This window comes from Papaver somniferum, chromosome 7 (genome assembly GCF_003573695.1).
Source record: "Papaver somniferum cultivar HN1 chromosome 7, ASM357369v1, whole genome shotgun sequence".
NCBI classification, from domain to species: domain Eukaryota; kingdom Viridiplantae; phylum Streptophyta; class Magnoliopsida; order Ranunculales; family Papaveraceae; genus Papaver; species Papaver somniferum.
In genome coordinates, this window is record NC_039364.1 from 258,454,135 (window position 1) to 258,598,313 (window position 144,179).

The 144,179-nt window shown below is 37.7% G+C and overlaps 2 protein-coding genes, 1 long non-coding RNA gene and 2 pseudogenes across 4 annotated transcripts; 4 read left to right on the forward strand and 1 right to left on the reverse strand.

Annotated features, from left to right (window-relative positions):
* Positions 1-14,783: 14,783 nt before the first annotated feature.
* LOC113300203 lies at positions 14,784-69,593 on the forward strand (annotated as a pseudogene).
* LOC113300204 (eukaryotic translation initiation factor 5-like) lies at positions 21,179-22,498 on the forward strand. The gene has a single exon (XM_026549412.1). The coding sequence runs from the start codon at positions 21,179-21,181 to the stop codon at positions 22,448-22,450; it is 1,272 nt and encodes a 423-aa protein (XP_026405197.1). The 3' UTR covers positions 22,451-22,498.
* Positions 40,366-42,915, reverse strand: LOC113300208. Its single transcript, XR_003335590.1, has 4 exons — positions 42,502-42,915; positions 42,283-42,362; positions 42,015-42,197; positions 40,366-41,283 (listed from the first exon to the last, which is right to left on the reverse strand). It is a non-coding gene; the product is annotated as an uncharacterized LOC113300208 (long non-coding RNA).
* Positions 61,093-65,936, forward strand: LOC113300205 (eukaryotic translation initiation factor 5-like). Of its 2 annotated transcripts, XM_026549414.1 has the most exons (6): positions 61,093-61,535; positions 62,827-63,651; positions 63,960-64,384; positions 64,619-64,698; positions 65,359-65,396; positions 65,817-65,936. In XM_026549414.1, the coding sequence occupies exons 2-3, from the start codon at positions 62,949-62,951 to the stop codon at positions 64,007-64,009; spliced, it is 753 nt and encodes a 250-aa protein (XP_026405199.1). In that variant the 5' UTR covers positions 61,093-61,535; positions 62,827-62,948; the 3' UTR covers positions 64,010-64,384; positions 64,619-64,698; positions 65,359-65,396; positions 65,817-65,936. The 2 variants fall into 2 exon arrangements, with proteins under 2 accessions (XP_026405199.1, XP_026405198.1); XM_026549413.1 differs by lacking the exon at positions 65,817-65,936 and having other exon boundaries at positions 61,259-61,535; positions 65,359-65,411.
* A 25,310-nt stretch (positions 69,594-94,903) lies between the features above and the next one.
* On the forward strand, positions 94,904-99,048 carry LOC113300209 (annotated as a pseudogene).
* The last annotated feature ends 45,131 nt before the right edge of the window (positions 99,049-144,179 follow it).

Genomic DNA, 144,179 nt, shown 5'->3' on the forward strand with positions numbered 1-144,179 from the left:
GCTTTCTGCAAAGTGTGGAAGCACTCCTTTTTCTTGTAGTACGTGTTATTTGTCTTTGGCACGTTCACCTACAGAGATCATACCACTATCAGTACTAACACCGAAGTATTCATTAACCAGAATAGAAACTATAAACATCTAGTTAAAAAGAACTTTCAATTCATAGAATTACTCCCAACATTTAATCTACTAGAACTGAGAACACAAGACGGAGATCCTAACTGCACCACTGTGCCGCTAGGTCTTACAATTTAGAGACAAAACCGTGATATAGTGTACGAAGTATCACTGGAGGTTTATATTATGTTTGTAATGCAACACATGAAACTCATTTTCATAATTAAGTTAGTATTAGTTTAACATTAATATTTAAAATATTTTTTGTGATACTTTATAACACGCGAGTATTTTTTAACAGATCAATTAAGTAACATATGTTTATTTAGAATCTAAATGAGCTGCATTATAACGATTTATTTGTGAATAGGTTGATTTTGATTTGGTAGATAGTTTTTTTTTTAATTTTGGTTTTGATGAAAAATGATCTATTTGTTTAATTTACCTCCTTTAATTTTCTTTCATGTTAATTTTCAAGTAAAATTTCATCACTCTGCCTGTTATATTATTTTCATTTTGTTTTACTTGGTTAGATTAATTTATTACGTTATGAGATTAATATCCATCTCATAAGTGTAAGATCACCTCCATTAAGGGAGTTTTCAATCTGTTTTTTCAATCTAGTTATGGTTAAGATTTGCTATTATTTTTTCTTTTCTTTTTTTCTTAATTTTTTTGAAAATGAATAAATAAATATAGATTATTACACAACATATGAAACGCCATCTTAAGGAAACAACCGTCCATTTGAATTAGAATATTTAGTTTTGAGGAAATTATTTTTATTTTTGCTGGTGAAGGAGCAATGGGTTTAGAGTATTCTCCAAATCTAACCCTCAAGAAAACATTAAGGTGGACTCACTGAGAAGTTAATTATGTAGCCACAACAACAATTGGTGTATATTTTCATCAGAAATTTCCCTCTCTTACACTGTTGTTTAGAAATCAAAATATACACATCATGTAATATTGAGTTTATTATAGCGGACATTTATTAACTTTGTACAAGCAAATTAATAAGATGGTCGATCATTGATGCCTGAAACATTATGTGGTAAAGCTCAATTAGGCGATGATAGTGCTAGTCAACTTTCCTATAGAGAAGAATTATTACACTATTTCATAGCAATTTTCAATGTTGAGAATGGAGTTCCCGAAGATTACCGCAAATATTTTGTTTTCGGCGAGTTTGCACATGACACTTTAATTTCCACAAATAATTTGATTTGGGGAGTCATAACGAGGGTTGATATTCAAAATGTGGATGATAATAGGACCATCCGTCATCTAATTAACTAATCACAATAATGTAATTTATGATAATCGATACTAATGTCGGAATACGTAATGTTTTGAGAATTTTATTGATGCATGTCGATACATGAAAAAATATCCCCCTTAACGGGTTAAGGGTGCCCTTAAGAGTGGTAACAAACTTGGGTCAAGGCGTGGAGACTTGGGGACTAAGCCCAAGTCTAGGTGGAAAAGGCCCAAAAGGATTGAAGGATTAAGAAGGAATTAATAAAGAAGAAAGGGGTTAGCTTAAGGAGTGGCGTTAAAAGTAATTAAGAAGTATTAGGACACATGGCGTGATGTCACAAAATGAGGGGCTTTTGGGAAAGCCTATAAAAGAAAGGACAAGGTACAATGGAAAGGGGACTCTCTCTCTTACCACAATTGGTACAATGAAGTCATGTGAGGCAACTAGGACGGGTAGGACCTAAACTGAAATTTGGGTATTAACATTTGGCGACCACACCCGGAGGCTCGTGCCTAGCTCACAAACGACGAACGTGGGAAGCGTCGATCCAAGCGCTATAGGAGAGCAAATGGTCAACCGACCCATTAAACTTGATCAAGTAACTTTAGAGGACGACGAAAGCGAGGAGGAAACACCGATCCTAAGCGTCGTCAAGCAACCGGTGAAGCGCGCAGCTCAACTAAAGGAGTCAGCATCACCTGAATTCCAGAACATGCAAGCAGAACTGAAGCAGCGCGCCCGGAGGAGACAAGAATTGGAAAATTGGATAGCCCAGGCGGTTGAAGCAGGACAAAGCGCCCTAGAAGAGGCGAGAAGAGAGGAACACCAGGCCAACAGAATAACATAAATGTCGGAAGATAGGATTTCCGAGTATTTGGAGCAGAACTACCACGTGGTAAAGCAAGATGACCTCTGCCGCGTGAGTAGCCCATACCCTGCACACATCCAGGATTACTCGTATCCAGAAAACTACATTTCCCCAAAATTCAAAACATATGAAGGGCAAGGAAATGAGCGGGAACATCTCAGCCGATTCTTGTCAGCTATGAACGATAGGGCCAATGATGAAAAATTGTGTTTAAAAGAATTCCTGAAGTCACTTACGGGCACGGCATTCTCTTGGTATGATAACCTGAAGGAAGAAAGCGTTGACTCCTGGAAGACCATGTCTACACTCTTCCTCGAAAAATTTTATTCGGCTAAAAGGAAAATCACTGCAATAGATTTAAGTAAGAGCGTGCAGCAAATCGGAGAAGACATAGGAAAATACATCTCGCGATTTAGATGCTTAACCCTGGATTGCCATGAAGACATCAATGAGGGGACGCTTGTAGAAATTTGCGTACGAGGGATGAGTCCGGATTTCTAGGGAAATTTGATCAACTTCAAGTTCCAGACCTTTGTAGAACTAGAAGAAGAAGCTGATAGGATCGCCGACTGCATAGAAGATGTGCCCGTGGAGTCCAACTGGCGTACTACGATAAGTGTCGTGTCAAGAACTTCATCCTACGGGAAATCTAGTGCTAAGAGGAAAGTTGGAATCGGCCACAAGGGTATGGCAGAAATCAAGGAAGAGGAAGAGGAAGGCGAGATGATGAGCCACCTCCCCTCCCATGCAGTAAAGACCAAATAATCAAGATCTTAAACCAATGGATCGCTGAGGATGAAATTCAATTACCCCCATCCACGTTAGACATCAACAAAATGGACAACGGTGCAACTAACTACTGCCATTATCACCGAAGATTAAGACACCCAACCGAGGAGTGTTTCGTCATCCGAAGTATATTTGAGCGGAAACGGGCAGCAGGAGAGATCGATAGGCAAACAATTGCGCACGACCCATTCCCGCACCATTAGCCTAGAAGAGAAAATCCGACAACGAGCGTACAAGCTGTAGTCAGTTTTATTCCGGAAAAAAGAAGCGGATTAATAACAAATGTTTTTGAATCAGTGAGTAAACACTTCAAAAAGGTCTCAGGTTAGCCAAGGGCGCCTGATCGACTGACAAACTTTACGAAAGGTCTCAGGTCAGCCAAAGGCGCCTGATTGACTGACAAAAGGTCTCAGGTTAGCCAAATGCGCCTGATCGACTGACAAACTTTACGAAAGGTCTCAGGTTAGCCAAAGGCGCCTGCTCGATTGACAAACTTTACGAAAGGTCTCAGGTTAGCCAAAGGAGCCTGATCGACTGACAAACTTTACGAAAGGTCTCAGGTCATCCAAGGGCGCCTGAGCGACTGACAAACTTTACGAAAAGTCTCGGGTCATCCAAAGGCGCCTGATTGACTGACAAAAGGTCCTAAGTTATCCAAAGGTGCTTGATCGACCGGAAAACTTTACGAAAGGTCTCAGGTCAGCCAAAGGCGCCTGATCGACTGACAAAAGGTCCCAGGTTAGCCAAAGGCGCCTGATCGACTGACAAACTTTACAAAGGTCTCAGGTTATCCAAAGGCGCCTGGTCGACCGACAGAAGGCCCCAGAATTGAATAGACTCCTAAGTGATCGGAAAATAAGGAATGAACACGAGTTATGGGGGGGGGGGGGGGGGGGGGGGGATAGGTGCGTTCAACCAACGCCCGCCACGCCCGCCAACCCTTTGAAAACAAGAAAAAAGGGGGAATAGGCGCGTTTAGAAAACGCCCGCCCCACCCACCAAACAAATAAGAAGAAAGGGGGAATAACCGCGTTTAGCAAACGCCCGCCTCACCCACCAACCCTTTGAAATAAGAAGAAAAGAAGGGGGAATAGGCGCGTTCAACCAACGCCCGCCCCACCCGCTGACCCTTGGAAATAAGAAGAAAGGGGGAATAACCGCGTTTAGCAAACGCTCGCCCCACCCACCAACCCTTGGAAATAAGAAGAAAAGAAGAGGGAGTAGGCGTGTTCAACCAACGCCCGCCCTACCCGCCGACCCTTTGAAATAAGAAGGAGGGAGTAGGCGCGTTCAACCAACTCCCACCACACAAATCACTTGTTGCTCACTCGCATGAATGGCTCCAAATACACAAGTTCACAAAATACCAAAGCAGTATAGAAAGTAAACATAAAAACCAGAATATCCCATAAATAAAAACAAACCAGTACAGTTAATACAGACATAAACATCCCATGACAAACATCAACTCATAAAAAAGGGGGGGGGGGGGGGAGGGAGGAGAAGAGAGCGAAGAAATGCAGCAAATTAAAGCCTTTCCAACTCCAGCCGTTTTTCCTCAAGCTCAGCGCGAACTTTCACCTCGAAAGTCTCAGCCCGCAACACCTCGTCATTAGCAGAAACAACATCAACAAGCAGTAAGTGCAATACGGTCCTCTTGCTGGCAGTTGTCTCAGCACATTTCTGCAGCTGCTGCTCCAATAGCGAAATCTGGCTAACAAGACGACCACGAGATTCATCGCGGTTCTTCACATTCATCAACAACTCCTTAAGCCACGCCACGGGGAATTGAACATTGAGCGCAGACTGCACAGACAACTCCCAACCATGTAACTTAGTCTCATTAACAGGACCACCCGCCACGCGCGTGAGCTGCTCCGTGATATCAAGAAGACTCCAAGTCATAACACATAAAGGGGATGCTTAACAAGCCAGGCTTCGCCATATGACCGCCCCCGCGCTCAACAATGTCCCTATAATTTTCAGCAAAGACGATTGGGACCCAGAAGCCGTGAACAAGGGTGTGAGTGGCAGGATCCACTTCAACCTCTGCAGCGCTCACTACCAAAGGAAAGCGAAATTGAGCATCCCCAGAACTCTCCGCCACCATGGAAGCACCTGATGCGCCAGCACCAGGAGGGTCCACTCGTTTCTCCAAGGAAATTGCTGAATTCCCATCCCCATCCAGTTTGGTGCGCTTGACAGATCCTTCGCCACCAAGAACAGTGCGCTTGACCCCGTCCATATCGGGCTTCGAGGTCTCTTTCCGCTTCTTACCCATATCCTGACGTCAGTAGTAAGGTATTAACAAAAAGAAAAGGGGGAGAAAGGGAAAAAGAGAATCCAAGGAAAGGGGAAAGAAATAACCTTGGGGCGAGACTTAGAAGAGTTAGAAGAGGACTCGGAATCGCTAGCAGAACCTGACAAATAAGAAATGAGCACCATTGCAAAACCAACTTCTTTTTATAAAAAAAAAAGAGAGAGAAAGAGAGGGAAGGAACAAGGAAAGAAGAACAACAGGAACAAAGACACGTATTAAATAAGTTACCTGCAGAATCATTAACTTCCAAAGCCACGTGGGATGTGGACCCATCAAAAAATGACCGACCAGACCCAGAAGGACTCATCGATTGCAGAACGGTACTAGGGGATACTGGAGGTTCACTCCTGCCTCGATAAGTTTCAGCGATGAGAGGATGAATGGATGACACATGAAGACGCGGCGACACCCAACCGCTCCCCGAAGGAAGGTTGATGCCTAAATCCCTTAACTAATCCACAAATGGGGTCGAGCTACTACTTGTGGCTTTCGGAGGCTGTGATGCGCTCCATTGATGACCTTGACGAGTCTGCAAGGGTGCAACATTAGGGGAAGAACAAGGACGTGGTATAGATGACTGGTTCGCTTCCCGCCTAGCCTTTTCTTCAAACTACTCTCAGTCCAATCACACTCGGGCATGTTCAAATATTCCTCCATCACGTAAGAAGGAGCCTTCCACCCAAGACGATCGGAAGAGAGAACTCCCTGAGAAAGCTATTCCAGCCACCCAACCCAGTCAAAAAAACATATATATATATATATACTAAGGCAACAAGTAACTCGTAACAAGAGGAAAATACCTGAGGCGCTAAGGGACTAGCTGAGGCTCTCACGTTCAGGCGTGGGGGCTTGCGATCGGAAAGCGATTCTTTCATTGGATTTACAGGCTCATGATCTCCTGGCGAGGCCCAAGAGGTTACCACAGGGTCTGAACGACCTTTGTTAGCAGGGACAAGGCGATGCTCTACAGCCACAACATCATTGAGCTTAATCCTCCCGGACACATGAAGCTCTCGAAGCTCCTGAACGGTTAATTCACGAGGAGGAGACGATTCACGTAAAAGGAAGGTCAGTGCATGACGCTTTAAAAAATCATGATACTCGTGGGACCTCTCTGTGATTGCCGATGGGCGCGCGGGCATGGGCTGCCTAAATGAAAAATCAATCCCACAGTCTGACAAGCGAATCGCTTCTTTAAAGACATAGCGGTTGAAGATGGAGGTGATGACGCTCGCGCTGGAGTTATTCGGAGGAGGGAACCTGTGAGGAACCCCTTGGTCAAACCTCCCTTCTTAGCCGCACGATCAGGGTTGTATGACACATTGATGAACTTACCCGCATGAAAAACCGGGAGATAACCAGGTAACAAAACCATGACTGAGTCGAAATCTGCCTCCGACAAAAGCGTTGAAGAATTCAATTCTATTTCAAAGGGGGCGAGGAAATCATAATGCACCGGACCAACGCGGTCGTCTTGATAGGAGCATGGTTCAAAATCCTTAGCCACGTCCAGATGCCTGCCCAAGTCGGTTTCGGAACTTTACCTTTTGAATGCCAAAGGTCCATCCTCGGGTAACTATAGGCAACAGGGAGCCTCTCTACCGAGCCATCAGCCTGCGCGACATCCTCTTCACGAAGAACGGCGAGATCGTTTGGTTCCGGCGCGCATGGAGGAACATGCTCCCAATACCACGCCTGCACAAAAGAAGCGGGAATGTAGGTCTCGATCTTATGAGAAGAACCCACCGTTTGAAGGTCTCGGCAGAACAGATCAAGGTGGTGGTATATGCCTCCTAAAAACATTGGCGCAAGCGGAAAGTAAACCCCACGGGATAGAAACACCGCTATTGGCACAAGCTCGCCCTTAATAGTATCTTGGGGACTGTACTCGAACACGTCGTGACATAACCAAAACAGGATGAAAGCAGCACGCTCCGCTCGGGGATTCGTATCTTGGCGCTTGTTGGGAAATGCCTGCTTATCGATTACTTGAGGAGCCCAATACTTCAGCCAAATAGAAAAAGATGCGCAACGATTAACCTTAACTTCCCATTCAGGGTCAGTCTCTGGCGGCTCTGACGAACCGTGAATCGTTTCAAAAGCACGGAAGGAGCTGGAAAATAATCGATCGCCGGATGGGCGCTCAGGCGGGAATTTCTTTTTCTTCTCTACCATCGGGGCCTTCCCTCTCTTGGCAGACAACCGAATCGCCTCCTCACCTTGGGCTTATGCATCTTCTTATCCTGTCTGGGGGACTTGGACTTTCCGAACTAATTCACGACGAGAATCATCCTTGCACTTCAACAAATAAGCGCATAACTCCTTGTCCTCATCATTCAACGCTGCAAAAACGGTTGCCTCTTCGTATGAATGACTGACATGGATGGGTAACCCGGTAAGGGCGACTACGTCTTCAAGCACGATGGTAGCTTCCCCCCACGCCGTGAAAAAGGTATGCACGGGAGCCCAACGACAAAAGAGACGTGTTATATCACGAAGACACCTATGGACCTCTCTCTTGAGGGATGAGCGTATAGCTTCCTCAATACCCGCCATCCGAAGCACCGCAAAATGCTCAGGGTTAGAGCGGATACGGTCTTCCCAATGAGGCCATACTGGGTCACCTTGGATCTGATATTGATAGAGGGAAGGTTATAATCGCCACGATGGATAGCCATGCATGGGATAGCTTTGAATATGAAGGTGTCCATTCTTTCTGATTCGGGCCGCATAAGCCACCCAGGAGCGGCGGGATAAGGTAATACAAGAGGATTTAGGAGGCGAGAGGTCAGTATGTCCTCCAAAGCGCGCTTGCCTCCGCGATATTCCCGCGCCCTCAACGCGCGCTTTAAGATAGGACCGCTCGTAAACTCGGCGAGTGTATACAGCCTACCATCGGCTGGAGGAGGAAGGATGAGCTCCATATGGTTGGGTACCTCCGCTTCTTCAGGGTCTACATTTCCTGGCTGCTCAGAATCGCTGCTTTCGTCAGAAGACGAGCTACTAGACATGGTGAGTGCGTGGGCGTGTAAAGAAGGGGAGTTGAAAGTGAAAGTTTAGAAAAGAAAAACAGAGCTCTATATATAGGGGTAATTTCAGGAGTTAGACGTGGCAGTTATGAGTAAGTGAAAAGTAGTAACCGTCGGGAAGCGGGAAAGGAAGTTTTGCACGATGAGGAGTTGGAACGCCGCCCACGATCGGAAATTTGAAAGAGGGACACGAACCGCTACGAAAAAGGAAAAGCACTGGAAAGAATCTTTTGACTATTGGGTTATTTGATAAATAATCCAATAGTCAGGGGACTAATGTTGATACATGAAAAAATATCCTCCTTAACGGGTTAAGGGTGCCCTTAAGAGTGGTAACAAACTTGGGTCAAGGCGTGGAGACTTGGGCTTAGTGGAAAAGACCCAAAAGGATTGAAGGATTTAGAAGGAATTAACAAAGAAGAAAGGGGTTAGCTTAAGGAGTGGCGTTAAAAGTAATTAAGAAGTATTAGGACACATGGCGTGATGTCACAAAATGAAGGGCTTTTGGGAAAGCTTATAAAAGAAAGTACAAGGTACAATGGAAAGGGGACTCTCTCTCTTACCACAATTGGTGTAATGAAGTCATGTGAGACAACTAGGATGGGTAGGACCTAAACTGAAATTTGGGTATTAACAATGCACATGCCTTTTTATTAGGCATAAAAGTATCTTCACTATTTTCCTTTTAAAGCTTATGTAACCTTTATTGCGTGTGTTTCTTAGTTGGCAACACAAACAAGACATCCTCATTCTAAATTTTCTTTAAGTTAAGGGGGAAAAAGAATTCATCTCCAATGGTGTTGTTTGTGAGGTAATCTTATTTTAGTAATTTTAGGATTTTATTAGAGCCAAAAATGGCTATATAAATATATTAGAATTAATTTTATTAAGCAAAAACTTACTAGGCTAGCTTGACATCCTCAAGGTGAATGTCTAACCTAGCAAAGATTAAGCCATGTCATCTTCATACCTATTTAAGAAGTTGGTGTTGGAGAAGAATTTTAGGGAAAATAAATGTCTATCATATATGGATTTAGACATTTATTTTCACATACATTCCATTGGAGAACCTCTTAGAAAAGTGTATACAAAAATGGACTCCTAAAAACTCAAGAAGTTACAGATAAATGTCTAAATATATTTTTGAGTTTACAAATAAATATATCGTAATTTGATCAATGTCGTCGTCATCCACATTCAACGTCGTCGTCTACAGACAAATATCAAATTGAATGTGGATGCTTCCTTTGATAACTTAAAGGCAGGATGGGTTGTTGTGGCTAGAGACTCTTGAGTAAAATTTAAAGGTTGTGGAACTAAATCCCATGATGTGATGAGTCTTATTAAAGCCGAAACAGAAGATGTTCTATTAGCAACTGATTTTGCAATTGTAGCTGACCTATAAAGAATAATAATATAAATTGATGCCGAGAAGGTGGTCAAGATGCTGATTGAGGAAAAATGCTTCCACAAAATCCCATGATATGAGTCAAGATCCAAACTACTAGTTCTAGAGAAATAACAACTAAGGGGAAGCCAACGGAAGGAAATTTGATCAAATTGAATGTGAATGCTACCTTCGATAACCTCAAGGCAGGATGGTAGTTGTGGCTAGAGACTCCATAGTAAACTTTAAAGGTTGTGGAACTAAATCCTATGATATGCTGAGTCCTATTGAAGCTGAAGCAAAAACTGTTATATTAGCAACTGATTTTGTAGTTGTAACTGGCTTGCAAAGAGTAATAATAGAAAGTGAAGTCGAGAAGGTGATCAAGATGATGACCGAGAAAAATGCTCACATCCCATGGAAAATTCGCGAGTTAATCTTCCAAATCAGAGCTCAGACAAGGAAAGGGACCGAGGTCAAGTTTGTTCTCAACATAAGAGAATAGAATGTCGTAGCCTACACTCTAGCTAAGTATGTTTTATCCCACCTTTCTAATATGTGATAACTCCTTAAATTTCCCTTTCTGTATCTCGTCTTGTATTCAATATGATATCGCCGTTATCTAGCAATAGGGAAGAAAAAAACCCAAGAAGTAGATGTGATTACCAGTTTTACCAAATCAGAGCTCAGACAAGAAAAGTGACCAAGATCAAGTTTGTTTTCAACAAAAGAGATCAGAATGTCGTTGCCCACACTCTAGCTATGTATGTTTTGTCCTACTATTATAATGTGTGGTGGTTCTACTCGTATCTCCCTTCTATGACTGTTTAGTTTCGTTTTCTTTTCCATCTAGCAAAACGAAAATAAGTAAGAAAAAACTTAAGAAATATATGCGACTATCTAACCCATTGAAAGATGCAGGGGTTCGATTTCCGAACCTTGTAATTTCTAGTAGTATTTTTTTTTTAAAGATAAAGATGGATATATTCCAAAAAGAAAAGACAAACTACCAAACCACGGAACACCTGAAAAAAATGTTGTCGTACTGTCACAAAGGGAACACGCTCCCGATTGTGATTATCAGACAACATTGATTCAGTAGTGGTTTCCGAATTAAGAACAGATTTTTGAAACTCTCTAGAAGTTACAAATTAAAGACCAACAACATTTACATTAGTTCTAGGCTGGTTACTTTCATTAGAAATATTATAAGTACTATTAACCAAAATAAATTGGGTTAAGAAACTTGGCATTTCCTCCCTCCATTCCATGAATAGAGAAGATTCTCGTGCCTATGTTACCAATTTATCTGCCACTTGATTCCCACTTCTTCGTGTGAACTAAAACCCCAAAAAACGTTCACAACTTTTCAAAATATTCACTGCTTCCTTCACCACGCTCTGATTATGCCAGTCCATCATTGATTCTTTTCCTTCTACAAACTTCATGATTCTTTCACAGTCACCTTCCATCTAAAAGTCCATAAATCCAAGATCCCTTGCCCATTTTTCTCCTTGTAGTAAAGCTAAAGCTTCCGCCTTTTCTGGACATTTACACCATGTTTGTTTACTCCTGACTCATCTGAGTCGTCTGGATCTGAATCATCTGGATCTGAGTGAAATCACCTGACTCATCTGGATATGAGTCGATATGTTTGTTTTGAGTCAGATCTGACTCATCTAACTCGGAAATAAGTGAGTCAGTGGTTTGGTCCCATGAGTCAGGGGTATTTTGTTACCTGACTCAAATGAGTCCGAGTCAGGGGTTATGTCTGAGTCAGAGGTCGAGTCATATCTGACTCAAAATGGAAAACAAACGGTCTGACTGCTGACTCGGTCCGAGTCAGGGGTTGACTCAGATTCAGACGCCGAGTCAGCTGCAAACAAACAAGTTCTTAGTCCTAAGTATTCCTGAATTAGATTTAAGTCCATCTCCTGCACGGTTTCTGAGGATTAGTCCATAACCAGCATTTAAAACAGGAGAAATCCAAGAAGCATCGAAGTTTAGTTTATTGCAATTAATTGCAGGTTTAGTCCATGGATATCTTGAGTTGTTGTTTCCTGCATTTGCATTAGTATTGGACTCCGATTTATCTTGGTAGATTTGCTGCACCAGAAGTCTATGTATCTTTGAATTGAGAAAGATATTTGAACCGAAGAGGTTGTTTTCTCTTCAAAATTTCTGGTGCATCTCTCTTTCCATATAAACTAGCATTTTATTGCACATATATCAGCCATCCTTTCATTCCCTGTATACCACAAGTTATAGTGCTCTTTGAAACCTATATCAGAAGTGTCAGACATTACTCCTCCAGTGAAAGGTGGTAGGGACCAAATGGTTTTTGCAAAACAACAATAAAAGATAATATGTTGTAAATTTTCGTTATGATGATGAGAAAAGATACAAATGTTTTCTCCATTTTCCATCAGCATGACATAATTTTTCTAGTAGGTAGAGCATTGTTCATACATTTTCATAGAAAAAGCTTAACAAATTGCGGTAATTCTCTTTTCCAGAAATCATTCCAAAATTTCTCTATTTACCTATCCTTGTTATCCATGCCATTCAATTTATCATATACACATTTCACCGTAAAGATACCATTTTTGGTTAGTGTCCATCTAGGTATATCCTGATGTAAGGCATTATTAGCATTAGGAAACAAATTTATATTCAGAATTGAGTTAGCAATAATATGAGGGAAAGAAGCAATGATCCGAGTATGGTTCCACTTATTCGTATCAGAATCGATCAGATCTGATACAAGTGTTAACAATGGGTTCTTTTCAGAACATATTTGGTCTAGAGTAACATGTAGACCAGGAATCCAGTGGTCAGTCCAAATGTTGATTGAATGACCATCTCCCACCTCCCAACACAGATATTTCTGTATTAGGTTAACTCCATGCAGAATACACTTCCACATCCAAAAAGAGTTAGCATTTTTTTTATAGAGGATATATTTTTTCCTAAAATATTTCCCTGTTAGTAGTTTAACCCACCAAGAATTTGGTTCAGAGAATATCCTCCATGCAATCTTAGCTATCATTCCTAGATTCATTTTGTTTGCCTCTTTAAAACCTAAACCTCCCATGCGTATGGGTTTACAACAGAAATCCCAGGCAATAGCAAATAATCCTTTCGAATTTTCTTTGCCCTACCAGAAGTCTTTCTGGATTGCATTAATCCTATGAGTAATCTTCTTGGGAAGCTTAAAACAACCCATCTAATAAACAAGGAAACTAGAAAGAATGGATTTATTCAAAATCATTTTGCTTACTTGGTTCAAAAGTAAAGTTTTATATCATTTAGCCCTCTCTTCCATTTTTGCCACAATTGCATCAAAAGTTTTTAATTTTGATTTGTCAATGAAAAATGGGGCACCCAGATAAGAATCCTTCATGTCTACTTTTTTAATTTTTAAAAGTTTAGACATCATTCTTTTTAGTTCTGGGTGAGTTTTCTTACTAAAGAAAACATCCGATTTATCAAAATTTACCAACTGACCCGACACCACATTAAATTCATGCAAAATATTTAGTAAGTTTTTGCAACTTTGAAGATTTTCCTTTGTAAAGATTAGGCAATCATCAACGAAAAAAAAGGGTGCTACATTGGTTTACTAATATTGCTAATCTTTTTCCCCTGAATATGTTTATCTTTTTCTTTTGCAATTAAGAACCTTGAGAAAACTTCTGTGCAAATCAGGAAAAGACAAGGGGAAATAGGATCCCCTTGTCTTAATCCCCTCTCCGGTTTAAAAACGTGCCCGGTATTCCATTTAAAAAAATTGAAATTGAAGCAGTTGAGATACATCGTCTGATCATCTCACACCAGTTTTTACAAAAACCCATACATTCCGTAGTTTTATCAAGAAGTCTCAACTGACAACCATCAGGGGTTAGCCCAGTTGGCCAGGAGTCTGACTTTCAAATAGGAGGTCAGCAGTTCGAGTCTCCGCTCCAACGTAATTATACTAACTTTAACATGGGTTTAAGTTAGAGGGGACGAGTTTGCTCAGTAGGGAGTAAGCCGGTGGCTACGCTGCCAGGGGGATGGACGAGCCTATGCCCTAGCATTAAAAAAAAAGTGGATTTGGGACTCAAATACAGTCATAATCTTGTCTGTGATACCTTCGCGCACATTTGTTATCGAGCGGGTGTTTCAGCCAGAAAAGAAGTGGATTTGGGACTCCTTTCAGACAATGGACTGGCCCTACGACCCTCGGATATCCTTGTGTATGGTTGGGATACTGGTCAGGATATGTGCTTGGATGTTACTGGTGTTTCCACCTTTACGGGTGACTGAGAGCGTAATTTTATTCTTGGTCGGTCTATTGACAACGCGGTTGTGAAGAAGAGGGCAAAGTATTTTGAGAAATGTACGAGTCAGAGGCTGGGGTTTGGTGTTCTTGCCTTCACCACCTTGGGTGGGCTAGGGAGTGATACTGTGGATTTCCTGAAGAGGTTGCGAAATTACATGGCTAGTCATGATGAGAATGTTGTTGTTGGAGATCTCCTTTTTCACAGGATAGGTGTTGTTATCCAAAAAGGGATTGGAGCCCAGCTTATCGTCAGGCTTCCATCCACTACTTATAAACTCCTTTCCGTTAATGATGATTAAGATTTATTTTTTTTTTTAGAAAAAAAAGTCTCTGCTGACCCTGTCAAAAGCTTTTTGACATGTCAATTTTAACTCCTAAACCTCCAATTTTTGATTTTTTATGATTTAGTGTATAAGTTAGTTCATAGGTTATAATTACATTATCTGAAACTTGCCTATCTGATAAAAATGCAGATTTAAAGGGCGAAATTAGATTTTCCAGAAGTTTCTTGGTACGATTAGCCAGAAATTTTGAGATGACTTTAAAGGGGATATTACATAACCCTATTAGCCAGAAATCGTTTATTTTTGGTAGTAGTATCTAGGCGCCAATAACTAACACCTGTAATGACCCATAAAAAAGAAATGCGACTACCACGACTACATGTGCCACAATAAGCTAGAGCTACGAACACAAAGGGAAGAAGACCCGCCGCTGAACAAAATAAAATAATCCATGCAGAAGAAACAAAAGCATCGTTTTGGGATCTAGAAAGGATTTTTTTTTAACCAATTATTGAAACTAAAAAAAATTTATAAGTAAAAAAAGTAAAAAAAAAATCATAATCTTTCTGAATCTGAAAACAAACAACAGCAACAACAGAAAGGTATGATTTTTTCGACACGTTGAATCTCATATTCAGTTTCTTTATTTTGTTTTTATTATTATCATCACCGCATTCCAGATCTTCCAGAGAATTCTTCTGTTGAATTTAATCTTCTTTTCTCAAATCCCCAACATTATCATGATCACCATAGGAAAAAAATTGAGATTTGAGAACTGCATTTGTGTGTAAATTCATTGACTTTAATAAAAATCTGTGTAAAATGCTACAGTTTTTGATCAATCGTGAGAAATTTCCTTATGATTGGTGAAATTTGGGTTAATGAGCTTAGTGGGCAATTGAAATTTTAGGGTTTTGTTTTCGCAGGTAGGATAATTTTGAATGCAGCTGAAAGGAAGAAACTTTTGAAAATTTAAGCTCAGGGGTTTAGAACTGGGGACTATTATGTTGGGTTTTTTCAAAGACATTTGATAAGTATAGAGGGAGCAGCAAAGAATTGGTTCTGGGGTTGGTGATGATGCAGAGTAGTACCCCAGATAGTGGTGGTGATTATGTTGTGAAACTTGAACAAGTTCCGCGTTGGAGTGATGCAGAACAGAGGCTATCTTTGGCAATTCAGGATGATGATGATTCTTCTCCGTTGTATCCAAATTTGTATTCAAAGGATCCTCTTACGTCGCCTCCAGGGGTAGATAGTGGAGGTAATGGGGTATCGTCGAGGTTTCCTGTTAATCATGATGTTAATTCGAAGATTTATTTGTGGCGGGGTGACCCTTGGAATCTTGAGGTTGATGCTGTTGTCAACTCCACTAATGAGGTATGTTGATAGAAGCCTGGTAAATGAGTGTTTCAGTCTCCCTACTTTTGTGTATTGTTAATATTTTTTTGTGAAAACTAAATCAATCTTGTGTTGCATGTTTTCTTTCACATTGTTTACGCCTTGTGCTTGATTTATGAGGAGATTTGGTCTCTAACTGTGCATAGAAAAGTCAACTGTCACATGCTTGAAATTTGAGTTCAATTCAGATCCTCATATGTTTAAGTGGGTGGTGAACAGAATTTGGATGAAGCACATGGTAGCCCTGGTCTGTATGCTGCTGCTGGTCCTGGTTTGGCCGAAGAATGCACAGCATTGGTAATTTACCTTCTGTCTAACATTGAGATACCATTTCATTGAAATCTTCCTAGTTCAATTCTATGTTTAACTTGAATGAGCAAGTATTAGTTATCGCTTGGGCATAAGGTGTTGGATAAACATGGTGTACTGAACTTACCTTGTAGTTATTGCTGTTGAGCAGCAAATGAATTTCTAGAGTAACATTCTCACTTGTACCCATTAGTATTGACGTCTGATATGCATTCCTTGATATTTAGTTTCTCCTCATTCCTTGATACAAGTACCAAACTCCACTTAGCAATTCTATGGAAACATTCTGAAGAGAAGAAGACGAGTTGCTTAAGTAAACGTATGGGCTACTCTTCAGTGTTCCTCTCAGAAGTTCTTTAAACGATGCCCTTAGATCTTTTGGAACCAAGTGGGAGCTTTGAATCAGGGCGTCCTTACACAAGCCTGAGTAGTTATATTTAATTCACACTGTGATCTTCTAACCACATAAATCACCCTCACAAAAAATTGACCCTCCTATCACATATTAACAGTTCCACATACAGATTGGAATTTAAGGGTGGAATGAGTAACCCATATGGTTTTTTTATGTTTTGCTTGCTTTGGGTTGCTAAAGAAGCTTGTCCTGTAAACTGATTTGACATGCCTTCATTTCTTTACAGGGTGGATGTCGAACAGGCATGGCTAAATTTACCAACGCTTACGATCTTCCGGCTACGTAGGTTTCTTGATGTTTTTGTGTGTTTGACATTAATAACGCGCATGCCTGAGATCCTTAACTTCTGAGCTCTGATAGTATTTGTAAAATTATTTCATGTAAGAACTGATTCATTCTTTAGATCCATCTAGTAATCGTATCTTATCACTAAATTGGTTATGAGAATCATCAAGCATGCTAAAAGAGGAAGTGTTACATTGATCCTGACTAGAAGAAATCAGCTCATGGTTATCTTAGTACTTCTGAGCTTCTGTACAGATCAGATAATTCTGTGTGCATATCATGATTTTGATGTTTCAACCTTGACAATCATCATGTAATATTTTTTATTTTTTTTCCTTTCATGTTGAGGCATTCATACGTTCATGCTCTAACCTGAACCTTGTACATGGCGTTATCTTTCAGGAGGGTGATACACACTGTGGGCCCCAAATATGCAGTCAAGTATCATACCGCAGCGGAGAATGCTCTTAGTCACTGCTACCGTTCTTGTCTAGAGCTTCTTATTGAAAACGATCTTCAAAGGTCTTTATGTGGCAGATGGTTTATCCAGTGATGATTTTCTTTTGTTGGGCCTACAGTTTATGTGGACAGAAACTTAACGTATTGACATATTTGATGCAGCATTGCTGTTGGCTGTATATACAAGGAGGCTAAAAATTACCCTCGCGAACCAGCTGCTCATGTAGCAATAAGTAAAACATCTCTCTAGTCTCTTACAGTTTTTTAACTCATTCTTCGGAGATTCTCTATATATTTATATAGTTTTATCACTCATCTCTCATATGCAATAATCAGGGACGGTGCGACGATTTCTTGAGAAGCAGAAAGACAAAATCACGGCTGTTGTTTTTTGTACTACCACGTCAGCTGATACTGAGATATATAAAAGGTACTCTTCCATTTTATTTTTGTTTTTTTAACTGCAACTGGGGTCTTATTTCTTTGCTGACATTTTACCATGAAACAGGTTGCTTCCTCTTTACTTCCCTCGAGATAAATTAGAGGAGGAGGTGGCAGTAACAAAGCTTCCTGCTGATGTCGGAGATGAGAATGGTGAAACGATCATTTATGAACGCAAAATCAGAATAAAACCTTTACCCACCGTCACAAAGACTGCCCCTACGACTCCAACTGCTCCAGTGGATCTTCCTGTCAGTGATAATGGGTTGAAAATAAGGCGGTTAGTGAGAATTTTTTTTCTTCTTTCTAAATTGTGAAGTTTTCCTTGATTGCCATAGAGTATTGCGTTTCCTTCCCTGCATATATTTTTTACACGAATATGCTATGTTATCAGGAGCTCGTCCTTTCTGGATACCTACTTGGATCCTGCATTCATGTCCATAAGCAGAGATCCAGATGAGAGACATAGAGAGCAGAGGGAAAAAGCAGCAGCTCAAGCAAAGGGTGGTTTTAATTGTGGTAAGTTGCTTGGATTTGGTGAGCTTGGTGGTCCCTCTTTATCGGCTGTTGAGGAATACTCGCTTCACTCCAGATATTTAGCAAAAGCAAATTCTCTCAGTCTTTCTGAAATTGCAGAAATGAGAATTGTGTAAGTTTATCAGTGCTGCGTTATGTTTTCTTATGTCAGCATACACCATCAAAGATTTTGACTTTCATTGGCATTTCATTGACCAAAATCTGCATAGGTTATTTTAAATTTGTAGCAGTTGGGAATAATAATTTTTATCACCTCAGCTAGCTTATTTCATTTAAAATTTAAAATCTTACTTCTTCTGTGATCTCATCTAGCAATCTTCTTTTGGGATATTAGTTATTGCGGCGGTGTAGATTGTGAAGGCCGCCCTGTAATGGTTGTTGTAGGAGCCCACTTTCTACTGCGATGTCTCGATCTGGAGCGCTTTGTGCTCTATGTAGTAAAGGTAAAAATTATCTATTTCATCCATGTAGGGCGTTATTAGTGTCTCTCATTACTGGCTTCTTGCGTATAACTCAACTCAAGAGCTAATGTTTTATTTTTCTTTATAATCAGGAGTTTGAACCTCTGATACAGAAGCCGTATTCCATTGTCTACTTTCACTCTGCAGCATCTTTGCAGCTGTAAGTATGGTGGCTGTAACTGATATCAATTGGTTTTCGAACATACAACATGTTTACTGCATATGATATTTCTTTGTTTCATCGATGTCTCTATTTAACTTGCATCTTTCATTAAAGAGTTGCTAGATAATTTTTATATCAAGTAGTTTGTAGTTTTTTAGATTCCTGGTGTTGGTTTTTTATGGTTTTCCCAACAAATGAAAGTTAGTCTAAGCTAATCCTTTTTAGATTAAATTAAACCAAGTTAGTAGTAATACGTATTAAGATGTGTTTTTAATCATGCACTAAAGACTAGCTCAAGGAAAAAGATAGAGAGTCACGTGGCAAGCTTGACAAAGACTCTCTTCCTCTTGCAATAAAAACAGAATCAGTTTCATCCCGCTTTGAAGCATGAGGAAATAGAAGTGGTTTATGAACTGATCATGTTTGGTATATACTATATATGGAGTTTATGTGAGCTGTAGATCATGTTTATACTAGGGTCAGATTCGTTTTCAATGCGTGCTTAAGTTAATATTATGTGTAAGTCTAAGTGATGATGACTATAGAGCTGAAAAGCTAGCATTCTATGTCTTTTTCTCCTAATTATTACATGTTCTTCAACTAGGATTCGTATGATCTAGTTTTTTGAGTTTATATTTTTAATAACTCGATGAAATTCTTCATAGATACGGAGTTCTATTAGTTAAAGTGTGTAAAATTGTGGCGGAAGTAACAAGTCAATACTAGACCTATTTCTATATCAAGTAGATTTGGACTTCAAAGAGCAGTAGTCCGTTGAAACCACGTAGTCTGAATTTTCAGTTTGAAATTTGTATAAACTGTAAAGAATCTGTACTTTTTATTACTAGGCTCAGCGTTGCAAAGGTGATGCCTTGAGAGTCATGAAATAAGCATGTGAGCTGCAGAACATGTTACTACTTGGGTGAAATTCGTTTACGACATATGGTTAAGTTAGCAACATGTTTAGATCTAAGTAATGATGATTAAAGAGCTGAAGATTTAATACCCGTTTCTTAATTTCTCATCTCAACATCTTTTTGTGCTGATGAATTTTCAATTTGGACTTGATAGTCAACCGGATTTGGGATGGATGAGGCGTTTACAACAAATTCTTGGTCGGAAACACCAGCGTAATCTGCATGTAAGCACACATTTCTTCAACTTTCCTGTTTAAAGTATACATTCTTTCACACGGGAAGTTTGATATCTTACCTATTTATATACAGGCGATATATGTACTCCACCCAACATTAGGGTTGAAGACTGCAATTCTTGGCTTGCAACTGTTTGTAGATGGCGAGGTAAGTGATGGCATCTCACCGTGTATCTCAAGTGTATGGCAGAGTTTTAGGAGTCGAATCCTTTTCCCTCGGTATCAATCTTCTATAAAACCTCAGCCTTAGATTTTCCCTTGTTATTTAGGTGTGGAGGAAAGTCGTTTACGTTGATAGGCTTCTGCAGCTGTTCAAACACGTTACTCGTGAGCAGTTATCTATTCCAGACTTTGTTTTCCAGTTGAGTGCTTCTTGCATCCTTTTTTCTTAACAATATGAGTTTTGCGGGTTTCAATGCTAATGGTATATGGTTAAACACAGGCATGATCTAGAAGTAAATGGAGGGAAGGGTCTTATTGTTGATCCAAGAACAAAATATGTATATCAAAGACCTCACGAACAGTGACACAATGCGGAACTACACCGGTTTTGTTTTATAAATTTAATCATTTGTTTTTTCTTTTTTTTTCGTGGATGAGAGATCTATTTTCTTCTTACTTTTTTTTTTTTTTTTTTTTTTTTTTTTTTTTTTTTTTTGTGTACAGTAGTTGACATTTCCTGCTATCATCTTTTTTCCTTTCTCTGTAACTAAACTTTGTCTGTAATCTGAAAATGTCAATCATCAATGTAAAATAAGAATCAACATACGAATCATCAATTTAGAAGCTGGAAATTTGTTCCATAATCTGATTTCTTTGCTCAGTCAGACATCTGTTTTCTGATTTCTAGCTGGAAATTTGTTCCATAATCTGATTTCTTTGCTCAGTCAGCTCTGGACTTTTCTGATTTCTAGCTGTTTCCTAATCTGATTTCTTTGCCATATACCTTCTAAAAACAGGGGTTTCCTTTTCTTGGCTATATTCGCTATAAATAAGACCTCCTCAACTCCTCTTTTTATTATTTTCCTCAGCAAAAGAAAAACAAAATCTCTATTGATTCTCTGATTTCAAGCCTTATATGTTTGAACGAGTTGCACTCTTTTTGGGCTCTGTTAGATTGCTTGGTATCAAGTTCCAAGCCTTTACTAGAAGAAGGTTACTGTATTCATTCTTGAAGGATGGCGTTGCAGAACATAGGTGCCGCTAACAGCAGGGATGCGTTTTACAGGTACAAGATGCCAAGGATGTTAACAAAGATTGAAGGTCGCGGGAACAGGATCAAGACTAATGTGGTAAACATGGTTGACATAGCAAAAGCATTGGCCGGACCTGCGTCTTATACCACCAAATATTTTGGTTATGAGCTCGGAGCACAGTCCAAATTTGATGAAAAAACTGGAGTTGCTCTCGTCAATGGTGCGCATGACACTGCTAAGCTTGCTGGTTTGCTTGACAACTTCATTAAGAAGTTTGTCCAGTGCTATGGATGTGGGAACCCTGAGACTGAGGTTATCATCACCAAAACCAAGATGATCCAATTAAAATGTGCTGCCTGTGGTTTTGTTTCTGATGTTGACGTGAGGGACAAGCTCACAGCTTTCATAGTAAAGAATCCGCCTGCGCAGAAGAAGGGTGGAAAAGATAAGAAGGCAATGCGGAGGGCTGAGAAAGAAAGACTAAAAGAAGGCGAGGCTGCTGATGACAGTGTTGCACATGAGGAGAAAGAGGAGGAAGATGATGGTGTTCAGTGGGCTACTGATACATCACTGGAAGCAGCTCGAAAACGTATACAAGAACAGTTGAGTGCTGTCACAGCTGACATGGTTATGCTTATCACAGCTGAGGCTAAAATGGAAAAGCCAAAACCTGCTGCAAAGAAAGTGGTTGCTGCAGCTACTAATGGTACAGCTGCTGCAGTGAATGATGAACCTGAAGCAAAATCTCGCGCTGTAACTGAAAACGGCAAGTCAGCTAATGGCATTGGTGCTCACAAACAACTAGTTGAGAAAATCCAAGGGAATCTGAAGGGTTGTAGCATTGGACAGTTGAAATCCCTTTTAAGATCTCTGAACGGCGGTTCTAATTCCCCACAGGATGTCATGAACGCTCTTATTGACGCACTTTTTGGAGGTGTTGTACACTATGGGTTCTCCAAGGAAGTGACGAAGAAGAAGAACTACCTTGCTGCTGCAACTCATGATAACGAAGGATCGCAAATTCTTCTTCTGCGAGCTATTGATGCTTTCTGTGAAAAATCTGGCCCTGAAGTTGTGAAGGAGGTTGCGTTAGTTCTGAAAACACTCTATGATGAAGATGTTCTGGAGGAAGAGTACATTGTTCAGTGGTTCAATGAAGGAATTGCTGCTGGTGGCAGAAAAAATTCACAGATATGGAAGAATCTCAAGCCCTTCATTGTCTGGTTGCAGAGTGCTGAATCCGAATCTGAGTAGAGATTCCCGGGATGATAGATTGTTTTATGTAATCGTTTTATTTATGTTTGTTTTGGTAAAGTTTTAGTTGCAGTTAAATTGAGAGATTGTTATGCAACTCCATTCAGTGAAGACAATCTAAATGTTCCCTTGGCCTTGTTACTGGTAAGCTGATTGTGGCTTTTTTATTTTGAAAAAAAGAAATGAAATGTTCACTGCAGGGATTCGAACTGCTAACCTAAAAATGGCAAAAGAAGATTATTTGTTGCTGTTCTTTTTGGAAAGTACTATGCTCTGGGTTACTCGAGCATATCTGCTCTGGCAGCATTGTTTTATGATTTGAATGGTGTTTAATCAATTTAGATAATTTAGGAAAGTTTTCATTTGACAAATGACTTTGCAAGTTGTTACAATCCAAATCCACACGAAAATATCATTTTTCCTGACACGGTGAGAAAATATTATTTTTTCTGAGAAAGAAAATTACCGGATGTATAAACCAAAATATGGTTGCATAATATGTAATGCATTTTTTTGTGGTGGTTTGCATAATGGTTATGGTGGCTAAAGTGAATGTACCACTTTTCTTAAAACAGAGGAGTACATCTTTTTATTAGTTACAACGGAAAATAAGTTGATGCATAAACTAAAATATGGCTACATAAAGTATTATGTATCCTTTGTGGTGGTTTGCATAATGAATATACGTATAACTTTTGAAAATTGTGACTAAAATGATAAAATCCTCCGAATTTTTCGTAAAAATTTGATATTGTTGTTTATACTCATTGTGTAGATTTTTTTATAATCTTTCCAACGATATAAAACTTGTAAAATTCCAAGACACGAATTTTTGAACATGTTATATTAAAGTTTGGTTACCAATTATACCCCTAAAAATAGGATACATAGAGTTATTGTAATTGGACTAAAAGGAAGGAACAATTTGGAAATTTACAGGGTATGACACCAAACCACCCAAATCCAATCTTTGTGTGCCAAATTGAAAAGAAAAAAGTCATGCTTCACGTTTGCCACAAAATCACCACACATAGAATCCTCCCTCGCGTCGCTCGGTCGGCCTAATTAAATAGTTGGTTTGTGATGTTACTGCATCCTCCGCTTGATTTGTTTTCTTGATAAGAAAGCTCTTCGTTTCGAGAGAAATGCTTGTTTTGACATGGATGTTGCCAAGATCCTGCGAGCGATAATGATGAACGACCAGGTCTCGGTTGCAGAGTTAATTCCTCATTCTAGACAAGTTTCACTTGTTCCTCTTGTTGCTGTTGGAATAGATTCTTACGGCTCGAGCTTACTCCTTTGTGGTAAAGCTTCACTTGCTACTATAACTAGAAGACTTATATAGTCTTCTTGTCAATAATTATTTCTTGGAGAGATTTTTCCATTTCGATGATCCAAGATTCAAGAAAGTAATATAAGACTTGGAAAATTGAATGTCGCTCACACTACCATCTCCGGAGGCTGGTTTTCGGTGCCTGTTATCTTGATGCTTCTGTTGGAAATTGTTGGCTTCAATATGCGAAGTCCTGTCGTTCTGCTGGTCATAATGAGATAGCTAATAGAGCAATTCTAGAATCCCAGACGTCTGGGGAAGCCAATTTTCACATCGTAGAATTACAACAAGCTTTTTTCAATTTTCCTATGGATGTCATAGGATCTGTTGTGGTCGCATCACTTACTATTTAACCACTTGTCCCACTGACCATTATATGATGAAGTCTTAATATCGATCAATGGATTCCCTTCAATGCTTTATATTACCCCGAGTGTATTGGTTTGAACACAGTCACACTGTTGAAGTAAGATAATGTCTGTTTTCGCCAAGATTTCTGAGGAGGGACTTCTATGACTGCCATAAGATCTCTGAGATAGTACATAATGATAAATATAAATTCACCTTCGTAATTATTTTTTTGGTTTCTCAGTTACTTTTTGTTAGTAATGATGGTATTGAATGCCAATTTCTCTGCAAGCAGAAAGATTATCTAGCGAAGGATGTATGCATGATGGAGTTTGTGTCGATGATTAACCATTTTTTAGCAAAATATTCAGAAAGCCGTCGGAAGAAACTTTACATACGTACCTTCGCTGTGATCCCGCTGATAGAGGACTGTTGTATGGTAAAATGTGCTCCCACACCCGAGGTTTATGATATATACCGCAGTATATCTATAGTGCCCATGGTAAATTAATCCCCTGATTGTGTTCACGTCGATTTTAGTTGTATGCTTGATAAGGGTCTGCAGTTGGTGAAACCTAAGCTAGTGTCTTTCAGATTAACCCAAAAAAAAAAAAAAAAAAAAAAAAAAAAAGGCATTGCTTTAGCCTATGCTTATTTCTAAATAGGTATAAAATAGTTGTTTTAACGATTGAAACGTTTAATGTGTGATTTGCTCCTTCTAGAGAACACGACACTACAAAACAAGTGGCTTCTAGGGACGGATGAAAAACCGTCACAAAAACCTCTTGGGACGGTTTTTGGGACGCTTTTTAATCGTCCCAAGAGGCCTTCTATTTTGTAGTGCGATCGATGGGTTGGGCATAACTGGATACGAGGGGATTTTCTTGACGGTCTGAAAAATAACACTTTCAGTGCTTATACACATAAACAAAATCTAATAAGTGTTTTTGAGACTTTCATTCATGATCCTCTTGTAGAGTGGATGTAATCTCGCAATTCTAGTGGAGTGGAAGTTTAGAATCCCCATGCTCATACTCTCATATATGAACACTCGATCATGTTGATACATCAAAAGGATATTGTTCTACAAATTCTGAAAATCCAGATAATTCTTCCGGAGAAACTCTTGAAAAATGAACAAGATGCTTCTCCATCATTCATTACTATGAAAAAGAATATGCAAGAGACATTTCTTAAAAGCTTGAAAATATATTCGTAATTAAAAACCTAAGTTATTACAAGACCATTTCAATTAGATTTAAATAGTATTTTGACAAAGATTTAAATTATCATTCATTCTTTTTGATAAGCTAGTATTTTGGATTTGGTAACAAATGTGATATTTGGTTCAAATAAATATCACCCCAAGCTAATAAAATATCAAACGACAAACAAGATTTATTTTACATTATATGTGATACCACATTTTACACATATATAATACATTTAACTCATGCATACTCTTAATTCAAAGGCCTACGCCTAAATGATATCATGAAATAGGAGGATCTGTGATCTTGTTTGATGAGCAAATAAATCAAGTACAAAGCTACAATTGAAAACAATGCTATGAATGCAACAACGATAAGCCAACCAATTGAAACAGAATCTATGCTGACAATGTCTTGCCAAATACCTCGCACCATTTTATTTTATCTCTGGCTATGGCTCTTAGAAATGATGAATACAAACAAGCAGGATAAATTCTATCCCTGCCTCAATCGTTTATATAGAGTGTTAAAGTGCATATAGGTAGATGCATGGAAACTTCCTACAACCTAAATTAAAGTGTTATGATTTGTTTCAACAGTTATAAGTCCATCTCATATTTCCAGTTCCCTTTTAATTTCTTGACAATGCTCTTACCCAATGCCTCTTATTGTTGAGACCTTTTTCCTAATGTGGAATTAATTCACATGAGACTATTTGACTTGTGGTTGATTACAGCTATGCACAGTAATTCAACTTGGTATTAAATTACATTATGGATGGATGATATCTTGTTTTAACTACATGGAGATACTTATTTCATGATATCATTAAGGCGTAGGCCTTACAGGATTACATATAATAAGTCTTACATTATCTATCTGGTTTCACAACACAAGAATGTATTTCTAATTTTATATAGTTTTACAAAATCCAACCATTGATAATTACTAATAATTTTTACATAGCTATTTGATCATAAATATTACTTTAGTCATTAAATATTTACTAATGAGATTTTAATTAGATAAAGTTCATTACAATACTATTTGATAAGTGTTAATATTAATTTTGTTATGATTATTAGTGATCATATTATCATTTATTATTATTAACATTTATGGTCGAACTATTATCTTAATTACTTTTTATAATTTCATAGATTATTAATCTAATTTAATAGATTATTGGTTCTAAATACAAGAGAGGGCCTCTATTAGTTTCTAAGCAAAAGTGGGGGTCTATCAGCTCACTAATAGAAACAAGTCTTCCTAATATGAATAGTAATCCATGTTTGTAGTTGGCTTGTCCAGGTTAGCAAGACCCCACGATGATTTCCTACGAACAAAGACAACATAAACACACCAGAATTACAAACCTCACTATTCCCCAGTGTTGGATTATTTAAGTGTTAAATAACTGAGACTAACTAATCTCTAATTTTATAATAAAATTTCTACACTATACTATAATTGGTTTCAACCTACAATTTTTACTTCATAATTAACTATACACACAAAATAAGGAGCAAGCAATCAACATGTCATGCACATCAATCAGATCAATACATAAATATTTTAGTTATTGATTGTTTTTAGTGAATTAAGATTTATCTCACAAACCCAACCCAGTTCTAAACTAATCTAATAATATATCTGGCACTGGCTATTATCTATTATTTCCCATGTTACTATCGCAAATCGATCACAATCATCCATTTTCGCCAGCCACATTGAATGGCGTAAATCCAATTTCAGACGATCAAAGAGGCGCTAGCATGATCGCTGGCGGCTCATCTCCATCCCCAGCTGATCGAATTACATGTGGTGATCCAGAAGCACGTCGAACCGCTTTCCCAAAGTAGCGCGGTCGCGCTCTTATAAAGCCCTAAATTGAATAAGTGGCGTTACACAACTGCCGCGAATCAATCACGGCCGTGCATCTTCGCCATCCTGGTCAGATGGCCTAGATCTAATTTCAGTAGGCCAACGAGATGCTTGCACACTCACCAGCAGCCCATCTGTGCGTATACCTAGTCGGTCTGTCCAAATCAGTGGCAAACACCACAAATCATTTGGCCTAATGTTAGGGTGGCTGCACGAATTCAAACCCTAAAATACAATCAACAGCAGCATACAACTTCCGCAGATCATCTCGTCCTTCCAACTTCGCTAGCTTGGTCGGACGGTTTAGATCGGATTCTAGGTGGCCAACAGGGTGACGACGTGATCATCAGCCACCCCTCCTCCACAAGGAGACCAAGTTGTAGTTCACCCATAGGGCTCTCGAACGATCACCCAAAGTTGGTCGGTCGTGCTACTTCTTTTAAGATGCTCAATTCGTGACTGATTCGATCGATCTCTAAAACAACAATGCTTCATGCACATCGATTATTTTGAGCTGCTTAAAGGCGATGCTTTACGTGCATCAAATACATAAGATATTTCATATCGGCCTCATAAACAACTTAATTGTTAACCTAATAGCACCATATGCTATTCTTTTCGGCAAGTCCCCACGACTTGACCCACTTATTCGAGACATCAAACATGTAACAAACTGGAGGATACTTACTGGGTATTGGTCTGGTGGTTTACAGCTTGCAGCGTGCAACGCTCCCATTACGAGAACGTGTCAGGAAAGGACGAACGGTTAACAACGATGAGAGTAGTGGGTGAAGATGTGACCACGTGATGATCACCACCTCTTACACAACCCCACTACTCCACTACTTAATCTTATCCACTTCCTACGAGAACAGGGTTGTGCTCAAATGACTTGTATAAATAGGTTTTCCACCTATTTCAACAAAGGACACAAGTGTTATCAACACAAGTATCCAGAAACCATTTTTCTGATACAAGTCATAAACAACCACACCTTTATAATTCAACATCCTGATTTCAAAAACCTTCTCCGCTTCCCTCCCTAAGATCAACCCTTCTCCTTCACTTTGTGACCAAATTGAATCTGGAACGACCATTTCTTGGTTTAGGCCAGAGTCTTACAGATTGATCTCTCGAATCTAAAGTACTCCCGTGCAGTGCATTTTTTAGGGTTTGAATTCGTTTCTCATCAACACACCCAAATTTACCAAAAACAGCAGAACCAGTTTTTACCCTCAAACAACAGCCTCAAGCCAAGACCACAATTTAATCTTCATCCTCTTCCTAAGTTCATCACAAATTTCAATTTCATCAACAACCTCTAGTCACATAACCCTAATTCTAAAACATCAGCAGCAACCCAAATTCACCAATTCATCTTCCTGCCAATACCAATAAGTTGATTCCCAATTACAAACTCAAACCCTAGTTTTCAATTCTTCTCTGCAGAACCTTAAACCAGCAACCAAACTTCAATCCTCTGACCAATTCATCCTCTTCATCTGCAGATTCCATTTCAGACTTCCTAATATGCATGAACTCTAATTTACGTTGATTCAGGGAAGAACAGAAACCCTAATTTTCTATGAAATCAAAATTAACCTTCATATAACCATCTACACTTCGATTAACAACAAACCCACTCTATTATCGATCAAAACGAAATGATTTCATAAAAAAAATCAATGAAAAACGAAACCCTAAATCAGCTTACCAAAACTTTATTCTTCCAGAACTCAATCGACATTAGCAGCATCACCTTCTTCCTCAGTTCAACATGATACTAAGCTCTTGTGAATTGTTCATACAAACTCACCTCAATTCCTTGAAAAGAATTCGGCAGAGAGGAGGAGAAGAAGAACAGAAGAAATAGAAGAATATGCAAAATTACTGATACACCCAACGATTCAGATATAGGCAGCCACAGTCGGTCTAAGTGCAAAAAGACTATTTTTCTATTCTCACTAATCTGATAATATCTTATTCGACCGGTGAATGATTGACGCGTTCGAGTAGTCAATTGCGCATAACTTTTCGATATCTATCTAGTGCTACTAGGTTCATATTTAGATCGTTTTTAGATTAGTTTTTATTAGTTAATGTTTGTCTCTAATTGATCGAGTCATTAGCGGCTAAATCTTCACTTGACTGGTCTGATAGTGTTGACGAATTTGAGGGTCCTTATAGCACGGTCGCCCTAATTAGTGTTCCTACGCATCCAGGGATGACCAAGAAAATTATGAAATGGCCAAAGTGATAACAGGTGTCATGAAATATATGATCGTCAATTCGCGGAAGCAAAAGGAGAAAATAAGAAAATGAAAAGACTAAACGAAAAAGATAGATATCTTATGACATGGTCACCAGAAGAAGCAAAACCCATTTTATATACAAAAAAAAAAGGTTTAGAGATGCAAGCATACAAGTAAAAGCACCACAGTAGAAAACATCCAAAAACACATGACATAGTCTCCCGTCAATCCAAAAATAAAAATGCATGCTCACAATCAGCTGCCTCAAAAACTTGCATTTTGTGTATGTCAAGATTAAAATTTGTGTTACCTAGTCATACTTTCCGTCGGCGCATCTGGGACTCCTCGTCGACTTCTGAACAAATAATATTAAGAGCATGAAGGTTTTAAAATTGCATAATATCTAATTGGTTCATGTTATCAATTGTGGAGAGGTGATTGATTAATCTAGGTTGTTCTTCGGGAATATAAGTCTGGATTATCAATTGGTTCCTGTTACCTTGATTTTAAATCTAAAGACAGAACAAAACCTAGGGTTTATCTGTGGGAGACAGATTTATTCTTTCAATAGACTTTTCTGTGTGAGACAGATTCGTTTATTATCAAGTCTGTGATTTTGGGTTGCAACAACTCTTAGTTGTGGGTGAGATCATCTAAGGGAATCAAGTACGCAGTGTCCTACTGGGATCAGATGCGTAGGAGTAAAACTGTACCTTGTATTGGTGGGAGATTGGTAGGGGTTCAACTATAGATCAGTCCAAAGTTATCTTGGAGTAGGCTAGTGTCTGTAGCGGCTTAATACAATGTGTATTCAATCTGGACTAGGTCCCGGGGTTTTTCTGCATTTGCGGTTTCCTCGTTAACAAAACTTCTGGTGTCTGTGTTATTTCTTTTCCGCATTATATTTTATATAATAGAAATAATACAGGTTGTGCGTTCGTGATCATCAATTGGAAATCCAACCTTTGGTTGTTGATTGATATTGATTGATCCTTGGACATTGGTCTTTGGTACCTTCCAAGTTATTCCTTGTATTTGATAAAGACTCGCTATTGATTTTAGCTTGAGTAGAAATCAAATCAAGAGAGAGATATTAACTCCTTGAGATACTTTTATCTAGATTGAGTCTGACTGTCTAGTTGATTCTCTAGCAAAGTATTTCGGAGTTAGTCCATACAGATTGCTAAGCGAAATATTGGGTGGTGTTGTTAGACCCCTGCTTTTTCTATTGGTATCAGAGCAGGCAAATACTGTAAACCTAACAAGTTTGTGTTTGATCGTTCCTTTTAAATTGTCCCATGGGAAATTTATTAGGAAAGATTGCTCCTGGCATCTGTAACGCACACCAGAATTGCTTAAGGATTGTTCGAGGATTATTATGGCTAAAACCTCCTGGCTTTCATGATAATCTCTTTTCATCTAAAAGGGAAGTTTTAGATGATAAGATGCAATCTAAAGGAAAAAATAAAAAGAAGGGTAAACGCTCAATACGCTCAAGGATATGGAAACTCTCTAGATTAACTCTTGATCTCTATGAGGAATATTATCGTGATGGATCAATTGACAAAGATCCGTTTAAAGCGTTCGAAGGCGTTTTTAAGTTCTTAGAAAAGCTTAATCCTCATAAGTCTAAGAATTATTCCGGAAAGGGTGTTGATTGTGTTAAGTCTGTTAATACTGTACAACCCAGAAATCGGAAATATCTTTCTTCCATCCCGAACAAACGGAGGATAGAAATCTCTAGCTGTCCCGACTATCATCATTATTTTGATTATACTACAGGGACTGTTCACACTTATCAACCAGACATGCCACATGAGAACGTCTCTGCGCATCATGCCTCTTGCTATCAATGATGACATTTACCCCATTTGTATATATCTTGAAGTGGGGAAAGAAATGGTTTAAGTTGTGTACTGTTGTATTGTTTTGCTTTTTAATGCGTATGTTGGCTTTCACTTATTTTGGTCGCATACCTTAATGTGAAAAAGGGCTAAGAATATCTCTTTTTTCTCATGGATCACGTTAGTTCATCCCAAGCCCATGAATGGGGGATATATATATACGCGTGGTCCGCGAACTCTCTTTTTCCTTATTCCGTCCGCGTACGTGAACTAGGGTTTGATGTTCTCCACTATTAGAAATTCTTTGAAGAAATCAATAGGGAGGGTGTTTGAAGTTCTCTATCCAAGTAAGTATTATCCTCTTGCTCCTCTCAATTTCTTAGAACTATGGTGAATCCTAAGGTTACAAAAAGGAGTTCCAAAGAATCAAAATCCTCTAGTTTGAATCCTTCTCTTAATCAAAGCTCTCTTAGAATTAGGCTTGTGAATGATGATTGTAATTGAGTGTTTGATAAAATTGCCAATAAGGGTTTTATTCTAGAAAAGAGGATTGATTTTTCAAGTGGGCATGAAGAAGATTTAGTATGTATTTCAAAATTCAAGCTTGGAAATATCTTTGATGGTCTAGGTCAAGCATTTGATTCTCTTACAAGGATTTTATATGCCAATATTCATGATGTTGATTATAACAAATTGGAATTCAAGTCCATGATTGGTAAGAAAAGGTTCCTTGTTGATAGAGACCTAATTTCAAGGATTACTAATATTTCATTAGGAAACGTACGGCTTCTTAGACCCGATGATGAACGTCCTACATGTGATGATATTTCCATTGGACTTTGTGGTAAGAAGGTCGTTTTGGGTCAAGGAAAGTTTCCCACTAATGATCTTAGTATCGCCTTGTTGGCATTTGGAAAACTTGGTATTCCCAACCTTTGTCCCTCCACTATCGAGAATTCTTGGTGGAGTCATGACTTTGCGGAATTGGTTTATTTCCTTAATTCGGGTAATTCTAGTCTCGATGTTTGTGGATTCATTATCTCTCAAATGATTTCGATGACTTTTCTCGTCAAAATGTTGGGATACCCTTGCTTGATTAGTCGCATTTGTCAAGATCGTGGGTGTGATTTTATTGGAAATTCTATTGGGGTTCCCAAGTTGGTTCGTCCATGTACCTTTAGGCGTGTAAAGGAAAATGCCTATAAGCGACAAATAATTGCTTCTCTTGATTTTAGCGACACTACTACAACAGGTCTTCTTCAAAAGATTCATGAAGGTGTACAAGAAGTTGATTCTAGAGTGAGGTGTGTTCAAGAACAATTGTCCTTGGTTGCAACAAAGTTTCCCGAACTCAAAGAGGAGTTGATCACAATTCAAGCTTCTTGGAATATCTTGGAAGGAGAAGAAGAAGAAGAAGAATAAGAAGAGTAGTTCGTGTTGACATTAATGCCTAGGATGTCTTCTTTTTGGATTTGTTGGAAGAATAACTAGTTCTTTGAATAGCGAAGATTGTGACTACACATAGCTATTTTTGTTTCATCTTCTTATGTTATTTTTTTTAGTTTTTTTGTTTTAAATTCTAAAAATATTTGGAGGATGATGATTATTGCAGTATTTTCTTGGTTTGTTATATTGCAATATTTTTATGGGATATGTATTGTTTGCATCCGTGAACTTGAAGGTCCCATATTGCGGTCAAAAGTAAAGTCGTCCATGAATTGGTATTCGTATTGATGAAAGGACGAATGGACTTTTGATATATACAAAAGTTATTCCTATGCAATCATGTATTTGATGGAAAATAGGTTGTATGACAAGGATAAAGTCTATTATGTTGTTATGCATATAATGATGCAAAGATAGAATAGATCCTTGCGTGTTATCCACGTATTGATCTTCATTGATCCATTTTCATGTGTTTACCGTGAAGGCTCCATTATGTTTCTTATGTTGAGCGATTTACAACTAAGTCGATTAACCTTGGCTTTGTTGGTTGTTCCGTAAGATGCTATATGTTGAGCATTATGAACTAAATTAATCATCCTTGGTTATTTATTTTGTACTCCATAAGCTTTCCTTCTTATGTTGAGTACGTGTACGGTTAAGATGGTCATGTTCCATGATAATCTTAGTCGGGGTTCCATAATCTCTTATGTTGAGCCCAATAGAACTAAGTTAATCATCTTGCTTGGTTATTTAGTTATTTGCTCCGAAAGTCTTCTTTTGTTGAGCAAATCCTTTGATAATTAAATTGATTACCTCGGTGATTAGTTTGGTTATTTGTTTGTATTCCGATTAGATTAATTATAGGTTCTCTTATAATTAATTTAGTTGAGTTCTCATATATTCCACAAGCTCTTGTGTTGAGTATATGAACGGCTACACTATCATGTCTATTGGTTAATGTAGTCACGTATTCCGTAAGGTTTTCCTTACGTTGAGTACTTGAATGGTTAAGTTAGTCACCTCCATATGATTAACTTAGTCGTAGCCTGTTGCTCCGTGAGTTCACTTATGTTGAGCACTTTCAATTAAATTGATCACTTTTTTGGTTTTGATTTAATTGCGTATTCCAATTAGAATATTCATGGGTTTACTCGTGAGTATTTTGGTTGAGTTTTGGATATAAAAAAAATCATTCACATGGTTTTTTATGTCCAAATAAAAATCCTTCTTTTCTTTTGAAATTAAGGTCGCTCTTGTTGTTCCTTTGGGAATGACATCAAATGGGGGAGAGTTCTTTTGAACTTGTGCTTAATGGTAATATCTTGCGGGGAGTACGGCTGTGGAATTTTATAGGGGTTATCTTGCGTCTTAAAACTCCTTGATGAATGTTGTTATCTTCGGCTATAAGATTGCATCTAAATTAAGATGATATGTTGTCTTTATTTTGGTCATGAAATGTCTCTTGTGGAAATTTCATTATGAACCCTTTCTTGTACCTTTGACAATTTTATTGAAAAAAAGGGGGAGAAATATTGTAGGTCACACTACAAATACATATAGTTTTCGGATCATTGTGTAAGGGGGAGTGGTTTCCATGATCGAGATGGAGTATTGACTAAGGGGGAGTGATACATATCACCATATTATTATTGTTAAAGTCGTGATGCAATTGGACTTTGATGTTCATAATAATACTATGACACTGTATAATAATGATCGAGAATCTCGATTTCTCTCATTGTTATAGCTACGGATCTTCAACAACGGTGATACTAAACTTACAACCTTTGGGTTCATTGGAGTACTTGAAAGGACGAAGATTTCAAGGAACATTGAAGATTGGACTATGGAATAGGAGCCACTAAAGTTTATCTTTTTTGTATTCCATATGTATTAATAGTTTTGTCACTAAAATTGACAAAGGGGGAGATTGTTAGAGCATAACTCGGTCAACATCGCATGCGTTGCTATATCAAGCATGTTTGTCAATGTTAGTGATCAAAACTATAAATTCTTGATTTATAGCCTATTAGCTAAGTCTCGGACTAGGACAGGAAAAATGTAGTTGAGCTCAAGGACTTCATGGTGATTCAACGACAATGACGAAGATCTACACCAAGGAACCGTGGAAATTCATCAACAAAAAGGTATATGAAGACTTGAACTTATCTATCACTCGAAAGTCTATCTATTCTTCTCCTACTTGTTATGAGACAAAAGTTGTATGCTATATAGACTAGATCATATACACTTGATATTTCGAGTTGAGTATTCATTGCTTATCTTTTACTCGAAATCATGTGTTGGTAAAGCGTTTCGCTTTGATCAGGTTTATCTTCACCTAGTGACGAAAGTCATGAAAGTTTCAATCACTTTGGAAATTGCTCTGACAAGAAAGGTTTGTTGTTCTTCATGACTGAATATCGCCCTCTGAGAATGTTTCAATGATTGAAATGAGAGTTTAGATTATATAACCATGTATTCCTTGAACCGAAGTTTTCGAACTTTGTTGATCAAGAGAAATCGGTAGGATTGTGGAATTGGCTTGCCAAGTCCGCGAACCCAGTACGCGAACTGACGAAAGTTCTCGACCGAGAATTTCTGCTGTAATTTCCAAAAAATCGTTTGTGTGCTAAGTCCGCGAACTGACGGAAGTTCTCGACCCGAGAATTTCTGCTGAGTTTGGAAAACTCAACCGATTAACTTAAGTTCGCGAACCTGTTTATGAACTTAAGAGGTTATGATCTAAAGTTGTGCTCTGAACATGAAACATTAATTATTAAGGAATGCTTTATGCAAACCGTGGCTATAATGTTCATGAGTCGATTCTAATCGAATCGAATCATCTTTGTTTCAATTGTGTCTTGTGTAGTTACATAAGATCTCATAGCAATTGAACAACTCTTAACTAGTTCATTTGAGTAAATTGAACTAGTTATTGTGAAGAAGAACATGATTAATATGAGATGCTCATATGGTTGACCTTTTTGGTTATCATGTTGAACCAACATACGTGTACTCTTTTGGGCATGGTTTTCTCAAACCCAGTAAACGTGTATCCAAGTGTGTGTGACAAGCTATATCTTTCGATCTAACGGTTGAGAGATATTGTCTTGAATCTAAATCAGGTTTTCATCTGACGGTGGATAGAGTTTGCTTTGTACCTAAGGCAAAACCCTGATTTGAAAGGCTATATATAGAAGACATCTAGCTAGAGCAAAACTTAATCCCCACACGTCTGTGTGCTACTAGTGCGCTCGCTAGAGTCGATCTCCATTAACTCTTAAGTTTCTTCTCTAAACTCGGGTTAACGACTTAAAGACTTCATTGGGATTGTAAAGCCAGACCAATACTACTTTTATCGTAGGTGTGTGATCTGATCTTGCATCTTCTATCGTACGAGTACAATCGATTTATTGGCTTGAGATCGTGAGAGTTCTCCGATGGGAAAGATAAAGAAGTCACAAACATCTTCGTCTCACTGTTTGTGATTCCTCGACAATCCGCTTTTGTAGTCAGGAAGGATTGTAGAGAGGTGATTGATTAATCTAGGCTGTTCTTCGGGAATATAAGTTCGGATTATCAATTGGTTCCTGTTACCTTGATTTTATATCTAAAGACGGAACAAAACCTAAGGTTTATCTGTGGGAGACAGATTTATCATTTCGATAGACTTTTCTGTGTGAGACAGATTCGTTTATTATCAAGTCTGTGATTTTGGGTTGCAACAACTCTTAGTTGTGGGTGGGATCATCTAAGGGAATCAAGTACGCAGTGTCCTGCTGGGATCAGAGGCGTAGGAGTACAACTGTACCTTGTATCAGTGGGAGATTGGTAGGGGTTCAACTATAGATCAGTCCGAAGTTAGCTTGGAGTAGGCTAGTGTCTGTAGCGGCTTAATACAGTGTGTATTCAATCTGGACTAGGTCCCGGAGTTTTTCTGCATTTGCGGTTTCCTCGTTCCAAAACTTCTGGTCTCCATGTTATTTTTTTCCGCATTATATTTTATATAATAGAAATAATACAGGTTGTGCGTTCGTGATCATCAATTGGAAATCCAACCTTTGGTTGTTGATTGATATTGATTGATCCTTGGACATTTGTCTTTGGTACCGTCCAAGTTATTCCTTGTATTTGATAAAGACTCGCTATTGATTTTAGCTTGAGTAGAAATCAAACCAAGAGAGAGATATTAACTCCTTGAGATACTTTTATCTAGATTGAGTCTGATTGTCTAGTTGATTCTCTAGCAAAGTATTTCGGAGTTAGTCCATACATATTGCTAAGCGAAATATTGGGTGGTGTTGTTAGACCCCTGCTTTTTCAGGCATACCTCGAACTAGAGGTTTTTCGTCTATGCTTCCAAGCATATTTCCAGACGAACAATCGCTGCGATTACATGGCAAGCCTTGCAAGGAATTTAATATATGCCGAATCAAGCAAGCGTACTCTTGCTAAATCTAGCAACAGAGTAATCTTCAACACCTCAGTCATTTCTCGGTGTGAGAATTTTGATGAGACACAATTGGAATTAACCAATATCGTCGACGACTCTCCCCCTGATCCAAAGGCGGGAATGTCTCATCAACAGAACATCCAGTTCCACATTACTCTACCTGTCAAGGGAGAAACTGGGTGCAGAAAGTGGAACTACACATGCAACCCATGAGAGATAACTGATCATGTTTTCTCTCTCGTTTACTGTCCGGATGGAAGAATTTTCATTGCCATGTAAAATTAACAGTAAAGTATAAACGAATTTTGTGACCATAGACACTATCTCAATATCAGTCACAGTCCTGCCAAGACGACCGACAGAGATTAGCAACAAGGAACGGCATTTCAAATGCGTGTATCGTGTCTTTTATGTCACAACGATAGCAGAGCTCTTCCAGCCTCAAAGATGGTTATTCTCCCAATCATTATGCTACCGTCCCGTATTATTCCACTTCTGGTGGTACGGTGCTCATCAGGTTCTTAAACCCGAGAACTATTGTGGTTCCCATATTCAAATATGCCTACCACAATTGTATTTTCCTTCTTCGCCAAAGATAAAGTTATTTTCATAGGTACTGCTACAAATTTAATTCACCAAATTCGTGATTTTAGGTAATATCTCAGGCGATGATAAGGCTTGATATTAACTTTGAATATCATTTGCAAAAATGCAACACTCATTATCGCTCGACGTTTGTATATCTACGAGGCGTAGTTCAACATTTGCAACACTCGTTTTTGTTGAAACAACATATACAAAGTGCAAATTAAGCACTAGATCTTTAAAGTTTGTCGATGCATATAATGCGTGCCGTAAAGCTAGCGGGAACACATAAGGGCGCAAAATATGCAGCTCTCCTTATTTCTCACCGCAACATTTTATGCGGTGCATATATCTTCTCCGGAAATTAAGCCGAACTATTTATCACAAAAATTAATGGTGAAAACAAGGAATAAAACATTCCAAATGTAATATATACGGTTCTAACATAATACCGACAAATCTCCAACTTCGTCTATTAGGGTCGACGAAATATTAATTTATCAAAGTTGAAATATGAACACGTTCTTTATACCTTAAAAGAAATCTTCTCGATATCAACTGCAGGTCATTTCAAAGACCGCTGATAGAGACTGTCTAACCATGTTAACCCGATGTCCATTTTTCATCACATCTTGACCCTTTGGGTGGAACGACTTTGAATTATGGAGATTACTATGGCAAAGGAATATTAAAACTTCGCTATCCCCAGGATGCAAAAATTCATTGCTCTGTCGATATTAAAACCGTTAACATCATAAAACTCATTGGGGTACCAATCAAGGTAATTTTACTCTCTACGCTATCCAAAAGGACGCGGGAAAACCTTTTGTTGGTTGGCTAAAGAGGGAAATGGCAAAATGCTGCAAAACTCAAATATTTGGCTAAATTCGAAGCTTGAATAACATCACAAATATGAGGCGTTTCTAATACATACCTATTTTAGATATCTCTTGATATACTATATGATTTCGTGTGCCCCAATTAGCACACACAAAATACGGTAAGATGTCTAACTTTCTCTTTAACAAGTCCTAATCAAAATAGAAAACAAAGTTAGACATAATAAAAATTGTATGCATAAAACTACTTAGAAATAGTTAAATCAAACATGCAAGGGTTGAAGAGAATTATCCTTTTTCGTATTGTCAGTCCCTATATCGATTGTCGTAGAGCAATTCGTGCTGATAACGTGTTAGCATTGGATATAGTTAATAATATCAGGTTGCTAGTGAACCTCATATGCTACTGTTTACATATGCACTAACTAGACAAGAACGGAGGATGAAAGAGGGAACAAAGGGACTTTATTGTATATATAATTTGAGACCGAAATACTGGCCTCACATTAAAAGTTAGTCCAAAAGCTTGAATTCTAGAGCTCCTGGCCCCCTACCAATAGAAATCGAGGATTTCCGATTTATTTTCCAACTCTTCGTGCACACAAAAGACTAGGGGTGAAGATTGCTCACCGCTCACGTAGAGAACATATCCCTTCTCCCTCCCCTCCGCCCACTCTCCTAAATCTCTATGAAACCCTACTAAAACTCTGAAGAAAAATTGTCAAAAAAATGTCGAGATGTACAACATGTTCAACACCATCATTGATAATAGATGAGGCATGTCATAATCGATTTTCGTTCTTCCATTCCATATCCTAAAACTATAATAACCTATTCTTCGATTTAAGGGAACAATTAACATTTTACACACATAAGCACTAGATTATCTTCGAGCAAGTTTTGATATGTTAAAATCGAATGTATTTTCTCAGTTTTGGTATATTGGATCTCTTTCTTTCTCATCGTATTTTATTTTGATTCGATGATATTGACTCATTGTTTAATTGGTTCGTAGCAGGCACTAAGAAGTTCCGCCTATATGTTATTATGGATTATTTGATGAATCAGTTTACTATGCACTTAGAATTATAAGTTTGCTGCGCTAACGGGCTTGGTAAAATTGTATTATATTCTCTTCCATATTTTTCCTTTTTTCCTTTGGATTTTGATTTTGTAGTCTTTTCTCTGATTGCAGAGGTAAGTTCACTACAAGAAAAGTCTCTTTTAGTGGCAAAACATTGTGTCACGAAAACTAATTTCTTCATTGCAAAAAGAATTCAGCGGCACAAAAAATTTCGTCACCTATAGTGAGTCGTTGAAAGTGTTCAGTGATGTCTTTAAGAAATCGTCACCGGATTTTTTAATTAGCGATATAAGTCTTTTTTGTCACCAAAACTATCTTTCCGTGAGCAAATAATATTGACATTGTTCAATGATTTTGTGATGAAAATTTTTGTCACTCTAGGTATTTTTGGTGAGGAAATTATTTTATCACTTAAAATAGTTTTAACAATGAAATTTGTTTGTCTCGAAATACATCTATAATGAAGAAACAATTTTGTCACATAAATAAGTTTAGCGGCGAAATTTATTAATTTTAGAAAATGATTTAGCAGCGAACTAATTTTCGTCTCAAAATAAAAGATTAAAATTATGTTTCTAAAAGTACGTATAATGACTATCGTCGTCCCCAAAACTATTTTATCGGCGAATATAGTTGTCTCTAAAATAATTTTCATTCGTCTCAGAAAATCATTATCGGCACAACACTGCCCTAACCACAACTATTTCCTTGCAAAATTATCTATCCTTAGCTATTTTTTTTACATGACAAATTCGTCACCAGATTTTCATTGGTGACTAGCATATATCGTTCCAAAGAGAATAATTACAAAATAAATATTTCCCATCATGAAAACCTGTAGGAAGACCCACTGCTACAAATGATTTGAACCTTTTAAGAGCTTGTTGGCGCAGCTTCAGCAAATTTGCTTCAGAAGTTGTCCTTAGAAAAGGTTCCACAAGAAAAATAGTTGAGGAGAGCTGCCACTACTCCACTACCGATGAACTCAAATGTGGAGACACCACTCCTTTACTAAGCTCCGCTAGCAGCTCAGACATAACACCAACCAAATGCTCCACGATCTAATAAGCGAAGAGCATAAGACATTCAGTTGCTTTCAAAGATTCATTAAGCGTAAAAGGTCATTAGTTACTCCAACTTCAGTGGCTGTGTCAGCAGAAAAATATTTAACCTTGAAGTCTTTCGCTCTTGCACAGACTTCGCACGAAGACTAGAATTAACCAATGTAATTTCTACAGTAGCTGGGGGGAGAGCCAATATTCATAGGAGCAGAATATTTTGATTCCTCAAAGGAATTTCCTCTTGCATTCGAGCCAGCAACGTGTCGTCTACAACGCCGAGAACGTGTTGCTGATCTAGATAGCGGGAGATGCCTGGAGAGCAGAGCTTGATGAATCATACACTATAAGAGTCTCCACAGCTTGTACCATCCCTTCTCTAACGAACATCTTTGAGAAGGTCCCAGAAAGTTTGTCCATGAGAATTTCATCTATCTGAAGGGAGGGAACTAAAACTTGTGTATCCTTCCATGCGAGCACACCAGCTAAGAATCTGGAAAAATAAATAAATTCAAACATTGGTGAATCAGCATTCTACAAAATCATGGATTGAAGATGAGATTTAAGATTGCAAGAACTGACTCTTTATTTAGGAAATTGTGTGACATAATATTTAAAAAGACAACTGAAGTAATGATCTTAGAAGAAAAATAAACTAGAGCAAAATCATAGGGGGGGAAATTAGGCAAAAGTCTGTGCCAGCTAAAGTATCATTCCTTCCTGTTGCAAAAGTCTGTGCTAAAATTCAAGATAGAAAGCAAATACTCTATGCTACAGAACACTATAGTTAAAACGACATTCTAAAGAACATTTTCTTCTTTCCATGAAGGAAAACAACAAGTAAAAATACAATAAGGTGGATTAAGAATTTAATCACAAAAATTAGAAGCAAAACACCATAAAGGAGTTAGAGCATGGTTTACGAAAGAATGAGATTTTCCGGAGAATCGATGGAATTGTTCATTAAGGGTTAATCCAATGATAAAACATTAGCATGGAATTGTTCATTTTCTTTTGCTTTCGAAAATTACGACAAAAACAAATAAAAATGAAGGGATTTTTCATGTTCTTTCTTTTTCGCTAAAAGAAACCTCAGCTACAAATTAGATGCAATCATAGGTACCCAATACTCGAAGTTATTGAAGAAAAATTTCATCAATTATTTCATTGACAGACTATTGGAGTAACTGAAAACCAAGGATAAAAATAGAAGAAAATCCCTACCTGTGCAACAATATAACTTGTAATCTTATAAAACAATTAGGGCAGTTTTCACAAAGTAAACCGAGATTAATCAAACAACATAGTTAACTTTCTCCTTATGCTATACTTTGCTCCACATCTTTACAAATCCAACATATTTAGCCGACTTTGAAGATGGTGGTGGAGCTTTCAACTTTTTGATGTCTGAATTAAAAAAATACACGAAATGAGCATAACAAAACCAAGAAAGCAAACAAATTGAAAAGTTGAACAAATGCACAGCACCAACCATCAAATTGAAGTGATGAATTTTCTGTACTATGAGAAACCCTGAGGGAGAAATCCAAAACCTTCTTAGAAATCAACAACCTAATTAGAAATCGAAACCCTAATTAGAACCGAAAAGAAGAAATCGACAGAAATTGAGACAAAGGAGAGAAATCAAAACCTAATTAGAGATAATACAAAGTAAAAACTAAAGATCTGACAAATTTTGTAGAAAACTTACCACATCTGTAGCTGTAGGATTTGCTATTGGTATTGCTCTACTAAAAATTTTCCCTCTACTTTCCATTTGAGTAGTTGAAAGGATTAGGGATTACACCAAATCGATGGCATTGAGAACATGGTGATGCGATTAAAATGATGTGTTTTATGAATTTCTTTCTCTCCTTGTTCTCTGGGAATCACCAGGGGATGAGTTGTGTTCGCGATTGGGCTTGAAGTTGGTCGATCGGTGAAGACGGACCTTCAATTTGATGGCTGGAGAGAAGAATCAGACGACATTTAAGAGACAGACAACGGTGATATTGAGGGAGTGACAAAATATGGGTTTTGTTTTGTTTGTTTGATAACAGTGATGGAAGGAGAGCCGGAGAAGGAGAAAGAGATGGGAGCCAGATGAGGATAAAAAGATGCGAGACGAGCTAGAGGAAAAGTAAAGTGAGATAGAAAAGAAAAAAAGGTTTTGATAAAAGTTATCGATGGCGGATCTGTGTGTAAGGTGTAGTCATGCGGATTATGAAATTTATCGAGCGGTGGATATTTGTCCTGCAGTACACATACGGATCAAGTATGTGTACGTGTGAGAAGCATGAGGTTCTAAGAGATCAGGCGATATCATGAATCATATTTTCTCTTGAAATCGACTTATATAAGTCACTAAGCGTATCCAATGAAATTTAAGTATCTGAAAATGGGATGAATTTTTCATACACTCAATATATAAATCTTAATAACTTGTCCTATGGGAATGAACACTAGAGCTGGCAAACAAGCCCAAAACCCGCGGGTTCACCCGGCCCGTCCCGTAAAAACCCGAACCCGGCTCGGCTGGTTTCTAAACAAGCCGGGTTAGGGTTGGCAAAATGCCGGCCAGTGCAAAAACGGGTAAACCCGTACCGTCCCGTGTACCCGCGGGTTCAGACCGTCAACCCGTCATGGGATACTTGTGACGCGTGGCCCCTCCCATCTATACGTGTATGTCTCCAACACCTCCTAGCCCTAGGTATAAAAAGAAAAAAAACTAGATAATTCTCTTGCTCTACTTCAGTTCTCTAACTTCTCTGAATCTATTTCTCTAACTTCTCTGAATCCCTTTCTCTACTTCTCTAATTAGTAAACCAGAAATGATAATAAACCATTTTCATGTAATGGGTTCTCTAATTTATCATTTTCATGTAATGGGTTCTGCAAATTTTATCAACAACAGTAGATATCTTTAGCTATTGTGGAAAACCTAAAAAATTCACAAAATTTTTCTGTAATTTTGTAAGTTTTTGATTCAATAACACATATTTTGCGACTATAGGTTTTGATTTGTTGATTTGCTTTCCATACACTGGATAGTGGATAAAAGAAGAAAAGAAATTCAAATTGGGTCCTGTTTAATTTTGGGGGATTTTTGATTTTAGATCTTTAATTTTGGTCTTTGATTTTCATGATGATTTTCATCATAATTTTGGTCTTTTTGATGATTTTGTCTCTGTAGCTCATTATTCCTGAGAGTTGTTTCGTTTGATGCATGCGGAGGAATTGCAATAAACACAGATCTTCTTAAGGAGAGGATGAATCTAACTTGGGACAGCTACGGGATGGTGGGAGATGAATGTGATGGATGTTGTAAATTTGGAGGAGATCAAAAGAAAAATTCAGTGACTCAGCAATATTTATTTCCAGATCTTCGAGAGCATACTCAACACTTCAGTTATCAAAGGACGATCCAGTGAATTCATACACCACAAACCTACTATATCGATCATCTTTTTATGGTAGCCTCTTCTCTTCTTCAGTCATTACCCCAGCAACCAAGAACCGGATCTGGGAAATACAGTCGTGAAATGAATGATTAATTGTCAGTAGTTAGCGTTACTTTGATATTCTGCAATTCAAACAGATAATATGTCAAATTACATGTTTGCATCTTCTATGTGTGGTTTATTAATGTATTAATTGCTGTAATTTCAACTACATTTTTGGTCACCTGGTTGATTTTAAGAGATGGAAATTGAAATGTTGGAAATTAAAATTTTAAGAGATGGGATGATGCCCATTGCCTTTTGAAAATTTTGTTATGATTTTAGTATGTCTGTAACTGTGATAAAATCTGATTTTTGTTGAGTTCGTGCTGGCATATAAAATGCTTCTTTTAATGCTACAGCGCATTCCTCAAGAACTTCATGTAGGTTGGTAATGGGCGCTCATCTTTTGACATGGCTTGATGATGCTCTAACCCCTCTTCTGGAAAACATTTTGCCTTTCTATGAGATAATTTAGATGGCCTGAATGTAGCCGGAAATAGCCCAGAAATCGATTTCTGGCGAGTTGACTCAACAAAAACTAGCTAACCCGTGAGCTCCCGTGAACCCGCAAGCTTTACCCGGGACGGGCGCGGGTTGGAGAAATGACCACCCGTGAAGAATTTCAACCCGCAATCTTAGGCTTGTATTAACCCGTAACCCGCAGGTTGGTCACAAGCCAGCCCCGGCCCGCCCGTTTGCCAGCTCTAATGAACACAATGAACTTTTATCGACTTTCTCCACAGTGAACCCAATATATGTATGTGAATGCGAATGAAATTGTAAGACCGCGAATTACTTTTAAAATGAAAATTAATCCAAATAATAATAAAGAATCCGACAAATGAAAACAAGTCCAAATAATAAGAAGGAATCGAATAATTGTTATTGATCTTTTAGGATCGAGATAACTCTAAACGGTAAAAGAAAAATTTGAATGATAAGAAATTGAATTCGAAAATTATACATGTGCAAAGTAATAAATTCTTCATCGATGGAAATGACTCAGATTGAGATTTAAACAAAGCCTTGACATGCATCCATCTATAAAGGGGACCTTCAGTAGCTCTACGGTTCATCTCTTACTCTCGAAGTATTTTTGCATATAGGTTATCATATCTTTTAATTTACTGCATATGACTTGGAATAGTTAACCATAGAATGAGAGTAATGTAGTTGAGATTAAAGAAATACTTAATAAATGAGCTATACGCTAAACATCCAACCTAATAGCATCAATTCATTGATCTTAATTAGTCAAATCCAGAAAAATGGTAGAACCAAATGTCCTTAGGGATTCACCATTAACTAGGGATACCTATATGGCTAAGTTAGTAAATATTCTTCTAGGGAAAATTTTTATACATGGGATTTCAATTTACTAAATTTTCCGTCAACATCAGTAGACCACACTTACCTTAATTGATTATTGATAAACTCAACACATTTAAAAAAATTTACTCAATTCCATTAAAATTTGCTAGATAATGCTTAATATAACTGATTAGACAGCTAATTCCATCTAATTGATTTCAATCATATCAAATTTTTAGTCAACATTAGTAGATCACACTTGTTTTGATTAATTATCCATAAATTCAATTCAATTTACTTTGTTTACTCCATTATATAAAAATAACTAAACCGTGCTCAATATGACTAATTATACTTAATGTGATTGATTTATCTATGCTCATATGAGAATTTGTTAGAGCAAATGGAAATTAGGTTTTGAAATTCTTAGAAAATTTTGGCAATAGGACAAAAAATCAAATAGTGTATACTGATTCGATTTAAGGAAATCGGGTTTGATTTTCTGAAAAGAAGAAATAAACAAACATTTCGTTTTTTAACTTTAAATATTTTGAGCGGGATGAAAATGAAATGGAAAAATCTTGTCATTGTATACATGACAATGCGATAATCTAATATATAAATAATAAATAATATTACGTGCATATATACGCAAAATACTTATTTTAGTAATCAAAAATTGGTGCAATTGCTTACATTCAAAATAATTTGGCCATTCAACAGTTCGAGTCCCTTGTAACATGGAAATTAAAAAATAAAAGATATCAAATTTCTTGAATTTGATTAAATTCTTCCAACCTCACTACAACATCATACTAGTTCCTCCAACCTCAGTGCATTTATGGACAAAAACAAATCCTAATGTTTTTACCACTTTAATATATATAAAACCAAAAACAAATTTATATTTTCTATAAAAAAAAACCCTGCTTTATTTGTATAAAACATGGAAAGTTTCTATTAGATAAAGAATTATGGTGTATCTTAATTTGGTAAGTCATGATGTTTGTGATAGAAACTTGGCTAGGACAAAATTTCACCATGTTTGATTTCGATGCTATCTTAATTTTTCTGATAAGTTTCCAACCGGACTTCACCTGGTTTAATTTCGATATTCTTTGTGTTAGAAAGTTTTTTTTTCCCTATCTATGCTGGTTTCTTTTCATTATTTTCCCTATATGATGTAAACAAATAATAACTTGTAATTTTTTCCTTTATGAAAATTTACTTCGTCAAATAAACTGATTTTTGCTAATTTTGTAAGTTATACTTAGATATTATGTTTTAGGTGATAAAATATATTGTTACTAAAAACTTATTTTTACTATTTTATCTTTTGTCACCAAAAAGAATTCTTTGTGACAACATTTTAGTAATCACAGAAATCATGAACTGCGGTGAAATTATGGTGTCACTAAAAAGGACTAAAGCGACAAAATTTACTTCGCTACAGATGTTTTTTCTTGTGACGATTAGGCGTTGTTACTATATAAATATTTGCAACAAAAAAAGTTGATGGTCACTAAAAATAATTATAGCGTCAAACTTTTAGTTTCGTTACTATAAAATTAGTTAGTGACGAATTAATTTGGTCAGTATAAACTTTTTTTTTGCAACGAAAGTTATAGATTATCACTATAAAGATTCATTGTCGATTTTTTAGCATCGTCACAGTAGACTTAAATAGTGACACAAATACATTATTACTAAAAACTTATCAGTGACTGAACATTATTATGTCTCTAAACATGGTCACTAAAAACTTATGAGTGGCAAAATCTGAGTTCCGACATGGAAAACCTAACAACAGTTGCAACAATTTGTTTTGTCACGATAACAAAGCTTTAGCGGCGAAATTTTCTTTGCCGCAAAAACTATTGTCACTAAAGCCACCTTTTCTTGTAGTGGTTCCAAAGCGATTTAAACTTGATAAATAAATTGCAATCTAATTGCATTGCATGTTCACTTAATAGATGAATAATTAATCTCTTCTTTGATCTACTATCCATTATCTGGATTTCATCTTTAGGTGAGAAGGGAATAACTGAATTTGATAAGTGCTTAATTTACATGTTTAGAATGTCAATTCCATACTTGTTTTAGCTATAATTGTTGCATATTACTTGTTATTATGATTATTTTCTAGTTTATGTGTCAAATCATGTGAATCATCATAAGAAGAGTGAAAAGGGATACAAAAGAGTTACAAAGTGAAATTCTCCAAAGATCCAAGTGTCTAAAGCCGAAAGAAGTTGAAGAAGTGCGACAAAAAGGAGCAAAGAAAGTCGAAACCATATGAAGGATTAGAAGACCAAGTTCAACTCATCCAAATTCGGGATTTCTTATCACCATCTTGAAGATAATTCAATTATGAAGAGAACGGCGAAAGAATGAGGTCATTCCGAGTTCGGACGAAGAAGTTGCGGCCAAAACAGTTGAGACGAAAATTGGTAATCTACAACACTACTTTCGGCATTGGTAAAGCAATACCGAAAGTAACCACATTTCGGGCAGAGATGATGTATTTTGGACCCCCACTTTCGGCATTGGTAAAGCAATACCGAAAGTAGACGTATTTCGTGCAGAGAAGGTGTATTTTAGACACCAACTTTCGGTACTGCATTGGGATATTCGACAATGCCGACTGAGATAGACCCATGGGGTCCCTTTTGACGTATTTTGACATCTAAATCAAGGAAACTTGGTCCCGGATGGATTCTAATACCTATATCTCTTGAAAAATATATAAGAGGACCTCCCAAACATTAAGAAGACTTCTTTTACATTTTTTTGCAAGTCTTGGAGGAGAGAAACAACATAACGGAAGAAAAGCTAGGGTTCGGAGCGGTTCTCATCAATTGTAACGATTTCTTCTCTATTTTATCAATTGTATAACATGGATGCTCCTACATCCATGAATAGCTAAACCCATACTTGATTGAGGATGAATTCTAAGTTCTAGACTTGATTTGGTTTAATATATACATCTAGTTTGATTTATTCATATGATTATCGCTTGCTTCTATTTTGATTAATGCTTATGATTGATAAATCGATTGCTCTAGGTGGCCAACTGAAGTAGTTTATTAATTGATCTATTGCTAGTAAAGGGTTAGGATATCCGTGTAATTGTTGAATAATCCTTACACAAATAGAAAACGTGAGACCTTACAGAGGGATTCTGTGAAGCAATCGCGTGTAGAACAACATTAGAAAGTGGACCTTGCGCTAAGAGTCTAACTACTAAGATTAACCTAAGTCTTAAAACCTAAAGCATTCTACCAAGTTACACCTTGAGTGCGCTACTACTTGGTGGCTTGGGTGAATAGAATCTGATATTCGAGCACTTCGGTATCCAGTGACCAAAGGACTTTAGGGGGTAGCACTGCGCTAGTTGTTATCCCACGATTGATGATAATCTATGATTAATGATGAATGTATGAATATATTAACTCATTGACGGTTTAGTAACGAAGAAGGATTCCTCAGTCATATCTCTCCTTATTGCTTGCAACTCAATTTCAATTGCTTTATTTACTTTGTTTACAAACCCCCTGAATTGTGACCTTTGTGACAACTAAACTCCCTGCTCTTCGTGGGAACGATCCTTGCTTTCATTATATTACCAGTTAATTGTGTGGAAATAAGTGATTTAATTTGATTGCACTCACGACACGCATCAAATTTTGGTGCCGCTGCCGGGGAGCAGTCGGTAGGTTTAGTTGTTTCTTTTAGTTTTATTTTCTTTTTAGTTTTTTTTTTAACTTTGTTTTCTAGATTTTTATTTTAGACACTTAATCTCTAGCATCGAAGGATTGGAATTACCAGTGGTGCGGAATTCAAACTCGCAAGGGAACGATACTACAAGCACGTCCAAAGTTGCAAGAAGAACCTTCTACATCAACAATGGTAGGCGGTAATAATCCACCACCACCTCCACCTGCGGAGAGGAAGTTAGGAGATCTGACATCTCCATGCTTAGATTCGCAACCACTGTGCATTACAATCACTAACCCAGTGGAGCTGAAGTCGAATCTACTTCATCATCTACCAAAGTTCAAGGGACATCCTGGTGAAGATCCGAACCGTCATCTTCAGGTATTTCAACACAAAATGACAAGTCTTAGGCAAAGTACCAACGAAGATAGGGATATGGCTTTGTTACAACCCTTTCCATTCTCCTTACAAGACTTACCATAAGAATGGTTGTATTATCTTCCTTCAGGGAGTGTTACAACATGGACTGAGATGAAAAAGCTATTTCTGGAGAAGTACTTTCCTGCTTCTAAGGAAGCTGTTGTTCATAAAGAGATTAGTGGTATTTTACAGATCACTGGAGAATCTCTTTATGAATACTGGGAGAGATACAAGAGGTTGCTGGCGAGTTGCCCTCACCACAATATATCCTCAACACTTTTCATTCAATACTTCTACGAAGGACTACTTCCAGAACAAAGGAATTTAATTGATGCTGCAGCCGGTGGTTCACTCACTGAGAAGACAATCTCGCAAGCAACTAGTCTGATTGAGAGTATGGCCTCAAATGCACAACAATTTTATACAAGGAACGACTCAAATGTTAGGAGAGTTAGCGAGATGGGAGAATCTCCTAATACAGAGCACCGGTTAAACACCATTGAAAAGGAAACTCATCGTATAGCTTCGGTAGTTGCTCCACCATACGAAGAGGAGGCCGAGGTAAATGCTTTATTCCCTAATCAGAGGCCAAGGTATGATTCATATTCAAATACTTATAACCCTGGTTGGAAAGATCATCCTAATTTCAGTTATGTAAACAAGCAAGCTGCAGCTCCTAATCCCTATGCAAGACAAGGTGGTTTTCAACAACACTTTCAACAACCACAACAAGTGAAAGAGCAGGGGACTTCTATCGATGATAAGTTCAACATGCTAATGCAAAGCATGCAGGGTGTCGCATCTACAACCCAAAGTCTAAAGGAAACAGTTCAACAAAATCACCAGCAACATGAAATGGCTATTAAGGACTTAAGGATGCAGATGGGGCAATTGGCTACGGATGTGAATTTACTAAAGGCACAAAAATCAACAAAATTTCCATCACAACCTTTTGTGAACCAAATAGAGCACGCTAATGCAGTAACTCTAAGAAGTGGGAAACAAACAGAAGATCCAAAGCAGCAAGAAAAGGGTAGTAGCGACATCGAAAAGGAAGTAGGGGAGGAAACCGTCCCAAAGGAAAATCCAACCTCAACCGGCCAACCTAAGGACACGGTTCCCACTTTTACCACACCACCTCCTTTCCCTAGTCGTTTTTCCAAGTCAAATAAGCAAGCTCAAGACAAGGAGATCATGGATATTTTTAGCAAGATACAAATCAACATCCCATTTATTGAGGCCATCAAAACAGTACCCAGGTATGCTAAGGTTTTGAAGGATTTGTGCACAAGGAAGGATAAGTTGATTGCCAACGAGATTACACAAGTGGGCGAAAGTGCTACAGCTATGTTACTAAAGAAGATGCCTGCAAAGTGTGAAGATCCTGGTGGTATCACAGTTTCTGTTACTATTGGTAAACGACGATTTGAGCGTGCTTTGCTTGATTTGGGAGCATCCATTAGTGTTATGTTAGCCGATGTTTATGATTCTCTTGGACCTTTGAAAGAGGCGAAGATTACTATTCAATTGGCAAACAAGTCCAATATATATCCGAAGGGAGTCGTGGAGGACGTGTTAGTTCAAGTGAATCAGTTAATCTTTCCGGTTGATTTCTACATTGTGGATATGCAAGATGGAGATAATTGTTCATCTACTTCATTAATACTTGGGAGGCCGTTTATGAAAACAGAAAAGACGAAGATTGATGTGGACAATGGTACACTCACTATGGAATTTGATAAGGAGATCATTCGCTTCAACATATTTGAGGCCATGCGTTATCCTAGTGATGGGCACTCCGCTTTTTCTATTGATGTTATTGATTCGTTAGCACAACAAATGTTTGATTTGAGCAATGAGGATGAACTTGGAGTTGTTCTGCGAAATAGCATTGATTTGGACGTTCATGGGCAGCCTAATTTGGACTTCGATTTAGTTAAAGAGCTAGTGGAGATGTGTGGACGGCATTACAAGAGGCTAAAACGGGTAATATCTCTTATATTTCTTTACCCGTAACTAATGAGGTTCCTTTACCTTCTATTGTGCAGGCCCCTAAGATAGAGTTGAAGCCTCTTCCTGAACACTTAACGTATGCCTACTTGGGTGATAAAGAGGAGCTTCCAGTGATTATTGCAAAGAACCTCACCGCTATACAAGAAGAACGTCTACTTCGGGTTCTGAAAGAGCACAAAACGGCCATTGGTTGGACTATTGCTGATATCAAAGGCATTGGTCCATCAATGTGCATGCATAGAATCCTTATGGAAGATGATAGCAAGCCAGTATGTGATGCTCAACGTAGGCTTAACCCCCCAATGATAGAGGTCGTGAAGAAAGAGATCCTCAAATTGCTTAGTGTGGGGGTGATTTACCCAATTTCTGACAGAAAATGGGTTAGTCCGGTTCAAGTGGTGCCTAAGAAATCGTGTGTCACTGTTGTTAGAAATCAATATGATGAACTTGTTCCTACAAGAGTTCAAACAGGATGGAGAGTGTGCATAGACTACCGAAAGCTTAATGCCGCAACTAGAAATGATCACTTTCCTTTGCCTTTCATTGATCAAATGCTAGAGAGGTTAGCGGGACGTTCACATTATTGCTTTTTGGACGGTTATTCGGGGTACAATCAGATTGTTATTCCACTAGAGGATCAAGAGAAGACTACTTTTGCTTATCCTTTTGGTACGTTTGCCTATAGACGAATGTCGTTTGGTCTTTGCAATGCGCCTGCCACTTTTCAGAGATGTATGGTTAGTATATTTTCTGACTACGGGGAACACATCATTGAGGTATTTATGGATGATTTTAGTGTTTATGGCAATTCATTTGATATTTGTTTACAAAATCTTGAACTTGTGCTAAAAATATGCATACACACTAATCTTGTTTTAAATTGGGAGAAATGTCACTTTATGGTAAACTATGGTATAGTGCTAGGTCACATCGTTTCCTCTCGAGGGCTCGAAGTCAAAAAAGCAAAGATAAACCTAATAAGGAACTTACAATACCCAACTTCGGTGAGGGAGATTCGATCATTTCTTGGTCATGCAGGTTTTTACAGGCGGTTTATCAAAGATTTTTCCAAAATCTCAATGCCGATGTGCAAATTATTGCAAAAGGAGGTTTCCTTTAACTTCAACCAGGAGTGCAAGGATGCCTTTAAAAAATTGAAAGAATTGTTGACAACTGCGCCGATTATCAAGTCACTAGATTGGAGTTTACCATTTGAATTGATGTGTGATGCAAGTGACTACGCGGTTGGAGCTTTTTTGGGTCAAAGAGTGGACAAGCTGTCCCATGTGATTTATTATGCATCTAGAACCCTAAATGATGCTCAAATTAACTATTATACCACCGAGAAAGAGTTGTTGGCTACAGTGTTTGCACTAGAAAAATTTAGATCGTATTTGGTGGGTGCAAAAGTAGTTGTATATTCCGATCATGCAGCACTTAGATACCTACTTAAGAAGAAAGAAGCTAAGCCGAGACTTATACGGTGGATTTTGTTGTTGCAAGAATTTTATTATGAAATCAAGGATAAGAGAGGTGTTGAGAATACTGTTGCCGATCATCTCAGTAGACTTGTTGTTTCCGAAGAAGAACTTCCTTTACAAGATCGTTTTCCAGACGAACAACTCTTCTCAATTGAAGATTCAACACCTTGGTACGCGGATATAGTGAACTACTTGGTTACAAGGCAAGTACCTAGTACAATGTCTAATTTTCAAAAGCTTAAGCTTAAGAAGATAGCCAAGCAGTATGTGTGGGATGAGCCCTACTTGTGGAAATATGGTTCCGATCAAATTATCCGCAGGTGCGTACCTAACTCTGAATTTCAATCCATCCTTACTTTTTGCCATACTTATGCATGTGGTGGTCATTTTTGGTTCTAAACGTACCGCTCTCAAAGTTCTTGAGAGTGGATTTTATTGGCCCACTTTATTTGAGGATGCGTATGTTTTTTGTACAACTTGTGATAGATGTCAACGAACAGGAAATCTAGGTGCTCGAAATCAAATGCCACTCACACCAATTCTTTCTGTGGAAGTATTTGATGTGTGGGGAATTTATTTTATGGGTCCTTTTGTCAATTCTAATGGAAAATTTTATATACTTCTTGCTGTGGATTATGTTTCAAAATGGGTGGAAGCTAAAGCCACCCCTACTAATGATTCTCAAGTTGTTTGTGAGTTTATGAAGGAATACATTTTTTCTAGACATGGTACACCAAGAGTGGTTATCAGCGATGGAGGCTCGCACTTCAAGAAATCCTTTCATGCTCTTCTCAAGAAGTACAATATAAATCACAAGGTCGGTACGCCGTATCACCCACAAACTAGTGGGCAAGCTGAATTTTCAAATCGTGAGATCAAATCCATCTTGGAGAAAACCGTTAACACAACATGGAAAGATTGGAGTTATAGACTCAACAATGCACTTTGGGCGTATAAAACCGCGTATAAAACACCGATTGGTATGTCTCCATATCGGTTGGTTTATGGAAAAGCTTGTCATCTTCCGATTGAACTTGAGCACAAGGCTTATTGGGCGATAAAGATGTGCAATATGGATTATGACAATGCGGGGAAACATAGGAAATTATAACTTAAATGAGCTTGAGGAGATACGCAATGATGCTTACGAGAGTACCCGGATTTACAAAGAGAAGACTAAACTTTTCCATGACAAGATGATTTCTAGAAAGAGTTTTGTTGTGGGACAAAAAGTTCTTCTATTTAATTCTCATCTTAAGTTATTTCCCAGTAAGCTAAGGTCACGATGGAGTGGATCTTTTGTTGTTACTAATGTTTTTCCTTATGGTGCATTTGAAGTTACTAGTCTCACGAAAGGGACAATTTTCAAAGTAAACGGCCATAGATTAAAGCCATATTACGAAAACTTTCCTACGGAGAATGTGGACATGATTGAGCTTCGTGATGTACTCCCTCTGGAGGAGTAGTAAGGAGAATGCCAAGTCGGGCCGATGACGTTAAACTAAGCACTGAATGGGAGGAAACCCATAGGTTTTGTATTTTCTATCCTTTTTTTTAGTTTTTATTTTTTGCATATCATATTAGGATTTCCCACCGACGAGTCAATTACATTGAGGACAATGTAGAGATTAAGTGTGGGGGAGTGTTTGGATATGTTGCATATAGAGTTTTTAGCCTTTTTGAGTCGATTTTTCAAAAATTTTGCATAAAAAAACCTTCAACTTTTAGAGATTTTAGAGTCACTAGCATACTTCTAGGTATGTTTACATAGAGAATTCTGACCGACATAACTGAACTTGGAAGTTTTAGGGAACTACATTCGGATTTCTTACGAATTAGAGTGTTAAATAATGGATTTAATCATGCCGGTGATGCAAATGAGGAGCAGGGAGAAATGCATTATTAGAGTTGTTGATCAATCATTAGTGAAGATTACCTATTTTCATATCAACCGAGGCACCAGACTAAATTTTCTTTGTAACTGACTAAAGAGCTTTCTTTTGAGTGTGTGTCACCGTACGTTAATTCCGGGTAGAATGGTGAGCTAACCAACCTCCCACCAATAGAAGAACTACTCTTTGATCTCTTGAGTGCTAATTTTGTCAATCATAAGGGTGACGTCTATAGATGAAAACCACCTTCTTGTAGTTTAATTTGTAGTTAGCACCATTCTCTCTCTCTCGCCAACAACGGGTCCATAGAAACACCACCATCATCAACAAAGAGCGATATCAAAATCTACAAGGAAAGTTGAAGACATTTTAGGTTTACAAGCAACAATACAAGGAAGAGCAAAATTTCATATCCAAGTAAAGCAACATACAATGAGCAGATTTTTACACATATTTTGAAGACTAAGTACAAGAGCGAAGAAAATCAAAAGATGAGAGTTAGTGAAGTTTATGATATGAGACATTACAAGTTGTGAAGAAGCAAGCGGTAAAATACTTCAACCATGGCTATTTCCATTGTTATTTTTGTATCATTTTTCTTGTCTCACTAAATAAAAAAATTAAAAAAAAATGAGACAAGAAAAATTTGTTAAATTGTTTTTATTTATTTAATAAAGCCGTGGGGAAGGAAGAAAAATCTATAAAGAAGTTTCAAGCAACAAGGAATTTGAGGAAAAGAGTTATAAATTGTCGAAGTTCTACAAAGTTCAAGAGTTTATCATTAATAGTTGAAGACCGAAGGCGAAGACCAAGAAGATGAAGAAGACGAGCCAAAGGAAGACTATGTTTCTATTGGACGCTGTGAGAGTGGTGTTTTCATCATTGCAATCAGATGTGAAGGTGGTAAGTACTCTCATCCTCTATTTTCAATAATAATGGTTGATTTCCTTTCTTCGAGATCATCAGAAAAATGTCTTTATTTTCCACGATCTTGTGGAGTCTTCAGAAATTATTCGGAAGGTTCCCTTTCCACCATTCAACGTGTGTATGGATTTCTCTCTTCATTCCTACCTGCACACATGTGAGACCCATAAAAAAGTCGTCTTATTGAGTGCAATATCATAAAATCCTTTTTAGTGAGGCAGAAGTCGAGGCGAAATGCTTATTGATCGCTCTCAAACACGCATTCTCTCATTATGGTGTGGTTATTTCTCACTCAAGATTTAAGAATGAATATGTTCTTTGGTATTTCTAACTTCTTATTACTAGCATGCAGAAACTCTATGTCCTCATAGCTCTTTGGATGCTTGGGAAGCTGGAACGCATTGAAGTTGGATTTTTTGTATTTAGTTTTTGTTTTAGGTAGTTTGCTCGAGGACTAGCAAAAGCTAAGTGTGAGGGAATTTGATAAGTGCTTATTTACATGTTTAGAATGTCAATTCCATACTTGTTTTAGCTATAATTCTTGCATATTACTTGTTATTATGATTATTTTCTAGTTTATGTGTCAAATCAGGTGAATCATCCTAATAAGAGTGAAAAGGGCTACAAAAGAGTTACAAAGTGAAGTTTTCCAAAGATCCAAGTGTCTAAAGACGAAAGAAGTGGAAGAAGTGCGACGAAAAGGAGCAAAGAAAGTCGAAACCATATGAAGGATTAGAAGACCAAGTTCAACTCATCCAAATTCGGGATTTCTTATCACCATCTTGAAGAGAATTCGATTATGATGAGAACGGCGAAAGAATGAGGTCATTCCGAGTTCGGACGAAGAAGTTGCGGCCAAAACAGTTGAGACGAAAATTGGTAATCTACAACAATACTTTCGGCATTGGTAAAGCAATACCGAAAGTAACCACATTTCGGGCAGAGATGATGTATTTTGGACCCCCACTTTCGGCATTGGTAAAGCAATACCGAAAGTAGACGTATTTCGTGCAGAGAAGGTGTATTTTAGACACCAACTTTCGGTACTGCATTGGGATATTCGACAATGCCGACTGAGATAGACCCATGGGGTCCCTTTTGACGTATTTTGACATCTAAATCAAGGAAACTTGGTCCCGGATGGATTCTAATACCTATATCTCTTGAAAAATATATAAGAGGACCTCCCAAACATTAAGAAGACTTCTTTTACATTTTTTTGCAAGTCTTGGAGGAGAGGAACAACATAACGGAAGAAAAGCTAGGGTTCGGAGCGGTTCTCATCAATTGTAACGATTTCTTCTCTAGTTTATCAATTGTATAACATGGATGCTCCTACATCCATGAATAGCTAAACCCATACTTGATTGAGGATGAATTCTAAGTTCTAGACTTGATTTGGTTTAATATATACATCTAGTTTGATTTCTTCATATGATTATCGCTTGCTTCTATTTTGATTAATGCTTATGATTGATAAATCGATTTCTCTAGGTGGCCAACTGAAGTAGTTTATTAATTGATCTATTGCTAGTAAAGGGTTAGGATATCCGTGTAATTGTTGAACAATCCTTACACAAATAGAAAACGTGAGACCTTACAGAGGGATTCTGTGAAGCAATCGCGTGTAGAACAACATTAGAAAGTGGACCTTGCGCTACGAGTCTAACTACTAAGATTAACCTAAGTCTTAAAACCTAAAGCATTCTACCAAGTTACACCTTGAGTGCGCTACTACTTGGTGGCTTGGGTGAATAGAATCTGATATTCGAGCGTTTAGTATCCAGTGACCAAAGGACTTTAGGGGGTAGCACTGCGCTAGTTGTTATCCCACGGTTGATGATACTCTATGATTAATGATGAATGGATGAATATATTAACTCATTGACGGTTTAGTAACGAAGAAGGATTCCTCAGTCATATCTCTCCTTATTGCTTGCAACTCAATTTCAATTGCTTTATTTACTTTGTTTACAATCTAAAACAAAACCCCCCCAATTGTGACCTTTGTGACAACTAAACTCCCTGCTCTTCGTGGGAACGATCCTTGCTTCCATTATATTACCAGTTAATTGTGTGGAAATAAGTGATTTAAGTTGATTGCACTCACGGACACGCATCAGAATTGCAAACAACATAGGCAACTTCAAGTTAATGACCTGAGGATACCATCACAGTTACTCACATGCATAAGGTACCAGAATTGAAATTTTGTAGTTAAACTAGGAACGCAATATGGTGTTTATGAAATGATTAAAAGGAAAAGTAATGTTAGAAGATTGTATAATCACAAAAGAATAATTTTAGGTATGTTATAATTTTAGTAATTTAGCTTACATTACTTTTTAGTCATGAAAATGATGCCTTTGTAACTGTGACGAATTTTTATTGTTTGAGTTTCATTTTATTTTAGCTCACCCACTAATTTCCTTAATGGACGTAGGACTCTTGAAATCATGCTTAATCTTAGGCATTTGGAGTGCAAATGGACCGAAAGTTGCAGAATAATATTTATGGGGAGGTGTTATCCTGTATGGATGTGATACTTTAATTGCAAATTTATTTGGCATCACTGAAGGAGTAGCAAGAGGAGAATATTGTATCCAAGCAAATGTTAAAGCTTAAGAGATTTGCACCTCTTGGGAAGGCCTCATTAGATATCTAGATTGACACCCTATCAGCATGATCAAAATGGGAAATATGCCATCATTTATAATTCTGCCAGAAATTCCTTACTTTGTCCTTTTTTGTATTCTAAAATGGTAAGGTTCATTAAGTCAGTATATAGGTATCGTAGTCATCGATTCCTATCATTTTATAAGTAATTGCAATATGTTGATGTGGAAATTACTGACATATGGAATAACAAGGCCAGTTGGTGCCATGGGTGAACAGTAAAATTTAGCTGGCTGTCTGTGTGTGTATAAAGACATTTTTTTCTCATTTCCTATTTCACTGCGCTTCAGATGAATGTGTTGAGGAAAGTGACTATTAAATAAAAAATCTACATGTTTTTTTAGCTAGAGTAACATATTTGGCTTTTTTTTAGCTAGAGTTCTTCTTCTCGGATTAGACCACAACCAAAAAAAGATACCTGGGAGATCCACACTCGAAAGGGAAACCAGAAAAGAAGAGAAGAACAAGTTGTTTAATGAATCACAAAAACTTATTTATCTCACTCTTTTTCCCTCTCCGTCTTTCTCTTAGCAATAAGCATGCTTACTGATGTTATTTCTGTGTTTCTGTTGTGCAGGAGAGGGTCGATGTGATTGTTTAGTTGTGATAATGATGATAATAGATCCAGCAAAAAAGGTTATACAGTGAAGATTTTAGGTAATGTAAATTCACTAAGCATGTTCATTCATGTTTGTGTTTGCTCCCTCTTTTAATTTGCTTCAAAGTAATTCAAAGCCCTAACTCTTTCTTATCTTATTCTTATTTTTCTCGCCAACTCAATACATCCAAAAGTCCCCATAGGTTATTCTCTATCTATCTCTATTTATCTATGAATCAAACCAAAAAAAAATTCGAATTTATGATTGAATTTTAATCAAGGTCCATATTGGCAAGACAACTAAAGAAGATACTAAGCAGAGCCAAATCAACAATATCATCATCAAATCGGGGTGATCTATACGTACCTACATATAAAGTAAAGGGACGATATAGAAAATATTTAATTGTACCTACATATAAATTCTAAAATGTGCCAACTCTTTTTCAAGTAAGAAGAAATGATAATACATAATACAGAAGATAAATTCTAAAATGTGCCAACTCTTTTTCAAGTAAGAAGAAATGAGAATACGTAATACAGAAGAAAGAGAAACCTATTATATAAAAACAATTTATACCTATAGCATCTCCATAATCCGAAGATGTTGCAGGTTTATGCATTACTTTATGCATTGTAATCATTTTGATGTAATTGTAGGCTAAGAACGCTTAAAATTGCCGAGTAAGCTTACTGACTAACTGCATCCGAGCATGCTGAAGATATCTTACTGAACTTGAAAATGTAAGAAGTCTTTGAGCCTTTGTTATCCACTGATACCATGAATATAGTAGAAATCATATATAGCTTTCTACTTAGGTGCACTTTAGACAATAAATCAAAAGAAGATTAAGAAATCAGATGGAACGACTAGCATCTCTTCAGCATCAATCGATGTATGAGTATGCTTCCAGAGTGTCTGGCTGGTAATAACTTGGTCAAAATTTAGGCTCTCAACTGGTGATTGGACCCTTGCGTTTTTGCTTTATGTTTGTAGTATTTAGACTAGAAAATTCAATTGGATGTTTATGGGAAGTAAAGAATGTGTTATTTGCTATGCATTTGGAGTAAGCATTGGCCGGTGACACTATTATAAAGATGAGATATAAACTGATATATAATTACATTGGTTTTTTTAATTTCCTTAAAGAATTGACGTTATTGAATCTTTCTTACAATTGTTTGTCTGGATTTGTGCGTGGAGAAGAGAAAATTTGAGTCTTCCAGAAGCTTTTACCAGGAAGCCAAATTTATGCGTGGAAATGGCTCTTAGGGGAGGTTGTCAATTGAAGTTTCGGTTGGCTAGCTACAGTGGAAGATTTATTTGAAGAGCATAGAGAGTGATTGCATTTTTTGGGCCTCTGGATCGGTAACGTAGTATGTTGGTGTTGTTGCACTCTTTGGTTTTTCTCCTGCCAGGCATCAGTCACATTTACAACATATAAAGTCGATGTATCGACTGATAAAACAGCTGATCTTGGGTAATTTTAGCCAGAGCATTTTGGTGTTGTAACTTCTGAACTTAATTGTAATCAATAGATGAGCTTTTCACTTTAAAAATAACTACTAGAGAAATGAGTCAGGTATCTGCACTGCCAAACGTGTAAAAGTACATTGGCGGCTGTTTTATTAAATCAAAGTCATTGAAACACTCGGGACAAAAAGAAGAAAATTAGCACCCATTTCGTAAGGATTTGAGAGAGAATGAAGTAAGTTAATCAGTAGTAGTCATACTCGCTATAGAATCGTTTTGAATTAATACATAACTTATAACAGTTTGATACACTATGTGCATCAAGTCTGGATAACTATTCTTGAGATTAAATTTAAATTTTGATATTCTTTCAATAAAAGCCAGCAGTTTAATTGATGTTTCTGGAATTCGTTCAGGTGTTTTTCATTTCATTTACATGCTTGCTTCTTTCAATAAAAGTATGCAGCTTTTTCCGGGGGTCTGGCGGTCTGCCAAGATTCATCCTGTCAAAAAAGACGCTCACTGTCTTTTACTTTGTCGTTTACCTTATCCCTTTCATTTCCTTTTCTGAACAGAGCTTTCCTGACTGAATAAACAAAAGAAAGACATCAGATTTTGGGGATTTCTTAGTGGGGTTCGCCGGTGTGTTCTGGTTTTAGATAAAATCTCAAATCTAAAACATCTCTTGATTTCCTTTCCACTTCCGAAGGAGGGTTAAATCCAGATTGGTTTTCTGGTAAGTGTCTCAAATTCAATTCGATGATCTTGTCTTGACAAACTAAACCTATGCATGATTTTTTTTTTTAATTTTTAACCTGTAAACTATGATCTTGTCTACCCAAAATCAAGATACTCCATTCATTTCTGGCCCTGATAATTCTTTCTCTGATATAGACTCTAGGTACCATTACCGGCATTCTAAATTTTAATGGTGTTCCAATGTTGATATTGGTATCATGAGTGTCATGTTTCTTCCGCTAACTCACCAACTCACAGTCTGTGTGAAATTTTTGTTCATTGATGTTTGTTATTTAACTCTATGCAATAGTTCAGTTACCGTCAATTTGTGATTGGGAAGTTTACTAGTTATGGCTGTTGGCGGTGCTGATTACATTAGTTAACTAGATTACTGCTGAAGCAGTGAAGGCCGAGCGATGAAAGAGACCTGCTTTTTAATAAAATGATACTGAAATTGATCGATTTCAACGGATCTGATGGCTATTTTAAAGAAATTTGAACTGTGGTGAATCTGTTTGTTTAATGGCGTTTGACTGGAATCTGTAATCAATTTGATTGATGATCCCAAGTTTGAGCTTAATTTCATGAAATTGTGATTTCCAGAAAACCAATTTCAGTTTCTCTGCACAAACATTGTGAGGGACAGACTCACCATTTTTTCATCACTAAGGGACTCCTCCCTTTGGTCGTCGTCCAAAAATTGATGGTCCCGTCGTCTTTAGTATCAAGAAAGATGTTTAAGATCTCTACATATTGAATCCAACTGTTACCCATTGAAATATATGTTTGTAGAACAAGTTAACTGGCTTAACTGGCGATGAATGCAGAGAGATAGGGATAGATTCATTATATTGTGAGATAAAAGTTGCTACAAAGTATCGAAACTGACTGCTGCTGTGTTTTTTGTATATATCTCCGTATTGTTTTATTTATGAACTATAGCAATATCATGTTTGTAGCATAGTGAAATTTATGCTGGAAATCACTGTTTTTTTGACAAAATTAGTTTTCTTACCTTCTAGGCAAGGAAAACAAGCATTAGGTTGTGGGGTCACACGTAAATATTTAGAAATAAATGCATCCACAATACTCAAACAATGCGGTACTTATGCTTAATTTATATTTCAGCATTGTTTTGACTAAACCCTTTGTTTGTATAGTTTTTTGTTGCTTTTATCCCTGCATAGTGTGTTTGTGAGTATATTAACTTTTCCAATTACCTTACTGAGTATTCCCACTTGTTATTCTTGCAGTCGTGTACTTATATGTCTTCATTTATACATTTGTAGGAAGATAAACCTGTCTCACAAAAGCTCCAAGCCTCTACGTCCGAACGAAGAAGAAACCTGTCTCACAAAAGAAGCTTGTTATTGTTCTCTCTAATATCACACACTCTGTTCATATTTGAAGGATGGCGTTGCAGAACATAGGTGCTGGTGACAAAGATGATGTGTTTTACAGGTACAAGATGCCAAGAATGTTAACAAAGATTGAAGGTCGTGGAAATGGCATAAGGACGAATGTGGTAAACATGGTTGACATAGCAAAAGCATTGGCCAGGCCTGCGTCATACACCACCAAGTATTTTGGTTATGAGCTCGGTGCACAGTCCAAATTTGATGAAAAAACTGGAACTGCTCTTGTAAATGGTGCTCATGACACTGCTAAGCTTGCAGGTTTGCTTGACAACTTTATTAAGAAGTTTGTCCAGTGCTATGGATGTGGGAACCCTGAGACTGAGGTTATTATTACCAAAACCAAGATGATCCAACTGAAGTGTGCTGCCTGTGGTTTTGTTTCTGATGTTGACGTAAGGGACAAGCTCACAGCTTTTATAGTGAAGAAGGGTGGAAAAGATAAGAAGGCAATGAGGAGGGCTGAGAAAAAAAGACTAAAGGAAGGTGAGGCTGCTGATGGTAAAGCTGCAAATGAGGAGAACGAGGAGGAAGATGATGGTGTTCAGTGGGCTACTGATACATCACTGGAAGCAGCTCGAAAACGTATACAAGAACAGTTGAGTGCTGTCACAGCTGACATGGTTATGCTTACCACAGCTGATGCTAAAAAGGAAAAGCCTAAACCTGCTGCAAACAAACAACAGCAACAACAAATATGTATGATTTTTTCGACACGTAGTCTCAAATTCAGTTTCTTTATTTTGTTTTTATTATTATCACCGCATTCCAGATCTTCCAGAGAATTCTTCTGTTGAATTTCATCTTCTTTTCTCAAATCCAACATTATCATGACCATAGGATTTTTTATTTTGAGATTTGAGAACTGCATTTGTGTGTAGATTAATAAGAATTTCTGTGAAATGCAACAATTTTTGGTCAATCGTGAGAATTTTACCTAGAATAGATGAAATTTGGGTTAATGAGCTTAGTGGGGCAATTGTAATTTTAGGGTTTTGTTTTCGCAGGTAGGATAATTTTGAATGCAGCTGAAAGGAAGAAAATTTTGAAAATTTAAGCTCAGGGGTTTATAACTGGGGACTATTATGTTAGGTTTTGAAGACATTTGGTAAGTATAGAGGGAGCAGCAAAGAATTGGTTCTGGGGTTGGTGATGATGCAGAGTAGTACCCGTGAGGGTTACCCACAGATAGTGGTGATTATGTTGTGAAACTTGAACAAGTTCCGCGTTGGAGTGATGCAGAACAGAGGTTATCTTTGGCAATTCAGGATGATGATTCTTCTCTGTTGTATCCAAATTTGTATTCAAAGGATCCTCTTACGTCGCCTCCAGAGGTAGATAGTGGAGGTAATGGGGCATCGTCGAGGTTTCCTGTTAATCATGATGTTAATTTGAAGATTTATTTGTGGCTTGAGGTTGATCCACTAATGAGGTACTCAATGAAAAGTTTGGTTAATTGGTGTTTCAGTTTTCTAATTTTTGTGTATGTTAAAATCAATCATGTGTTGCATATTATCTTTCACATTATTGATGCCTTGTGTTTGATTTATGAGGAGAAAAGTCATAGCTCTGATAGTCTCTAACTGTGCATAGAAAAGTCAAGTGTCATATGCTTGAAATTTGAGTTCAATTCAGATCCTCATATATTTAAGCGTGTGATTTACAGAATTTGGATGAAGCACACGGTAGCCCTGGTTTTTGTATGCTGCTGCTGGTCCTGGTTTGGCCGAAGAATGTGCAGCATTGGTAATTTACTAATTTAACTTCTGGCTAATTTTGAGATACAATTTCAATTCAAATGTTCAATTCTATGTTTGACTTGAATCAGAAGATATTAGTTACTGCATGGGCATAAGGTGTTGGATAAACATGGTGTACTGCACTTTCTTTATAGTTATTGCTGTTGAGCAGCAAAAGGACATCCGGATTGACATTCTTACATACCCATTGATACTTTTCCGTCTGATATGCATTCCTTCATATGTAGTTTCTCCTCGTTCCTTAGCAAAACTATGGAAATGTTCTGAAGAGGGGAAGATTAGTCGCTTAAGTAAAACGTATGGGCTACTCTGCAGCGTCTCCTCAGAAGTTTTCCTACACATATGATGCCATTAGATTAGATCATAAGAAACCAAGTGGGATCATTGAATCAGGGTGTAAATCCTAAGTAGCTATATGTCATTCACACTGGTCTTCTAAATAAATCACCCTCACAAAAATTTAACCCTTACATAAATCACCCTCACAAAAATTTAACCCTCCTATCACAGATTAACAGTTTCAAATACAGATTGAAATCTAAGGGTGGAATGAGTAACCCATTAGGGTTTTTATGTTGTGCTTGCTTTGGGTTGCTAAAGAAGCTTATCCTGTAAACTGATTTGACATGCCTTCTCTTGTTTACAGGGTGGATGTCGAACAGGCATGGCTAAAATTACCAACGCGTACGATCTTCCGGCTACGTAGGTTTCTTGGTGTTTTTGTGTGTTTGACATTATAACATTAGTAACCTGCATGCCTGAGATCCTTCACGTCTGAGCTCTGGTAGTATTTGTAAAATTCTTTCATGTAAGAACTGATTCATTCGTTAGATTCATCTAGCAATAGTATCTTATCAAAATTAATTTAAATTGGTTATGAGAATCATCATGCATGCTAAAAGAGGAGGTGTTACTCATGGTTATCATAGTACTTTCGAGCTTCTGTATAGATCAGATATTTCTGTGCGCATGTCATAATTTTGATGTACCAATCTTGACACTCATGTAATAATTATTTTTATTTTTATTCCTTTTCCCTTTCATGTTGAGGCATTAATACATTCATACTTTAACCTGAACTTATATGTTTGCATTATCTTTCAGGAGGGTTATACACACTGTGGGCCCCAAATATGCAGTCAAGTATCGTACCGCAGCGGAGAATGCTCTTAGTCACTGCTATTGTTCTTGTATGGAGCTTCTTATTGAAAACGATCTTCAAAGGTCTTTGTGTGGCAGATGGTTTATTCATCGATGATTTTTTTTTTTGTTGGTCCTACAGTTTATGTGGACAAAAACTTAACGTATTGACATACTTGATGCAGCATTGCTGTTGGCTGTATATACAAGGAGGCTAGAAATTACCCTCGCGAACCAGCTGCTTATGTAGCAATAAGTAAAACATCTCTCTAGAGCCTCTTACAGTTTTTTTTTAATTCATTCTTTGGAGATTCTCTATTTATTTACAGAGTTTTATCACTCATCTCTCATATGCAATAATCAGGGACGGTGCGACGATTTCTTGAAAAGCAGAAAGAGAAAATTACGGCTGTTGTTTTTTGTACTACCACTTCAGCTGATACGGAGATATATAAAAGGTACTCTTCCATTTTATGTTTATTTTCGTAACTGCAACTGGGGTCTTATTTCTTTGCTGACATTTTACCATTAAACAGGTTGCTTCCACTTTACTTCTCTCGAGATATATTAGAGGAGGAGGTTGCAGTGACAAAGCTTCCTGCTGATGTCGGAGATGATTGGTGAAACAATCATTTATGAACGCAAAATCAGAATAAAACCTTTACCCACCGTCACAAAGACTGCCCCGACGACTCCAACTGCTCCAGTGGATCTTCCTGTCAGTGATAATGGGTTGAAAATGAGGCGGTTAGTGAGAATATTTTTTCTTTCTTTCTTTCTAAATTCCGAAGTTTTCCTCGATTGCCTCAGAGTATTGTGTTTCCTTCCCTACATATATTTTTTACACGAATATGCTATGTTATCAGGAGCTCGTCCTTTCTGGATACCTACTTGGATCCTGCATTCATGTCCATAAGCAGAGATCCAGATGAGAGACATAGAGAGCAGAGGGAAAAAGCAGCAGCTCAAGCAAAGGGTGGTTTCAATTGTGGTAAGTTGCTTGGATTTGGTGAGCTTGGTGGTCCCTCTTTATCTGCTGATGAGGAATACTCCTTCACTCCAGATATCTAGCAAAAGCAAATTCTCTGTCTTTCTGAAATTGCAGATATGAAAATTGTGTAAGTTTATTATCTTTTCATATGTTAGGATACCCATCATAGGTTTTGACGTTTTTGGCATTTCGTTGATCAAAATAAGAACACGTTATTTTAATTTGTTGCAGTTGGGAATAACAATGTTATTACCTCAACTAGCTTATATGTCATATAAAATTTAAATTCTTATTTATTCTGTGTTCTCATCTAGTATTCTTCTTTTGGTATATTAGTTATCGTGGTGGTGTAGACTTTGAAGGCCGCCCTGTAATTGTTGTTGTAGGAGCCCACTCTTTACTGCGATGTCTCGATCAGGAGCGCTTTGTGCTCTATGTAGTAAAGGTAAAAATTATCTATTTCATCCATGTAGGGCATTATTAGTGTCTTTCATTACTGCCTTCTTGCATATAACTCAACTCAAGAGCTAATGATATTAGTGTCTTTCATTATTAGTGTCTTTCATTACTGCCTTCTTGCATATAACTCAACTCAAGAGCTAATGATATTTTCTTCTTATAATCAGGAGTTGGAACCTCTGATACAGAAGCCGTATTTCATTGTCTACTTTCACTCTGCAGCATCTTTGCAGCTGTAAGTATGGTGGCCGTTACTGATATCAATTGGTTTTCCAACATAAAAAATGTTTATCGTGTATGATATTTGAATATTTCTTTGTTTCATCGTTGTTTCAGTCTAACTTGCATCTTTTATGAAAGAGTTGCTAGATAATTTTTATGTCAAGTAGTTTGTATAGTTTTTTTAAATTCCTGTTGTTGGCTTTTTATGGTCTGCCCAACAAATGGAAATTAGTCTGAGCTAATCCTTTTTAAATAAAGTCAAATCGGATAAGTAATAAGTATTAAGATATGTTTTTAATCATACACTAAAGACTAGCTTAAGGTTAAGGCTAGATAAGTTAAAGATAAATAGTGAACTATCCCATGTAGTCATGAGGTGTGTCTCTCTTATTCGTGATGCATAGATAGTCATGTCGCAAGCATGACAAAGACTCTCTTCCTCTTGCAATAAAAAGAGAGTCGGTTTTATCAGCATCGAAGCACGAGGAAATAGAAGTAGAGCTTCAAGTCAATAACTTATCAGTAGAGAGATTGCAATGCTGTTTATGAACTGATTATGTTTGGTATATGCTATAGAATATATGTGGAGTTAATTTGAGCTGTAAAACATGTTAATACTAGTCTAGGGTCAGATTTGTTTTGCATATGTAAGTCTAAGTAACGATAACCACAGAACTGAAAGTCTAGATTTCTACTTATATTTCTCCTAATTATAAAACATGTTCTTCAACTAGGGTTGGTATGATCTAGTTTTTTGGACTGGTATTTTTGATAACCCGATGAAATTCTTCATAAATAGAGTGTGAAAAATCGTGGCGGAAGTAATAAGTCAATCGTAGACGATTTCTATTTCAAGATATGGTGGTATGTATATGGTCTGAAAAAACAGCAAGAGGATGATGTAAAATTATTAGGCAGCAGATTTGGACTTCAAAGAACAGTAGTTCGTATTCAGAATTTTCAGTATGATATTTGTATAAATTGTAAAGAATCTGTACTTTTTCATTGCTCGACTGAGTGTTACAAAAGTGATGAAGGAGTTTTAATGAGATTAAGTAAGTGAGCTCAGAACATGTTAATACTAGTCTAGTCTAGGGTCAAATTCATTTTCAAGATGTGGTTAAAATGATGATTAAAGAGCTAAAATCTAACACCTGTTTCTTAATTTCTTATCTAAACATCTTTTTTTTGCTGATGAATTTTCAATTTGGACTTGACAGTCAACCAGATTTGGGATGGATGAGGCGGTTACAACAAATTCTTGGTCGGAAACACCAGCGTAATCTGCATGTAAGCACACATTTCTTCAACGTTCCTGTTTAAAGTATACATTCTTTCTCACGGGAAGTTTGATATTTTACGTATTTATATACAGGCGATATATGTACTCCACCCAACATTAGGGTTGAAGACGGCAATTCTTGGCTTGCAACTGTTTGTAGATGGCGAGGTAAGTGATGGCATCTCACCCATGTATCTCAAGTGTATGGCAGAGTTCTAGGAATGGAATCCTCCTCTGTCAGTATCAATCTGCTATAAAACCTCAGCCTTAGATTTTCCCTTGTTATTTAGGTGTGGAGGAAAGTCGTTTACGTTGATAGGCTTCTGCAGCTGTTCAAACACGTTCCTCGTGAGCAGTTATCTATTCCAGACTTTGTTTTCCAGTTGAGTTCTTCTTGCATCCTTTTTTCTTAACAATATAGTATAAGCAGAATGAGTTCTTCTTGTATGGTTATACACAGGCATGATCTAGAAGTAAATGGAGGGAAGGGTCTTATTGTTGATCCAAGAACAAAATATGTATATCAACGACCTCACGAACAGTGACACAATGTGGAACTACAACGGTGTTGTTTTATAATTTAATCATTTGTGTCTTCTTTTCTCTTGTGGATGAGGAGGGGTCTATTTTCTTCTTACTTTTTTTGTGTACAGTAGTTGACATTTCCTGTTATCATCTTTTTTCCTTTCTGTAACTAAACTTTGTCTGTAATCTGAAGATGTCAATCATCAATGTAAAATGAGAATCAACGAATCAGCATACCTTAGAGTATATTAGAAGCTGGAAATTTGTTCCATAATCTGATTTCTTTGCTCAGTCAGCTCTGGACTTTTCTGATTTCTAGCTGTTTCGTAATCTGATTTCTTTGCCACATACCTTCTAAAAGAATCTTATTATTGGGGCTTAAAAAGGGTGGGTTTTTGGGGGCTTTTTGGGGTCACGAAATAACAACTTATACGACCCCTTATCTATATTTTTCTCTAATGTCTAATCTACCCTTAATTTGATTAGTGGTAATTAAATTGATTAAACTAACTAATCGGTCTTAGTGAATCGATTAGGCTAATCAAAACATTAATCTTATACAAATCAAAACATGATATTTTTGAGTTTTGAAGAAGGAAAAATGGTGATTTTGGTGATTTTTTTTTTGACAAATGACGAACCCTTTATCACAAAACTCAAGATAACCTTATAATCAACTCCCAATATCAATTTTATCAGTTCAAATCCGTCGAAAATCTGAAAAAATTCTGGAATTTTCTGACATAACGGCTGGGTAAACTTGTCGACCTGGCCGAAAATAAACACAACGATTGGGGTATTATAAATTCCCGGACGTAACATCGGAAAACGGTTGGGAAATAAGGAACTCCCAGCCGTAATTACAGAAAACGGACAGGAATCTACGAACTTCTGGCCGTTATTCTTTCCAGAATAACCTGAGTCTGCAAAACGGATGGGTTTACAAAACATTCCCGGCCGTAATTAGATTTGAAAGTTGAGAAATTTTTTAATTCAACATGAATTCTTAATACGATTGAAAATTACTAATATATTCACTAACTAGACTATTATGAAACTTATTAAATGCTTGATATATCCCCATTACAAAGATGGTTTTAATAACATCCCTTTCAATGTATTAAGAAGTCTTTGATGATGGCGAATTGAGCTTCCAAGTTGAAATCGTAACCATTCCATTTTCTCCATTCTTTCTTAGCTTGAGCTGCGACTTCTCTATCAGTCTCACCTCTAAGTCGAAGTTGGTTGCACATACGACGTAAAGCCATATATTCTTCCACTTTTTGCGTATGTCTGAAAATCGAAGATACAATTCAACCCCGTCGCGGTTGTTAGTGTTACCTGTTTCACCACAAAAATTCTCAAAAATATTACTCCAATACGGTTGACTTGGTAAACCACGTTTCTTTCGTTCTTCTCCCTTCTTTGGATAGCATAGTACAAAATTTTTGCAAATAGATAAGTCTTCTTCCAAAGTGAAGTTGAGTTTATCCTTTGAGTACATTGTATTGAGTTTGAAAGAGTTTTGGTGGACATTATTTATGTAGAAGGTGTGATTTTGATTTGGAATGGGTGGTTATATAGAGGTGGGGTTATTTCAAGTTTAAATAAGTGGTTGAATAGCTAGAACCTTCTATAGATCAGTCTTCCAACGGATATATTTTTCAAAATTCAAAAAACTAGCCGATTTGAAGTGGTACAAGTGAAACTATAGCTACTTACGGCTGGGAAATCTAGGCATACCCAGTCGTAATTCTATGTGACCTGCAGAGTTGGTGGTCTGCCAGAGTTACGATTGGGATTCCCGACCGTAAATCTGATTTTTTACAATTAATCAGAAAAACGGCTGGGATTCCTGTCCGTGACTGAAATTAAGGCGAGGATATGTAGCAATTTATAGGAGAAATTTTTTTTTTGGTTTACCAGAGAACTATACGTCTAGGAATGTCCCAACCGTAAACCTCGACGGACGGGTTTCCGAACCGTTTTCTGTATAACGGATATGAAGTATCTAGGTCGACCAAGACGTAAATACATTTACGGATATAAAACCCAACCGTCATTTCAGCACGGCTTGGATATCTGGCCGTAAACATGAGTCATTGTAGTTCAGGGAAGTCAGACCAAAAATGGATAGGTATTTCCCAACCGTTTATACCACACGGACGGGTTTCCTAACCGTGGAAAGCTTTACGACTGGAAGTTTCTAACCGTGTTTAGTTTTACGGCTATGAAAGTTTGTTTTTCAACATTTATAGGCATTTTCGGCTAGGTTTTGTGAAGCAACGACCTATCCTAAAATGCCTGAAAAAAAAATGATCCTCATTTTTCTTAGATTAAACACATTGAAAAACTAACATTAAGTCATAAATGCAAAGTTATAAAAATCCATCCATCTTAATCCTTAACCAAAGAACGAAAACAGTAAAATGTCAAAGGCTTAAATAAAAAAATATTGACGAAGTAAAATACTAAAAAGCTAGTAGATTGTCGTTCACTTGATTCCTCCCCAGAAGACTCTTGTAAAAATGCATCCAAACCGTCCTCTTGGTCCCGTTCAACAACTGGTTCTACAACTCTAGCCTTTTTACCTCCTTTTTCCTTACCAGCTTGAGTGGGAGCCTTTTTACCTCCACCACGTCCACCTCGAGAAGCACTTGTTCCACCACGTCCTTCTTTTTTTCCACCTCGAGCACTTGATCCACCTTGAGCACTTGTTCCAGCACGGCCTCCTTTTTCCCACCTTTTCCTTGCTTTGATGGAGTTTGATCACGGAAGGGAGTATCTGAATCGTGTCTAGAAGAAGCATACCTAGCCCTCTTATTTCTCCTTGATCGGTCATCTTCTTGAGGATATAAACCTCCTTTCTCAGGGAGTATTATGCCTTGGACTCGATTCCGAAGTAATCTTAGTTCAGGGACGGTTAACTGCTCTCTCGAATCAATCATACGGGTGATGTCCTTGGACACCCAATTAACTCGTTAAACCAATTTTTCATATCAAATACGCTTATTCATAGCTAATCAACGAAAAAAAACATTTATAAACATAATTAGTAGTATACGTACCACCATCTTCTCCCATTCATTTTGTTCATTTATCTCTTCCGCTGATTTTGAACTCTCTTTCGTCGCTTTCTTCAAATATCTCTGCGCCTCGGGATCCACATTTTCCACATAAGGATGATCCCATTGTTGATACCATTCCATGTAATTGGCATCCGCTTCGGATGTCCCATGAGCAGCTTCAAGCCCTCTTATACTCATTTGGTTTGCCGGTTGGGAACGAGCATTCCAATCTTCGACCGACGGAGCTATTGTTGTTGCATACTTCAATCTGACATCTTTGTCCTTAAATATGGAGTTGTCTACGCTCAGTGGAAAACGAGATTCTTGAGGTACAATTTTATGGACAAAACCTAATTGGGGGAGCGTTCTACGAGGATCCAAAATGACGAACCCGGTTGAATGAAACAAAGGTCCCGTATAGGTCGCTACATTAGAAAATACTCTATCACCAACTTCCTCATCTCCATCCTCATCAAGTTTCAAATATGGATCAAAGTTCACATCATCAATTTTCAAAGAATCCAATTTTCTCCTCATTTCGACCATTTCGTTCTCCTTAGCCTTGTGTTGGGTCCCGTTAAAGGGGTATCTTCCTCCTGTAGGTTTCTCTAGAGGCCATTTTTTATCCTGAGTAGGCCTCAAGGATTTGAAATGGTCGTAAACCCATGACTATGGAATAAAAATTAATCAATTAACACAAAAGTAAAATAAAAGTAAAATAAACCAACATTTGTTATATCAACACAAAAATATACCTGGATAAGAGCAACACAACCCATAATTTTTGTTATGTTCCACCTAGAAGCTTTGAAAAGATTCTCCATCACACTAGCAAGGAAGGTGGTGCCCCACGAGTACCTAGGAACCTCGTTTGTTTCCGGATCGAGACTGAGAGTCTTCGACCACTGAAAATAACAAGCATTGACCTTATTTCCTGAGAAATCTGGAAAAAAGACGGTCCCAAGAGCGTGCACCAAGTAAGCTGTAGCCGTATGTCTAGCTCTTTCTGCGTCCATCACGATCTCTCCATTCCTGGTCTTACGGTCAGAATCCTCAAACTGCTCCCTCAGACGAACCAGGTTAATCTTCTTTGACTTATTAATTGTTTCATAATCTTCACCCGGTTCTCTAAATCCCCTTTTAGCTCTGGGAGGGGCTCCATAACCAATCTCAAACTCTTCTTCCGCTCGATCTTTGCTCCATCCAAGACAGTGGTTAGCCAAAACATAAAGCTCAACATAAGGTAGAGTATTGTTGAAACCCTCATACACGGCCTTTCCTTCCAAAGCAAGACCGGTGATTTTCTTCACATCATCCGAAGTCATAGTCATCTCACCGAATGGGAGTTGGAAAGTCATGGTCTCGGGCCAGAATCTTTCTCTAAAATTACAAATTATCACAACATCATACGACTTCTGCAGCGCCTCGGTTCCGGACCATAACCCCGAAGCTTTTACCAAAGCTACCACATCTGGATGCTTTGGATGCTCACCCTCCGACGGCCAAAACCTTGGTTGTTGGTGCTTTAGTTTAGGAACCACTTTATCGGGAAACTAAAAATAATATAAAATTTTGGGTGTTACGATTGAATGTCCATAATAAACAGAAAAAAACATATATTAAGTTTGATTTATTACTTTTGCGGGACAGACTCTAGCAGCCCATGATGACTCGTAACCAATCAAGACGGAACGATCTCTTGGCGAACCCCAAGGTCTCCCATTCTTCTTTTTAGGTAAAAACTCCATAGCATCAATGATGTCTCTTACATTATCCTTTGGTGGATACTTCTTCTTTCCATCCTTCTTGTCATTCTTAGCCACTGCTTTACCTTTATCAAAAGCAGCACCACTAGAACTATCAACTTCAGTTCCATCTCCAGCATCCACAACTCCACTTGCATCTCCAGCAGCCACAACTCCACTTGCATCTCCACCACCCCCATCTCCAGCATCCACAACTCCACTTGCATCTCCACCACCTCCATCTCCAGCAGTCACAACTGCACTTACATTCCTTGTGTTTGCACCCAATGGTTTTGCGTGACGAGGTTGCGGAGTCGGGTCACTACGAGGTGTTACTTCTTGTGATCTTTTCTTCTTCTTTTCTTTTCCTCTGTTCAAAGCAAAAAACCCAAAGTAGATAAGCAAAAACAGCTGGGATATTTTAACACAACCAAACCGTTACAACTAAAACGGCTAGGATAATTGGATAAACCAAGACGCAACAAACATAACATATGGGAAAATTAGTAATCGATCTATCCGTAACAAAAACGTCTAGGAAACTCCAAGTCGTAAACGCAAACGGCTGGGAAACTAAATTAGCGATCCAGCCGAAATACAAATAACGGATGGGAAAACCTATACGTGTAAATACATCTGGTTTGATATTCAGCATAGGACTATATACGGTTAGGAAATTCCAAGCCGTAATACGGCTGGGAAACTAAAAATGACGGCCATGAAACACAGTTTCGGACAGAAAAAGCGAGACGTAAATATTACCGCTAAAAAAATTCGAACACATGAGAATATACGGCTAGGAATAACCTAGCCGTATAAAATTTGTTGCGGATAGGATTTCTGCATCTCGTACGCAACGCCTTTATTACGGCTGGGAGTTCTAAGATATCCCAACCGTAAATCTGACAAACGGCTGGGAGTTTGACCATGTCCCAACCGTGTAACATATAAACGGCTGAGAATAAAAGAACTCCCAGTCGTAAGACCTATTTACGGCTGGGAATACATGATATCCCAGCCGTAAGCAGTTTCAGAAACTTTTTTCAGACCTAAAATTCTCAAAACCAACAGAGTAGTCAACCAAACGCTTACATAAAGAGTGGGTTTTGAGATTCATACCTTATTGATGTCATATGAGGACTCGCGGCGTCTACTGCATCTCCTTCATTCACTTCTTCTTGATCTTCAGTTTCTACTTCATTTGATGAAGTTGGTTTCTCTGCTTCAGTAGGAGGTCGATTCGATGAAGATTGACCTAGATTTTCCTTAGGTTTCATGGTTTTATAGAATGAGTTTAATCGACGACGAATTGTTTTTTAATTGACGATTAATCGTTAAAAACGAAGAATGGAAGAAGAAAAGAAGAAGATGGAAAACAGAATGAATATGAGAAGAAGAAGGGGAAGAATAAGAATCGGGCGACGATTTTTCTCTTTTAATGATATTTCCGTTTTTTTCAGTTTTTTTTTTATTAGATTAGGTAGTTAATGAGAGGGTAGAAGGATAATAAATTAAAATTATAGAGGTTATTTTTGAACTTTTACATACATCTGATCTCCCCTTATAATATTTGGATTCCACTTAGTATTTGAAGTCCCAAATTCTCTCTCCCCTAAAGCCCCAACAATAGAGTTCATGTTTTTTGTGGGAAAGTTCTCTGGGGGTCCTACATAATGCAATATGAAGCGAAACAAAAAAAAAAGAGAAGAAGCGGAAGCTCTTAATTATTTGTACCTTTGGTTGGTATCAAAGGAGAGATCGAAAAAAATAATAAAAGAAGTAAACTGAGCAGGAAGAAGAAAAAGAAAATGCAAGATGCCTGGAACAGTGAAGAATCATCAATTATTTATATGCAAAGAGGGGTCAAAACTGTTGCGTGAATCGAGAGAAATGTGGAGGAGAAAAAGTAAAGAATCCTTATCAATTTTCTTTCGTATATCTTGTTCTCCTTTGATAAGACTAGTCAACATTTTTGGCTGGAGTAAGCAGCTGGTCATTAGGAAGTAAAGGACAATGTTGACGTCGGCACAAGAAAAATTAGTTGCTGCGCCCAAAAAAAAAAAAAAAAAAAGAAAATGTTAAACTTATATATACGAGTAATTGTGGAGCATCGTATTTTGGAGCGATGGATTCACATTTTGGGGCACGATATTATTATAGGTACATTTCTAGTTTCAGCGGCATAACTTGGTGGCGTCAAAATATAATTGTGAAATAATTGATACAAGATATTTTTCTTAACCCACCAATAAATTGGGAATTAAGAGGGGGTGATGTTTGGACCATTCACATTAAGTGGGCTAAACAACTCCTCAACCCATTTACGTTAAGTGGGCTAAACAATTCTTCAACCCATTTACATGTCCTCTTCAACCCAAGTAAGAAATTTGTTTGGTTCATGGGTTGATGTCTAAGCCCACTGGAAGCTACTAACTTAATTTATTATCTTCTAAGGACCAGGTAAACATTCAAATCCTGGAAGTTACTGACACCCAGAAAAAGGAGGAATCAGTTAAAGACCAGGTACATTCAAACCCTGGAAGTTCCTGACCCCCAGAAAAAGGAGGAATCAGTTAAAAACCAGGTATATTCAAAACCAGAAGGTTGTCGATCCCCAGAAAAAGGAGGGATTAGTTAAAGACCAAGTATGTTCAAACCCTGGAGGTTACAGATCCTCAGAAAAAGGGGTGAAAACAGAAGAAGACCAAGTATAACCTGGAGGTTATGGATCCTAAAAATAAGGAAATCAGTTTTGATCAGGATGAACCTGGAGTGCATTTTGTCCAGATACATAGTCAAAATGTATCTAGACGGAAACTGGGTTGGATACAATTTCTCCACTACCTATAAATAGAAGATGAATTTCAACCAGATAGGTACACATTTCTAATCCTTCTCTCTTCATAAAAACTTGCTTAGAGCTCCTACTCATTGAGGCGTCAGAGTGTCTTTGCAGATACCCCCCACTTTCACCTACCAACAATTAGCGAAGATAAGGAGCTGATTCAACAAGTAGAAGAATCTCTTCATCCACCAAGAATGCATCACGAGGGATACTGCTGAGCCATCTAACGGCTTAAATTTCATCTTCATACACGAATCTCGAGGATTGTTGCAGAAACAATTTTGCTACAACTGTGTGAAAACGGCTATTGTCATTATAGAAGAATGTTTCAATGATTGAAGTAAAGAGTTGATGATGTAACCATCTTTAGATATAAGCATATATAGTGTGTTCGCACATTAGTGTATAAATCCATGAACCGGGAACCAAGAGTATGCATATGTGTGTATACGAAATTGGTGAAGGAGACAAGGTAAGTATGCGTAGTACCCGTAGGCATACTGGCGGAAGTTTTCGAACCAAAAATATCTGCTGAGTTTGGGAATTACAAACTCCTAAACTAGTCACCTTAAGTATGCGTACCCGTACGCATACTGGCGGAAGTCTTCGAACCGAAAATTTCTGCTGAGTTTGGAAACTTAACAAGCTCAAAATCTGGTTGCTTAAGTACGCATACACGTACGCATACTTAAGCTGGTTACTTTGTCAAATCGGTCAGTTCATGAACTTAAAAATTTAAATCATAAGGAATGCAATCATTGCAAACCGTGGATATAATGTTCATGATTGATTCAAGTGAATCAAACCGATTTGGTTTCGATTGTGTTTTCTATGCAATTGAACAACTCTTTAACTAGTTTCATTTAATTCATTTGAACTAGTTATGGTTAAGATGAACAAGGTTGATATGAGAGTAATCATATGGCTAAACTCGGTTAACTATTAGTGAACCAACCTGGTGTACACGTTTAGGTACGGTTACATAAACCTAAATGAAGGTACATTTCATTTGTGTGTAACAAGCTAAGTTCAATCTAACGGTTGAAAGATATTATCTTGGTTGAATCAGGTTTTTTGATCTAACGGTGAACATTGAACGCTTTGTTAACAAGGTAACTTGGATTGCAAACCCTGATTTGAAAACTATATAAAGGAGAAGTCTAGCAACTGGGAAACCTAATCCCCGCACCTCCTGTGTGTTACCAGTTGCAAAACTAGAGTGGATTATCCTTTAACCTTAGGTTTCTTCTCGAGATCCTGTAGGTTAATGACTTGAAGACTTCATTGGGATTGTGAAGCTAGACCCAACTATTATCTTTGTAATTGCGTGATCTGATCTTTTTGTTTCTACCGTGTTGAGTGCATTTGAAATAATTGGCTCGAGATTTTATATCTCCGATAGGCAAGATAGAAAAGTAATCACAAACAAAGTTCGTCTCATCGTTTGTGATTCCACAATAACTTGTTTCGCTAGTCAATTAAGTTTATTTTGAGGTGATTTATAATTCTAGGCTGTTCTTCGAGAATATAAGTCCTGGTTATCAATTGGTTCCTGTTCATCTTGATTTATCAAAAGACGGAACAAAAACTCTTGGGTATTTCTGTGGGAGACAGATTGATTCAATCCTATAGACTTTTCTGTGTAAGACAGATTTTTTTATCAAGTCTTCGACTTTGGGTCGTAACAACTCTTGGTTGTGGGTCAGATCAACTAAGGGAATCAAGTGCGTAGTATCCTGCTGGGATCAGAGACGTAAAGAGCGCAACTGTACCTTGAATCAGCGTGAGATGGATTAGGGTTCAACTATAGTCCAGTCCGTAGTTAATTGGTAGTAAGCTAGTGTCTGTATCGGCTTAATACATTGTGTTTTTCAATATGGACTAGGTCCCGGGGTTTTTCTGCATTTGCGGTTTCCTCATGAACAAAATTCTGGTGTCTGTGTTATTTCTTTTCCGCATTATATTTTGTTATATTATTGAAATATCACAGGTTGTGCGTTAAGATCAATCAATTAGAATATCCAACCTTGGGTTGTTGGTTTACATTGATTGACACTTGAACATTGGTCTTTGGTAGCGTTCAAATTACTCCTCTTATTCAATCGAGCATGCAGATTTCTATTTGCTGATTGCAGATTAAATTAAGAGTTAGAGATATTAAACTCTTTGATATACTTTGTTCTAGATGGAGTCTGACTGTCTAGTTGATTCTCTAGAAAGTGTATTGGAGTAAGTCCTCTCATATTGCCAAACGAATCGTTGGGTGTGGTGTTAGACCCACGCATTTTCAATTCTCATTGAAGTATACAAGAACACAATTGAAGTAAAATCGGTTTGATTCACTCGAATTAGTTCATGAACATTATAGCCACAGTTTGCAAAGATTGCATTCCTTATTATATAAATGTTTAAGTTTGTACAACTGATTTTAGAAAGTAACCAACTCAAGTATGCAAAAGGGTACGCATACTTAAGTAGCCGGACCGAGTTTGGTTACGCCAGTACGCGTACGGGTGCGCATACAAATTACATTCCAAACTCCAGCATAAATTCACGGACGTGAGACTTCCGCCAGTATGCGTACGGGTACGCATACTTGCCCAGACATCCAGCAACCGCCAATACGTGTACGGGTACGCATACTTCAGGTTCCCGGTTTTGGAGTTATAAACAAATGTGATAACACAATATGTTTACATCCAAACATGGTTACAGGATTCTAAGCTCTTTATTTCAATCATTGAAACTTTCTTAGAGGATGACAATAGCCGTTTTCACACACCATTAACATCAAATCAATTTTCAAGATATTGAAATAATCATAACGAAACATTCCAAGTCTACACCAAATGATTGTATCATACAAACCATGTAAGATGTCACTAGGAAATTTTCACATGATCATATTCTGACATTCGTCAAGAATATAAGATGAACTTGGTCGAAACGAAAGCTTGCCAACACATATTTCGAGAAATATGTAAGCGAGATAAACTCAGCTCGAAATCTCAAATGTGTATAATATAAAACTATATCGTAATACGAATTATGTCTCAATCAAGGTAGTTAATATCGTGTATCGATATCGTATCGGTCGGGTCCTATACACCTATACAAACGATAATATCTGTTTTTTTAGGCGATGCATCATTAGGATTTTTTTAGTATTTATTATTTATCAAACAAAAAAATATATTGATATAACCATAATAGAAAATAATAATTCTAGTAAACATATTTCAACCTTACAAAATAAGAGGTGGTTGATTAGAGCCTTATACTATCAACAACGAAACCAAGCATTGAATGTCTGTTAGCCCATGGACATCATATTTACGGTAATTACATCCACCATAATCATATATGAAGCTAGCAAAATTAGTGGAGTTACTTTCTTGAACTAAAAGTTCAAGAAATCATAAGCAAAAGACAAAATACATTAGTGATATATGAGTGTACAAGTGAAACCTATGTTATCAGTGTATAAGTGAAACAAATATATCGGTCCGTACAAGACGATACACACGTTTTTATCGTTTCTCCTTCGTATTGCCGATATTTTCAGTATTATAAAGGTTTTCCCGGTATCTTATAAAAACCTTTAATATCGGCTTGTACAACCGATATTGACTACCTTGGTCTCAATATAGGAGATAGAGTAGAAATGGGCTTTCCAAGTGATAGATGAGTTTCAGTCTACACATACCTTTTGTTGATGAAGTTCCACAAGCTCCCCTTAGTAGTTCTTCTTCCTCAAATGATGAACGCTGTGAAGTCTAAGCTCAACTACACGATCTATGTCCTAGTCCGAGACATCTATAAATATAGTCTTGATCACTAACATTGACAAACATGATTGAGATAGCAACGCATGCGAGTTCGACCGAGCAGTGCTCTAACATTAACCACAAGAGAACCCATGATTAATTTGATCGGAAATACTCAACATAAGAGAACTTATGGAGCCGCACAGTACTTACACAAAGATGTGGATCAGGGAAAGACCAATGCTGCAGAATATTCAAATATTCATTCTATTTTTCATCAATATGTGCATAGAGACATGTAATAGACTTAATCTTTGTAGACAAAAGTTCATCCTATCTTCCATCAATATTTGTATAATGACATAATAGGCTTAACTTTTGTTGTCAAAACTTCATTCTATCTTTTGTCAATATTTGCATAAAGACATATGATAGACTTAAATTTTAAGCCAATATGGAACAATCATAGCAAACACACATATCCCATAACAAGTTGCAATATATAAAACCATAAAGATTAATACTGCAAAATCATCTTCCAAATAAACTTTGGAATTTAAATAAATAAATCTAAAAACATTGCAAGATGAAAATCGTTGGAAATAACTATGTGTACTCACAATAATTGCTATTCCAAACCCTAGTTATCCTTCTTAAAACACAAGAATAAATTCTCATAAGAAGTTTCCTAGACAAAACAAAGACAATCAAGCAAAGATAAAAAGATGACTAAACCAACAAAACCGATCATGAACGGAAATCAAGGATCACATCCGGAACCCCCACGAGTCTTGAGACCTTCGAGCTTGTGGTTAACAGCATTTATTGCTTCTTCAGAGAGGACATCCTCATTGAGAACATCTTTAACATGTGTCTTCATGAGAACAAGGTCTGAATTAACCTTTTTTAACTCAGTGCTTAACACATCAAGACCCTTCGTAATATAAATGAGTTGCAGTTTTGCTTCCTAAGAGTATTTAAGAAAATCATGAACCACTTCAGCAGAGATCATATCCTCATTCTCAACATTCTGATGAGTATAGGCATAGTAGCATGAGGCATTAGGATTTTGATCATTATCTTATACTAGGGTTATTTTCTTCCTCCCCTTGGACACGAAACCAATACCTTTATCAAGAAAACCTCTTGCAAAACCAACAGTGCGAGAAGGTGATGAAGACATTCTTGACACAACGACAAAAAACTAGAGTATGCGTACGTGACTCAATAGGTTCGGTATTTAAATGGTTTCTTAGGGAAGGTAATTTTTAGGGTTTCTAAAGATAGTTCGTAACACATAAGTCATGGGTACCCGTACGAACACAATCCGAACCCAAAAGAAAACCAAAACCCAACGTACCTTTTTACAAGGAAAGAAAAAACAATTCATGTTTGCTACGTGAAGATTTTCTTTCACAAAGTTTTGGCTCAATAAATTTTATATCTCCAAACAATTTAGAGCACAAGAGTAGCAGGCAACACAGTTGCAACAACAACTTTTTGAAAAACAAAAACAATCGAATAAATTCCTGAGACCCATCCAATACTTAGGCAAAGCTGTCTGCGGACAATAGTTTATCTCTGGACGATAATAAAATAGCTCAACTAATCAGAAAGCATTTTTTTCCGAAAGTATACATGATTATTAACAAATCTTACTCAACAGGATTTTTTATGAATGATGTTCACGATTGAGTTTTTTCTTTCTTCCAATTCTAGGATAAATTCCTTTTTGATGTGAAAAATCATCATAAAACTTATTGTCATCAAAATATGAGACTAAATTAGAACCCTTATCAGAAGAGGTTTTTGTGGAGGATTTTGACAGCCTGTTGATAAGATCCTTGTATCCTTTAATTATCATATTAAGGTTGTCCTTCATAGCTCCACTTTTGCTTCCATCTACATGAACCTTTTTCACATCTTGAACATCATTCTTATCATAAGGTTGAGAGGGACCTTTCTGAAATCTCCTTGACCAAATTATATTAGAGTTACAATTTATATGAACATTCGATCAGCAAATTGAACTGACTTTCCTGAAAGACTTCACAGGGTGAGTACTGAAACCAATTGGTTTAGACATCCGAATGTCAGTTACACCTTTGAGAATTAAATCTAAGGTGTGTTGAAGTTGAACAATAGAATTGTTATTCAACCTAGATTTTATTTTTTGTTCAACATGTCCTTTTGAATCACAAAACAGACACACTTTCTGATCACCTGAGTGATTAGAGTGAACATACTTAATAACGTTGTTAAGAGATTTCTTCCTTCCGAGCGATGTGAAGTTTCCTTGATTAAAGGAAGATACAAGCACATCTTTCTAATCGTAAGAGATTGCGATTTAGATTCTGGAACTGAATTTTCAGTTGGGATAGAAGCGATTGGTATAGTGGAATCATTAGAACATCCTCGAATAGAGAGTTTACTCAAAAGATGTTCAACTTCCAAGGAATCCTTTTTGAGTTTAGCCTCTTGAAAAGTTCGCGAAGAACAAATTAAGGCGTTTTCTTCATGGAGAACCTTCAATTGAGAGTCATGATCATTTCCCATACTAATAAGTGCATTGAATTTGTGTTTCAACTGATTGATTTTATCAGCCTGGATTCTAACAAGTTATAAAATCACACTCTCTTTGGCTGCTTCCCTTTCTTCAACAGAGTCAAACTCGTTCGAAAGGTAATTGGGAAAACACTAATCGGTGCAATCCTGTTTCGTTGGAACATAATGTTCATCTAAATTCGAGATAGACAAATCTTTCTCTTTAATGAATTTTATCGAAATAGAACTTTTGTCTCTGGTGATGCGTTTATCAGAGATAGCTTCTGTCCATAGACTTAGATCGCTACAAACACCGACTTATAAGGTCTTAAACTTGTTTTCCTGCTCCGATACCAATTGAAAAAGAGGGGGTCTAACGACCACACCCAATATTTCGCTTAGCAATCTGTGTGGACTAACTCTAATATACTTTCAAGAGAATCAACTAGACAGTCAGACTCAATCTTAAGAAAAATATACCAAAGAGTTATATCTCAATTTCTCATTTCAATCCGCAATCAAACAAATAGAATTTTTCGAGCCCGATTGAACATAAGAAATAACTTGGACGGTATTAAAAACCAATATCCAAGTGTCAATCAATTTAATCAACAACCAAAGGTTGGATCCACAATTGATTGAACTTACGCACAACCTGTGATATTTCAATTATATAAACAAATATAAAGAGGAAAAGAAATAACACAGAAATCAGAAGTTTTGTTAACGAGGAAACCGCAAATGCATAAAAATCCTGGGACCTCGTCCAGATTTGAACACCACACTGTACTAAGCCGCTACAGACACTAGCCTAATCCAAGTTAACTTCGAACTGGAATGTAGTTGAGCCTTAAAGAATCTCACACTGATCAAGGTACAATTGTGCTTTGTACGTCTCTGAATCCCAGCAGGACTCTATGCACTTGATTCCCTTAACTGATCTCACCCATAACTAAGAGTTGTTATGACCCAAAGTCGAATACTTGATAAACCAATCTGTCCCACACAGAAAAATCTACTGAATAGATAAATCTGTCTCCAACAGATATATCTATGAGTTTCGTTCCATCTTTTGATAAATCAAGGTGAACATGAATCAATTGATATACTGGACTTATATTCCTGAAGAACAACCTAGAAATATCAATCACCACATAATAATCTTAATCGTACGGTAAAGAAACAAGATATTGCAGAATCAAAAACGATGAGACGAAGATGTTTGTGACTACTTTTTATCTTGCCTATTGGAGATTAAATCTCGAGAAAATCTTAGATAAGATAGTAATCAATAGCTATAGAAACACCAAGATCATAACACACAACTACAAATAAAATAGTTGGGTCTGGGTTCACAATCCCAATGAAGTCTTCAAGTCGTTAACCTACAGGATTTTGGAAAAACCTAAGGTTAAAGGAGAATCGGCACTAGTCGCAACTAGTATCACACATGAGGTGTCGGGATTAGGTTTCCCAGTTTCTAGAGTTCTCCCTTATATAGTCTTCAAATCAGGGTTTGCAATCAATTTTACCTTGGTAACAAAACATTCAATATTCACCGTTTAGATGAAAACCTGATTAGAATCAAGCTAATATCTTTCAACCGTTAGATCGAACTTAACTTGTTACACACAAATGAAAAGTGACTTCATTTAGATATGAGTGACCATACCTAAACGCGTACACCTTTGTTGGACCAACAACGATTAACCGAAGTTAGCCATATGAACACTTCCATATCAACCATATTCATCTTAATCATAACTAGTTCAAATGACTCAAATGAAACTAGTTCTAGAGTTATTAATTGTTTATATTCTCATATAAGTATACAAGACACAATTGAAGCAAAATCAATTTTGATTCACTCGAATCAAGTCATGAACATTATAGCCACGTTTTACAAAATATTGCATTCCTTATTGTTTAAATGTATTAGTTCATAAACAAACCGATTTCAGAACATAACCCACTCAAGTATGCAAACGGGTACGCATACCTTAGTGGTCGGACTAAGTTTGGGTTCGCCAGTATGCGAACGGGTACGCATACCACCAAACTCAGTAAAGTCCCGGAACTTGAACCTCACGCCAGTATGCGTACATGTATGTGTACTTAGTTCCCGGAACTCTACTAAACTAATCAGTGCTCATACGGGTATGCATACCATGGTTCCCGGACTTGGATTACACACATGCAAGTACACATCCTGTGCTTATATCCAATTGTTCTAAACTCTCATTTCAACCATTGAAACATTCTTGGAAGACGACAATAGCTGTCTCACACAAACTGTTAGCTTCAAAGCAATTTTCAAGTGATCGAATGATCAATACGAAACATTCCGAGTCTACATCAAATAATTGTCTCACATAAATCATGTAAGATGTTACCAGGAGATTTTCACATGATCATCTTTTGACTTTCATCAAGAATATAATATGAACTTGGTTAAAGCGAAAGCTTACCAACACATATTTCGAGAAATATGTAAGCGAGTTAAACTCAACTCGAAATATCAAATGTGTATAATTGAAGTCTATATAGCTATACGACTTTTATCTCAAATAGGAGATAGAGTAGATATGCTTTTAAGTGATAGATGAGTTCAAGTCTCCACATAACTTTTGTTGATGAAGTTCCACAAGCTCCCCTTAGTAGTTCTTCATCTTCAATCGACGAACATCGTGAAGTCTAATGCTCAATTACACTTTTTATCCTAATCCGAGACTTAGCTATAAGTAGACTAGAAATCAAGACTTATAATTTTGGCAACTAAACTTGACAAACAAGCTTGAGATAGCAATGGTTGCGAGTTTGACTGAGCAGTGCTCTAACACTCGCATTGAACTTTTTATGTATTGGAATCGAAAAGCTAAGTCTCTCCATTTACGGTTTTTTGGATTCGTGGCGCGCTCATAATATAACTCTTTGACTCTCTTACAAAACATTGAATATAGTTAATCGGGACGTTCGTGGAAAGCGGGGATGAATGATTTCAAGAGCTGCATATCTTCTTCCAGATCCCATTCCGTTTTCTAGGCTCAGGGTGTGATGTGGGAGTGGATTAAAGAGGCTGTATTTATATAGATAAGGACATAACGACTATTTTTTTTCGACATCAATTCACACAATCGGATTTTAGGAATGTCCACATATACCGATTTTGTCCTAGAAAAATCATATAAAATCTTCCTCGCCACAATCGGTTTTTAAAACTGCACATGTAATCTGATTCTTGGTAAAAAAAGTTACAGAAAAACTGCCAATTTTCCTTACTAGAATCGGGTTACATGGAATGTCCATATAAACCGATTCTGAAGGTAGTCAAAATTCTGGATTTTTTGTTTTTGTTTATTTTTTTTTCTTCAGAATTTGACTTTAAAAGTACCAGTATAAACCGATTCTGAACACTTATAAACCCGATGAATGAAATTTTCAGAATCAGTTTATGTGGTGCACCACCAAAACCCGATTCTGAAATTCGACCCTTGGAGAATTGTCATAAACGGATTTTATCCAAGCCGAGAAAAAATAACATCGACCCCTTCAAGATTTATTTCGGAAATTAAAGAAACTGTACCGAACATAAATAACCAGGATAAACAACATCCCTTATTAAAACCATTAATGAACCAACTCATGAGATATTCCAAACCCACAACCTCATCATCCAACTTAATCATACAACATATTCCATACTCCAAAAGAGTCACCGAAGTTAAGCCCATCCAATCATCAGCAAACAAATAAAAGTCTGTTTGACCTGTCTAGAAGCAACAATTCTATAGATTACTAGCAAGCAAGAAGTTCTTTGAATTTCACTAAAAATAAGAGAAACTTCCTGAACTTGACCTAAGTCACAACACTCCTTAACATACTGACCATTCATCTTGTCATCACTGGTAAAAATCACTAGAGAGTTATTTCTTAGATGGGTTGTCATACCAGTTCGACAGTTCTGACCTTTATCCTCCAGCTCAAATAGGTCCAAAACCAGTGTAAGATTAAGACTAAAAGTACAACCATGATAGTAAAGCCACAAACCAAAACCACTCACCAAGATGAATGACCAAAGCATAACATACTTCTTAGAGGCAGAGAATTTGACAGCAACATGTTCAATTAATATAGTAGTATGTTTTTGGACCTTAGCTTGTTAGGCTTCCAACTAGTTAACGTAATTCTCTTTATCTAACAAAGATAATATTAACTTCATTATTATATAGTAAATAAAGTTTTCTTTTAAAGCATGATGAAAATAAAAGTTTAATAAATAAAAATTTAATTCAGCAAAGGGACAATTTAGTCAATTTCTCATGCTAGGGCATCCGTTATCCCTAAAAAGTGGTTGGCTTAGTAATTCAATGGTAAAAAAGGAAAAACCGTGGTAAAAAAAAGTAAGATTCTAAGAAATATAACCTTATAATTATAACGGGAAGAAAATAGTATTTTCCAATATATATATTGTTTTCCAAAATCTAGCAAATATATGAATATAGAATATTAAAAGAAACGTTTATTTTCGGTAAGATGAGAATCCAAATGGATACTAAATCCTTAATTTTTGGGTGACTTATTTGTTTGTTAGATAGTATTGAATTAGTTTTACAAAATAACAAATATATCAAATATATCTTTCGTTTTTTTATTTTCAATAAAAATTTGCGGGGCAAATGGCTTGATGTTATTCAGACGTTTGTTAGACAATTATAGGCATAAATAGATTTTGAAATTGTTATGTGGCCTGCGATCCCACATGCCCCTAACAACCCATCCTCACGACTAACTCAACTTTTGGATACTTTCATAAAATCAGCGGCAGAACTAGGAGATCTACCATGGGGAGGATAAGATTGTCGAGGGTACGCAAAAAGGAATAAAAAGGCTTAGGCTATGACAAACATTGGCATAGGCAAAAATGGAGAAAAATGCTTGTCATGGGTTGGCTCTGCCACTGCATAAAATCCGAATATTAACTTATTATTGTCCGCCTATTATCATGCATAGATTTCCGTCTAAACATATAGCTAGTGCATATATATTGGATGACTATGGCTATCGATGAATGAATATAACCGGTATCCCAATCGAAATGTACGTACATAATTATTAAAACCAACACAAAGACATGTATGATATGGCATTGAGCGCCTAATTATTATTACATCATCCAATTCTACTAATATTGAGGTTAGAAACTCAAAACCTTGAGGAAAATCTCTCGCACAACAGAGAATTGGTTGATATCCATGACCCATCGCTCTCTTTTCATGGGTCTAATAATCATCAGGATAGCTGGTACGACAGGATACCCGACCTTGAGGAAATCATTGTTAGAGCAATGCTCGGTTGAACCCAAAATTTTTGCTATCTCAAGCTTGTCGTAATGTTAGTAGATTTATTACAAATAAAAACTTTTGTGCCAAGCTTGTATCGTTAAAAATCTCGAAATATGACTCAAGCATAGATGTTTTCAAAGGCCCTTAACAATATTAGCTCGAAACAATTTATTGTTAGACTAACAGATTTGTATGGTTTAATTGAAAATAGATCATACACATGATCTTATCATTTTGGAATGTTTCAAACATCATAAGAGAGAGATTCAGAACTTCTGAATGATTCAAATGATTATATGTTTCCAGTTCCACATAAAAAATGATGAGTCCACCACCTTCATAGAGTCTGTTATAAGTTGTCTTTCGGTTCTTACCAATTGTCTTGCTGTGTTCATATCTGATACGTATTGATCTCTGTACCTCGGTGACTATTATTATAGTGGCGGAATTCAGAATAATAGTAGAAGAAAACTAGAAAACAGAACATACTAGAAACCAGATCAGAAGAAATATATCTTCTTTAGATTATGAACAAGAAAATTATTACAATTCTCTCTTTGTTACGTTCACAATCTCTCTAAACAGTAAATAATATTTAACTGTTTTTCTAAGCTTGCTTTTACAATAATTAATTGTCTCACAAACTTATCTCTAGGTGATTTGTCTCACAAACCTCCCTATCTGATCTAGGTGTGCCTGTATCAGAAACCACACTCTAGATCTAGGTGTGGCTGTATCACAAACCACACTCTAGATGTCTTAGCTATGAGCTAATAATCTATATTTATATCTTCAAAGGTTTCCAAAACCTCTTAGGTATCTATTTCCTTATCTAAGAATAATACCTTTTCTAGGTATATTTCTTTATCTAGGAATAATTCCTTTTATAGAAAGAATTCCTTGTCTAGATATATTTCCTTATCTAGGTATTATTACCTTGTCTAGAAAATATTCCCTTTCTAGGTATATTTCCTTATCTAGGAATATTACCTTGTCTAGGAATATTCCTTATCTAAGAATACTGCCTAATAATCAGTATTCCTTCCTTAAATTACAATTCTATCCTCATTCCTTCTTGAGGATCACTAATTCCAGGAGAGAAGAAGATACACATGTATCATGCGCCCCCACTCAAGAACTTGAACTCCTGTGGAAGTTAGATTTTGTAGTTAGGCAACTCGAGGGTTCCTTTCACCCTGCTGAACCATCTATCTTTGCTGGAAACTTGACCTTGACGTCTAATTTGAAAAGCGTCCATATATTCTCGTCTTGTCTTAGTCACTATTCGCTCCATAATGCAATCTTCTTCGAGTGGTTCTTCTTCTTCCTCATCATTTTCTTCAAAAACACCAAATGAAAACGTAGTCTTTTTCTTCGTCTTCATCTTGGGTGTATAAGATTTCATGTCTGTTTCCAGCACAACCACCTTCTCTTCCGTAGTTTGTGGTTCGCTTTGCTTAGGATCATCAACTGACTTTCCCAAATTTGATTCCTTTTTCTTTAAACGTCTTCTTGCTTCTCGAATATCTCACCAAGTTTTTTTTTTGTAAAGAGATCTAGCGGAAACCATAAACCACAAGAATCTTCCCTAAAAGAAAGAACCTTGCTCTGATACCAACTTGGTACGTATTGATCTCTGTATCTCAGTGACTATTATTATAGAGGCGGAATTCAGAATACTAATAGAAGAAAACTAGAAAACAGAACATACTAGAAACCAGTTCAAAGAAATATATCTTCTCTAGATTATGAACAAGAAAACTATTACAATTCTCTCTTTGTTACGCTCACAATCTCTCTAAACAGTAAATAATATTTAACTATTTTGCTAAGCTTGCTTTTACAATAATTAATTTCCTCACAAACTTATCTCTAGGTGATTTGTCTCACAAACCTCCTTCTGATCTAGGTGTGTCTGTATCAGATACCACACTCAAGATCTAGGTGTGGCTGTATCACAAACCACACTCTAGATGTCTTAGCTATGATCTAATCATCTCTATTTATAGATTTAAAGGTTTCCAAAACCTCTTAGGTATCTATTTCCTTATCTAAGAATAATACCTTTTCTAGGTATATTTCTTTATCTATGAATAATTTCTTTTATAGAAATAATTCCTTGTCTAGGTATATTTCCTTATCTAGGAATATTACCTTGTCTACGAATATTCCTTATCTAAGAATACTGCCTAATAATCAGTATTCCTTCCTTAAATTACAATTCTATCCTTAATCCTTCTTGAGGATCACCAATTCCCGGAGAGAGGAAGATACATATGTATCATGCGCCCCCACTCAAGAACTTGAACTCCTGTGAAAGTTAGATTTGGTAGTTAGGGAACTCGAGGGTTCCTTTCACCCTGCTGAACCATCTATCTTTGCTGGAAACTTGACCTTGACGTCTAATTTGAAAAGCGTTCATATCTTCTCGTCTTGTCTTAGTCACTATTCGCTCCATAATGCAATCTTCTGCGAGTGGTTCTTCTTCTTACTCGTCCTTTTCTTCAAAAACATCAGATGAAAACGTAATCTTTTGCTTCGTCTTCATCTTGGGTGTATAAGACTTCATGTCTGTTTCCAGCACAGCCACCTTCTCTTCCGTAGTTTGTGGTTCTCTTTGCTTAGGATCATCAACTGACTTTCCCATATTAGATTCCTTGTTCTTTAAACGTCTTCTTGCTTCTCGAGTACCTCACCAAGTTTTTTTTGTAGAGAGATCTAGAGAAAACCATAAACCACAAGAATCTTCCCTAAAATAAACAAACCTTTCTCTGATACCAACTTGATACTATTGATCTCTGTACCTTGGTGACTATTATTATAGAGGCGGAATTCAGAATAATAATAAAAGAAAACTAGAAAACAGAACATACTAGAAACCAGTTCGAAGAAATATATCTTCTCTAGATTATGAACAAGAAAACTATTACAATTCTCTCTTTGTTACGCTCACAATCTCTCTAAACAATAAATAATATTTAACTGTTTTGCTAAGCTTGCTTTTACAAAAATTAATTGCCTCACAAACTTATCTGTAGGTGATTTGCCTCACAAACCTCCCTCTCTTATCTAGGTGTGGCTGTATCACAAACCACACTTTAGATGTCTTAGCTATGAGCTAATCATCTCTATTTATATTTTTAAAGGTTTCCAAAACCTCTTAGGTATCTATTTCCTTATCTAAGAATAATACCTTTTCTAGGTATATTTCTTTATCTAGGAATAATTCCTTTTATAGAAAGAATTCCTTGTCTAGGTATATTTCCTTATCTAGGAATATTACATTGTCTAGAAAATATTCCCTTTCTAGGTATATTTCCTTATCTAGGAATATTACCTTGTGTAGGAATATTCCTTATCTAAGAATACTGCCTAATAATCGGTATTCCTTCCTTTAATTCTTATAGACTACTACTTTAGATTTACTTTAGCTTTGTTCATCGTGGAAATGGTTTTCGCTAGATCCAGCAGACAAAATAGGTTTGTCACGACTAACAATAGTTTGGGTAAAATTTTGGTAGTTGGGTAAATGTCTTGTTTGTCCACGCTTACTGATTCAAGGTGCAAGGGATTAAAAAATATCCATATATTGTACAAAATATGAAATACGCAACAATTCGAAAACAGTTAATAGGTTAATTAAAATGAACGATGTTATTTTTCTTTTCCCTTTTTGTTTTTTTTTGTTTTGTTTTTTTATTGTTGTTTTTTTGTGATCGAGGAAAATTCTAAATTTGTGAGCGAAAACTCCAAGCCTAAATTTTCGTTCGTTCAACTTATGTCACTGTAAAAAAATCCGCGTCGTTACAATAATTGAAAAGATTTTACAGAATAATCGAGATATATAAATCATTAACTTATTCACGTGCAATCCATTTCTGGTAATAAGAAAAAACCCTCTTATTGAATAATAGACCAACCATTATCATAAAATTTAGAAAGGAAAAGCCTCATTTTTTTTAGGAAGGAGGGACAATACGCTTAATTATTGACATTTATCATTATAACCAGGACCTCCATAATAAAAACCATAACCATTTGTACTATAATGGTCACTGTCAATTTCCAAATCATAGCAGTTTGGATTTGTAACTTCTTTCACAAGATTTTCAGGTGTATTTATTATGTTATTTTCATCAAATACTTGAACCCAATTAAAATAACTCGATGTATTCAAACCACATTCAGAAGGGAAATGCCCGCTACCCATTTGAGTCAAAGTGTGTCGTCCTTTATTATTATTAATAATAACTTCTCCCCCCCCCATTGTACTGATGTTACTGTTTTTGATAATTCCTTACAGAGAGAGCTAGGATAATAACCGACAGAAAGACCTTGCATTAGTACCCACCAATGTCCAGTACTTCGGTCCTGCCAAGTTATTCGATGTTTATTTTTGGATCTAAGTTGATAATGGATCTAAAGATTTGGTCACATATACTCACATACCTTTAGAATACCGAAGGTGGCATCTTTTTGGTCTCCATTGAAAGTGGACACCTCTGTGAAATTGCAACCAAGAGAGAAATCCGACGATGTCTGCACGAAACCATCGCAAAGGAGGTTGAAGAAACCCGACCTCGTGTATCCGTCCGTCTATGCCAGAAAAAATAGTTAAGTACTTCGATCTTTTTAAATAAACAATACTAAACAATAACAGACTTCCTTCCAAGACATCCTCATCACCATGCCATTCATATAAACACAAATAATGATACTTACTGTCCAGTGTGCGAAAAGTCTTGGCTGGTCGTCACCATATATGTCTTGGGACACCTAATTAAACCAGATCTGAAAATTACATTGTGCCCCAAATTTTTTTTTATAAATTCATTTACACATAAATTTAGATGAATATCTTACATGCCATCCAACTTCAATAGTATTGAGATCTTGGTATTCACCAGATGCAATCCAAATTTGAGATGTACTCATTTCATTTGTTTCAGTAAATGGTTTCCAAAGATTTATCTATGCTCTTGCTCCAAGAAAATTACCTCACGCCTCAATTATAGCGTACTGTAAAAACACATATCTTAATCACTAAATCAATATATTTACACGTACAAAAAATAAATTGATAATAACAATGATATGTGTTTATATATACCTCGCGGGTCGTATTGTTATTTATAATGTTGTTTGATCGTGATGTAGGTGATAATCTTGGATAATAATGTTTACGCAAAAATGTGGGGTTGTAATATTTTCCTTTCCTCCGGATAGGGATAGTTCCTTCTGGACATGATCCATACTTATGCCAAGTTTGTGCAAGTTGAAACGTCCCCAAATTACTTGATTTCATTCCTTTTGGGTAAAAACTTGGTCTCAGCTGTTTCATACCAATAAAAGTTAAGTAATTTCTATCTATATATATTATAAGAAAAAGTATGTAAGCATATGTGCTAAACCTGTATCGTATGATTATAAAGCAAAAGATGGTTAAGACTAGGTTGTCTGTGAATATCATAACAATCAATGATCTCTGTTTTTTCAACCTGGAAAAATATAAATCAACGAGATAAGTACGTTTGAATACATCAAGAATCACGATATCAAACATATGTAAATAAAAATATTACTTCACCTTGATGGTTTTGATTATAGCGTCGTTTACCGCTTTCGTAGTCATTCTTCCTTTAACAAATCCTTCATTAAAAAATACTGTCAATATGAGAATCCAACATGTTAATCGGGTAATTTGCAACATTATCAATTTACTGAATATACGAATTCGATATGGCTGATGGAGAAGATTGATCATAAGATGTTTGATCACATTCAATTATATAATACTATATGACTTCCATTCCATTTGGGTATGATTTATATTTTTATAAAATATCTTATTCATTTATAAATGTCAATAAAATCATATCTCAGTATAAATGCAAAAACATGTTTGTTGTCCTGTATGTTATTTTATTAATTTTTACAAAAACAAAAAAGAAAAACATGAAGTTGGTGAAAATGCCCTCATAATCTTTTCTTTATTATCTCAGCATATATGTTTCCTTTTCCGAATAAATTTTGGGGATTTGTTTTTGGAAATTAGTTATTTTTATCCCAAATTTATGGGCCGATATACATTCGTGACCCGTTTTTTCAAAACTTATAAAACTGTCCCTGCCGTTTAAAGTTATCGTTCAAAGGTGGTTGAGAAGTGGGGACTAGCTGAGGTGTCAGTTGAAGGTACGGGTGTTGTGCGGGTGTTAATATCTGTAAACAACTTGAAAGGGTGTTGACCCTTTCTCTTTTCGTCAGCTGGTTTTAGATAAAATCTGGAATCTCAAGAATCCCTCCTCGATTTCCGTTCCACTTCTGAAGGGTGGGTTTCAAGCTTAAATTCAGATCGATTTTCTGGCAAGTTTCTTTCAAATTCAATTTGATGAATTCACATACAGTTAATTTTATGAATTCACCAACTCACAGTCTGTGTAAGTTTTTTGTTCATTGATGTTTGTCATTCAACTCTATGCAATAGTTACCTGCAATCTGTGATTTGGAAGTTTATTAGTTATGACTGTTGGCAGTGCTGATTACATTAGTTAAAGATTGATGGTCCGGGTCTCACACTTCAACTATTAGAAATGAATGCATCCAAAATGTTCAGACAATGTGTTACTTGTGCTTAATTTATATTTTCAGCATTGTTTTACTGAACCCTTTTTTAGTATAAGTTTTTCCGAATTGTTATTGTTAATACAATCTTTGGGTGGGTGTCTCTTGTGTAGTTTTTTGTTGCTTTTATCCCAATAAGACAATATATTCTGCCATAGTATGTTTGTGAGTATATTAACTTTTCCAATTACCTTACTGAATATTTACACTTGTTATTTTTGCAGTCATGTACTTATATGTCTTCATTTATACATTTGTAGGAAGATAAGTACCAAGCCTCTATGCGTGAACGGAGAAGAAACCCGTCTCACAAAAGAAGCTTATTATTGTTCTCTCTAATATCACACACTCTATTCATATTTGAAGGATGGCGTTGCAGAACATATGTGCTGGTAACGACAATGATGCGTTTTACAGGTACAAGATGCCAAGGATGTAAACGAAGATTGAAGGTCGTGGAAATGGCAAGGACTAATGTGGTAAACATGGTTGACATAGCAAAAGCATTGGCCAGGCCTGCGTCATACACCACCAAATATTTTGGTTATGAGCTCGGTGAACAGTCCAAATTTGATGAAAAAACTGGAGTTGCTCTTGTGAATGGTGCCCATGACACTGCTAAGCTTGCTGGTTTGCTTGAAAACTTCATTAAGAAGTTTGCCAGTGTTATGGATGCGGGAAGCCGGGAACCCTGAGACTGAGATTATCATCACCAAAACCAAGATGATCCAACTGAAATGTGCTGCCTGTGGTTTTGTTTCTGACGTTGACATAAGGGACAAGCTCACAGCTTTCATAATGAAGAATCCTCCTGTGCAGAAGAAGGGAGGAAAAGATGTGTACAAGGCAATGTGGAGGGCTGAGAAAGAAAGACTAAAAGAAGGCTAGGCTGCTGATGACAATGCTGCACATGAGGAGGAAGAGGAGGATGTTCAGTGGGTTACTGATACATCATTGGAAGCAGCTCGAAAACGTATACAAGAACAATTGAGTTCTGTCAGGGCTGTTATGCTTACCACAGTGGAGGCTAAAAAGGAAAAGCCTAAACCTGTTGCAAAGAAAGCTGCAGCTCCTACTAATGGTTCAGATGCTGCTGCTGCTGCCAATGATGAACCTAAAGCAAAATCTTCCACTGTAACTCAAAATGGCAAGTCAGCTAATGGCATTGGTGCTCACAAACAACTAGTTGAGAAGATCAAGGGAATCCAAAGGGTTGCAGTGTTGGAAAGTTGAAATCCTTTTTAGGATCTCTGAATGGGAGTTCTAATTCCCTATAGGATGTCATGAACGCCCTTATTGACGCACTTTTTGGAGGTGTTGTAAACAATGGGTTTTCCAAGGAAGTGACGACGAAGAAGAACTACCTTGCTGCTGCAACTCATGATAATGAAGGGCTGCAGATTCTTCTTCTGCGAGCTATTGATGCTTTCTGCAAAAAGTCTGGCCCTGAGGTTGTGAAGGAGGTAGCATTAGTTCTGAAAAGACTCTATGATGAATATGTGTTGGAGGAAGAGTATATTGTTCAGTGGTTTAATGAAGGCACTGCTGCTAGTGGTAGACAGATATGGAAGAATGTCAAGCCCTTCATTGTGTGGTTGCAGTATGTAAAATGTCTAAAATCAAAGTTACTGGATGTGTTTGTTTGGAAACAGAAAATCATTCTTAAACAAATGTGTTCCCGTGATGCTCGACTCTTCCTTCCCGAGTTATTATTTTATTATGCTTCATACTGAATAACCGTGTACCATATTATCCTGTCGAAGAAGCATATCTTGTATTATGAAATTGTCTTTTGTCATACTGTAATCCCAGTAGTTGAGGTGCTTTTCAAAGAAGCTACTCTGAATTTAGAGGTAGTTTTAACTGGTGTACTACGATAATCTGACAGACATCAAGACAAATGTCATCGGCACATTGAATATCCTGGGACTTGCCAAGCGTGTTGGAGCAAGGTCAGAGGAATTACTCACTTGTGGCTATTACTTTGTTTCTGTCATCTTAGTCATTCCTTACAGTTTGTGTATTTTGAACAGGATTTTACTCACATTAACTTCTGAGGTGTATCGAGACCCACTTGTGCATCCCCAAACTGAGGATTACTGGGGCAATGTAAACCCTATTGGTATGTTCACTTTTCATATGTCTCTATTTCTTTGGTTTTAAATTTCGTGTGGTGTTCCGGCAGAGATGCATAGTCTTGCTAGTTATTCATATGAATGACACTATCCCTTAAAACAAAATTATCATATGAATGGTATTTCACTGATTTTAGTTGTCACATCTTTGATTTCAAGCTTGCCCTGTATTATGATTACATGATGATACCAGAAACTTGCTGTTTGGACAATTTGTTTAGCTAGAACACATGTCTTTGCAAAAACCAAGCTGTAATTTACTAATCTTAATGGTTTCTTTTGCTGCCCTTGCAAACCTTGTGTTTGCACTGCCTTTCGTGTTTTTAAATTTGGGTTGTACATCACGTGTTTGGTAAGATACTCCATACGTAATTTGCTTTCATTGATTGGTAGAGTAGAATGGGTTTGTTTGTTAGTGGATGCACACAAAGCTTTAGTCTGATATTATGTCTTGTATTTCAGGTGTCAGGAGTTGCTATGATGAGGGAAAATGTGTAGCTGAAACTTTCATGTTTTATTATCACAGGAAGCACGGCATAGGTGTTGTACAGGATGTACCTGCAACTTTAGTACAAATATTACTCATATTATTGCTCTTCCTCACTCTCTTGATAATTTTGTTCTGTCGCAGAAATCGGCATTGCTAGGATCTTCAATACCTATGGACCTCGCATGAATATTGATGAATGGAGGTGTGATCAGCAATTTCATTGCTTAAGCACTAAGGTAACTTCACAATTTTGTTTCACAGTTTGTTCAGTATGCTTTTATCTTACAATCGACTGTGAGCTGGAGCCGTAACTCTGTCCAGTTATTCCAGTTTCAGTATACAAGAACAACTCTAGGTTGATGCACTAAGTTGTTGTTTTTCCCGAATTGATCGAATTCTATAGTTCTGCAGTAAATCTGAAGCTGTTGTTTTTTGCAGAGGTGAAGCGTTACTGTTCAAGCTCCAGGAACACAAACCAGAAGTTTCTGTTATGTTTCTGACATGGTATGCCCGAATCTATATTCTCAGTGTCAAGTCCCCGTGCTGTTTCTGAAGTAGTTATTTGGACTGCCTAATCATTGATCTCTCTCTATACTTTTTTGCAGGTTGATGGCCTTATTCGCCTGATGGAAGGAGAAAACACTGGACCAATAAACATTGGGAACCCAGGTGTGTCCATAAGCTACCACTTACTTGACTGCTATACTTTCTGTTTGCTAGTTTGTGTGTATCATCTCTTTCTCTGCTTCTAATTTGAGGAATTCAAAAAATGCAGGTTTCGCTATGTGGCAGATTTGGAGAATGAGATGTGATGTTGTGTTTCACAGTAAGCATGTCAAAATTGATGCTGAAGTCAGCCAAATAACACAATCTGGAATGGACTGGTTGACTGTACGAGGCAATGCTAGAGGCAATTTATTAGTGATTGTCGCAATTTATTTAGTACTTCTGATAGTTGGGTTCGGAAGGAAGGTTCTACAGAAACTAATGAAGCAGTTGATCTTCTGGCAAAGGATGCTGGACACAGCCAGAATATTGTAGTTTGGTCGCAAGATTTGCCTAATTGGCTTCGGTCTCTAGTTAGAGATAAACTTGATGTAACTTAATAATTTTATAATCCATATTTTCCTTCGTTACTAGAAAAAAGAAAAAGAACAAAATCGCCATGCATACTGCCGGAGCAATATGACACAAAATTCTAACTGAAGTCAAATGCGTTCGTCGGCTGGATTGCATATAACAATTTTTTAAAAAAACGTGGTTCTTCAACTGACTCGCTCACCAGGCTGAGTTGGAACTGGGGCACATCTTCCACTGTCAAGAGTGGGAGGTGCTCGTTGCTTTGTGAAACCATCCTGACGCGGTGCCCTCCACTATTGTTGATCACACAGCCCAAGCCTACGTCTGGACAATGCGACCAACTCCCGACTTGGAGCGGGCGAGTCAACATATTGTGCACACCAGCGCCTACCGAGTGAAACCCGACCAGCGTTCAACCATCTTAATGTCCCCACTTGGGTTATAAGCTCGCGTGACCGAGCTCGACGTTTGTGTGGGCAAAATACCCGACGGCCACGTGTCAACATCCAAGGGATGTTGCCACACAACCAACGGGCAACTTTTAAGGAGCTAACTCAGCCAAACTCACGGCATATCATGCTACAACCACTATCATCTGGCAACAATAAGCCGTCAACAGGACCCACGAGAAACTCTTCTCAAAAATTGGATACTGATCGGATTATAGACGCTGCGTCCACAGGCGCTTTACTATCCTTATTGGACAGTTACTCGGGTTATAACCCTTGCATTAGAAAGCTTAAACCGCAGAACCATCTTCAGTCTAAAACTTTCCTCAAACAAAGATGTCCACCTCAGTCAGGCACAACATGCAGAAGACGAGAGAACACCCTCTCCAAAGTCCTCGGCGATGCATTAAGTCCTTGGCCATCCATCAAGAAGGCACAAATGTTACTAAGCCCAATTAGGCTACTAAGGAAGCTTACCTCACAAAGTAGGCCGGAAGCAAAGCCCAAAATGTTGCTTCAAGCTAATGAGAAGCATTAACGCACTTATAGCTTATCTCTCACTAAGAAAAATATACAACATATGAAGGTTGATATCTAGAAGTTAGGGCTTCGAGCCATTACTTGTAAGCAGGTCATGCGACCTCCCTCGAAATGTACTAAGGGCTCACACCCTCTTTTGAAATTAATTAAACTACTCCTTTTGTGTATTGCTTGTTTACGTTATGTAGATTTAAATTCTTATCATCGCATATGTTTACTTTTCCTTTCTGATTTATGTATGCATGTAGGTTAGTTGCATCATACTTGCACTTCCAACAAACACAAAAATACACTCAACAACTATAGAACGGTGCTGGCCACACCTCCCATTATACAACAAAATAGCGCGGGTAACATCACCCCAAGTTACCTTACACGACCAACAGACCTAAGGTAACATCGTCCCGATCACGATATCGGACGATGTCCTGATATGACATGAGATACCCAGATTTGACAACCCTATCTTACGCCGCTGTAAGAATTGATCAACCAAGGTATCACCCTTGACAATATTCTACGACAGCAAACTCAAGGAACAAGTGCTCCTACAATTGGTACTAAACAAAACATACAAGGCTAAACGAAAGTTGCTACAATCCTAGTCTAACACCATAAGATATAGCATGTCCAATTAAGGAATTGATCACTCCTTGGATATGTTACCCGAGGTTGGACCAACAATGTACAATCGAAACTCTTTCACAGCCAAATCATGATAAAAATATCATACGATTAAAACGACAGCAATCGCCAAACGACACTGTCAAAAGCAATTAGTAACAATGTTAAAAATGCCTTCCACATACGAGGACTTACAGCAAAATAACAACAAAGTCATGCCTCCCACAACTGAGGACTTTCCAATAAAGACAAAAATGTTTCCACAAAGGTGCATAGAAATCTACAGACTTATGTTCAACATGAGAAACTAATAGAAAGAGGCTAAAATAAGCAGATATCGCTTGCACAAAGCGATGGGAAAGCTCAAGTCTGTTCACCATCAGGAGCCCCTTGATCGTCGCCCCCTTCATCCTAGGCGTCAGTAAATTTCTGCACAGGCTCGGACACGGCAACCAGTGGAGGGACCATGATGTTCGCAGCAGCAGCGGTGGCGACTGTTGACGCTCTCGAATGACAACAGATTTACAAGATTTTGTCATCAGAACCTTATACTCCGCATGAAGGTTATTCAACTTCTCATCCTTCTACGCTTGAGCAGCAGCTAATTCTTCCTCATGACTGCTCACCAACTCATTAAGCTCCTGATCAAGGCCCCGCCTAGCCACCCTCTCTTCCTCCAATTGACGCTCCAACTCATCCTTTTGCTTACAAACCTCTGTAAGAACAAAGCAAAAAGATTAACTCATGCGAAGTATCATGGCGAAACAATACACAAACTGATGCATAAGTGACCTTCATTTTCAAGCAAAACGTCGGCTAAATTCTGTTCTAATCGAATCTTTTCGGCATCTAGAGCACTAAGTCGAGCATCTACAGGAGTTACGACCATATCACCATGAGGACAAGATAGCATATGCCTATCTCGCTCCCTCTCCAGGGAAACATAATCCCGCTTAATCCTTCTCAGTGCTTCCCTATCACCTTCAGCCTGTGCTATGATGGGCATATGATTGCATTGCCAATTAATAAGCCCATCTTTCTGCGATGGAAGCACCTTGATCTCATCTGAACGCTCCACAACTGTTCTCTTAGATTTCTTAAGCAAGTTCCGTAACTCCAAAGTGCGTTTCCGATGCACCTCAACATCCTCATGCAACATCACATTCTCTTGCTCTAAGGAGTCAATCTTAAACTGGCACGCGCTGACATCGAGTCTAAGATCACTGCGCTCTCTAGCATGTCTATGACCAACATTATCTAACTGCTCCTCCAATTGTTTGACCATAACTACCAATACAGGGACTATTTCAGAAGTCTCATCCCCATCAAGAAGGTGCAATATTAAGGATATATAACAGATGAAATACCTTCTAACTCCTTCTTATCCTGACGAAAATCCAATGCTTCATCCTTCGCCAATGCCAATGCAGTACGAAGTAGTTGAACCTCTTGCTCAGCAGCTTTGGCCTTCCTCATAGCAACACGAGACTCGTCTAGCATATCGATCCTCAATTTTTTGCCCTAAAAATACAACAATACAAGTCAAGACTGGGACAGAAAAAAAAAACACAGAAACAACAACAAATCATACAATGATGAAAAACTGAAACAAGTTAAACACCGCATACCGATAGCACCATCTGTTGCCGTGCATACCTATCCAAAGACGTCAGGACGCGGGATTGCTCTTCGTCTCTCATCTGAGCATACCTATCCGAGCATATTATCTTCATCGACTCGGATCCGCCACTATACCAGGGCGTAGAAGAAGAGGCACCAGACGGACCCACTGGAGCAGAAGGAAAACCACTAGCAAAGTTGATTGGTACACTTGGGGTACTACCACCAACACTCAGAGTCATAATAAGACCATCACCTACCTCGTCACCAACACCTGCACCCCTGTTAACAATATCCCTCGCCTGGGGAAGAGTTATCTCCGATCCAAAGGTAGCACCAGGATCGGAAGGATCATCCAACAGAGTTTGATCAAGGTCCTCAAAGAATGAATCGGAGACATCCAACATTTCATTCTCACCAAACAAAGCATCCACATCCACTTCCATGGCATGTTCAATAGCAGCAGCAGGAGCATTCGATGACCCAGCACCATCAGTTAATCTTCTCCTCTACCAAACAACACAAATACATTGGCTTCTAAGGAAAAAAACAAGGGCAAGGTATATATGTATACGTCAAAAAATCAGGACAAGTATTTTTTACCTTAGCATCATCACTAGCTCGAGATGACTGAGACAAACGCCTACGAGGAATAACCCACTTGAGCTCCCAGGGCTTATAGGCAGGCAGATGGGCGTGCATCCCAGGAATACAAGGAAGAACATTACCAATATCATCCCAACCATAAATATAAGGGCCTATAATCCGGATAGGAGCAACTGGCCACTTGGGATCGTGAGTCTTACGAATAGTACGCTGAGTAGCAACAGGAGGATCCAAATCGGACAGATACAGAGAATCTTGAGCGCTCTTCCGAGACCTAGAAATCCCAACTCCAAAACCATCATAAGTATAGGATTGGTGACACCAGTAGTTCTCCACAAAATTATCATAGGTATATAAATCCTTCTGAGCGGGAGAAAATCGATTCAACTCGTGCTGAGTAACCTTGCCTTGACTTTGGCGATTACGCTCTCGGGCGATCCGATAGAAATTACCATTGGGATGATATATGTCTCGTTGGGGATCAAGCTTACATAATATCTCGTACTGGAAGGGATTCAACGGATAGTATAGAGGAAGACGAAGGCCGGCGTCAAGATGACCCACTGAAACTATGGTATCATTAGGACAACAGGGTTCCTCTCGAAGAGATCCTTGGAAATAACACCAAACTGCCACTCAGGAGTGGCAAAAGAGATTTCGAATCGCTGGAGACGATGCCTGACCCTCGCCGATTCCAAAAACGCCTCATCAGACAGGCCGGAGAAACCCTCAGAACTGAGGTTTCTCATCAGAGCTTTTCCAGGACTGTAATAACCACATAACCCAAAAAAAGGGAAGGGAGCAATGACAAGAATCATTGATACTAACAAAACCGAATGATTACAAACAAAAAGAGATCGATGATAATCATCAGAGAGAACAAAAGGAAAAGTAAAGAGAAAGAAAAGGGACCATACCGTCTTGAGGAGCGAGATGGGGAGTTCCCCCCAGAAATTATAAATCTCTTTATAGGAGAAAATAAGTTAAGAAGAAAGAGCAAGAGACATAGGAGAGAAAGAATGAAAAAAATTCTGAACTCTGAAAAGAGATATTAAAGACGACATTCTCTCATCCCAATAGATTTTATAAGAAACCAAAGGACCACCAACCGGCGCCTCAAGTCCAACGGGTAAAAGCGCATTAAAGATGTAGATGTGGCGTAAACCAGGGACGTGGCGGAAAAGTTGCGACGGTTACATAGTTTTCTTCCCATCATGCCTTCGGAAAGTTGCAAAGAAAAGGAGCAAAATATGTGGGTAAAATACCCGACGACCACGTGTCAACATCCCAAGGGATGAATATATGATGAGATGATGAGGTTGGAGCACCGAATCATTCGTTGAGATAAGGATTTGTCTCAGTCGAGGCAACTGCACAAGCGCCACATGAATGACGCGTGTGTAAAAAGGTCTAATCTGCTCAGACAGTCAATTCTAAAAAGCAAGACTGCATTTAATGAAGGATAAGAACAAGACTTAGGTAGCTGTGTATCGTGACGAAAGACTCAGACGATCTATACTACGACCCAGAGGCGATGGAGCACGAGGTTCTCCACAAAAGGGCAGCACAATGCAAGGGAGAGCGAGACAACTCGGAGGGATGACCAAGTATGCCATCGCGAGGGAAGGTATAGAACGAGTCCGAGGGAGCCAGAACGATGGAAGACAGTTCACCAACTCGGACGATCAAGCGACCACGAGTTTATTCTGTCTATAAATACCAGTCCTTGTACCAGGAGATGGACAACTTATGTAATCTTAGATGGTTTTTCTACATAGAATTTCTGAGAGAGATTTAGATAGAGAGAAAGTGATAAATCTAGAAGAGATCTGTAACATTGTTAAGGGTTAGACCTTATAATCAATAAGAAAACATCTTCTTCTCCGTGGACGTAGGTCTTTATGGCCGAACCACGTTATATGCTTTTGTCAATCTTTACATTTCATGCTATTTACATCTTGCTCATGTTGAATCTTGTGTGTTTAAGTAGTTTTTAGTCTTTAATCTTACTTGGGTGTAGTAGTCAGAAAATATGCAGTTACAACGTCCATTTCTCAAATCTTGAGATCTTTTTATAGATTAGCAAATACAGTTTTCAATGAACTCAACATAGTCCGGTTTCGTGGAGTTGTAGTAATCTGCAATGGTAAGGGAGGTTATTGCGATCGTCCCAAGTACGTGGCACTGAAAGTGATGACACCTCATTCTGTGTGTAAACAAAATGGTTCCAATGTATAGAGTTGTGCATTAGTAGGGTGGTTGTCGTGTTTATCTACATTGTGCATTAGTATGATCATATTCAAGGTGCAAGGGACTAAAAAAATATCCCAACATCGTACAAAATATGAAATACGCAACAATTCGAAAAGTTTTTTTTTTTTTTTTTTTTTTGCTGATTGTTTGTGATCGAAGAAAACTCTAAATTTGTGATCGAAAATTCTAAGCCTAAACTTTTGTTGGTTCAACTTACAACACCAGTGTCGTTACGATAATTGAATAAACTTTACACAATAATCGAGATATATCAAAAATTCATCACATGAAATTATTTTCTGGCAATTAAAAAAAAATCCTCTTATTGAATAGACTTCAACCATTATTATAAAATTTTAAAAGAAAAAGACTCGCTTTTCTTGGAAAGGAGGATACTACACTTAATTATTGACATTTATCATTATACCCGGGACCACCATAATAAAAACCATAACCATTTGTATCATAATGGTCGCTGTCAATTTCCAAATCATAACAATTTGGATTCGTAACTACTTTCAAAACATTTCCAACATTTCCAGCTGGCTTGGTTATGAAATTTTTATCTAATACTTGAACCCAATTAAAATAGCTCGATGTTTTCAAACCACCTTCAGATGGGAAATGACCGCTACCCATGTGAGTCGAAGTATGTCGTCCTTTACTATTATCATTAATAATTTCTCCACCCCATTCTACTGCTGTTGCTGTTTCTGATAATTCTGTAAAGAGAGCGCTTGGATAATAACCGACTGGAATATCTTGTACATGTACCCACCAATTTCCACTACTTTTGTCCTGCCAAGTTATTCAATGTTTATTTTTGGATCTAAGTTGATAATGGGTCTGGAGATTTGATCACATCTACTTTCATACCTTTTCAATACTGAAGGTGGCATCTTTTTGGTCTCCATTAAAAATGGACAGCTCTGTGAAATTGCAACCAAGAGAGATATCTGACGACATGTGCACAAAACCATCGCAAAGGAGGTTGAAGCAACCTGAGCTCAAGTATCCGTCGGTCTAGCAGGAAAAAATAATTAAGTGGTTCGATCTTCTTAAGGAAATAAAACAAAACAATAATTGGATTTCTTCCAAGGCATACTCATCACTATGCCATTCATATAAAACATATAGTAATACTTACTGTCCAGTATGTGAAAAGCCTTGGCTGGTCGTCGCCATATATATGTTGGGACACCTAATTAAAAACATATTTGAAAATTATATTGTGCTCCGAAGAAGTTTATAAATTCATTTACACATAAACTTGAATGAATAACTTACATGCCATCCAACTTCAATAGTATTGAGATCTCTGGCTTTACCAGATGCAACCCAAATTTGAGACGTACTCGTTTCATTTGTTTCAGTAAATGGTTTCCAAAGATTTATTTTTGCTCCTGCCCCAAGAAAATGACCTTCCACCCCAATTATAGCGTACTGTAAAAACACATATCTTAATCACCAATTATAGATATTTACACGTACAAAAAATAAATTGATAATAACAATGATATGTATTTATATATACCTCGGGGACCTTGTTGATGTTTGATTGTGATGTAGGTGATAGTTTTGGATAATGTTGTTTGCGCAAAAATGTGGGATTGTAATTTTTTTCTTTCCTCCGAATAGGGATAGTTCCTTCTGGACATGATCCATATTTATGCCAACTTTGTGCAACTTGAAACGTTCCTAAATTACTTGATTTCATTCCTTTTGGGTAAGAACTGGGTCTCATCTGTTTCATAACAATAAAAATTAAGTAATTTCTTAAGAGTCAATATATATATATGTATATACACAATATATTATTAGAAAAAGTATGTAAAAATATGTACTAAACCTGTATTGTATGATTATGAAGCAAAGGATGGTTAAGACTAGGTTGTCTGTAAATATCATAACAATCAATGGTCTCTGTCTTCTCAACCTGGAAAATAGAAATCAACGAGATAAGCACGTATGAACACATCAAAGATCATAATATCAAAAGTATGTAAATAAAAATATGACATCACCTTAATGGTTTTGATTATTGCATTGTTTACCGTTTTTGTACTCGTTCTTCCTGTAACAAATCCTTCATTGACAAATATTATCAATATGAGAACCCAACATGTGAATTCGGTAATCTTCAACATTATATCAAATGACCAATAAAATATACGAATTCGATATGGCTGATGGAGAAGATTGATCATAAGATATATACATATCTGATATCCTTTTGTATATGAATTTTTTATAAAATATCTTATTCATTTATAAAAATCAATAAAATTATCTCAATATAAATGTAAAAGAATATTTGTTATAAATTACTTATCTTATTTAATACTCCCTCCGTCCTAGTTTACTTGCCAAAATAGGATTTTGCAAAAACTTGAAACAAATTCAAATTACTTCCACATACATCATCAATCTTTCAAATTACTTGTTCAATATACTAGTTTTTGTATCCTAGTTTTTATTTCTTTCTTGATAATTAGATAATTTTAGTAGGAAATATAGTAATTTTTTGGTACATTTTTGTTAAAAAAACCTCAATTTTGGCAAGTAAACTAGGACGGAGGGAGTAGATTTTTATCTTATTTGATAGATTTTTATTAAAAACATACTCTCTGTTATAAATGCTAAAATATCTTATTTTATTGATCTTTTTCATACTTGTCTTGGGGATTCCAAGAGAATTATATAAATACCCCAGTTTTACTCAAGGCGTGGGTGGAACTTCACGGCCTTCAAAAAATTTTGAACACAAAAGATATTTCTTAGTACTTCTAATAACAGAACCAATACTTCAACTGTCAGTTGCTAAGCTGTCCTTCTTTTATTGGTTGAATTGTTCTGTATGAGCTGTCACCTCCCTATTTGTCCTGTGTATGTTAGCAGAAGTGACAGCCTGTCTGTGTAGGATAGCAATCATTTTCAGATATAATCCCTGAGTGTGTGAGAAGTATTCAATGTGTAATAGAGAGAGAAACTCTTCTTTAAAATTATTAGTCTCTGCAACTGTTTCTTTATACAATTCAATCTTTCAATGATGAACATTCTTTTCAATTGATTCCTCTTGTGTTACTATGGTATCAGACTGAGAGATATTCTCACATCTCTCAGGTTTTTTCGATTCCTTTCTTGCTTCCGCTTCGTTCTTCAAATCTTTTCTTCCTTAATCTTTCAATCAAGCTTTGTTTCTATCTTCAATGGAAAATCCTACGAGTATTTCGATTACATCTGTTTCTTTATCTCAACTTAATAGTTTTGTTCATCTCAAACTTACAGAAGACAATTTCATTACTTGGAAAAACCTAATGTCACCTGTTATTCGCAAATACAAGATTCAACGTTTTTTTGATGGTTCTTATCCATGTCCACTTCAATTCACAAATCGACGAAATTAAGCCAACAATGTTGAGAATCAGCTTTACACTGACTGGATGGATGAAGATGCTTCAATTATGATGTGTATTCATTCTACAATCTCTGATAAAGTAATTGCTTACTTTTCAAATTGCTCTACATATTTTCAACTATAGTCTAGCATCACAACAAGGTTTTCAAGATCTTCCACTACTCACTCTATTCAATTGCGCCCTAAGATTTTAGCTATCAAACAAGGTGATAAATCTATTCCTGCTCTTATCAATGAGATTAAAACCTTATCTGATCAACTTGCTGCAACTGGAGAAATTATATCTAATCAAGAACTTTTTGTTGTCACTCTTGCTGCTTTAAATTCGGATTATATTCCTTTTGCTACTTCTATGCATCACAGATATCCTCCAATTACTTCCCTTGAGCTGCACAATAATCTCCTTAGTGAGGAAGCTGTTGTTAGTGATAAAAATGCTTATCTTATTACTGAATCATCAAATAAGGAATTTTCTGCTAATATGCACTCTTTTCGACCCCATGGTAGAGGCACTGGTGGTAGATTTAACACCTTCACTCCCAATTTCTCAAGAGGCTTTGTCAGATCTCATAGAGTTTCTTTTTTTCCAGGTTCTCCTTTCACCTCATCTGCACCTCCTCCTAGACCACCCCCTCCACCACCTACATTTGCATCATCATGAGCTTCAGATACTGCATCTACTTAAAATCCCATCTTTTGTCAAATCTGCCACAAGCAAGGACTTACTGTTCTTGAATGTCACAACAGACTTAACTTTTCTTATCACAGTTCTCATACACCTCAACACCTCACTGTTATGCTAGCATCAGCAAATATTTTGGGAACAAATCCTCGGTAAGCAGATACAGGTGCCAACAATCATATAACTTCTGATTCTGCTGAACTTCAAGACATTACCACTTATGAAGGACTTGAAGAAATTCAAGCTGCTAATGGTGAAGGTATGGCAATTACTCATTATGGTTTTACTTTAAAGTCATCCCCATATCATAAATTTGATCTCAACAATGTGCTTATTGTTCCCAAATCCTCTCACAACTTACTATCTGTTCATAAGTTTACTTATGATAATCAATGTTCCATAACATTTGATTCAAATGGTTTTTATGTGAAGGATTTATTCAATGGGAAGATACTTTTACAAGGGACTCATTATAATGGTCTGTATCCACTTCATTTTCTCAATGATTCAACACACAAAGCTCTATCAAGTGTTTCAACAACTATTTCAGCTGATACTTGGCATAAAAGGCTTGTTCATCCATCTTTTCAAATAATGCAACATGTCTGCAGTTCTTTATCTTCTTCAGTCATGAAAACACCTATCTTTTGTAATGATTGCAACTTAGGTAGAAGTCATAAACTGCCATTTTCAATGTCTACTTATTGTAGTTCTACTCCTTTAGAAATACTACATCTTGATCTTTGGGGTCCATGTCCTGTAACTTCTGTCAAAGGCTACAAATATTATGTCAATATAATTGATGATTTCTCCAAATTTTGTTGGATCTTTCCTTTATTTGACAAAGTTGATTTCAGAAAGATTTTCTACCATTTTAAATCTCAAATTGAAAAACAACTTCAATTCTACATTAAAACAATCAGAACAGATGGTGGAGGTAAGTTTATTAATAATGAATTGGAAGATTTTCTTTACTCAGGGCATTGTACATGAAATTACCTGTCCTCATACACCTGAACAAAATGGTGTAGTTGAATCCAAACACAGACATTTGTTGGATGTTGTCAGAACTCTACTTATTCAATCTGGTATTTCTTCTTCTTTTTGGGTTGAAGCTCTCACTACAGCTAATTATACTTTTAACAGACTCCCTGTCAGACCTTTGAAGTTCAAGTCTCCATATGAAGTTCTTTTTCACAGGGCACAAGATTATAGTTTTCTAAGATCATTTGGATGCTTGTGTTTTCCATGGCTTAGATCATATGCTCCAAATAAATTGGCACCCAGAAGTATTTCTTGTATTTTTCTTGGATATGCTGATAATCACAAAGGGTATAGATACTTGGACATCTCTACAGGTAAAGTCTACATCTCAAGACATGTTGTCTTTCAGGAATTTGTGTATCCTCTTAGAAAATCAGTTTCTCATGCTCCTCACATTATATCTACTTCTGAGTCATTGTCTACACCTACTTCAACTGCTACTTCTCCATCAGTTTTTTCTCCTACAGCCACTCCTTCTAGCATATCAGTTGAGTCCTCAGCCACTGTATCAGCTACATCTGCTGCTTCATCAGTTGAGTCTTCAGTTAAGCCTTCTACTGCATCACTATCCACTTCACCAACATCATCAATTCAAAATAATCATACAATGGTCACAAGGGGTAAAGCTGGCATCTTTAAAAAGAAGAAATACTCCACCAAATACATACTCTCTGCCAACCTTTTAAAGTCTCAGCATCCCTCATTACCTACTTGTGTATCTCAAGCTTTAAAAAGTCCTATATGGAGACCACCCTTATATGCAGAACATAATGCTTTGCAAACTGCATGCACTTGGTCTTTAGAACCTCCACACCCCTCCCAGAATGTTGTAGGATGCAAGTGGGTGTTCAGAGTCAAGCAAAATCCTGATGGTTCTTTAGACAAATGCAAAGCAAGACTTGTTGTAAAAGGTTTTCATCAGCAAGAGGGCATTGACTTTATTTAAACCTTCAGTCCTATAGAAAAACCAACCACTATAAGAGTTATTCTTGCTCTTGCAGTCAACTATAATTGGCACATTTCTCAACTGGATGTGAGCAATGCTTTCTTGCATGGAGACCTGTCAGAAGAGGTTTATATGCAACAACCTCCTGGCTTTATTGATCCTGAATATCCCACATATGTGTGTAAGCTCCATAAATCTCTTTATGTCCTGAAGCAGGCTCCTAGAGCATGGTACGACAAGCTTCAACAAGTTCTTCTTTCTTATAACTTTCAGCCATCCTCTGCAGATTCATCATTATTTGTTCAGAAGTCTTGCTCCAGAATCACCATCATTCTTGTATATGTTGATGACATCCTAATTACAGGTAACTCCAAATCTTACTGTCAAGAACTCATTGCTGCTCTGCAAACACATTTTCCTATCAAAGATTTAGGTTCTTTACATTTTTTTTTGGGTCTTGAGGTCAAGAGGAATGATTCACTTTTCTTATCCCAAACTAAGTATGCTCTTGACATTCTTGACAAATATGATATGGATGGTGCTAAACCATGTTCTTCACCCATTGCTCCAAATTCCAAACTCATTGCTAATTCAGGCACTCCTCTTGATGATCCTACACCTTATAGATCTCTTGTTGGTGCTCTTCAATATCTTACATGGACAAGACCTGAAATTAGTTTTGCAGTAAATCAAGTTTGCCAACATATGCAAACTCCAACAGTTGATCATTTTATTGCTGCAAAGAGGATTCTGAGATATATAAAAGGTACAATTGATTATGGGATTCTATTCAGCAAAGGATTATGTGTTGTTCATGGCTTCAGTGATGCAGATTGGGCTGGTGACCATGATTCTAGAAGAAGTACTTGAGGCTAACGTATTTTCTTTGGTTCTAGTCCTGTTTCTTGGTATAGTAAGAGACAACAATCTGTGGCTAGATCCTCCACAGAAGTTGAGTTTAGGAGTTTAGCAAATTCTGCAGCTGAGGTTTTATGGATCTGCAAACTTCTCAGGGATATCCACATTTTTCTTCCAGTTGCTCCATCTTTGCTCTGTGACAATCTCAGTTCCATTTCATACTCTTCAAATCCTGTATTTCACTCTAGGATGAAGCATTTTTCCATTGATTATAACTTTGTAAGAGAACTGGTGCAGTCAAAGGATCTTTCCATCTCTTATATCTGCAATATTGATCAGGCTGCTGATATTTTTACTAAGGGTTTGTCAGGTCCTAGATTTTCTTTGTTAAGAGACAAGATGAAAGTTCTGCCAAAGACAACTCTTCTCAGCTTGAGGGGGGCTAATAACAGAACCAATACTTCAACTGTCAGTTGCTAAGCTGTCCTTCTTTCATTGGTTGAATTGTTCTGTATGAGCTGTCACCTCCCTATTTTTCCTGTGTATGTTAGCAGAAGTGACAGCCTGTCTGTGTAGGATAGCAATCGTTTTCAGATATAATCCCTGAGTGTTTGAGAAGTATTCAATGTGTAATAGAGACAGAAACTCTTCTTTAAAATTCTTAGTCTCTGCAACTGTTTCTTTATGCAATTCAATCTTTCAATGATGAACATTCTTTTCAATTGATTCCTCCTGTGTTACTACCCATTATATAACAACATTAGGCCGCAGGACCAGCTTTAGCTCAACATATAGCCTGGTTTTCGCTGAGTTATAGTAATCTCCAATGGTTAGGGGAGACAAAAGTTATTGCGATCATGCCGTGGCACCTGAAAGGGATGACAGAACGGAAGTGGGAGGTGGCTTGGGGGTGCTCCAGCCACCTCCAAATTGTCCTTAATTTTTTTTCCTTTTTTCTTTTGTTGAAGCACCCAAATTTTTAAAATGCAGCTAAAATTCATTTTTTTTTACACAAAAATCCAAAATCCATACTAAAAGAAAGTTCCATTTTGTACACAAAAACGTTTAGATGTTGCAAGCATACAAGTAAAAGCAGCGCACTGGAAAACAACCAAAAAAACGATCCAAAAAAACGAGTGCATGCTCAGCTGCCTCAAGAACTAGCATGTTGTGCATGTCAAGGTTGAGATTTGTTCAGTTGAATGTAGCTTTTTAATCAAAAGTAGCAAATCTCTTTTTTCTTTTTTCTTTGAAGAAATCCAAGCTGCTGATTCTTAGAGAACAAGAGGATAATGATTATGGAGTTGCGATATGCATATCATGCATGCATGACCAACCTAAAATCCTATATATACATATTCTCTGTCGATAGGAAAACATTATTCATTACTGCGTTGGTTTAATAAAGGCTCAGGGTATACACAAGAGAAGAGATCGAGCTTGAAATGATTGTTTTGGAGTTGGATCTTAATAGATTGGCACTGTTTTAGCTACGGTACAGATCCATAGTCTTCCGTTTTATCTATTTTTTTTTCTGGGCAGTTTTATTGTATCTAGATTCTAGAGTATTATCGTTATAGCATAGATCTCTCGGTGCCATTATAAGAATCTTTATCATTATTCTTTATTTTTTAAACTGACTAGATTTGTGTCCGTGCTACGCATCGGGCATATTTTTTCTTTTAACTTGGTGTGCGTGGGGTTTTGTCCCGTCCTGTATTTGTGCACTTTTGTTTTGGTATGCAGGGCTTCGCCCCATCCCGTGGAGAGGTATTTTTGATTTGGTTTGGCGGTACATTAAATAGGTAGAGAATATGTGAAGATGAAATTTATTTTTTCCTTTTAATTTGGTGTGAGAAGGGCTTCGCCCTGCCCCGTGACAATGCATTTTTGATATGGTGTACGTGAGGCTCGTCCCGCCCCGTGGCGATGCATTTTTGATTTGGTGTACGTGGGGATTCACCCCACCCCGTAGAAATGTATTTTTATTTAATGTGGCGGCGCAAATACATTACATATGTGGAGAATATGTACAAAATTTATTTATATTTTTCTTTTATTTCCGCAGCAATTATGCTGTTTTTCCCAGCTTCGTGGCAATGCATTTTTGATTTGGTGTGGCTCTGCCTGTGGTGATGTATTTTTGATTTGGTGTGGCGGGGCAAATACATTAAATAGATAAAAAATATATGCATATTTTATTTATCTTTTTCTTTTTAACTTGGTGTGCGCGTGCCGCCCCGCCCCTTGACAATATACTTTTGGTTTGATGTGTGCGGGGCTTAGCCCCACCGTGTGGCTATACATTTTTAATTTGGTGTACGCAGGGCTTCGCCAGTCTCATGGCGATGTATTTTTTATTTGGTGTGACGGGGGAAAATATATCATATAGGGGAGCATATGTGTAGGTTTTATTAATTTTGTACTTTTATTTTTACAGAAAATATGTGGATATCTTCCCACCTTTGTATATTATTTCGGAAAAAAAAGTCATAATATAATAGGGCAGACTAAATACACCCCTTAAAGGTTAAATATAGTCATCCAAAATTTTTATTGATTTTATTGATTGAGTAAAAAAAACTCTCGTGTCCACTCCGTTAGCCCGTTGACAAAAGCAAAAACAACACATGAGTAAAAAAAATGGCCGCGGGTGTTAACTAGGGTCGAGGAATAAAAAAATTTCTCATATCAACACTATCTTCGTTTCGAGTTCTGAATCTTCTTTACATAATCGAGTCCCAATACAAATCATTTCTCTGAAACGTTTTGAAAAGCTCAAGGACAGGTTCTAACCAACTTTTTAGTGGCTGAATTCCTGGATTTTTATTCCAACCTTCACCTCCGATTCAACCAATGGAAAACAAAGCACCGCCTTCTTCCTCCAATGCATGCAAGGATAACCAAACACCACATACGTATCAACCAATATCTCACTCAAATTTTTCTGAAAAGATGCATCGAAATTCAAGCCGAAACGCATGCGTGTCTCAGTTAGAGGATGAATTTTTGTTTAAACAACTACATCAGAGGAAGAATAGAAACGTTTCTAAGGATTCTAATCAGACTTCCTTCTTCTCCTTTTCCTCTGCATCAGTCTCAAGCAAACCTGAAGAACCTTTTAAGAAAGTAGATGAAACAAATCAAAACTTTTCAATACAACAATCAAACTTACATCATCTCAAAAAAGATACCAAATCTTCAAAACCTTTAAAAACCAAAAAAGATACAGTTCCAAGTTCATCTGCAACGTTTACAAAAAACCACAAAGAACAGCGTATCCCAATTCTTCAACTGACTGAAAGGATGCAAAACCTAATACAAACCCATAATGAACATAGCGTAGCTGTAAAGGTGGTAGGAGGGTATGAAGATTTTTTCCAGGTCAAAAAAGCTTTAACCAATAGAATCTTCCCTATGATGATACATCACATAGAAACAAATGCCACTTTCCAGGTTATTCAGATGTCACTCAAACACAGATCTGATAAAGACTTCATTCTGGCTCAGCAGCCATAGATTGCGGGACCATATGTGATTCTGTGTGAAGACTGGAACTTTTTTTTGCAACACCCACTCAATTGTTTCAAATTCTCACCTTTTTGGCTGCAAGTTCTTAATCTACCGGGACTTTTCAATGACGAGGAGGCAATCAAAGACATCATAGAAAGATCGGGAACATGAACGGTGCTGAAAGTGGATCTGGAAAGTGCACAACCTCGAGCGCTTGTAATGATGGATCTAAATAGAACATTCATGCCGGGAGTCATGTTAAATATGGGTAAAGGAAAATGGATTCAGTTTGCTTATGAAAATATACCCTTCCTTTGTTTCTTCTGTGGTTTCCCAGGTCGCACATTCAAAGAATGCAAGAACAACTCAGTAGCAAGACTATTTACAGACTTTCCATTCGCAAAACTCAATGCACATATGAAGGCTACAACACCTAGGGAGAAGCGAACAAATTGCATGATTAAATACAGGGCTACTAACATAGCTTTGGGGGAATCATCAAGAAAAGGAGAACAAGCATCCACAGACAGAACAAATCAAAGAAAAGATCAAAGAATGGATGGCTTTCCCACAACTGCACATGCAAAGAACAACCAGAATCCGATCCAAGAAGTTCAAAAACAAGTGACTCGGGAAACTAGGTCTACAGAATCAGCTAACCCACCACCGTTCCCAGAGAGATTGGTTGAAGAAATGACTAAGTCCGGCCTTACATGGATCCCGGTAATCCCGCAAAAGAAGTCTGACAATCAAACTGCTACAAGCCAGACAGAGCAGCCGCCGCAGAAGAACAATAAAGATTGTGCCCATGCACAAAAACCTGGAAAAACATCTGCAACGAAAAAGAATGTAGGAATAATATCCAAAGATAAGGTCCCAGAACCTACCACACCAGCATCGCCAAATCAACCACCTTGTGGACCATCTGTTCAACTGAACAATTACTGCAACCAAAGGGAAAGCCCAACACAGTCAAAAACCAACTCTAAACGAAAAGCAAAAGCCCAAGTGGAGGAATCTGTGGATATGGAAACTGAAAACATGGATCGGCATCAGCTACCAAACCCGGAAGCTGAGGTGCATCCAAAACCTAAACCCGGTATCAACCGTGTGCAATCCTTTTTTACTCCTGAGTATACTAAAATACTTTTGAATGAATTGGAAAACAGGAATATGCAAGTGAACATTCTAGTTCATCTTGTAAAAGGAAATCCATAGGTAACGGTGTCCACTGCACCTACACCTGCATTGAGAACTTACAAGAGAAGAATTCTGCGAACGCCTTCAAAGCTGCCAACACACCTAATGATCCAAATACACCTGACTTTGGAGCTCCACCGCCTCAACCAAAATTCCGGAGATTTGCCTCCATAGCTGAACTGGAATTGAATCAAGCAACAAGGCCGCGACATACAACATTTGAAGTACCTACCTTGAGGAATAGAAAGCCGAGAACTGCTAGAAACATCTTTCATCAAGCACGAAATGTCACTGCTGCAGAACAATCAACAACTTCCAGCAATGGCTCTAACAAGGAGCGGAAAAGTGAAGAAGAACGTGACTTAACTTCAACCTCAGTAATACCATCTTGCAGATTCTCCTTAGATGCAGAGACGATCAGAGAAGCTGAAGAAAATCTTGCGCGTGGTGTTGGCTTGAACCAACACACGCATAAGGAATGAGTTACTTAGCTTGGAAATGTTAATGCCTTGACAGTTTCTAAATTACGTGAGTACACACGTAAATGTAGATCTGCTTTAATTTTCCTTTCAGAAACTTTAGCATCTGTGTCGCATATGTCTTTTTTGGGAACTTCCTTAGTTTTTTTTTTGGATCTTTTACTGTACCGTGTGAGGGACATAAGGGTGGCCTCTGCTTGATGTGGAAATCCCACCTGACTGTCTCTGTTTTAGTTGCAAACCAAAATGTAATTCATGCAGCAATCTCAACAACTCAACCACAACCTACAACACCTTGGATGTTCACTGGCATCTATGGACATCCCCAACCTACACCAAGAGCAGCACTGTGGAAATTTTTGACAACATTGTGAATACACCAACAATCCCCTGGATTCTGATGGGTGACTTTAATGAGGTCGTTGAACAAATGGAAAAGAAAGGAGGAAGGCCGGTGACAAACAACCAGGTTAGAATTTTCAACAATTTCATTAATACGCATGGGCTTATTGATCTAGGCTATCAAGGAGATACGTTTACATGGACCAACAATCAAATTGATGGCCATTTTATCATGGAGAGACATGATAGAGGTATAGAAAACCAACAATGGCTGGATGGTCATCCACAAGCTCTACTAAGACATTTGCCACGAATAGGGTCGGACCATGCACCCATTCTTTTGAATGGAAGAGAAATGCCAAGAAGAATCAACAAAAACTTCAGAATGGAACATTTGTGGTTTTTACATCCACAAATGAAGGAAGTCATCACTACATCATGGCAACATAACTCCAATCGGGAGGAGGCTCGGACGGTAGGACAAAAGCTGTTAGCAAGAATGACAAATATGGTTGTAGCACTACAACAATGGAATAAAAACACATTTGGCCACCTACCCCACCTCCTTAAAGAAGCGGAGTTTCAAATTCAACTGGCACAATCAAAATGTGCCACAACAACAGGGAATGAACTGATCTTCTGGATGCAACATGAGAGAGAGACTAGGAACTCACATCTGATGTTGATGCACTGCCATGAAGGGTATTTGGATCACGTGTAGATTGGCTGAAAAATGGAGATCTTAATACAAGATTCTTCCACACTAAAGCAAATATCAACCACAGAATTAATCACATCCACCAACTACAAGATGCAAACCAACGATGGGTGTACAATCAAAGACAAATTAGTGCAATGATAGTCCAACACTATGAAAAACAATATATAGAACCACCAACAGTGATGGACATGCAACTCTTTGCCAGTATAACACCTAGGATATCACAGTTTCATTGCAACAAGCTGATGAGCGCACCAACTGTGGAGGAAATACACAAAGCATTGCAAAGTATTGGATCAGAGAAGGCGCCAGGACCTGTAGGATACACAAGTAAGTTCTTCAAAACTTACTGGGATGTTACTCAAACTGAAATAGTAAACCTGGTGACAAATTTCTTTGAAAATGTGGATTTATCAAACCCAATCAACCATACAAACATTACTCTCATTCCAAAAACATAAAACCCAACCTCAGCAAGTGATTTCAGGCCCATTGGGCTGTGTAATGTAGTCTACAAAGTAATTTCCAAGTTACTGGTGGACAGAATGAGGCCCATACTGCAATTTATGATCAGCCCATACCAGAGTGCCTTTGTTTGAAATAGAGTTATACATGATAATATAACCATTGCCACCGAAATATTCCACCATATCAGATCAACACCACCAACCAAAAACCCAAAAATTGCTCTGAAATTAGATATTAAGAAGGCCTATGACAGTTTAGACTGGGGTTTTGTGAAACAAACCTTGATCTACGTAGGCTTTCCAGCAAAGTTTGTAGAATATCTAATATGTTGCATAACTTCGATGACATATGCTATAAACATCATTGGTACACCTCAGGGCCACATACATCCAACTAGGGGACTAAGACAAGGTGACCCCTTGTTACCCTACATCTTTATTATGTGTGCATAAGTGCTATCAACCAATCTCGCAATTTCGTAAAATGAGGGAAAATTGAAAGGATTGAGCATCTCGACAAGAACTCCTCCGATACTCCACCTGATGTATGCGGACGATCTACTCATTACTTGCACAGCAGACCAGGTGACTTGTGATAACCTCAACAAGATACTGCATAGCTATTCAACCTCGGCAGGACAAGCTATCAACCTTCATAAATCAGTCATCATTCACCATCCACACACGACCACAAATGAAATACATAGGCTAACAAAAACTTTCTACATTCCGGCAACGTCTAACCCACCTAAATACCTAGGTGTGGAATTCAAGCAAGGAAGGAATTCATCACCTATTTTTGCTCAACTCTTGCAAAGACTGGAAAGGAAAGCCAAAGGATGGATGGCGAAATGTCTCAACCAAGAGGGTAGATGGCTACTAATAAACTCAAGTCTAATACCCACAGCTAATCACATTATGCAAACTCAATTGCTGCCAGCTCATGTACACCAAAAAATAGACAAGATAGCAAGAAATTTCTTTTGGGGTCATGATAAGACGACAAGGAAATTGCATATGATTGGTAAGGAGAAACTAAACCTACCAACTTCACAGGGAGGATTGGGAATCAGGAACACTAGAGTGCACAACTTTGCTCTCCTGGGGAAAAGGATTTGGAAAATTCATGCTTGGCCGAATACAATATGTAACACCATGTACAGATCCAAATACATGGCAGAGGAATCAATCCTGAGAAGAATACCAAAACCAAAGCCGACAGCAAGCCCGGCTTGGAAGAACCTGACAAAAACAACTTCTTTTGTACAGGAAATTTTTGCAATGCAGATTGGAGATGGAAATGCGACACTAATAAAAGACAATTGGATACCCATGCATGCACGGCTGATAACTCTGGGAAATTTAGGTAACAATTTCGTAAGTACGTTAATGATTCCACATTCATTTAATTGGAGCACTGAGTTGTTACAACAGAGTTTCAAGCCTCACATTAGCAAGGCAATTAGCGCAATCCATATTCCAATCCCAGCTTCACCCGATAAACCAATTTGGCCACATGCCATTAAGGGACAATACACGGTCAAAAGCGGTTATGAGATACTTCTACAACAACAGAAGACTCAAGCACAACAACCTCAGCAGAGCAATAATTTCAACACAACAAGGGGTACAAGGACCTATGGAAAGTAAAGTGCCCCCAAAAAATTAGACTTTTCCTCTGGAAAGTCAGTCACAATGGATTACCAACTTTTGAAGGCCTTCACTATAGACACATTGTTAGTTCTAACATGTGCCCTATATGTAAGAATCAACCGGAAACAGTCCAACACTGTCTGTTTGAATGCACCGTGGCAAGGGAGACGTGGAATCTTATGTGCCAACATGTTAACAGAAATGCAACCATTCACAACATATACAACAACATTGTACTAACACCACACCCGATACCAAATACCATCTGCCAGCAAGCACAGAGAATAACACCAATCCAGTATCAGAGAAGAGATACACCAGCAGCAATTGCAAGACAACCACCATCGAATTTTGAAGACTTTCTAAAAATGCAGGAACACAGGGAGGATTTCACGTTATGCTGCTACAAAATTTGGAATATTTGGCTGGCCAGAAATGGAAAGGTATACCAAAACCAAGTGCAGACACCACAACAGACCTTCCATATATCGTTACTACTAAGCCAAGAATACCGGTGGGCCACAAAACACAATTTATTCACACCGGAGGCAAATGGACAACAATTGGAAATAACAAAAACAATTAAATGGATCAAATGGGAGGCACCAACAAATCAATGGCCGAAAATCAACACGGATGGAGCTACAAAGATTGATGGGATCGGAGACATGGGCTATGCTGCTAGCCATGAGAATGGCAATATGCGCACTTCGAAACAGACTCGACATCTTTGTTGGCGCTGATCTCGAAGAAACAGTCCGAAGCATCTTGGATCATTCAAAACATGTTGCAAGAAATACGACAAAATATGCAACAATTAACGAGATATTTCACTACACATATATACAGAAAGGCTAACCAGGCGGCAGATGGATTGGCGAATTTCACAGCAAAAAAACAATTACAAAACGGGACTACGGACAATAGTTTTTCAACGAATGTATGGGATCATACAAAACCGGAATTCCTCAATGTAATCTTGTTGAATGACTCGACGGGGACTCGCTACCCAAAAAAAGTTCTGGTTTAATAAATAAAGAACCTTTCTTTCAAAAAAAAAAAAAAAAAAAAAAAAAAAAACAAAATAAAACTCTCGTTAAGTTTAAGAGAAACTCTAATCCGATTCATCATCTACCACCTCTTTTCATCATCTTCCACCTCTTTATAACTCTGTTTTCCGGTTTGCCCTAAATCTCCGTAACTTCCAAATCTTGGTTTTTCCAACTCATGTCATGGTATACTTCATCAAATAAATCATGTATAACAAAATAAAACTCTCGTTAAGTTTAAGAGAAACTCTAATCCGATTCATCATCTACCACCTCTTTTCAAATTGAGTAAACAAAACTCTCATTAAGTTTAAGAAAAACTTTAATCTGATTCATCATCTTCCACCTCTTTATAACTCTGTTTTCCGGTTTGCCCTAAATCTCCGTAACTTCCAAATCTTGGTTTTTCCAACTCATGTCATGGTATACTTCATCAAATAAATCATGTATATGTAACCGTACCTTAATTCCCAATAAAATTCTCTATTAGGTCTTTTTGTCTAATTAAGTGGATAAGTACCTTCCCCGTTGCTGGTTTTTAGAGCAACCAAGAAAAAATAAATTTGAAACCAAATGTACATGATCACTACATTCAAAGACTTTTAATTTTTGCGGAAATAACAATCGATTGATCTTGAGATATAACGGGACTTGCTAACTTAAAATCATCAAGCGGGTAGACAATTAAGTAACGATTCATGTCTATATCACAACATCAATGATTACCCAATCATATTTTCACATAATACTTCGGTTTGCCCTAATATTTTTTTTCATTTTTTTTGTTTTTCCCTCAATGTTCATCTGGTAATTAAAAATGTTTCTCGATATAGGCTTAGGGAAGATGGTCGGGGGAAGTAGAGAGTGTGTTTGATATTTTAAAAAGGTTGTATTTAATATTTGCGTGGGTTGTATTTACTCAATTTTCAAATTGAATTTGGATTTTCATAAAATTCTTGTAGTTTTTAAACCAATTACACGTTGTCAAGTGTCCCAACCTGAACATTGTCACATCAGAATTCCAAATTAAATTTGATTTCCTTTTTTTATTTGGTTTCCTATTTTTTAAAATCAATCCTACGTTGTCAAGTGTCCTCACTAAAACGTTCGTTTCACAAAACTTAAAAAGGACTTATTTCGGCCAATAAGAAGCGAGAGTTTCCTCACCGTGCAACGTGTGAGTTTTATTTGTCTAGGCCTTTAAGTCTTTAGATAGATGTTTGTTTTGGAAAAAATAACCTAAAACAAAAAGGAGAATGCTCGGTCGTGTCCCTTGCACCTCACAAGTTTGCAGATTTTAGACCGGAGGCACTGTTCAAACGTATAGGCAGGCAATCCCGCCACCCTCCTTGGTACGTGCCCACCAGAAGCCAAGTCCAACTCATGTGCTGGTACAACATCGTACGATCCATTCTGTGAAACAAAAACGTAACACAGAACTAGTTACATCTCTTACTACAGAAAACCAACCATATTAAAGAGAAGTACCGGTTTTACTTTGTTGATAAAAAAACTTATTAAAGAGAATGTATAAAGCTTAGATAGTTCTTGGCACACAATTCTCAGTACTTCCATATATGACAGCTTTAGCTCGCAAGACCAGATGTTTTCCTAACACGCATGTTATATACCTGCTATGAGTCTGCAATGGTAAGGGGCGTCAGTTATTGCGAGCATTCCAACGCCGTGGCACCTGAGAGTGATGATGACACAGTGTGTGTGACACGTGTCAAAAAAATGGTTGCAATGTCTACATTTCTCAAAAACTTGCATTCTTTTCTTTTTCGTGCTAACTAGTAATATTTTCCATCAGTATACTTGCCATTTTGCAAATCTCTTCTTTTCTCTTTGACGAAAATCCAAGCTGCTGCTTCTTCTAAAACATGAAATGACCATTATAGAGTTGGGATATGCATATCATGCGTGCATCACCAACCTAAAACCAAAAGATAAGGTACATCACGCAAGAGGTGATGACCATTCACGAAAAGGAAATGTACTATCCGCACTATGTCTCTCCTCTACCTCCACTTTTGAATCTTTGATCTGTAGCTAAAATCCTATATATACATATACATAATCCTCTGTCTCTAGGAAAACAGACATTATCTGTTACTCCTTTGGTTTAATAAAGGCTTGGGCCTTGGGGTATACATAGGAGACGAAATCGAGCTAGCAATGGATTGTTATGGAGTTGGATCTTAACAAATTGGCACTGTTTTAGCTAGGGTACAGATCAATAGTCTTTACTTAATAGTTTTCTAGAAGTAGCATAAAGAGCGTTCTTCATCAGACTTGCATTTGTATTGTTTCATTTCAGTTATTAAAAAATATTAAGTTCATTTCGAATTAATTTGGTAAAAATGATCCCAATAATAGTAGGCACCTAATCGCATTATATTAGGAAATAATATATGAGAGTATGTATTTAGGAGATATGCACCTCAAGTTGTGAGAGTTATATTTAGAATTGTCTTGAGAACCAAGTCTTGTGATTGTATAAATATCTTGAAGAATTAATGAGAAAGATACACCAAGATTATTATCAATGTAGTCTTTTATGCTTCCGCGTTTATGCTCTCCTCTCTCTTGCTCGATCCTTAACACATTACAAACTCATCAAACACATAAACTGGAAGAGAAAAAAATCCACAACAAAAAGGGGCATGCTCGATCGTGTCCCTTTCGCATCACAAGTTGGCAAATCTTAGACTGGAGGCACCTTTCAAAGTATAGGCAATCCTGCCACTCTCCTTTGTACGCAGCCAAGTCCAACACGCATGTGCATGTACAGCATTGGACCATCCATTCCGTGAAACAAAAACATGACACAAAACTAGTTACATCCCTTTCTGCAGAAAGCAACCATATTTAGATAGAGCTGCACGATGAACGTACAGTTTGTTGCCAATTCTGAGGAGGGTCGGGTGGTGCATGGTGCAACTGGACCATAAGCAGGTTCATTGAACTTACCGTTTCTTGCCGTTATGTCTCGAGAAGACACTTCCATATCCTCTGATGCTCGGCTTAGCTAATGTCATTGGGGGGATCAGCATCATTGGTGAAATTTTGGGGGAGCGCGCGGTAGAGGTGGTGGTGGCGAGATGGCTCCATTTCTTTCGCATATTCAAATTTCTTGAGGAAATCCTAGTTTAGGAATATCTCAAATGAAAATGGTGTGATTTAATTTTAGGTTTATACTTCGCAACTGTTATACATCCTAGACGCAAGTGGCATCTTGGAAAGGGCTGTCTTGGGCCTAGGGAGGGGTGGTCGACCGCCCTAGGCCTTAATTTTGTAAGGGCCCAAAAGAAATGACGCCTAATTAAATTTTGAACTAAATTTTTCCTTAGAATTTCTTTCAAGCAATTTTTTTCCTAGATATAATGGAAGATGGTTTTGTAATGCTAACTTTTGCAAATATTTGGTATGCACCTACTGAAAGTATTTATAACCCTTAAAAATTATCCTCTATGGTTCATACTATTAGCAAAATTACAAAGTTATTGAGTTTCATTTATTCATCTTCTAAGCGTTTTGCAACATGAGTGGTATCTTGGTTGCAGGGGGGAGCCAACAATTGTGGGAAGGAGGCGAAAAATTTGCTATCGGGTGTAAAATCGTTTTTGGGTGCAGCAAAGCAAAACTAGTCTTATACTGTAGACATAAAAAAAAAAACTTCTTAGTGGGACTAAGATAGGCTTTGAAGCCAGCTGGGTAAGGGTGCAGCTATACACCCTCGTAATGAGCTGACTTCGCCCCTGCTTGGTTGCAATTTTTTTTTTTAACAAAAAACAAAATCAGCGACCATTATTTTTTTAATTTTTTGTTACAATGGTGTTAGCAAGCGTAAATGGATTGCTCAATATATAATTATGGATTCTGTATTTATCATTTAGGTCCATATTTAAAATGTTCATTTGTTGGAATTAATTCAAGCTGGTCAATCGATTTATTAGGATTTTTTGAATTATTACAAATATTTTAGGGTTTGAGTTTTTGATTTTAGTCCAAGTGTAATCCTAGTCTTTATGAGTTTATTTTCACATTTAAGTTTACCGAGTAATTTCTAGAATTTAGAAATATTTGTTAAGCGAAAGGTAATTAGTTTTAGGATTTGTTTTAAGACTTTTAGGGTTTTATTTATGTAAGCCTATAAAAAAACGGTCACAACTACTGAATAATATATGAAGAATGGTTTAGTCTTTTGGTTTAACAAGTTTTTTTTCATCTTTATCTTTTGATTGCTAAATTTTCTATATTTGGTATCAAGAGCCAGACGATCCCATGATGGCAACTAATAGTACGCTTCCGCGACCACACATTCATAATTTTAAAGGTGATAATTTTAATTTCTGGTCTATGAAGTTGTTAACTATTTTTATTTCTCATGATTTATAGGAATTAGTAGAAAATGGTTATGATGAAGTGAAACCAGATGAAAGGCTCACTGCAGCACAAAGAAATGAGTATAGAGAAAAAGCGAAGAGAGATGCAAAAGCTTTGTCATTCACACAAGAGAGTTTGGATGATTCAATTTTTCCAAATATTTCTAACTGCTGAACAACAAAAGAAGCATGGACTGTGTTGCAATAAAAATATGAAGGTACTAATAAGGTGATTACCATGAAACTTCAAACTCTTCGTCGTGAGTTTGAAACTTTTTGCATGGGAAACAATGACTCAGTGCAGAAAATTTTCAACAAAGTCACAAAAAACGTGAATGCAATCAGGTTCTATGGTGAAGAACTCTCTGATCAAAAAATTGTGGAAAATGTATTACGTTCTCTTCCTTCTAAATTCGAACATGTAGTAGCTGTTATTGAAGAATCCAAGAATTTGTCAACTTAGTCTTTGAATAAACTAATTGGATCTCTTCAAGCACATGAGCAAAGGTTGAACAGGTTACTGAAATTGGAATCATATATATGAAAAGAAAGCTCTTATGGCTAGAAAAAAGGGTAAAAATCCTTCTTCTCAATCATGTTCAATATGCAAAAGGACAAATCATACTACTGATGTTTGTTACTTCAAAAAAAAATTAAAAGCCACTGCAATGCTACCACTGTAACAAGTTTGGGCATATTGAAAAAAAACTATCGTGAAAAACCAAAAGAGGAGCATGCAAATTTCCGTGTAGGAGCATCTGATGATGAAGAAGAGTTGAAATTATTTTAATGATGATTATTTGATGATGCTGATGAGATGATTAATTATATGGTATTGATGATGACGATGTACGGTGATGATGATGATGATGATAAAGAAGATGTTTACATCGGTTTATGATGATGATGATAATAAAGAAGATGTTTAAATCAGTTTATAATGATGATAAATAATATGTTTGAATTATGGGAGGATGTTGGAATTAATTCAATCCGGTCAATCGGTTTATTAAGATTTTTTGAATTAAAAATATTTTAGGGTTTGGGTTTTTGAATTTAGTCCAAGTGTAATCCTAGACTTTAGGAGTTTATTTTTCACATTTAAGTTTAGGAGTAATTCCTAGAATTTAGGAATATTTGTTAAGTGAAAGACAATTGGTTTTAGGATTTGTTTCAAGACTTTCAGGGCTTTATCCATGTAAGCCTATAAAAGGCTGGTCACAACTTTTGAATAGTACGTGAAGAATGTTTTAGTCTGTTGGTTTAAAAAATTTGTTTTCATCTTTATTTTTTGATTGCTAAATTTTCTACATCATTTTTGAAATTTTTCCCCGAGACTCCACAGTTGACAAGAAAATATGATTAAGCAATCGCAAATAGGATAAATAGTACAAGAAACCGAGCTTATGGATTTCTATCTAGGTTCAACTGGTTTCCCAAAGTATAATACATTTGCTACAATCTCAAATATAATATAACAAATGCATCAGAAGTAATATTTTATATGGTGTTTGTTGTTTTTAGTAGGAAAGAAAATCTCTATTAATGAAAAAGCTCTTACATATTGTCCTGCTGGAGTAGTTCAGATACTCAGTCATGCATATTATTTGACCAGTTAAAACAAATAGAATGACTTCTTACAAACTTTTCCAAGGAATCATCTAAGTGGTTAATTTGCATCTCTATGAGTATAAGTGCAAATCGAAGAATCAAAAGACTTTATATTTTCCAGTGTATCATGAACTAGATTGTAAGTTGTCCTTTTCACTGACTCATGCTTCCCATTTATTGTTAAAACCACATTTATGTGATGCGTGTCGTAACCACAACAAATTAATTAATATCTTTCTCACTAATTAACTAGTAATATAGCCATAGTAAGGATCGTTCCCACAGAGAGTTGTGTGATTAATAGGTTATTTGAATCAGCAAAATAAAGTAAAAGACAAAGGGAGGTTGGATTATGAATAAAGTAAATAAAAATAAAATAAGAAAATAAAATAGATGATAAGGGAATTCCTTCACCGTTACCAAACGATAACTGAGTTAGTATACTTATCTATCTTTCGTTAGAATCATTCATCACCATTCTCTGTTTTGCTGAAGCTCTTCCTTATCGTCATCACGATCCATCATCTACTGTCGATCGATAATGATAGCAACTCAATACTCATCCATTTCCTCGAGACCATTTATCCCATATTACTCGAGCTTCTCAATTTCTCGCTACTCCAAGGCACATGATCTCACGAAACCCAATACCTCAGTCACCCACTGATCCGTTCGACCTCACAGACTCGTGTTATTGCTCCATCTCCGATCAACTAACAGCACAATACAACTCCATTATCGTTATCGATATCACCACCACCTACCCATCGCTTCCATCGCAATAGTCAACATCATTGTGATCAATCGGTTTCAATGGAAGCAACCATGGCAAACCTTGATTCCACGGACCCTTGATTTGTCGGAAAGCCATGCTAGGGTTTGCTGTTAATAATTGTCTTTCAACAGTCAGTCTTGCGAGACTGACAGTTCAATTCCTAATCAGTGTCTGCCTTGAGTAATTCAGGCGACTGCCTTTATAAATTATGTACGTTCACAATTCTCGCAATTTTGGCTTGCTTCAAATGTTCGTAACTTCTTCATACGGAGTCGGAATGACTCCATTCCACCGCCTTTCTTCGTCTTTTCGTCCTCTTCAAGATGATAACAATCACTCCTGCATTCGAACGAGTTCTAATTGGTCTTTGGCCCTTTTACGCTTGTAGACTTCACTTTTGTAGCTATTTCCACTTCTTTTTGGATGATTCACCTAATAAAAGACATAAACTAGAAAACAATCATAATACAAGGTAATATGCAATCAATATAGCTAAAACGAGTCTGGAATTGACATTCTAAACATGTAAATAAAGCACTTGTCAAATTCCCCCACACTTGGCTTTTGCTAGTCCCCGAGAAAACTACCTAACATACATACAACTCCATTTCGTCGAGAATACGGCTAAATTTAGCATGTAAAACAAGCCTTTAAACCCCTAGGTGTCCATAGTGGACGAGTTATAGTCTCATAAGGGATTATGAGAGATATACCCACAAAACCTACTCCAACTTCAAAGCGTTCCAGCGTCCCAAGCATCAAAGGAGCTAGGAGGACATAAAGATTCTCAATCTAGTGTCAAGAAATCAGAAGTATAAGAGAAAATTCAACTATAAAGTGCGATTAATCGAAGAAAGTGTGACCGGTCAACCTATGCCATAATGAAATATTTCAGGTTTGTGAGCTACCAATAAGCATTTCGCCTCGACTTCTGCCTCACCAAAAGGGTTTTATGAAGTTGCACTCTAAAGAAGTACTTTTATGGTTATCACATGTGTGCAGGTAGGAATGAAGAGAGAAATCTTGCGACACGTTGAATGGTAGGAAGGAAACTTCCGAATAATTTCTGCAGACCCGACAAAATCGTGGGAAGTAAAAATATTTTTCTGACGATCTCTAAGAAATGAAATCAACCACTTATTGAGGATGAGATTACTTACTCACCTTCACATTCGATCGCCAATTATGATAACACCACTCTCACGGCATCCAATAGAAACATCTTCGGCTCCTCGTCTTCATCTTCTCGATCCTCGTCTTCGGCTTCAACAATTGATGATAAACTCTCGAACTCCGTAAATCCTTGACAATTTTGTAACTTTTTTTTGAATCCTTGTCGCTTGAAACTTCTTTATAGATTTTCCTTCCCCACGGCTTATTAAATTAATAAAAACCAAAAATAACAAAAAATTCTCTTGTCGTCATTTTTTTTTTCAATTTTTTTTTAATCTTTATGAAGACAAGAGAAATAAAATACAAAACAAAGTGAAAATAAAACAAACAATAGTCGTGGGAAAAGTACTTTACCGCTTGATTCTTCACAACTTGTATCCTCTCGAAATCATAAACTTCAATAATTCTCACCTTTTGATTTTCTTTCTTCTAGTAAATAAGTCTTCATACTTGGATATAGAATTACCTCATTGTATTGTAAGTCTTCAACATATATGTAAAAATCTTCTCATTGTATGTTGCTTTACTTGGATTTGAAAGTTGCTATTTTTCTCGTTTCGTTGCTTGTAAACCTTGAACGTCTTCAACTTTCCTTGTAGATTATGATGTCACTCCTTGTTGATGATGATGGTGTTTCTATCGACCCGTTATTGTCGAGAGAATGATGCTAACTGCAAATCAAACTACAAGAAGGAGGCTTTCATCCATAGACGTCACCCTCATGATTGACAAAATTAGCACTCAAGAGATCAAAAATAATGTTGAAAATGGTGTGAAGTTGAGTATTTCACCATTCTACCCGGAATTAACGTACGGTGACACACACTCAAAACAAAGCTTTTTTAGTCAACTACAAAGAATTTTTGGTTGGTGCCTCACATGATATAAATACGGGTGGTCTCCACTAATGATTGATCAGCAACTCCAATAATGCATTTCCCTATGCACCTCATTTGCATCACCGGCATGGTTAAGTTGAGAAACAAACAGTAATGATGTAAATACCCTCAAGCTCGTCAACGCTAGTAGACCAGTCAAGAGGCGATCGATCTAGAGATATTAAGAGATGTTTTAGTCGATAATGACTCGATTAGTTTGACACGAACGTTAATTAATATAAATTAATCTAACAACGATCTAGTAAGAAATTAGTACCGTTGAATAGATCTCAAAAAGTTACGCAGAATGGACTGCTCGAACGTGTTATTCGGACATCAGACGAAAAAGATATTATCAGTTTTGTATGAAGGGAAAAATAGTCTTTTAGTTTAAGACTGACCTGGGCTTCCCTTAACCAATCATGCGGGTGTATTATCAATTCCCCTTGGTTTTATCCAAATCGCGTCTAAGAGGATTTTTTTTTCTCTTTCTTCTTCTTCTTCTCTGGCGATTCAGAGAGGAAATCTCTGTTGAGAAAACCTTACAGAAAATTAGTGAAACCAATCAACTGAGTGTGGTGTTGATGAGTTCATAGTTTGGGTGTGGTTAGAATACTTGATTGAGTTGAGGAGAAGTGTTTCTTTGAAAGTTAGGGTTTGAGTTGGATGTTGAGTTTCTTTGGAAATCGATAAGTTAATCGGGATGTTAACAGTTGAAGATTAAAGGGTTGTTGCTAGATTGAAGTTGTAGTGTTGTTTTTGAAGAACATTTGAGGTATAAAGAAATTTTGAAGAAATTAGGGTTCCTGAAATAATTTCGAGATTCAATAATTAAGGGTGAATAAGAAGGAATTACAAGAAGGGTTTGTTAGATCGGAAGACTTTGATTCATGTTTTGAGTTCGAATTAGAGAAAAAGAGATTTGGGAATTGAATTGAGGTTTGGTCAAGAACATATGGTGATGAAGATCGATGGGTTGCTAAGGTGAATTCAATTTCTTGAGTTGAACTGTAATTTATCTCATTGAAGTAGTTCGAGTTAAATTGTTTTGGTTTCGTAATTTGCATGATTGTGAAATGAACTGAGATCGATGAGGGTATGGAATTGTAAGTAACTGATGTTGTTATGAGTTAAAGGAAAGAACAATAATGATGCTGGAGTTGTAATTAGTGGGTATTAACTAAATTAGGTTGATGAATTACAATTAAGAACAAGGATTAAGTGTAGAAGTTTATGATGTTGGTGCAGTGGTGAAATAAGGAGTGATTGTTGTTGAGTTGAAGTTTGTGAGAGCCAGAATTGAGATTGTAATGATGTGGATGAATGAATATTTTCGATTAATGGGATTGGATAACTATGCTTAATGAATTGAGTATAATCTCAACTAAGGTTGCAGTTGAAGCAAACTGAGTTGATGAAAGTGGTAATGGGACTGAAGATAAGGATGTATATTGCAGGAGATGATGGTTTGAATTGAGAATTTGGATATGAGTAAGAATGAGACTCTCAAGATAAGTATAGTAGTGATGTTGTGCTTTGTTGGTGGTTGTAATTGTATGTTACAGAGTGTAATTGTGAATAGGTTTGCTGTGGAGGTTGTAATTGTGAATGGGTTTGTTGTGGAGGTTGTGCTATTGAGTTTTGTAGAGGAGGTAATCCTCAAATAAAGTGGTGCTGAAATGGTTGTGTAGTTGGAGTTGGGATAGTCTTGTGGAGCAGTTGAGATTCTTTGTATGTATGAATAACCAAAGGTTACAGACCTGACACTGTTGTGACTAGGTGAATTAGAATTGTAGCGGGATGTAGAAAGATTGTGCTTGCAACTGCTATTGCAGGTAGGCTGTATTATCTTTGTAATTCGATTTTGAGTTTGTTTTAATGATTGAATTGATGCTTTGTTAGATTGAAGTTGAACTTGAGTTAGCATTGTATAGTTAGAATTGTAGCTGTGAGAAGAACCTTTGGCCAGTCTGCCTGAAATGATTCAGTCTGATTCAGTTTTATTTAGCTGACTCAGTTAATCTGACTGAGTCGGATCTGTTGACTCACTGAGTACCTGTTTTGACCTGAGATAACTCAGTTGACCGATTTAGACTTGACTATTTGACCAGGACTTGACCTTGAATGGACGTTGACTGTTATTTAACCTCTCTGACCGTTAGTGACTGTTAGCTGACTTTGGTGGACTTGGGCTTTAGACTAGTTTTCCTATTGTGATGATTTGGAACTTTATGGTCTGAATTAACCTTTGTCTTCTTCTACGAAGTTGTAGATATTCTTAAGACTTAGCTAATGAACTATAAAACCAATCTTATTGAATTAGTAAACCTTAGATATGCTAAAGATAAGTGATAAAAGGGTATAGAACCATAAGTCGGCATAGAATCATTAGATGGACTTGTTTGATTCTTGTGTGAGCCATTTTGTCTAGATTCTTAGAGTTCTCGTGTGATTAACAGTTAGTTATTAACACCGATCAATTCAAGGATGAACCAGTGGATCGTGGATCTCGAGGTAGGCGAGGCTTGTCATCAAAAGAGGTGGGAATTTATATTTAACTCTTTTGTAACCATTGTTGTTTCTTTTACAAAAGTCTTTGTTTAACAAACTCATGCATTGTCTGGTTGTGCTTTCCATGCATTGTTTAACTTTGAATTTCGATAGTTTTGTTATTTCTTTTAATATTTCCATTGCTTGGAAAGGAATTGTAATGCTTTGTTCTTCTTTATGAATTGTTCTGTGGGAAATAAGAATTTCCATCTATGGTATATAGGATGTGTTCCTTCACCCTTCTTTATATTTACGAGAATCTTATTAGGCGTGGAACGGGCGTCACTATTACCTGTGACTACTCGTTTTCCCGTAGTCTACGTAATGTGTACAGCTCAGAGGATCTGATAATATGAAGTATTGATGCCTATTTTGAACTGATAATATTAAGTAATAAATGATATCTAAGATCACAATAATAACGAAGAACATAGATATAAGTAAAAGCTTCTAAGTTATAATGAGACACAAGATATAACGTGGTTCGACATTTGTCTACGTCCATGGGGTAATGAGTGATTGTATTGTATTAATTTTGTGGTGGTTACAAAGATATTAAATGCTTCCCAAAGTAATAGAGAGAACTGAAATAAGAGTAAATACTTAAGTTCTAAACATTAAAGAGGTATAATCTTAATACTAGATCTTCTCTCCTAGAAATTGAATGCCTTTAGTTTGTTGGTGAGACTCGGTATTTATAGCTCCTTCTGCTCCTGGTATCTTTGCTGCCTCTGGGTCCATCGTTCGCTGATATACCTTTCGTACAAGTGGTACCTTCGTCCACCGCGCTCTTCTCCGATCGTATCTTGCTACCTCAGATGGCCCACGTTCCTTCGGGAACTACCCAACCTTAGTACAGGTTGTACCTTCGTTCATCGCCAGCTTCCGCCAATTAGGTTCTTCCATGCCTTCTCTCTCCACGTACCTTGATTCATGCGTGTATATAAGATATTAGAGCATTTAATGTTGATTGGATGCGTCATCTACCTTTGTCCCCTTGCCAGCTGACCTTATGTAGACTAGATTTTTTCCTTCTTTATCTTGGTCGTCGACGTCCACTTTCTTGGGATGAGATAAAGTAGATCTGCGGAGGTATCCCTTGTTACTCAGGCTCCTCTGTTTAGCGAAGGCTATATAGTTAGATATGTATCCGACCAATAAGATCGTGACACGTCCTCCACAGAATATTGGTATTCATAGTTTTCCCCTTTTCTTTTGTATTCTACTGTTTAGTAGAACTGGAAGAAAATTTCAGTTACGCCGCCATTTTTGCACGTACCGATTGGGTGGTCCCTACATGTCCTTTCATGCAATAACTTCCCCTTAAATTTCGGGATATCCAATTTTTTGGATTTTCCAGCCGCCTATAAGAAGAGAACAAAGAGAAGAGAATTTCATTAACTCCCTTTCTTCTCCTTCTTCGAACTGTCGCTCTCTATCTCTTTCATCGAGATTTTCTTTTGCTGCTAACTGTTCTTCTTTTTCCTTCGATTCTCCGCATACTTTGGCTCCACTGCATTGATCGTACAAGTAAGTGTTACTCGTCTTTGGTCTTGATTTTCTCCATGTTTGCCTCTGTTGCATCGCTGTTGAACTAGGAGATTCATTTATGTTTACTTCTTGTGCTTGCATGTGAAAATCCTTGCTTTCTTTCACTTGTTTATGTTGTATGGGAACTTGGGTTTTGTCCCATTTTGATTTCATATAATGGTTTCGGCATGATAGCTTCTCGCCAGTAACTTTGATCATGCGATCAAAGGTTTTTGTTTTTGTACCATGACATGTTCAAACTGGTCCTTTTGGTTGGTTTATAGAAAACCAATTCCCAAAGTTTCCAGTTTCTGCCCCTGATTTGCTTTTGAATGCACTGTAATTTTTCGGCCCCCATTGTTGATGAAGAAGTTCTTTCTGATGGTGTCAGGTACAATGAGGCTTCCAAAGAAACCTACGCGGAAGGGTTCGAAGGTGTCTTCATCGACTGATCCTCCTCCGCGAATGGATCATCCTGATGCTACGCCATCTCCTCCTCCTGAGGATCCTGAGGTGCCTGCGGGAGCTGATATGGCTACGGATGTTGAGGAGGCTACGGAGCTTGATCCTGAAGAGTTTTCCATTGAGGATCTTCCACCCCCTCCTCCTCATTATGAACTGCAAAGGATGATGCTTCGCGACAAGGATAGCTATTCCCATCTATCTTTGCCTGAGATTGCTAAGTCCTTTCGTCTCCACAAGTTTGAGATTTTCTTCGTCAATGGTCCCGATGTTCTCACCGAGTCTCTCATTCGATATTTTCCTTATGATGAGAACCATCTTTTGGTTAGCGTTGGCCAACTGGTCGCATGTATGCTTCTTCTTCTATATAGTAGAAATGATCCTTTCTATTACGACGTCTGGTCCACTAGAGATGACCCGGGGAATAAGACCCAAATCCGAGGGGTTTACCAGTATACTGGTAATTATTGGCGTGCTCTACGTGAAATCTGGTACCGTAGCAAGGGAAATACCACTTTGAAGTCCTATGACCCCTTTTCTGAAGGAAGGTCTAAGCAGGAGGATTATACCCCTGCCAACTTCAATGCCTCATATGATGATGCGATTCAGAAAAGTAATCTTCTTCTTGGAGTGTTGGTCTTCGTCGCATCCATGTTACCGCTAGGCAGATTAGAGAAGGCAACAACCTTCGCTTGCTGGAGAAGATTGATAAGACCGGTTTGACTACCATACCTTATTCTGCTAGGCTACCTTTGCCAAAGTTTGACCGCATCCGTCTAGATCATGAGGATCATTGGGCTCGTACTCCTCTTCTTTGTAGTTAGTCCTTGGGCTTATGGTTTCACCACTGCGGATCCTTCAGTTCCTCGTTCAGCTCGTTCTTTGCCTAAGAAGTATGACGGATATCAGCCTTGGATTTTGAATCCTGCTGCTTCTCATGAGGTACCTTTGCTGTTTAATGCTTTCGTCTTGCTTAGATATATTCATCCTGAGATGCCTTTATTAACTTTAACATATTCATTTTGATGGTTTTCTTTTGCAGTCTGCCCCTGCTTCTTCTGTTGGGACCGCTCCAGGCTCTGCTGGTAATTCTGTGGCCATAAGGACTAAGAAGAGGAAGGCTTTGGTTGAAACGCCTGCGGAGGTAAGGATCATACCTTTGTGCTCGTATAATACTTAACACCTTGCCCCTGATCCTTATCTTACGTGTGTGTTTCTATGTAGTCTTCTCAGCGGAAGGGTAAATTGAAGACCGTAATTGATCTTCATGCTTTGGATGACGATCCTAAGGCCACTGTTGAGGGACCTGTTGATGAAGATATGGAGGACATTGAGGATACTGGTTTTAGTCCTCATTTGGATGATATTAAGGAGGATTTTGCCAAGCATAACCCTAGCCCAGTCCGAGCTGCTTCTATTGAGGGTGAGAACCTTCTCGTTGGTGCCGGTTCTCAGTTGGTCGAACCTGTTAGTGTTCAAGCTCCTGCACCTACGTTGTCTTTGAAGATGCCTTCGTTTTCTGCTCCTAGCAAGGCTTTGCCCACTATTTTGCTGCTGATGAAGTTGTTGTTGTAGCTTCCAAGAGATTACCTCCGTCTCCTGCTACCTCTCTTCAGTCTACGGTTCGTTTGCTAAGGTTGTTGCCCCTTCGTCTAGGGATGGTAGCTCAGATTCTCAACAGAAGAAGAAGGTTGTTTTCACTAGCCAGCTTCTCCATCAATGCTGCTCCTGCCTCACTAAGGAGTGATCAGTCTGTTTCTAATGCCCCCGTTAGTAAAGCTGTTGTACCTCCACCTTCGTCACCAGATTGGACCGTATTGGGTAATCTTCCTTCTGCTGGTGACATGGATTTGGGCGGCTCTCAAGATCCTTCCTTTGTTCCTAGATCTTCTACCATGCCATCCCTTCGTCGTGGTGAGGGCACAGCTGTCTTGCCCCTTGCTCGTGTGCAAACAAACGAGGGCGCAGTTGCTGAATCTATCCAAGATCGGTTTCCGGAGAGTTTGAGATTAGGTAGTTCTGATGATGCTATTCTTGAGGTCATCATGCGGGATTCCAAGGGTCCCTTTTCTGTAGGAGTTGATCACCATCATCTTGGCAGTTATTTTGAGATAGTTCGCAACTTGACGTGTTGTCTGCCCAATACCGTGCTACCTAGGACTTATTTTTTGACCCTGATTGCCTCTGCTCCAGTCAGAGCTTCGGTGAGATCCGCAGGGGTAGCATTCAAGAGATGGAGGCTTTCATGTATACCTACGCCAACTTCCTCCCTCGCCGTTCAGCGTTCTCAATAAGTGACTCTTACCTTGTTTTCTTTCTTCTTGATTTAATCTTTTGTATGCCCTCATACTGCTTTGTTTGCATCTTTGTTAGCAGATCGATGTTGGTTATACCTTATTCAAGGTTTATAGGGCTAAGCGCACTCATTTGAGTGCTCTGTTGGAGCGTGCTCGCCAAGAATATGCCCTTGCTGTCGCTAAGCAGCCTTCGTCCAGTGATGCCGCTTCTGCTGCTAAGATATCTTCGTTGGAGGATGATCTGAGGAAGACTCAGAGAACTCTGAAGGCTTGTTTATTGGCACTTTAGAGAGCTAATAATGCTGCCAAGGTTTCCTAGGATGGTCGTAAAGCTGCCGATACTGCCTCAGCCACTGAGTCTTCTAAATCCATAGGTTCGTTTCTCCTTCTCCTTAGCTTCTTCTTACTTTCTTGTTTCATAGCCCTAAGTCAACCTTCGTATGCCAGCCGGCAGCTCTAGTGAACTTAGGCGTCTATGAGATCAAGTGACCAAGCTAACCTCCGACGTTTGGTATTATCAAAAGAAGTCTGATAGGCTAATGAACGTAACTATTCATAATGTGGCCCAACTTTCCCTTGAGTCTGCCCATAATGCAGATTCAATAAAGCAGATGGCTTTGCTCCATGAGGAATGTGACGAGGCTCTTTGTTGTAAGGAGAGTCTCATTTTAAAGCAAAAGGAGGATATTTCCTTAGTTGAGAAACGCCTTTCTGATCAAGAAGTTATCCGCAAGAAGTATCATGCCGATTTTGAAGATGCTTGTGCTTTCGTAGCTAAGATTACTGCGGAGCGTAATGTTTTGACTTCTGAGGTATGTTCTCTTAAGAACAAACTTATTGATGCCAGCTCCGTGCCTTCTTCCATTTCTCATGCATCCTTAGTAAAAAGGTTTGAAGAGTTAGAGAATGCGTACCAAGCTTTATCCTCGGAGAATGCTTCGCTCCGGATAGATGTTGATGATCTTCGGACGGAGAGGGATACCCTTGTGGAAGACCTTGATGCGGCTGAGGTAGACTTTGCTGAGTCTCAACATAGTTTAGAAGAGTCCCTTAGTCATGCCGAAGGTAGCTTAGGACAATTACTTTTTCCATATCATCCTTTGTATCTTTAGCTCCTTGTTCTTGTTGCTGATACCCTTTGTGTCTGCAGGCCTCCAAGAGAAGTTGGTGGGTTCTAACGCCAATATTAACTGCTTTTGACGGTCAGATATCTCAGCTGGAAATATCTCGCCAGTTTGATGCTGCTGCTAAGTTTAAATCTGAGGCGTTTCAGCAAGCTAATGGTCAGCTTAGTGCTCAGATTAGGGAGCTTCGTCAGTTCAAGCGTTCTGCCATTGACTATATTAACGATGTTTTTTCGGAGGCTGGGCTCCAAGCTGAGGGTGTTGTCTTCCCTCGCCTTCCTTACCCATGATTGTGCTATGATGACTTTGTTTTCAACTGAACTACTTTGATGTATTATGCCCCCAGCTGAGGGGTATTTGTTGTCTCCTTTCCTTGAAACAATGCTTCCTTATTTTCTGAACCTTTGTCATCTGCAACTTTGAGATGTGTTAGTTTTATTTTGGTAGTACTTATCTTAGTACCTTTGTTATTATATATATATAGACGTATTATGTCTAATTATTTTCATAATCGAGTCATCATAAGGTGCTAAGGTGTTTTTAAATTTTGGTGGGACATTCGTCATCCTACCCAAGTATCCTTTGGCCAAAAGGTACCGTGGTGGCGAGGGCTCCTACGTGGGTAATAATTTTACTGTAACCCTACGCGTTCAGCGCGATGGTCGCTTTACTTCGACAAGGTATCTCTCTTTGTGGGATATATTGCTTATTATTTGCCTTTTAGTGGAATTCATTTGCCTTTAGGATCCGAGATTGACATATGCGCAGTTATGTCGTGCCTTGCCTCATCGTCAATTCTGAGGAGGGTGTCTATTCTAACCCAATTTGTATTTAATCAACATGCACTTTTTCTTAGCAAAAAGTTTCTTTCATTGATTAGTTAGATTTATAGTACCTTTGATCAGAGATAGAACATGGTGGGCGATTGCCCCTTCCCTTCTTCTCCTGAGTGATAACCATTCTCTTAAGGGTAGTACTTTTTAAGTACATCGCATTCCATGGGTGTTGCAATATTTCTCCTTTGAGATTCCTTAGGTAATATGAACCCTTTCCGGCGATATCGTGTATAATGTAGGGTCCGTCCCATGTCGGAGCCATCTTTCCCCACTCTTTATTCCTTTGATATGGAGGTATTTGGCGTAGTACGTATTCCTCCACCACAAAGTTTCTAGGAATTAACCGTTTGTTGTATTCACAAGCCAGCCTTCGTTGGTAGTTCACCATCCTTTGCAAAGCTACTTCCCGCCTTTCTTCGAGGTCATCGAGCTTCTCTAGCATGAGGTCTGTTGTTAGATTCTTTTCACATGCCTCTGTCTTTGTTGTTGGAAGTAATATCTCCGTTGGAATGACTTATTCGGCTCCGTAGGTTAGCAAAAACGGAGTTTCTCCCGTGGATTCCCTTCTTGTAGTACGGTAGGCCCATAGGACATTGTGTATTTGTTCGCACCATCTTTTCTTGTATGCCCCCAGCTTCTTCTTTAAGTTCATTGCTATCGTCGTATTGGTGGCCTCCGCTTGTCCATTGATCTTAGGATATATCGGATTAGACTTGTTTTTCTGAATGTTGAAGGCGTTAAAGAGCATGTCTATGTTCTTCCCTTCCAACTGTTTGCCATTGTCAGAGACTATGGCCGCCGGTATTCCGAACCTGCAGATCATTTGCTCGAATAAGAATTTAAAGACATCCGTGTCTCTGATTCTTTCCAAAGCCCTTGCTTCCACCCATTTGGTGAAGTAATCCGTAGTTACGATGAGATATCTTATTTTTGATGTCCCCTTTATCAAGGGTCCAACAATGTCAACTCCCCATTTGGCAAATGTCCATGGACTGATGACCGAGTTAAGCTCTGTCGCTGGTGCTTTAATATTCCTGGCGTAGCGTTTGCATCTTTCACAACGCCTAGCTACGTTCTTCGCGTCTTCGCCCATGCTTAACCAATAGTATCCTTGCATTTTGGCTTTGATTGCCAAGGATCTTCTTCCGCTATGATTGCCAGCTTCTCCGTTGTGTATATCATGCAGTATTATTTTACCTTCGGTTTGTGAGAGACATCGCATCAAAGGTCCAAGAAATGACCTTCCATACAGTATCCCATCTCGCAGGTTGTACATTGCTGCCTTTGATTCGAGTTTTCGAGCTTCTTTGACGTCTGCGGGTAAGGTACGTTTATCAAGGTACTGGTGAATTGGAATTCTCCGATCATCTTCGACTTTTTCCTCATCACTTCCTTCTGACATGGGTTTATCTTTGTCAGATTCATCGGCTTCGTTGTCAGGTTCTTCAATTCCTTCAACTTCTTTTTCTTTTTCTGTTTCCCTCATGGCCCTGGTCTGGACGGCTAAGGCTTCTTCGGGGGCGTAGGCTAGTCCGTCTATCGAAGGTTCATAAATCCTCCCAATTTGGACTGAGGTTGTATTCCTGTATTTCAACATTGATGATATGATTGCTAAGGCATCTGCGTGCTTGTTGTCCTTTCGGCAGACATGTCTGAACGTGAATTTGTTGATCTTTGCCGCATGCTCATGCGTTAGTTTTAGGTACGAAGACGATATCGGATCCAAAGTTTTATATTTGATCTTTATTTGTCTAATGACCAATTGTGAGTCACTGGTCAAACGAACATCTGACAAGCCCAGCTCCTGTGCCAAGCGTAGGCCGTGTATGACTGCCTCATACTCTGTGATGTTGTTAGTGTATTGCTCGAATTCTAGCCTAAATGCATAGATGAGCTTAGGGGTTGTTATCACAATCCCCATTCCTGCGCCTTCTACGTTTGAGGAGACATCTACGAATATCTCCCACCTTCGTGAGTTATGTGGTTCTAAGAGGTCTTCGGGTTCTGGCTTTTCTTTTTCCATCCCTGGGATATCGTTTATCTCTGCTTCTTCGTTCAGAGGTAGGTCCACCAAAAAGTCCGCCAGAATTTGTGATTTCTCCGCCTTCCTAGTTTCAAAGATTATGTGAAACTGTTTGATCATGGCATTCCTTTTTGCCACTCTTACAATTTTCTCCGTGATGTCGAGGATTTGACTTATTTGGGCCTTCGTGAAAACTCGGATGATGTGTGTATCGAAATATATCCTTAGCTTCTGTGTTGCCACTACTAAGGCATATATGAGTTGTTCCACCTTTGTGTAGTTTCACTCCTCTGCACTGAGTGTCTTGCTGACATAGTATACGGGATTTTCTCCTTGCCCTTGGTCTCTTACCAATACTGCTCTCACAGCGTAGCTTGTTGCCGCTAGGTACAGGGTGAGTATTTCACCTGGCTCCGGCTTTTGTAGAATGGGTAATGATGCTAAGTACTCCTTGATTTTGTGAAGAGCTTGTTCAAACTCTTCGGTCCATGTAAACCTGCTTCCTTTCCTTAGCGTCAAAAAATGCTTTGCATTTATCTGACGACCTTGATATGAATCTTCCCATGGAAGCTAAAATTCCGTTTAGCTTTTGTACACCTTTTAGCGTTTGCGGGGATGGCATATCCATTATTGCTCTGACCCTTTCAGGGTCAACTTCGATTCCTCGTTTGGTTACCAAGTAACCCAAGAATTTTCCTGAGGTGACTCCGAACGTGCATTTGTCTGGGTTCACCTTCATGTGGTAGTTCCTCATGGCTTCAAATATTTCCCTTAGATATGAGAGATGGTTTTTTGATTCTTTGCTTTTGACGAGCATGTCGTCTACGTAAACCTCAAGTATCTTGCATATCCATGGCTTGAAGATTTTGTCTACTAATCGTTGGTATGTTTCCCCCGCATTCTTTAATCCAAAAGGCATCCTTGTGTAGCAATACAAGCCTCGTGGGGTAAAGAACGCAGTATGCTCTTGATCTTCTTCTGCAAGGGCTATTTGGTTATGCCCTGAGTATCCATCCATGAAAGATATCCTTTGGTGACCTTCGGTTGCATTGACCAGTTGGTCAATATTTGGCAGTGGGTAACTGTTTTTGAGGAACGTTTTGTGAAGATTTTTGAAATCTATACAGATGCGTACACCTCCGTTCTTCTTTGGAACAATGACCATGTTGGATATCCATGTGGGATATTTGACTTCTCGTATGAATCCAGCTTTAAGTAGATTTTGCAATTCCTTTCTACCCTTTCATGGTAGATGTCCGCCACCTTGCGTATGCGTTGTTTGAAAGGTGGTATCTCCGGTTTGAGCCGAAGGTGGTGTGAGACCAAATTCAGATCGATTCCTGGCATGTCCTCCATTGACCATGCAAAGATATCTGCGTAGTCTTTTGGTAGCCTTTGTAGTTGCACTTCCTCTTCTTCTTCAAGTAAAGTCCCGATGTTTAAAATCTTTGGTTCTGCCTCGTTCCGATGTTGAATTTCTTTGTTGGTTTTATTGGTGAGCAGAATGGAGGAGTGCTTTTCTGTAATTGTCATTTGGCGGAGACATCTGCGCCTGGAGTGGCGGAGGTGCTTGTCTCCGGTGCTGAGACGGCTTTGTGTGCTGAGGGGGATACGTTCTGCACTTCCTTGGTATTTGCCTTGCGTCTCTTTCTTTCATGATGTTGAGCAGCAGTTCTTTCTTCGTTGAGCCTGATTTCCGCTAAGTTGCATAGCCTTGCGTCTTGTTGGTCGCCTTTGATTTCCATTTCACCCATGGGTGTAGGAAAACATAGGTATTGGTGATACGTCGAAGTTGTTCCTCGTAATCTATGGACCCATAGCCTTCTCATGATTACATTGTAGGTCGAAGGTGCGTCGACTACACAGAAGCGTGTATTAGTTACTAAGGGTCTTGCGTGTACCTGCAAGACGATTTCTCCCTTTGGTATAGAGACTGCTCCGTTAAAACCATATATAGTGCAAGTGGAAGAATCCATTTGCTCTGCTGTCAAACCCATGCGTAGGTAGGGTTCGTAAAATAACACATTTAACGAACTTCCCCCATCTACGAGGACCTTCGTAACATTCCATCCATGTATTGGAAGAGTGATCACTAGTGGATCGTTGTTCATTTCAACCTCCTGGTTGACGTCCTTTGTTAAGAAGGTTAATGGCGTGGCCATCCATTCCTCCCAAGTGCCAGTGGGTGGTTCACTTAGCTTGAACACTTCATGGGATTCAATCTTCTTTCTATTTCGAGCTAACTCGAGTATGTCTTCGAGTACTTCGTCTTTTCTTTCACTAGAGAAAGTGACCATGTTGATGTATTTACCGTCTTGAGGTAGTTCTACCCTTTTCTTCGGATTCTCCTCAGTCTCTTCTGGATGGAATAGTACGTACTCCGTGAATTTACCTTCGTCAATGAATCTTTGGATTACATTGAGTAGGTGGTAGCATGTATCGGTGGGGTGTCCGCAGTACTGGTGGTACGCACAGTACTCCTTATATTCCTTCGTCTCCTTCGTCTTTTCTGGATGCTTTCCCTTAGTATTATAGTAAGGAAAGCCTGGCTTTGCTCCCTCCTTGCTTAGGATGTGAGAGAAAGTTGTTTCAACTTTGTGTAGACTTTATATGTAAATTCTTCTCTTACTTTTCCTCTTAATCCATCTCCGTATTTGGATCGTTTGTCTCGAGAGCTGGTCCTGCCCCCGGTTTCGCTTTGTCGCTTAGATATCTCCGGAATTGGTTCCAGAGAGTTGGTTCGTTGTGGAGCTGTTGCTGTCTTTGCTTGTTCCCTGGGGTTGTTCTTCTGGATTTCTTCGAGCCTGATGTTACGGTCTTGGACAACCATGAGCTCACCTTCGGAATCGAGGGCTCTGTTGTGAAGCTCCATGAAGATAGCTGAGGTTCTATCGAGCCCGTACTTATATCAGTTTATGATAATCTATGGATTGACTTTGCCAATTGCTTGGCATGTCTTTTGCCACCTGTCTGTGTACTGCATCAGTGTCTCCCTGGGTACGATAGCTAAAGTAAATAGCATATCTAACCCTGCCTTTGTTGATTTGTTGTACATGTATGTCTCCAAGAACACCGTAGACAATTGCTCGAAGGAGTCAAT

Excerpts from the sequence above, each read along its gene's own strand:
- LOC113300205 (XM_026549414.1), top strand. The coding sequence starts at position 62,949 with ATGGCGTTGCAGAACATAGGTGCTGGTGACAAAGATGATGTGTTTTAC. Across the intron at positions 63,652-63,959 it reads ACAACAGCAACAACAAATAT|GTAGGATAATTTTGAATGCA; the intron begins GTATGATTTTTT and ends TTGTTTTCGCAG.
- LOC113300204 (XM_026549412.1), top strand. The coding sequence starts at position 21,179 with ATGGCGTTGCAGAACATAGGTGCCGCTAACAGCAGGGATGCGTTTTAC.